At 32.2% G+C, this 144,179-nt stretch overlaps 1 protein-coding gene across 2 annotated transcripts; it reads left to right on the forward strand.

Moving 5' to 3' along the window:
- Positions 1–3,525: 3,525 nt before the first annotated feature.
- On the forward strand, positions 3,526–117,882 carry LOC143253187 (glutamate receptor 1-like). 2 transcript variants are annotated; one of them, XM_076506608.1, is made up of 16 exons: positions 3,526–4,043; positions 10,256–10,405; positions 52,335–52,583; positions 80,469–80,719; positions 83,567–83,731; positions 86,092–86,292; positions 86,812–86,919; positions 87,884–87,991; positions 96,595–96,810; positions 97,070–97,425; positions 101,215–101,413; positions 108,722–108,966; positions 112,884–112,992; positions 113,134–113,271; positions 114,154–114,228; positions 115,804–117,882. In XM_076506608.1, exons 1-16 carry the CDS (start codon positions 3,971–3,973, stop codon positions 115,885–115,887), a joined length of 2,727 nt encoding a protein of 908 aa, XP_076362723.1. In that variant the 5' UTR covers positions 3,526–3,970; the 3' UTR covers positions 115,888–117,882. The 2 variants fall into 2 exon arrangements, with proteins under 2 accessions (XP_076362723.1, XP_076362724.1); XM_076506609.1 differs by having other exon boundaries at positions 3,527–4,043; positions 114,154–114,253.
- Positions 117,883–144,179: the final 26,297 nt, after the last annotated feature.

The following is a 144,179-nucleotide window of genomic DNA, read 5'->3' on the forward strand; positions in this document are numbered from 1 at the left end:
AAATTACTCTGTTTGGTCGGAGAAAAGTAGCCCACAAATGGCAGAAGCTATTGCTTAATAACCGCATTCTCTGTAATTTATTAGTTCAAAGTAGGAAAAACTATGTAATTGTATAGTTGTAAGCAAAAATTCTCGAACAAAACCCATACAAAATATTACGAACGAATTAACCCGCTAAATATGAAAGTAGGCATAATTAGTGATACATATAATTTTAAATGAAATAAAACATGTAACATATATTACAAGTAGATTTAATAAAGAAGGGTAAATACAAATAATGCATTCAGTGTTGAGCTTCTCAGGGTAAAAACAAATTTCTAAAAGTTACTCATATAATTTCATTTTGTATACATTCATTTAACACAAATTATATTTAAATTCAAGTATCACACGTTTCCAGTCCTAAATTACATTTTAACTATACTTATTTCCCTGAAAGCCGTCTGAAGGGGGGTTGCCTATTTTAACCAGTGACACATGTATACAATAGTTTGTTGTATGCCAGTGAGTCAGTATACATTAAAATGATGTCACATAAGGGAAGCTTAATATTGCAATTTGTATTGTTGTACGTCAGTAAAACGTGCATATGTCTTGAAACACTGGAACAATTATGCACTCTATTATGCATGCTACAACACAGAATGACATACGAACTTAAAAAAGTGTTTGTGTAGTTTTTTTTCAGCAAAGTCACATCGGACTATTTGCTGAGCCCATCAAGGGGAATCAAATTTCTGATTTTGGCGTTATAAATTCCTAGACTTACTACTGTACTAGCGGGGGGTACTTGTAAAATAAGATATAAAATATTAACAACTCTTAATTTTTGGTTTTACTTACTCTTGAAATGGAAAACTATCGGGGACACTGTGCAATATGTATCAGGTCATGTCATAAGTAATAACCGAAAATTTAATACAGAAAGTGCATTACCATTTCTGTCTTTATTAGAAGATTTCAATGACTAAAATGTGTAGTAGGACCTGTACAAAAATGTTCAGTCAAATAAAATAAACTAACCCAACTCCACATTTTCAGATTATTAACAGAATAAACTCTTATGAGGGTGGATGTGTATGAGGAGCACATTAAACATACAATACTACATGAGTTTAAAAAAGGCAATAGTGCAGCAAAAAATACACGAAACATTCAAGGTGTTTATGATGCCAAGTCTCCCTATGAAAGAAAATGTCGAAGGTAGTTTCAGAAATTCAGATCAGGTGACTACAGCTTAAGTGATGTGCCAAATTCAAGTTGTTCTGTTGAGTTTAATGATGACTTGCTGCTGGCTGCACTTGATAAAGATTGTGTTGTAACAGTTGAAGGACTAGCACAGAAGCTTAATTCAACCAATTCAAGAGTTCACCGTCATATGCAACAGCTTGGAAAGGTGTCAAAACTTGGAAAATGGGTCTCCTATGATTTGACAGAAGCCAACCTTAGAGTAAGAGTGGACATTTGCACTTCTCTGCACTCTCGTAAACGTAACTCACCTTTTATGGATACGTTAGTGACTGGAGATGAGAAATGGATATATAATAAAAATGTTAAGTGCCGCAGACAATGGCTCAGTGCAGGTAAACAGGATAAAGCACAGCCCAAAATGGACCTCCATCCTAGGAAAGTCTTGTTAAGAGTTTGTGGGATATTGTTGGTGTGATCCACTTTGAGTTGCTGCCACTTAATGTAACAATTACATCAGACTTCTGCTGTCAACAGTTAGAGCGCTTGAGTGTTTTACTGGAAGAAAAGAGACCTGCTTTGATCAATCGTAAAAGTGTTGTGTTTAACCAGGATAATACACGGCCCCATACAACAAGGATCACACCTGCAAAGATTGAAGAGCTAGACTGGGAAAAACTTCCACATCCTCCTTATTCTCCAGGCCTTGCCCTATCTTATTATTATCTATTCCAAAGTTCGCAGAACTATCTTGATGGAAAAGAGCTTGGAACACATGAAGATATCAAAACTATCTTCTCTACATTATTTTCCTTCAAACCCCAAGAACTGTACATTTAATATTATATACGACGACAAACCATATGTACCTCTAATGTTATATACGACGATAATCTGTATGTACATGTAATATTATATACGGCGATAATCCATATGTACATTTAATATCATATACGACGGTAATCTATATGCACATCTAGTATTATATACGACGGTTATCCATATGTACATTAATATTATATACAACGATATTCCATATACACATTTAATGTTATATGCGATAATAAGCCATATTGAACAGTTTAAAAAGTTGTTGAAAGTAAGCTTGAATATTATGCATTGAAACTAGTTGTCAACATGTTTGGAATATCGTTGTCATGATATAAAGTTTGCTGGCTTAAAATAACAGCAAGAGTGATTTTAAAAGAAATTCTTTGCAAAAGTTGATGTATGAAAATTTAAATTAAATGTTAAATACTTGTGTATGCATTTCCAGAGCAACCGAAAGGTAAATCTACTACAATTTGTTTTTTACTGGCAGTGCTATTTTTCTAAGTAGAAAATCTGTTTTTGCTAAAAATAGAATTTAAAGTAAATTTGAAAAATAAATAAATTGGTTAAACTGCATTTTCTAGTAATACGACTTCTTAATTAATTAATTTGTTTCTAAGAACCTTTTAAATATGTTTTTAGCACAATTGCATGTATGTGCAAATATTTATGTTTTTCGTTTTGCTTTTAAGTAATATCTTTATTATAAAACAAACTCTATAAAATAAATAAGAAGAAAAATATAAAAATTTAAAACACAGAAATTGTATTTTGCTTTTCATCTGTGTTATAATAACGTGGAAACACAAAATAAAGTACAGATATTCTAATAGAGTTTCTCCGTATTAAACTGAACATCAATGAAGATAAGAAGGAAACAAATCTGAATAAACAAGAACTTAATTCACATAAATAAAATATGACGATTATGTTTATGGTGCCTAGAAAAGAACCCATTAGCTTTTGTGTGTAAAATAAATGAAATATAAGTAGTTATATTTTATTTTTAAATACGCACTTTAAATTTTTTAAAAAGGGTATAATTAAATAATTTTGTATATCGGGTATGAAAATGGTTAATTTATCTTGCGCTCTAGAACGGTTTACTCACCGTAACCACCTGTTAACTGGAAAGTATACTTCACTTTTCAAGAGTTCGCATCCGCATAAACATTTTAGGCCAGTATATAATAGAAACTTAAAAAAAAAGAATTGTGTATAAGAGTGAAAAGTAAGACTGGAAACCTTTTCTGTTGTAATATATTTAAAAATGTGTTTAAAATACATTTTCAATGTAATTGTGATCTCTTTGTTGGTTTAACCGCATTATTTTGGAAATAGAAACTCTGAGCCACATTTCTAATTAATTATGAATGTCTTAACGAGAATTTAGTTAGTTCAAGTTCCTTAAATTAACAGGTACAGTTGACGGCTCTGCTTTTCAACATGCTCGAGCTTCTACGTCAGAAGGCTCACTGAGACAATACATGCGATGGAGATAAATAAAAGAGCTGTTGGTCCATCTTTTAAGACATATTTGTAGAAAAAATATGAAAATGTCGAAAGCATCTTGAGGTGTGAAGAGGATAATGTGAGTTATATCAAGTGCAGTGAATGTTTGGAAAAGAAGCTTCATAAACAGCGCAAGCCATTTCATAAATCAAACATAAGCCCACCCATCAGGAGACGTACTGTCGGCAGAAGCCACTACCAGTGACTTCGTGATGAGCATCCATCACGCACGCGCAGTTGAATCGTGTTGGTGGTCTCTGCCGACCAACTTACCCGGAGTATTGCCGACGTGCAAGATTAGCCCCGGTGAAACTCAGAGCCTTCTTCAAAATACTGTGGGGGCCACTGTGTTAAGGAAAGTTTGAAAAATTCTCTATGTGTGCCAACCCCGTAAGAACAGTAATGTTTACTTGCTGACGTACGTTACGGCGAGATAATGGCAAGAACTATATTTATTTGGATGTTAATTTTTAATCTTTCAAGTTGCTTAGCCGACGAAATACCTATAGGTAAGAAAAATAATAATAATAGTAACCTTACAAATTTTCTTTTTGTTTGTCGTCGAAAGTAATTGTTCTAAGTGCTAATATATATTTCATTTTTTCACAACATAACTTTATATGCACTCTCTGGTGACCTGCTGTGGTCGAGTTGATCGTTTTTTATTAAAAGTAAAGTTAACAACAGTTCTTGTAATTTGAAATGAACCTAGTAAAAGACAGCAACTGGTATCAGTTATGTAGATATATTGGCTTCGTGTCAATAATTAGTTTCTTATTAATCATTCTATACTTATTTTAAGTTCCTTTAAGTATCAAAACGATAAATATTTTAAACTTACAAGATTACAGCCGTTTTTTTAAATAAATACGAGTAATTGATTATAACATTGGATCATCACTTTAAGCCATAAAAATCCACCAATTTTTGTAAACGTACAAAATAGGAGAATATATCTCAAACGCGAGATCAGATTTGTTCTTATAGTTACTAGTAAAGTACACAAAACTTTTTGATGACACAGTTTTACAGAGATCATCATGAAAAAAAAAGCCAATCTCAACAAGAGTGTGTGTACTCTGTTCATGACTACGTCGTACATTTAGATTTATTATAGACGGAACTAAGTATATATGTTATTGTCAAACACAAAGTTAAACTTCAAAATTCTTATTTTATTTTGGTAATCAGCAGTATCATCATTCTGCATTGAAAAGTTCAACCTATACCGATTGGTTTTTGTTAATATATATATCAACAACGCACCGAGAACTATATATCTGAGTATAGATATCTACTATTCTTTTTTTTTATAAATAGCTTGTAAAATCTAGGTTATGTAATGAATGGTCAAAGAGATAAAAATTTTCTATCTTCGGATACAGAAAACAATTTTACATTTCATTAAGTTATATGTTTCTGAAAATCTTTGTTTTATGTAAGTATTGTAAAAGATAATCCAGTGTTGCGTGTTGTCGAAATATAGAATATTTTAAGTGATTTTGGAAGGAAATATAAAATCGTATGGCCTCCCATATTACGGATAAATACTGGAAAGTATCTTTAATACTATTATTCATTTTAGCAACCGTAATAGGTTACATGAAGAACGGATCATTAATATTTTATTTCAACCTATTATTCTATGTAAATTCATATGTGTACCTTAATTTTGTAACAAATAAGTTCATACGATTTTACCCCTTACACAATAAATTAAGGTATAAGGGAGTATAGCTCTGAATCCAAGACTAACAAAGCGTCTAGTACTTTAATTAACACTTTCTCAGTGGGTAAGAAGTGAGCTAGAACTTTTCACTAGAAGCAACTCTTCTAAGGGCCAACCTTTTGTGAAATGTTAGTTTTGGTCTTTGTCTGCGCTTGCACTTTATTGTGTCGATTATTTACTAGACTGTGTCTTATATCTTAATGACATTCAAATAAAATTATTATCTTTAATATTTGATACTTTTGAATAAACGAGGGCAAGGGGATTAAATAAGACGAGTGGATCTAACTTGTTGATTCTGATTTCATCAAGATTAGCACATTGAAACCAGCTTGTTTCTTTAATATAATTTTTATTTATTTCCTTTTTGAGTCTCTACTCTTGGTATCACTAAACCAGTATTTGATGAACGAATATAGCACAAGAAGTATAAGCTCGGGTTGGCTGTTCGCCTTTTCTAAACACATCAACAGCACAGAACTATAAAGGTCGACACCGGATGTTTTAAATTTTCACTCAATACTTTTCAAGATAACAAAGCAGTCATCATCAAAATACGGTTTTATTATGTATAATTAATAAAATTCTTTCAAGCTGTTTTTACCAACGAAACATCCTTGTGAAACAGAGGAAAAAAAGATCACTTATTTATTTTGTAATATAGTTTACGTTGCACGTTATATACATGCCAAGAGTGTGTAAAATAACGGTTATACCAATCCCAATAATTAAGTACAGTTAAAAAACCTAGCAGAACCTTGATAAAATTATGACGAGATGATAGAATTTATATTGCGAACATCTTATGAAAAGTAAACTAACTAGATGAGAATGCACTAGTGAAACTAATATTAACTAGAACTACTTTATTGATAATTTCGTTCCCAATAAACTTAAAACTTATAATAGTTAAAATACTTTGCATTATCATTTGATGTTTAGATCTCTAAGACATACTATTTTCAGAATATTAACCACTGGAAATCATTTAGAATATTTTAAACGGTTCACAATAGCGTATATCTGCAGTAGTTCAACTGAGTAAGGATGTCGGACGAACTTTTACAATCGTCAAACAAAACTGAATAGACATTTCTTACTATTTATACAGCAACCTAAAGTATTTCAACGGTCCTAGCCGTCTAGATAGAAGTGTATTAGGTGAAGAACAATGGTATTAACACATATCATGTTTTAAAACTACGAAGTTGGTTCATGAGATGTTTTCAGTACTTATCATTAAGATATAAATTGGATCATTAAACATTTCTATCAGTTGTTCACTCATATGAGACAGACATAAGTAATCTACACAAAAATATCGAAATAAAAAGAAACTGAAAAAACAACACAGTCTGTACTGATCATAGTGGCCTTGCGTTAGTTCACGCGGTTTCAACATTTTTATTCCGTTCACAAAGTAGCATTATAACAGAAGATTTGGACAACATCACATTCTAAGAAATGTTTGTCGTACCCAGAAAACATGTTACTCATTAGAATGAACTTTGTGTGGTGCAATTTTTCTACAATACAAACGATAAAGATTTTCAACTACTGACATGAGAAACTTACTACTTAAGTCTTCTTATAAAAAGCTGTATGGATAGATTAAAGGTGACTAGAAATTATATCTTACGGATTAACTTAGCCGTATTATCTAACATTTATTTTTACTGTTAATCATCATGATATTAATTCTTCTTTTTTTTAATTAGACAGGTATATTTATCATTTGTAAACGTAATGATTTAAATGTTCACGTTAAGGTATAGTAACACAGTCTTCAAGATATATATATTTAACTCGTGTTTAAAGTTCATGCAGTTTCTTTGTGCGTAAAAAAACATATGAATGTCCTTTAAAAGATTGTGTTTAGTAGATCTGAATGCATGTGTTCAGTAATTTTGACTGGTATTGATTAAAATCATGAGGTTATTTTAAAAGGAAAGGAATAATGTTGCTATGTGTAGAAATAAGAAGTTCGTTTCAGAATATCTTCTACTGGATATTCTTTTTTAGTAACAAAAACTAATATAATGATAACTATTGTAGATTCAGTAGCGGGAAGTCTTTACTATAATGGTTTAAACAAATAGATAAATTTGCACTTGTACTGAGTATACCAGAAATGATATCTAAGAAAGGCTTAATTTTAAACAGTTAAGCATTTAATTTGTGTATGCTTTTTAAGTGTCCGTTTATGCTTTAAACACGATTTGATAGAGCAGAAAAACAATAAAAAACACAAACTCTTAATTATACTTAACTATAGAACTAATTTTAGCAAAACGTAAACAAGAATGAAGATTAGCATTGATTTGACAATGAAAAAGGCTTAATAGTTACAGGTACATTAACATCACGACGAAAGGAATATAGGTGTTAACAAATTATTTTCAAAAAGATTAAACTAGGATAAGACTGATATCACTTCGTATCAGGATCACAGTTTAGGTTCATTATTATCAATATCGTAATATATTGCAATATAATGTACCAAAACGTACTGCTATTTTACATAAAAACCAGAGAGGAAAACTATGAATATTTGAAAAATACGATAAAAAGATTTTAAAACATGCAAATCATCGTCATGCAACGCAAACGCAAACTAACGTGGCAGGGGTTTAGTTTAGAGAGATAGTTTGTTTGTTTTGGAATTTTGCACAAAGCTACTCGAGGGCTATCTGTGCTAGCCGTCCCTAATTTAGCAGTGTAAGATTAGAGGGAAGGCAGCTAGTCATCACCACTCACCGCCAACTCTTGGGTTACTCTTTTATCAACGAATAGTGGGATTGACCGTACATTATAACGCCCCCACGGCTGAAAGGGCGAGCATGTTTGGCGCGACGGGGATGCGAACCCGCGACCCTCAGATTACGAGTCGCACGCCTTAACACGCTTGGCCATGTTATCAAGTGCTCGTCAAAAGAATTCTCTCTCCAACTGGGGTGTTCAGGTATGTTGTGGTTCTTCGTCTCCTTTCGTGGAAGGTTATTGAATTTAGCTGGTTTTTTTCCTTCCTTTTTTTGGACTCTTTTTGGGTGAAGGAGTGAAGTTGGTCTTAATTGATATTATTCATGAACGAGGTAAAGGTAGCACCGGAGAAAACAGCCAGAACTCGTCCCGAAAGGCAGATGGCATAGTAAATGTGAACATAAACGCGAAACGAAACGACCCGACTCGGGGCATGGCAATAAAGTTGCCTTGGCTGGGATTTAAAGATCCAATGCCAAAGTTTTTGCTGTGGGGGGAAACGGGAGCGCCCCGAGAAAAATCCACTTTCACAGGACAGGCGCAATCATCGTCATGTATGAAACGCTTTTCTTTTATATTAAGATAATAATTGAGTATGAAATGGTGTGACCTATTAATAAAGATATTTTACAATGTTAAAAAAAATTATATGATTACAAAACTGTGAATGATACTGTAACTGCTGAAAATAAATTATGTATCTACATAATTCAACATTCTCAGCCTGAAAATTTTTAAAATATAAAATAGGACTAACTGCTTATTTTCAGAAACGTCTACTACAAAGAAATAATCCTAAACCATATAAAGCACTCATGATGTCAAAAAAACAACAACACGTAGGTTCAAGAAGTATTAATAGAAAACGATAAAAGCTTTTCTAAATCGCTAAGGTAATAAAGTTTTTATCGTTTTAGATATAAAACACTGATTTTATTGCTACGTATTTGTTTAACTGATATCGTCATACAAATTTCTGAAACTAGTTTTTCGTACAAGTGAGCATTGAAAACTTACCTCATTATCAGTTTTCTACAAGGGAATACATATTATACACAGAAATATAACGAATAGAACATTCTATGTTATCTCTACATACGTATTTCCAAATATTATATTTACAATAAAAAATGTGTTATTGCATAAAATGAAGTTTTAGGAGTTAAAGACAATTTTAATTAAGGAACAAAGGAGCTTTCATCCTGACATGTATGATATAAAGAAAATGTAATAATACATACTTAAATTAAAATATTATTATATATACTGTGTAAAGTGACGTTTATGTTCGTTTATACCTTGTGGCTTAAATAGTTTTGTATTAATATTTGCAAACTACAAGAACCGTATTTTGGAATACAGTGTTTTGGAAACGAAAGTTGGTGACTTTAAACGAGACTATTAATCAGAGGTCTAATATTACTTGACAGTATAAGGTTCAGATGGTATAACTAACGTCGAGATTATACAATATAGTTTTAATCTTGATAATACATTTAGGGACAGCTTCAAACTGAAGATGGGTAAAACTAATTTTTATGTCATAAGTATGTTTGTAGCTCAAAATTGTAGGCTGAACACGGTCTAACGCCTGATTGTATCACAATAACGTTTATCTCTAAATACGGTTTTTGAAAATCCATATTAAAATGAAGATAATTAAAACCCGTGTATACCTTAAAGTATGTCTTATCCGGTGTTCTGTTTTGTACTGTTTGTTTGGAATTAAGCATATAGGTACACAATAGGCTATCTGTGCTGTGCTCGCCATGGTTATCGAAACCTGGTTTGCAGCGGTGTGAGTCCGCAGACATGCCACTGTGCCACTGGGAGGCGTTTGGTACTGATACTGGCTTTTTACGTTGCAACTTTTGAAGTTAAAATATGTTTTAAATAGCAACCTTAGAATCATATAAGTTTTTAATTTTGCAATACAATTAAATATTAACTGATTTCCAGTTTGCCCCTGAAGAAAATATTCCACTTTTCGAAAGCGCTCGGGTTGTAGAGTTTTTATTATTTCCATCAAGAATTCTTGAACTTATGTCTGTGTTTTTATTACATCATCAATTAAATATCTAATCATTCATCTATACATATAAAACCTGATTTGACTAATATTTTAAACTCTTAATAAATAAAAAACTAGTTGAATGAGCCAATATTAAAATGCATTGCTGTTACATTTTGTCTTTGAAGTACATATTATTTACCTTAACGTACAATCTACAGGGGCTATCTTTACTCCTGGCACCAGGGAAATGAAAACGGTTTTCACCTATCTTCTATACATCCATGATGAGGCTCGGCAGTCCAGAGTTAAAGTGAAGGGTATACCACAGGATGTGGACAGCGACGATCCTTTTAAAATCGCTAGGGAACGTGAGTAATATTTCAAACACAAAATATATAGAGAGTGTATTATATTTTTGTCTTTTGTTTGTTTGAAGTTAAGCACAAAACAACAGTACATTAGAAAGTAGGGAGTTTTTAGCATGCAATAAAATACTTCTAAGCAGTATTGGCGACATATCTAATGATTTAACGTAAAATTATTTATCTCGGAATATTTATTTATTTTGCGATTTAATGCCTGTATAAGTAAGGTCTGTCACCATTCTTGTTTCAGGTTTCTACAGAAAGTAATTCTCTATACAAATTAACTTCATGAAATAGAGAAATTGCGCCTTTTAAAACGTAGTTTACAAGTTCAATTATCGTATCAGCTATGGTATAATTGATAGTAATCGCCATATAATTCAATCACTCTAATTATGTTCACAATCATACTTTTTATCAAAGAATGGTAATTGACTCTTAACATTTTTTACCCCCTTTTAAGACAGACCTAGTAATACTTCATATCTAAGCTTGAGAAAACATTTTGCAAATGCGATCTTAAATTTTATGATAATTAGGAATAGTTATTCACACTAAGTATATTAACACCGTAATTTTTCTTCATCAAAAGAGAATGAAGCGCATTTTTTACCATTTAAATATTAATGCAAAAGTTATTACATTTATTGTACACCAGTAAAGACTTTACTAAGAGAATACTTGAAATTAAACAATTTTCAACTGCAATTGGTTTGCGTTTTATTGGATTTTTAACCTAAGGGCAATTATTTTCATTTAACTATCTTCATAGTCTTGAATTGGACCATTGATTATGCTAGATAAATATTCAATTAAATATAAAAAAATCGTAGTTTTTCATTAAAATGCATCACGCCGTTGTTGATTATAAAGTTAACGTAATACCTGAACAATATGACGTGCTGCGAAGTAGCGAATAAACATTGTGCGGAAAATGTATCTCAGAACGGCTGGTGTGAGTTCAGGCTTTTTCTTAACCTGAAGATGACCTATGAAGGTTGAAATGTTGTTCTCTCCTTATCAATAAAAGTGTTAATACTCATACCAGCCATTCTGAGATACATTTTTATTTTAAGTGAGTTTCTCGTCACAAAGAATTGCGCGGAAAAGTACATCATGTACTTGATTATATGGAGATCGAAAATTTTCCTATTGAAGACCATATTAAATATGATAACTGTTTCTTATTACTTTTGGTCTCAGTATTTCATTGGCTACATAAATGATATAACAAAAATGTCAGTATTTTTTGTTAAATGATATTTTTAACGTTTTTTAAGGTAAGAGAATGTCCTATCCTCTCGTTCCGAATGAACATTTATTCTTTTCTGTTTTACTCAGTTAATGTTTTGAACTTTACACTTTAGCAAAAGTTAAAAGACGTTTTTCATTATGTACGTATTTATAAATATTCTGAAAACTATCCTTAAACACATAGATTAATAACAAATAATGTAAGGTAGACCTCTAATGGGTTTGCAGTTATGTCGACCGGGTTTAATTTTATGTATTATGGCTTCGTATCATGCCATAATTCTTTCAATGCACTATGAATACGTTTTTTGATATTAATATGCATACATATGCTTATTTCCCAGGTTTCAGTTTTCAAGTATAATATTTCAACAGTAATCCGACGTTTTTAAGCAGAAGTAAGTTACGGCTACACTGTTTAAAATCAACAGTTACATAGAATCTGATTCTTCTTCAGGATGGGTTGATTCGGTTAGAGCATTTCATATTCAGTTAAACGTGGTGATTATATTATGGATACTAGATGAAGTACGCACTCAAAATACTGGTCGTTCATGGTTATCGACCCAGCATGGCCAGGTGGTTAAGGCACTCCACTCGTAATATGAGCGTCGCGGGCTCGAATCTTCGTCACACCAAACATGCTCGCCCTTTCAGCCGAGGGGGTGTTATAATTTGACGGTCAATCCCACTATTCGTGGGTAAAATAGTAGCCCAAGAGTTGGTGGTGAGTGGTGATGACTAGCTGCCTTCCCTCTAGTCTTACATTGCTAAATTAGGGCCGTCTAGTGTAGATAACCCTTGAGAAGCTTTGCATGATATTCAAAACAAACCGAATCATGGTTATCAAGTTTCATCTCCAGCAGTGTAGGGATGTAGGCAAACATTTCTAAAGAGGTGCTACTTTTGGAGGAAACAACAAATGAATAGTGATACTGTACTGAGACGTCTGAGGGTATACTCCCTTGAAACAGTTTTGTTAAGGTCACTGAAAGATGGTGATTTTTAATGGTATCTGGGACTATTTTTCAAACTCTTTAAACGCATCTGTACATACATGAATGCCATACCACTCACCTACTAACATGCAATGGTTTTATAAAGCTTGACGCTGCTTAATAGTCGGCTTGCATGGTCAGGATCGGATATTTGAATTTATATTTCTAGATTTGGCCACATAATAACACCTAGAGTCTACTTCGTCATCCTGAGAAGCCTAACAGGGGGCGAGTACCGCTGATCAAAAGTTCAACAACATTAGGGGCTGCTATGCATGAGTCTTTGGGTCTCTGAACTGGCCAATTAACCTTAATGTCGCACTGCATGACAGTCATGTTATAGATACAACACCATTTGAAAAATGTACTTCAACTGTGTCTCACTGCTAAGTTTGTGTTTTACAGTTGATGTGTAAAGATTTTTTTTATCTTTAGATTGTTTTGCTGAAGTGCAAAGTTGCACAATAGGGTATATGTGCTGTGCTCACTACACGATTAAACTCTGAATTCTATCGTTATAAGTACAGAAACTTATCGCTAAGCCACTGAGACTTGTAGTTTTTGTGTTTCATGAACTTTTTTATTGTGATTTGTAAATAAGCATTCAAATGCATATTTACAAGTATACTGTATTGTATCATAGAAATATATCCATATCGTTATAAAATACTTTAACTTCAGGTGGTGAGGATTATTTTTGGTTGGTCTTTGTTCATATGTGAAACAAAAAAACATAGGTTAAAGATAAATATTGACATCCAGAATATTCTGTGTTCAAATAATTATTATATTTTAAGTCAATCGCTATCGAAATGATTTTGTACGCTATTCGGAATATTTAATATGAGTAAAGGACAAACTAAATCAGAAATAAGTCCCTCATTAAATACCAGATACATAAAAAGTCACGATGTGTAACTTATTAGTTCATCATTTGAACATAATACCATGCTTATCAAAAAATAAAAAAACTACAGTCGTTTATTCTTAACTATTCTAGTTATTTATCATGATAAGATTTCAATAAAGTGAACCTCCATCTTCAGGCACCCTCAGACAACTTTTATTAAATAGTATACTAGCACCGAAAGTAAGAGTATAGTCAAATATTTGTCATGCTACTATATTTTATTGTTAATCCATTTGTTTATAGTTAAACACGAAAATACAGAATGAGTAATTTGTGTTGTGTGCTCACTACAGGTTCCGAAACTGGATATTTAGCGTTATAAGTCTATACATTTATTTCTGAGCCACTGAGATGGGGGCTTTATATGTGTATGCGAACAAACAGAAAGAAAACAAGGAAGTATTTAGCTAGAAAATTTCCATTATAAAATACTTGTTAAATTATTTTAAAATTGACATTTCAAAATTCCTTTTTTTCTTAATACCTCTCCTAATCTGTATTAGTGATTTTTATTGGATTTAATCTGGTTGTTTTTTATTTTCTTAATAAAAGAAAAAAATATTGTTTCTATATATCTTGCTTCCATTTTGCGTAGTAGGTACCTTACCCACTTACATATAGTTTTGATTCGCTTGTTGTTGTCCATGTTAGTTGATTTTGCTTTAGTATTCAGGTTCTTAAGAAAAAAAATCAGTTAAATGTTAACACGTTGAATGTTTTCTCAGTTATCGAATATCAGGTCAGTATTCGATCAAGACAATTATATTCGTTTACAATAAACATACGCAACCTTTACTCCAAGAGGGTTTGGAAGGAAACTAGTAACTATGTTATTTGCAAATAACTTGGCATTAACTGATAACAAGTATTAGCAATCAATATGTGTAACAAAATTGATGATAATACAACGGAGAATATTGTTATAAATAAAGGGAATTACAAAACATTATTGTTGTATATATAAATGCTAGTTAAGAAAAAAAAACAGCTAATAAATAACAACATACAACATTAAGAAAACAGAAGGGATAATAAATACCAAGCAAAAAACACAAAGTCCTGCTATAAATTACAGCCTTTAATTCTAAGAAATATACTTCTAGAAACCAACATCTGTTGCTGATACCACAGACTATTCTAGAAAAAAGAAACAATTTACGGATAACGGGAATATATTTGCAAAACAAAAACAAATACTCGTTAAAATAGAAATATAGAAAACAAAGCATCTTATGGACACCAGACATTACTCTTGCAAAATGTAGAAAGCTGTTACGAAACATAGAAATTAATCGTAAGGCAGAAAAATGTTATTATAAATAACACATGACAGGTCATGGAATAGTGATTAGTGTACCAGGATGCAGATCGAAAGGTCTAAGGTTCAGGATGTGCTCGAACATTCAGCTATTGGTATTTTATGAACTGAACATGCCTCAAACATTCAGCTATGGGCGCTTTATAAACTGAACGTGCTCCGAACATTCAGCTATTGGCATTTTACAATTAAGACAGTAAATCCAATAATTTAATTCGAAAAAAAATTATGGTGGTGAAGAATACTGCTAACTTGCTGTCCTCTTTGGTCAATAGGTCAAAATTAAGGGCAACTTTATGCGAATTCTAAGTGTCTTTGAACTAGTTGTTTAGCACATAGACACATTAGATGAAAATGTCAGTTCCTTCCGAAAGCCAGACACCAATCTTATAACAAAGAAAAACTCCAATAAAACTTGAGATACTAATTATATAAAATGAAATCTCTTGATAATTCTAGATAAATTCTTGAAAACTAAATCTCTAATGTTTGCTAGAAAATTTTCTTGAATCAAACACTTGACAAAACACTTATTACAAGATATAAAACTAGTATTATATCCAAAACAGGGACTTAGAAAACAATTAATTTTCGATTGTTATCAATATTTGTAAGGTATTGACTGATTCTTTCATGTGATAATTTTTTATTTTCTGTAATAGTATTGGGCATTTGAAAGCAAAACATTTGTTTTAAGATTTTAATACTGCTTAAGAAAGTTGTTTTTTATACACAAACGTATTTAACTGATACCTAGTATGATTATTATTAAGAAGTACGAGAAAGCGTTAAGAATGTCAGAATTATTCATGATTAACACAAATTGAACTGAAGTAAATACTACAATTTATTATCAGGAGTTAACAATGTCATATACAATTAGTACATAAAAACAAACCTGTGTGAAATGACAGACTTATTCCATGGGGCGAAAAAAATGCTATTGTTGCAAATCATTGTTTCTATGAGCCAAAACAGCGTTAGGAATTTGAACCATTAATTGACAATGCACCAAGTACTGGTTTCAAACACTACTTCTGAAAAAGTCGTATGAGCACCCGACACAAAATGCAAGAATGTAACAATTTATTGTTTACATTGTACTGCTCGTAGGGACAAAAACCTTTAACCTGAAAAAAATGCTGTTGATGATGTTTGTCCAAGCTACTAAAATTAAACTGCAAAGAAAAAGTGAGTGTTTTCATTGTACTTAAACGTAGTGTAACTGAATATATAATATATAAAACTGTAAGGGTTTCTATGTAACATAAAAATAACACTCTAACCTAACTAGGTGTCAGTAGAGTATTTAAATTAGGGCTGACTGCATTTTATTTATTTTGCAGCTTAGAAAAATCAGTTTTGACTTGAAGACAACTTTGCACTAAAGCAGTCTTTCTTTAGTTTTAGGAGACTGCCTCTTTTAGTAACGTATTGCACATTATGGTTTTGCACTAAAACAATATTTCTTTAGTTTTAGAAACTGCCTCTTTTGATAACGCATTGTACATTATAGCTTTGCTCTAAAGCTATTGCTCCCCAGTGACACAGCAGTATGTTTTGTGAAATGTATTTTGGTAAGTTATACGTGATCTAGAAATAGTTGAGAAACCAACAAAAACAATTTCATAGTTTGTTTAGACTCTTTACTGGAAGTAAGAGCATTCAACATTAGAATTGAAGAATATATATGTCTCTTACCTGTAACAAAGATATATTTGTTACCGATACGTTACCATGTGCATATGAGGGTTAAAAGCTTCCTATGAGAAGCTGTTATTCTCTTTGCTTTGTCACAAAGATGTTTAACTCTAATCTGGTCAAACAAACCACGTAGCAAATGAAAAAAAGTCCGAAAGAGTTCATAGGGGCTTTATCATACGTATCATACGTATTATACGTAGATGACAAGCGTTTTAAAAATACAAAAAGATTAGAAATTTTTGTTTGTTCTTCTTTTAAGTCTCAACATACTTTCAAATTTTAAAAAGTATCAACGCATGAAAAAAAAATGGACTTCGTACTCTGTGATATACATAAATACAGATTTTCTTTTACATACATGGTAAAGAAGCATCTGCTGATTATATGGTACGATATCCTTTTGATTAACTACAGAGCAGACATTTTATCTCAAACGTTTTGGAAAATGTTTAGATCTTTCATTATGAAATGCTGTTAATGAAGGATAAATTTCTGTGAACCTTAAAAATGATTTTTCATATAACTTTGTTAGCGTGTTCGTAGTTTGAATCGAAGGATTATGTTTCACATCCCGTTGTTGCAAAAATTGCTCTGTATTTAGGGGCGGTGGGTGCACTATAACAGCGTTGGATGAATCACATTATTCGGTCAGACAAGAGAAATCCAACAGTTCACAGTGGATGGTATTAGCTATCTGCGTTCTTTCTTGTCTATCATTTTAAAGTTATGGCTGGCTATGCTCAGAAAGCCATGTCTACTTTGAATTAAATTCTGAAACAAACAATCTATGTGGCTTAACTTCTTGTTTCTTTGTAACCAATATTAAGTGGCTTACCATCATATCATCCAAATATATTATATTGTATTAAAATGCAACAAAAGTTAAAACACTAAACGTTTAAAAGGCATTAATTTACTAATAAAAGTTCCTTAGTTTTTTATGGTTATTCATTATTATCTTATACTTAAACGGAAGAGACTTTCTTTATTACAAGCAGTGTTCCATTCTTTGCATTTACAATGACCTTTAACACGCTTTGAGATAACAATACATCACCACCAGCTAGCGTATATTCAATAGTCTTGACAACTCGGATTACTGCGTTTTTTTATGCCTTCCCCTAGTCTTCTTCTCGTGCGACCTATCTAAACGCCCTCACACTTCGGACAACGGAATTCATAAATACACAAAGTGGTTGAGTTAAACAAATCTTGAATTCTCAATTAAGAACTTTAAAAATCCGAATGTAAAGTTTTAAAAGGTAATTATCTCGGTTTATGATGACATTTGATTTATTTTTATTTGACTGTAGTGAACTTTAGCTTATAGTAGACTTAAAAACGTGGCAGTTTTGGAACACAAATATTTAGTTTAAAAAGAATGAAAAGTTGTTTTGCTATTTTTTCAATATTAGACTTCACAAAAAGTGTCGAAAAAACGCCATTTTCAAATTTGTTTTAAAAGCGCAAAACATACAAGTAACATTATAAACTTTGTCTGCAAGATATTTGATTAATTTTTTTATGTAATGATGCGGTATAAAGCTACTGAGGTGTCAATAAAGTGTAGTTAAGTTGGTGTATGATATATGTTTCTTTGTTTTTGAATTTCGCTTAAACCTACTCGAAGGCTATCTGCGCTAGCCGTCCCTAATTAGTCTATACTCGTAATTCAAGAACGTTTTGTACACTTTGTCACTGTTAACGGCAGAAGCGTGTCACATAATTTTGCCTATATCCTTTAAAGTACAGGGAGTTTTTGAAAACTAACAGCAGTTTTTAATTTATAAACAGTTTGGATTGGGCGATACTGTTAACTCAATATTTTTATTTTTAACTAAAAGTTTCAAGGAAAACAAATTCTGACTCGGGTAAACAAATCGATAGTAATAAACTAAATAAACTCAGTAGTCTTTGCTATTTGAAGAGTTATGAAATATTCCGACTGATAAATATTTACCAGAATCTTTGTGCTTTTTTTTTCCTTTTCATGAGTAATAAGTTTCATGCACATATAGAATGTTGAAAAACAAATATACTGAGTTTATCTTTACCAAGTGCACCCCAGTGGCACAGCGGTATATCTACAGACACTGCTAGGAATGGTGTTTTGATACTCGTGGAGGGCAGAGTACAGACAGCCCAAAGTGTAGCTTTGTGTTTAATTCTAAAGAAGCAAAATACACGTTACGATGTATCAAAATGTATATCTCGGTTTTAATTAACTGCATATGTTTGTTTGGTTGTTTTGAAGTTTCTCGAAAAACTATACGAAGGTCATCTGCGCTAGTTGTCCCTAATTTAGCGGTATAAGATTTGTTTAAAGGCAGCTAGTCATTACCATTCACCGCCAATTTGTGGACTACTCTTTTATCAACGAATAGTTGGATTGGCCGCACATTATAGCGCCCTCATGACTGAAAGATCGAGCATTTTTGGTGTGATAGGGATTCGAGCTCGCGACTCTCAGATTACGAGTCGAGCGCTGTAGCCACCTGGCCATGCCGGGCCTTTTTGATATATATTTCAATGTCAAACGTTTCCTGGTTTTTGTATATGCAAGTGTCTATAAGGTAGTAAAGTAGACTTTTGTTAGCATTCGCGTATAAAGTTCATCTTGTCACGTTGACCATTCCTTCGTCAGCTGAACTACGATTATGTTTAAATTACACTGCTATGATTACACAATTTTAAGTATTTTAGCCTACTTCAAATTTAATAACGTTTAAGGTAAGTAATATAGTTGCTAGTTTATAGTTTATGATATGACTGAGCTTTCATAGAAACAAGTTCATCGTTGATACTATTAAGAAACGTTACAGTAATTCTGTTTTACCTCACTTTAGAAGCGTTTTAAAATTACGCTTGGAGTATTTAAAATAAATTACATATAATCTAACTGAGTGGCTTGCTACTCTAGACAATACCCACGAGCTAAAAAAAGAAATTTTAAATTTTGAAATTACACCAAAGAATCTTTCAATTAAATATTTAACCCACCAAGGCATGAAAACTTTTATCATTTTACAGAATTAAGTAAATAGCTTAGATTTTTTTACATTCCACAAACTTTATTGGAACGCGAGGCAATAAAATTCTTATACAGTGTCGGAAAATGCAATTAGCTAAGTTAGACAATTTAATACGTCAGCTGGGCAAAAAATTTATCTGTTTAAGAACCTGATAACGTAATTTTTAATTATTCAGGTGAGGTTCTAGGTGGCACTAAAAAGACAATTGTAAGGCATTTTTTAAGAGTTTAACATTACAAACAACATGAGCTTTTTACGTTATTCTGAGCAAATTAAGCGGTTCTTACAACCATTCTCACATCAGTCTACGTGGTCTAATTCTTCTTATCATTTCATTAATATTATAATTCAAAATAATAGTAGCTTTGTCTTTTTTAATAATTATAATTCTTATTAACAAAATTGTTTGACATTTAAGTATAGAAAAATTAATAATTTGGAAAAATTTGTGCAGATATAATGATATTTAATTTTCAAATATGAGGGAAGTAGCACATAAATTATAGAAATTTTGAATTATTCAACAAAATTTTAAAAGTTACATCAACGTTCTAGTAGAGAGGCTATGCTACAAAGATACCTTTTGAAACTAAAGAACAATAGCATTGTAAGCGAGAAACAACATTTAGAAATCATATCTGCTGTTAGTTATCTAGGAATATTTTATTATTTTCCTAAGATTTTTCAAAAACATGTCTTTTCGGCCTATAGTTTTTAACAAAGGAACTTACAATCCTACTTTAGCTGTTTTTTGGTTGGTTTTCAGTTTTACTGGAAAAAATGCGTAAAAAGGCAACTTTACATTTTCTGATGCAAAACGATAATTGATATTTAATATAAATTTTTATTGCATCTTCTATAATTATGAGCATTTCTATACAAATATTTAGAAGAAAATATAGACCTGAGTGCTGATCTAAGTTTTAATTAGAACTCTAATGACCTAAGAACTTCCAAATCAATAGTTTTAAATAAATGAACCTTGCAACTAAAATATCGCACTTTTTTGTTTAATAGCAAGCATTTTGATCATATTAATGGAATGACCATAGGCTCTTGATTGGCCAAAATATTTCTTTGGCCAATATATAATATTAAAATATTCTATCTTAAAAACAGTGGCTTGAAGACATTCCGAATTCATTTGGTTCAGGCACTCGACTCGTAATCTGAGGGTTGCGGGTTCGAATCCCCATCACATAAAACATGCTCACTCCTTCAGTTTTGAGGGCATTATAATGTAACGGCCAATCCCACTATTCGTTGGTAAAAGAGTAACCCAAGAGTTGGCAATGGGTGGTGATGACTAGCTGCCTTTCCTCTAGTGTTACACTACTAAATTAGGGATGGCTAGAACATATAGTTATCTCGTAGCTTTGCGCGAAAGTAAAAACAAACCAAACCGAATACATCTAAACTTATTATTATTATTGGTTTGTAGATGATAATTTTACTGTCTTTAGAAAAGCTTGTGAAGTTTCTCAGTTTTCTCAGTTCCTTAAAGGAAACGCGACAGTATAAAATCACTGTTGAATATCAAAAAGGTCAGAAACTTTTTTGAACGTTTGATTCATAACAGTGAAGGTAACTTCGAATGTGAAATACCATAGAAAAACCTTTATTCTTCTAGATATTCTTGTGTTTCTCACTTTTATTTGCAATAGTAAATAATTACAGTAGAAGTATTTCTTATATAATTTTCCTTTATTAATTTTATCGAATTTAAGGATCGTATTTCTTCATTGAAGTAATCAAACGATGTTTATAAATTTATTTGTCCTTGGAAATAGGTTGGGATTGTCTAAAAGCAACCTGTCAACTAGTGTAGAGAAATATGTAAATTTAAGATTTGCTATTAGATCAAGCGGACTTTAATATTAAATGAACGTGATGTAGTCATTCGCTCATGTGGTTTAGATCTTATCAAGGGCCAATGATTTACGGAGCCTTAGTATAAAAAATAGCTTTGTTCATAAACAACCTGAGGCCAGAAATATCAAACAGCTACTTCCAAAACTACTCTTAGTTTTACATAGTTTAATTTTGTTATGTGATATGATGATGAGTGCAATCATCTAGTTTTATGGTGTCAGATATTGGTGTTAATGCCTCACAGAAAATTATTTTCATTAAAATGGAGCATAGCTAGTTTATATTATGTAGTTCTTTTAAGTGTGGGCTTAGAAATTAGATTGTGAATGACTTGCAATTATTTGGTGAGTGGAATTTTATAGGCTAACGATATGTTGAAAATTCCTTATATTAGTTGTTAAACACACTACACTAATAGCATATTTATCACTCTTAGACTAATATTACAATAAATGTTCTGTATTTGCCTACGAGGGCTGTTCAAAAAATACGCGGACTGACGTCATAAAACAAAATGTACTTCATTTGGAAGTTACAGGTCTGGGACCCCTTCAAAGTACTCTCCTCTCCAACGCACACACTTATCCCAACGGTGTTTCCACTTGTTGAAACAGTCCTGGTACGCTTCTTTTGTAATGTCCTCCAGCTCCTTCGTCGCATTTGCCTTAATCTCGGGAATCGTCTCAAATATTCTTTCTTTCAAGGGTCTTTTGAGTTTGGGGAGCAAGAAAAAATCGCAAGGAGTAAGATCAGGTGAGTAGGTGGGGTGGGGAAGAACAGTGATCGAGTGTTTGGCCAAAAACTCACGAGTTCTGAGGCACAAATTTCGCAGCAACGCGGTGCATCTTCAATTTTTTGGTCAAAATCTCGTAACAAGATCCAACCGATATCCCACACTCTTCAGCAAGCTCCCTGACAGTCAGGCGTCGATTTGCCCGCACTAGGGTGTTGATTTTGTCGACGTGTGGGTCGTCAGTTGACGTGGAAGGACGTCCAGGACGCTCATCATCTTCAATTGACTGTCGACCATCCTTAAAACGTTTATGCCACTTGAAACATGCCGTACGCTTCCTAGCAACATCACCGTAAGCCGTGTTAAGCATAGCAAAAGTTTCAGTCGCAGATTTTCCAAGTTTAACACAAATTTCACAGCAAGTCGTTGCTCCTTCAGGCCATTCATTCTGAAATCCGCCAAACAAGAAAATCGCACTTCACTTAAAACCGCGTAGCTAATACACAAATGAAGATATCTGCAATCGGGAAATGGCGTCGTAATCAGCTGATCTGTGCAAACCCAGCGACACCAAGCGGATTCCCCTGGAATTAACTGGAGCCGCGCAATTCAAACAGTCCGCGTATTTTTTTAACAGACCTCGTATCTATAACGATAATACTCAGTTTTTGTCTGTTCTGAAGATGCGTACGCACTTCATTTAAATGGATGTAAATATACTTTAGTAAACATTTTGTACACAACAAGATCATCAATTTTTTAAAAGTCGCTACCATTTGGTCACACAATAACATTATAAGTTTTAGTGATAATATTAAGTGCCTCAAAATTTATCCCTAATTAAACTAAAGTAAAAAAAAAGGGCACAATTTACAATGTTATTTGTCTTTTCATCGAATATTAGCTGCACTTAATAAAGACTTAACTGATGTTAAACTTAAGAAAAAATGACCTTATAGATTTTGGTGTATGCAGTTAGAAATAGTTGTACTATTCAGAAATTCTGTATCTAAAAAAGTACTATTGCAATAAAGACACTAATTTGACCACAAATGTTTTGCCAGCCTCTGCTAGTTCATCATTATTAGAATTCAAGTCAAGAAAGACTTACATTACAGAAGAGGTTCTGTATTCGACAACTGATCATTCTTAGAGTCCAAGTAAGAAGAGACTTGCAGTACAACAAATGTTCTGTATTTTCTTATTGATTATTATTAGAGTACAAGTAAGACGAGATTTACAAGTGTTCTATATGTGAATGTTGGTCATCCTTAAAGTACAAGTCAATAAAAATAAAATCCGATCAGAGTAAGTTACATACTCAGAGTGAAACTGCAAGTCGACCTAGCCATTTGTACAGCTAATTAAGTATAATTTTCTTACGTTTCGTTTTATATGGAGTATAATGCAGTGTTTCATCAGTTGGATACCCTTAATGTTGAATATATTTTCAGGCGTAATCCCAGCAATATTTTCGGAGATTTGGCCAGCTCAGGATACTTAGTTTAGTACTAAAGAAAAATTCTAAATTAATGATTCAAAGCAGTCGGAATAACTAGAGTATAATTAATTAATTGGTGAATAATAAATACATAAAAATAAAAAATGATTACATTTTATATACTACTAGCGATCATGCATGGCCAGGTAGATTAAGGCATTCGACTCGTAATCTGAGGGTCGCGGGTTCGAATCCCCGTCGCACCAAACATGCTCGCCCTTTCAGCCGTGGGGGCGTTATAATGTGACGGTCAATAGACTAGCCCAAGAGTTGACGGTGAGTGGTGATAACTAGCTGACTTCCCTCTAGTCTTACACTGCTAAATTAGAGACGGCTAGCGCAGATAGTCCTTGAGTAGCTTTGCGCAAAATTCAAAATCAAATATATACTACTAGCATAACCAATATTGATAATAAGAGCAATAATAGATAAATGATATAGAATACCTAACTTGGAGACACACAAACATCGCATATTTCATTGTTAGTTGAAGTACTGCTATTTCTCTCTCTAATACAGTACTTTACTAAAAGTGCGATTTACATTAGATAAAATTATAAGCACTCACCTGTTGGGTTGTTCTTAACGTTCAAGTCAAGAGAAACGTACATAACAATAACTGTTTTGTGCTTCTCTAGTTAGCCTGACAAGGCCAGGTGGTTAAGGTAATTAACTCGCAATCTGAAGGTCGCAAAATCGAATTTCCGTCTCACCAAATATGCTCACCCTTTCAGCCGTGAAAGAGTAGCCCAAGATTTGGCGGTATGTGGTGATGACTAGCAGCCTTTCCTCTAGCCTTACACTGCTGAATTATGGATGGCTCGCGCATATAGCTCTCGTGTAGCTTTGGCGAAATTCAAAAATTAACAAACAAATAATTTCTTACCTAATTAGAAGTACCCCGCTTGGACAGCGCAAATCTTCAGATTAACAATGGGGTTCGATTCTCATCGGTGGACACAGCAGATAGCCTGATTTGGCCTTGCTATGAGAAAACACGCAAACTTAACTAAAATAACACTATGTAACGCAAATTTTGTTCCTGGATACTATGTGTAATTCTTAATTGGTTATATTTCAAAAGCACAAAAAATGGCAATTATTCCTTTTAAACTTTGCTTTTGTGACCTGGATTATGAAATTTAGAAATCAACCTATTTTCTATGTAAAAACGAACAAATTTGCACATTTTAATTTACGTAAAGTCTAAATTAAACAACATATGAGTCAAGATTTAGATGTATTAATACTAAAGTTATACAAAAATGTTTAGAAGTAGGTAGTTTTTCTAGATTTGCGACTGTAATGTAAATCACTTTCATGTGTCAGCCCCCAAATATAGTTTTCTATCATGTTTTTGTTATACACTCCTTGGTAGCAGCGTTTAAAGTCCAGTATATCTTGGTGGAAGCGCTCGCCTTGCTCTTCTGACTTTGCTCCCATGTTCACCTTTTGAAGTCTCCGATAATCTCCCAGCCATACTCATCATATTTCAAGGCTTTTAGCAAGGTCCTGACGCTGTTGTATTCCTCTTCGAGGTGCACCGAATGGGCCAGGGGAAGAGACAGATATGAAGCAGCACAGCTTTGAGGCTTCTTGATGAGCTATCAGTAAGGAGGTGCTACTCCTTTGGGTTACAGGCAATTCCAATTGCCTCGCACAGACACATTGTGGCAGAAGCAGAGTCTATCTTGACGAGTGAAGAAGCTTGAAAAATATCGATGCCGCTTTATCTGACTTGCGACTTGCAAGTTCTACAACATTCTATAAAGTTCTTGAAAATTCGTGTAAGTTAGAGAAAATTCTCTATCAGCTACTCAGCACCGAATCACCTAGAATGTTCTGGAAAATGGGTAAATTTGAAAATTTCATCACACAGATCACAAAAGCAAAGTTTGAAGAGAAAAATAGGTCTTTTCCATTTACTTTAGGCATAAGCAATTGGGAAATAACACTTTCTGCCCAGGAACAAGAAAAAGTAAAAATTTTGTTACATAGTGTAATTACTATTCGATAAATTTGTGTCTGTTTGAAAGAAAAAACTGGAAGATAATATTAAAACATCGATTTGTGCTTTAAGATAAATAATATATATAGATGTACAATATTTAAAACAAAGAATTCCATTAATAAGACACTGACAGAGAACATAAATGGATAAAATACTATTTCTTTAACTATGGAACATATTGTGAAGAATTTGCTTGAACGGAAATGTATATATACTCCAACTGAGGACTTTTTAAATTTAATGCACTGATTGCGACGTGAAATAATACGAAATGTTGTTTCAGTTAATTATATTTAGACTTTGTTTTGAATATAGACTAATATGTAACAGGTCAAATCTATTTTCAACTTAGATAACAGGTTGAAAAATATCAAGAAATTGTTGAAAATTTAAGAAATATACTAAAATACTGCTAGTCTGTATAACGAAAGCGTTTTTTTTTAAAATCAGGATATAAACAGTTCTCAATGAATATTCTTAAAGCATTTTGAAAACAAAGTTTAAAGGTCAGGACTACGTTTTACGATATTTGTATAGCACTTCCAAATTTATATGTTATAATTTCAGATATTTTTAAAACTTTTCAAGAGGCTTCGATTTTCTGTCTAAAGCAGACCGTCAATATACCAAAAAATGACATTCACAAGACACTGGTGTTGATCGTACTCGATGCATTAGCAAACTTGTATAAGCTACAAAATCCATCTTTGGATCTTCATACATAATTCATTATCGCTAGAAGAATCTGTCGTCCTAACCCTTGTGTACACACTCTCTTCAATGATCCTTCAAGAAAGTGATAGGACGAATGAAGAAATTAAGCTTAGAATAATACAGAACGCGAAAAGATGTTTCTTTGGGTGCTTCTCAGTGAATGTAAAATGGCATTGTGGAACTGAGGTAAACGTAATGATAAAGTGAATTTATAGAAATGAGTTCTTTGTTAACAAATGTTTTGTAATACTCTCAGGCAATTTCTTTGCTACCAAGCTGAACGTCATATCTTCTGAGTAAATTAATTATATTTAAGGCTATGGGGATTGCAGTGTCTTGAAGACGCAACAATATATTTAAAAATAAGTCAATGATTGGATAAAAAAAGAGATGTGAGGAGTATTTTTATTAGAAGGAAAAAATATATTACATTAAATATATCCAGCCCAACTGCCAGATACAATTTCAAGCAATATTAGTTTTCATCGTCCCAGGAAAGCTGATCAGAAGAATTGTCACCTAATGAAGATTCAATTTATTTTAGGTGGGTAAAGTGGCTTAGATGTCGTTTATATTTACGGCCTCAACAGACTATATCGAATCATTGGTAATACCCAAGTGGTGAATGGCATGATATTTAATGCTCTAGTTTTATATTTAGATCTATTTTCGATCTTTATAACATATACTAATTATCATTCTAGATTCTTACTTTGCTTCGACTTGATTTATGACTAAATGTTAACTATATACAGTTAGATGTAATGATGCGAAACATGACGTTTACAAGTAAATATGTTAAACACACACACACACACACCTATACACACAACTCCATTTAACTACTTATAACAGTTTTTATTATATTCTTCCCGAAACCAATTACAAGGTTATGGAAACATTTAAAATCGAAGTTGGTATCAGAAGTTTCAGGATCATAGAAGACATTGAACTATATTGAATTGCATCTTATTATTTGGAAGGATTTCATAAACAACATGTTATTATCCATGTAGAGTCACACTTCCCCAGCGTGCTTCTCCTCCCTATCTGGGTTTTATCCAACAATGATCACGTATTTTATTGCTTTTCCTGCACATGCACTTCTAAATCTGAAGTGTATGTCATGCTTAAAAAGCTGTCTTTTCAATGATTTGATATGATTGCTACAGTTGTTCATCTTTGTGTAATACATTGCTTTTACATCTCGTCTGATACTACTTAAACTATGCCAAAAAGTATTGTACAGTTCGCAAATTGGTTGGTATTAAGTGTTGTGTTACTCCTTCAGGGCATACTAAAAGTGTGCATCAAAAACTAAAATATTATTGGAAGCTGCGTTTGGATCTCTTTCAAATTTTCCAAATTAGTTTAAAAAATATGTAATTGGGGTATATCGTATTTCGAAGTCTTTCAATTCACAAGATGTAACATTACGTAAAATATTAGAGACTCACCCTCAAAGAACAACAACAGGAAATTGAAAAGAAAAGGACCGGTTGCTTGAAAGTCATTAGTCCAAACTATCATTGTTTATCTAAGGTCAACTTTTTGTTATGCAATCAAAAGATATAATAGAATATAAAAAATCCAAACCTAGCAAATTCTATGGGCAGCCTAACACTTAACTATATTTCCGTTAACTTGTCAGAATTATTCAGGACAATTTAACAAGTAAGTTAATTGACCTGTTTTTGTGTGTGGCAGGAATGGAAACGAAAGAGCAAAGAAGTGGTTTTATAGTAACGCTGTTTATTTCATAATCACTTTCATTCAACTGTTCCGTGAATGATTTGATGTGACTTGGAAAGTTATGTCTCACCTAATCAGTACTAAAGTTATAGTAAACATATCGATAGTACACACGGGATATTTGTACAGGTTCTGAAAGTGAGGAACAACGTTGTGGAAGAGATCACAGTGCATGGTAGAATGGTTAGGGCGCTCGACTCGTAATCTGAGGATCGCGGGTTTGATTCCCCATCACACCAAACATGCTTGCTCTTTCAGCTGTAGAGGTGTTATACTGTGACGGTCAATCCAATTAATCTTTAGTAAAACAGTAGCCCAAGAGTTGGTGGTTGGTGGTGATGATTAGCTGCCTTTCCTCAAGACTTACACTGCTAAATTGGGGACGGATATCGCAGATAGCTCTCGTTAAGTTTTGCGCGAAATTAAAAAAAAACAAACAAACAATAATTCAACTACTTGAAAAACCTTCGAGCTAAGAATCTTATAATTTCTTAATCATTCAGCACCAAGAAACGGCTGAAGAAGATAGCATACATTAATTTTCGCTTAAACTATTTTCTCTTTAAACAGGTTCTTTGTTATAAACATATAACACAAAATAACTCAATGTAAAAATTATGTTTTATAAAATAAAATAAAAATCAAACACCATGTTTATGGACATTGAAAACATCAACTTCTTAACATGTTGATTCCCAAGCCTATTTTACCGACACTTTTACAGTTATTTTTTTTAGGAAAAGTGCATATGTAGCTGTTGTGTCCTAGCTAATAAGTGACCCTTCAAAAAGAAAATAGAGCACGATTTACGGGTGGGTGTTACTTGAGGATTATCACGACCCACCGGTGGGTCATGTGGAAGTCATTGTGTTAATAATGTGTACAATAACATAATTATCTCTGTTGTTATTCAATTATGTAATTACTTTTGTTTATTATTAAGAACAAAGACACGCAATAGAATCTGTGCTGTGTCAAGAGTAATGAAACGTGTTAAGCCCTTAGCCTTACCGTTGAACCACTGGAGGGCACGAAACTTAAAATATGCGATATATATATATAACACAAATTAAAGTATTTTAATTTCTTCTTGCATTTATTTTATTTAATGAACAAACTAGCGCTAAAATATAGTTTGCTATAAGTAATTTCCCACTAAAATAAAAAGGTTATGGAAAAATATTAAATATTAATGCAATTATTAACTTTTACCACCCGGCATGGCCAGGTGGTCAGGGCGCTCCACTAGTAATCTGAGGGTCGCAGGCCCAAATTCTCGTCGCACGAAACATGTTCGCCCCTTCAGCCTGTGGAGCATTATATTGTGACGTTCAATTCTACTTTTCATTGGTAAAAGAGTAGCCCAAAAGTTGGCGTTGATGACAAGCTGCCTTTCTTCTGGCCTTACACTGCTAAATTAGGGTTGGCTAGCGCAGATAGCCGTCGTTTAGTTTGGTGCAAAATTCAAAATCAAACAAACAAAAACAAACTGTTATTTCAAAAAATTTTCTGTACGTGATCATTGTGGTTTCTTAGCGTAAATCTACGTAATAAGCATTATCTCTAAAGATGGAAATCAAATCGTGGACTTTTGCGCTATAAATTCGTAGACTTGACATGGATGAACATTTTTAGAAACTAAAAATTGGCAAATCACGAAATTTGGGACAGTTTATTTAATTTTTATTAAAATATTAAGTATAAAACAGATATTTAGTACACCTGTATATAACTCTTGAATAAAAAGCATCTCGTAGGAATATCTAATGTATTTTCAAGTAAATATGATTAATCTGTACGTAGTTAATTCTAGTTATGCTATACTAATATAGAATGCAGGAAGAGAGTTATTAAATATTTTCACTGTAAATGTAATTCCCATCCTCAGGTTATTCACACTATCAGTGTGAACTACACAATATATATGTGGAAATAGCAAGTGGCTTACATTAGTTTTAAACATTTCTTATAGCTTTGTTTACACAGATATCGTGTTTTTCTAAAAACGTGTTATAACATCATGCATTTAAACATATTATTACGGTTATATTGTATACATCTTAAGAACAGACTGAGAAAATGGAAGGAAAAATGCAACAGTTTGTGTTAAGCTTGCTTAGCGGTTTTGGGTTTATCTTGTTCAAGTAGTAATAAATATGTTGAAATGCATGATGTTATAACACGTTTTTAGAAAAACACGATATCTGTGTAAACAAAGTTATAAGAAATGTTTAAAACTAATGTAAGCCACTTGCTATTTCCACATATATATTGTGTAGTTCACACTGATAGTGTGAATAACCTGAGGATGGGAATTACATTTACAGTGAAAATATTTAATAACTCTCTTCCTGCATTCTATATTAGTATAGCATAACTAGAATTAACTACGTACAGATTAATCATATTGTGTCAAATCCACCTCGTACCAAGCTCTTGCTGATATTTTTATTTATCCTCTAGTAAGCCAACAGGCTTTGACACAATATTATTACGGTTATATTGTATACATCTTAAGAACAGACTGAGAAAATGGAATGAAAAATGCAACAGTTTGTGTTAAGCTTGCTTAGCGGTTTTGGGTTTATCTTGTTCAAGTAGTAATAAATATGTTGAAATGCTTCATGATTAATAACGCGAGGTATTAATATCAATTTAATATAGGAATTTTAGTGCTTAATGCTTTAAAGATTAGCTCGCTTTTGAGGCTCAGGTGTTTCGCGAAAACCACGAGTTGCTCATTACAAATTAATTTCTTCATAAAGCAAGATAATATTGAGAATCTATAATATAAATCTGGTAATATGACAATGAAAATACGTTTGCAGATCTTTCATTAGTTTTACTTTTGTCACTGGTCCTTCAGTGAAATAAACTGATTTTAATTTAAATGCTTAAGTACATATCTGGAGATAGATACAATAATATAAGTGTAATTTAAATACTTTGTAAAGATAGCAAGCATATTCTTTTCGAGGCCTGCTTTTCAGAAGATCCCGGCTAAGAAAGGAGGATTAGGGCGCTTGACTCTTAATCTGAGGGTTGCGAGTTTGAATCCCCGTCACACCAAACATGCTCGCCCTTTCATCCATGAGTGTGTTATAATGTGACGATCAGTCCTACTATTCGTTGGTAAAGAATAACATAAGAGTTGATGGTGGGAGATGATGACTAGCTGTTTTACCTCTAGTCTAGTCTTACACTGCTAAATTAGTAACAAATAGCTTTCATGTTGCTTTGCAAGAAATGAAACACAAACAAACAAGCTTTTCACAATTTGTTCGCGGAAGCAATCTACCATCTTATACTGATTTTTCAGGCAGAATAGTTTGGATTGGAAAATGATCCAATATCGTTCAAAGATAATTTACAAAAGATAATTGTGAGTAAAAACCAGATATATATATCGAAAATTGAAAGAAATATTTCCTTATTGGAAACAGTCGATTTGTTTTATTTTTAGATTCAGAAAAATTGCGCAAAGGTACTGCAAGCTATTTATACTTAATTTTAAACTGATAGACTAAAGGGAAACCATTTAGTCAAGAACAATCACTAGCAATTCATGAGCTACTCTTATCCCTAAAGCGCAGAATTTTGTGGTTACGGGACGTAACTGATGGAGTCATAGATCAGTAGTCTAACGTAACTAACCAACTGTTCCACAATCGACCTGGGAAATATTAGAAATAGCATGCATTTCTAACTGTTATCAACATATATGTATGTTTTATTGACTTCAAAAGAGTTGATTGTGTTATATTAAAACGACTGGCTTAAATAAGTCACTGACAAACACACAGTCTTGATGAAATGGCTTGTATGAAAACTACATTTTAAAGTTATTTGGATTCTCCAAGACAGTACCACTGAAAATGATAAGTGTTAGAAAGAGTATGTAACAGCATTTATTGACGAAAAATATTCGTACTCTCAGACTGTATTTAGATCGAGTATTTAGGATTTCCATGATAAGGATATCACTTGTACTTTATGGCATTGGAAAATAGAATGGTATGAATTGAATGAGAGAACCAGGACAATAAAGAGACAAACCGACATCGAGTCGAACTCGGTGGTTATGAATTCCAGTACGATCATCCTGTTAAAAAGGACACTATAAACAATTGTCCTTATATGTCACATGTATTATGAAAAACGCACTTTTGTATATATGATAGAAGTATTATTTTTGGCACATTTGGCCTGTCACACTCTCATGCTATCTAATACAAATCTGTGAATTGGTTTCTCATCAGCTGTGCGTGTATTAGATTACTGTTCATGATGTTAACAAAACACGTAGTTTCAAGAATGATAGAGATGAAATAAAAACCTTATAACCCGAGCACTTTGAAGAGATGGATCTTTCTTCTTGAAGGGCAATTATTCTTGAACCTGCATGTTTTTTAACACCGTGAATGTACCACCACGTGAGAAACATGAACCCAATTCAGATAAGTATACTCTTTTATTTCCTAACTTAGATTACTATTTATATTTTTAAAATGTAGACTTTTATGAAAATTCAACTAACGCTGATCTGGTACTGAAACAGTTTTCTTCTCAGTATTTATTTCATATAAAAGTAAGTGAAAGAAACAAATTTTTAGACGATATAAACTTCAGGTAGAAAAAATGTCTTTAATTATTTTTCTTATGGATAAACTGGAATTTTCTGCCTTAAATTGAATCGTCTTATTTGTTTGTGTAAGTTCAGATTGGATTATTAACATTGTATTTTATACTTAGAGTGGCAAAAATCTTATTTAACTATTTTGAAATATTAGAACTTATATTGCTATAAGCCAAAATTTTTATTTTTTTAGTTAAAATTCAAATATGTATCTGTCAATCTTTTTCTAGTTGTTGAAACATTTACATAAGTGAGGTAATTCGAACAGTTGCTATAATTTACATCATATATTACAAGTATATGCCATACAAAACAGCTTTTTTATTTTAAAACTGATATTTTGACTACTGTATATGAGTAAAATTACGTAATATTATATCTGCATATATTTTTGCTATTATAATGTCGGTCCTTTGTCTTTGATGACCAGGAAACCCACTTGTAGAGAAAATTATATATTTAAAACGGCTGGTATGGGTAGAGAAGGCACTAATAGGGGTCGAAATGCTATTCGCTTCTCTATTACTGCCTTCTCTACCCATACCAGCCGTTTTTAAATATATAACGGTCCTTTGTCTCTTTATTGAAAAAAAATATTGTTAAATTGTTGACAGATGTAACAGTTTATAGATGTATGATTAAATATCTGGAAATACATTTTATTCTTTTTCTTCTCATAATAAGTTTAGGCAAATACTAAATATGTTTGTCTAACTTTACGATCCTTTATATTAGTATTTAATTTATTACGTTATGCTTTGGACAGCATGAATATTAATTTTCTCAAACTTTACGAATTAAAAGGATAACAAATTTTGTCGAGATCTACAGTGTTTTTTTAATTTCATCTTGTTTTCATAGGTTTAACCAATAACGTTTTAAGATAGTCTAAAATGTTAGCACCACTTAAGAGAACACAAGTTCACCAAAATTTATAAAAGTCTTCCTAAAGTCTGCCTACCATTTGGAGCTTCGGTTTTGAGAAGAAAGTGGTGTAAGCATTTTCATTTTAGGAACAATTTAGTAGTTTATATTTTGTCACTAATGTCTGTCATTAGCTGATATATATATAACTTGTTTAAACATTGCTTTTCAGAGTTCTACAATCTTGCATTAACCAAAGCTAATCTTCTTTTCTAAAATGCCCTTTACCCCATGGTTCAGCGGTAAGCGAGAGAGCTTATAACGCCAAAAATAAACTTTCGATACTTGCAGTGAGTAGAGCATAGGTAACTTACTGTTTAACTTTACGTTAGACTACAAAAAGTCCTTAAATTATCAGTACTGGTTGATATTCGATTTAATTTCGAACTATTAAATTAACTGCATTTTTTCTATTTGTGTTTTTAAACCAAATGAAGTATGACAAGCCATATTTGCCATTTACATAGGCTTAGCAAAATATATCATGATAGTCTAAAGTATTTTTAGGTTTACTTGTAATTTAATTTTTCTATTTCAAGGTTTCTGTATATGACTGTAATTTTAATAATCTCTATTTCAAAGACTAATTTTCATGCAAAATTTTGAAGTTAAAAGAATAAACATTTTCATGACTGATGTCTTTGCAATCCATATCAAAAATAAATCTTTCGACAGACACAAGTTACGATGGATGCATTTCTTTCTTAAAATTGATTTTTAGTTTGATTGAAGAAATTAATTTCAGTTCAATTAAAAGTTCAAATAAACAGTAGACTCAATAAGTAATCGAAAACATTTTATTCCATGGAGACAATAATTTCATACTCTAAGTTTAAATTAAATAAAGAAATGATTTTAATACGAAACAAAATATAATAATCAGAAAAATGAAAACGTCTTGAAACAGATTAATGCAAACATGGAAAGACCAAATTCAGTAGCATTTTAACGATTATTTTCCTGGATTTTTAGAAGTTGAAAGAAGTAAATGCAACAACATTAAAAAAAATAGATTGATAATTAACTATAGCATTTTCACTATTTTCAAACATGATAGAATATAACATAGCAAGAAATTAGATTTTGATATGTGTAATTAAATAAGTTGCATATTTGGAGTTACGAAATACAAGAATATATTCCTGTGCGGTAAAAAAATGTAAGTTCAATAGAAACACGCTAAATTAACTGCATGTCTCAAAAATAAACTATAATAAGTTTTTATTAATAAATATCTCATAATACCTGTAAATATAGCTATTTATTTGCTTTCAAACGAAAATTTAGTTTTTGAGCTCTCGACTTTTCATCTTGAAACTGATATTATTTTGCTACAAAGTGGCTTTATTTCACCAAATAAACCCCCCAGCGAGGGAAGGGGAGAATGTGCCATGACTCCTGACGGCTGAAAGAAGCTTATCGTGCCTTACAAGACTTTTGTGCTGTAAACAATCTTACTGTAGCAGCAGGGTGGGAAATGATGAAACAACAGTCTTGTTTTGAAGTACATGGATTCGCACTTCACAAATGCTGCGCGCTGGTATTTAGAAACTTCTTTTTAAAAGGCTTATCTACTACAATCTTTCAAAAGACATAAAATGCATCAATACATAGTTGTTTTTAACCATCGAAACTTATCGGAATAATGTTGGGAACTAAACTTGTTGTCTAAAGATGGGTTAATAATAATAATTATTCATTCTTTCAGCTATTTGATTAGAACTTCTGTAACTGTGCATTATTATGTAAAATAATTATTAGAAAATGTTAATGTATAATGGTTTGCGCCAAGTTATTTTTTCAGTTGAAGGGAGAAACCTTTGAAGCAGTTAAAATAATCTGGAACATATTTTTAGAGACAGTTTGTAACTTTTTGTAAGTAAATAAAAACATTTCCTTACAGCATTCAAGTCACCGTCACATCGTTACGAGATGTTTCGTTATAATTTTTTTTGATTGGTTAATTCTATTGCTGGATCAAGCAATACGTAAATTAAGTACCTCAGAACATCATTCCACACCTCTCTCTCACACACACAGAGAAGGATAAAAGGTTTTCAAGTTAGATAAATTTTACCTCCTAGAGAGATCAATATATTTAAATCTGACAAGTTGTCTCAAAATAATTATGCCTTTTAGAATTTATTATTGTCACCAAACAGTTTTATATTTGAAAAAAACAACAACTACCTATCATAAAATCAGTATTCGTCACAAAAATGATGTAACAATAACAATAATACACGAGTTGTGCTAGTAACAGTATAGCGGTGACGAAATGTTCAATAACTAAACGTTCGAAACAAAATGTCCGGATCCCCATTTTAAATATTTTGGTTTGTTGTGTTCGTCTTGTATGCACTGATGAAATCTACGTGTAAAGGAGATTTCTGTTTACTTTGAGTCTAAATATGTTACAAACTTTCAACAATTATTGGATGAATGAATAATGGAAAGCGTGTAGTTGTTTCACTGAACCGTAAAATACTTTTGTTCTTTTTAATTCATATTAGAACTCACGATTGTCAAACTAATGCACACAGTCAACATATTTTGATAAACCCGAGCAAGTCATTTCATTCATATATAAATATACGCCTCGAATGTAGTACTACCTTTACGTTACGAACATTTTATATCATATCTTAGTCTTCTTTAGGCTCTAATTTCCGGTCTGATGCCATCCTGAGAATTTATGACGTCATCAAGGGAAGAGAAAATTATTTGCTGCTCCATGCATACCTAACGTGCACTGTTGATGTATAGGATACTTCCTCTCTTATTTTCTGTTCTCTCATACAGGTTAATTCCAGTCCATGTTACCACTGCTACTGACGAAGAACAGAGCTTTACTAAGCAGACACACAATCCATTGACTTAATTGCTTATAGGCAAGAGATGAACTAAATAAACATAACACACATAAAGTCCGTACGTGCAAATCAAGCGAATTACAGTTTCTTGCACATAAAATATGCCCAAGGAACAAGTTATGCGAAAAAAAATGTTCTGAATACGAATCTGTAAAATGTACAACCATAAAAAGTAAAAAGCGAAGAAAAACAAAAAGGAAGGTTGGAAACCAAGATGCTTCTATAAACTTTCCGTGTTATTATAATCTGTGCTAAGAACAAAAACAAAGTAGTTTGTGTGTGCATTGCCTTTATTTATCTTACTATCCTTTTAATCAATTTAAGTAGAAAAAGTTGTAATATATTTATAAAACACTGGCGAGAAAAATACAGAAAGGGTTAATTATTACGATCGTACCTGATAGGATGCTTGCTAAAATTATGTTAAAAAATGGAGGTAGTTCTTAATTTTTTTAACTTTATTTTGCTTGTATTTATATTACTTGGAATTCTTCATTCGACATTTCGGTTGTATAACGGCTTGCTAGCCTTTGATTTATAAACAGCATGTGTTCTCCACTGAAAGTAGAAAAGTAATAGTGCTTTGAAATCGTGTTAAAGCGTTGCAACAAAAACCTATTTTTTTGCAGTTTTAAAGCAAAGTAACCTTTTGATGTTGCCTGAATAAGGTAGCAAAGCGACAAAAATGTGGTTTAAGGTTCGGAGTTTTATACTGCAAAAGAAACAAGAACAACAACAAAGAAAGAGTCGGGTTTGACGTTGTTCTTCTATACTTACACATACTTCCTGTGGTAGGTCAACGCTATGGTTACACAGTTATGATGCCACAACATGGGGTTCGATTCTCCGAGGTGGAAAGAACGTACATAGTCCATTAGGTAGCTTTACGTTGAAATAACAGCGCACATTTATGGTTTTAATAGTGTTTTCTCTGCTAATGAGCTAATCTCTTGGAACTGAAGTTTTGAATTAACGTAAATATCATTGGGTTTTACAAAAAACAAACAAACCTCGAAACTCAGAATTAAATAATCACAATATGTATGTTTAATAACATTTGGAGGATTAACAATTGTTTTTCTTCTAAAGCGATAATGTTGATTCGTTAGTTTTAATAAAAATCATCATTTCCTTTGTTCAGTATTGTGGAGGCCCGGCAAGGCCAGGTGGTTAAGGCATTCGTAATCTGAGGGTCGCGGGTTCGAATCCCCGTCACACCAAACATGCTCGCTCTTTCAGCCATGGGGGCGTTATATTGTGACGGTCAATCCCACTATTCGTTGGTAAAAGAGTAGCCCAAGAATTGGCGGTGGGTGGTGATGATTAGCTGCCTTCCCTTTAGTCTTACACTGCTAAATTAGGGACAGCTAGCGCAGATAGCCCTCGTGTAGCTTCGCGCGAAATTCAAAACAAACTAAATCAGTATTGAGGTGTAACATATTGCTCAGAAGCAATATCTTCATCAATATTCAACAGTTACGGTCACTATTGAGTCTATTTGCTTGCAGGCGACACTGAATTAAAATATTATTCATAGATTAAGCTGTTAAGACGATATGAACAGTTTCTTGTGTGTATTTGCTTATAGTAAAGCCACATCTGGCTATCTGCTGAGTCCACCGATGGTAATCGAACCCTTAATTTTAGCGTTGTAAGTCCGAAGACTTTACGCTATACCTTCGGGGGACAATTATTTTCGTATATATTTATAGTTGGCATCATGCAACTAAAGTGAGATGTAGTTTCTATTATCCCACTGGTTTTTTAATATTTCATTACAGAGAACATTTGACGAAAATTAAAAAAATCTAGAGATTTTCTGGAAAATTGATAACATTTAACTGTTATTTTATAACCACACAAGTGTCTTTTAATTTAATCTTATTACATCTATTTATTCAAGTTCGATTCAAGTGCATTTTGAATATAACCTTTAAATTACATTTTCCAGGCTTTTCTACAACGTACTTATTATATTAACAAATAAGTATGGATACCCAAATGTTTTATCACTATTAATTCACCAGTTAATAAGCGAATATGTTATTTTTATTTCCAATAACACTTAGATCTGATAATTTCATTTACAAAGGAAGTATGCTGAAAACCTAACGTCCTCAATGGCTATGTGTTAGTTTTGAGGGCCCACATAGATAAAAAATGGGTTTTGACACTGGTAGTGGACGCTGTATAGATATTTCATTGTATAACTTTATGCTTAAAAACAAACAAGATAGTTAGAAAACCTAAATTCATTGAATAAATCACATTTTAACCACAAAATAAACAGGACGTATTCAATTTCCCAAACAAACTGTTCAATAAATAAAAGACAAGAGATATCTAACTCTAACAAAATAATCAATGAGTAATAAAGCGAATGTATTTAATTTCCTTAAGAAGCTATTCAATAAATAATAGGTTGAAGATACCCAAATCCGTAATGAAATAATCAATAAGTAATAAATTGAATATATTCAATATCATTAATAAATCACTCAGTAAATAACGAACTGAATGTATCTAATTTCCTTAAATCAAACATTTAGTGAATTAAACAATTTCATACAGGTCATTGCTAGTTCTTTTATAGATTTTCTGGAAACTCATAGTTGTACATTTCTGAACTAATACCGATAGAATAATCTTTATATGAAGGGAGATATCACTCATAGTATATCATGATTTTTCTTACAAAACAATTTCTGTATAAAGATAAACAGTATTTTGAAAGTGGTAAAATCCTGTGGAGAATCTTTCGCCTGGCAGCTGTAAGGCAGAACAGTTTGTTATAATCAACAGTGACTGATTTATTACAGGGCAATATTTATTAAGTGCGTCGGTTTCTTGTTAGCAACGATTATAAATATGATGTGATTGCACGTAATATTGGTAGATTGTTTGTGTGGAAAAGCTTGGGATGTTATAAGCAATAAATATATATATATATTGTATGAAACGTGTCCATGTTACGTTCGTGTGAATGGGACCAAACATCCATAAAGTTAGTCAAACATTAGCTCATAATTTCGTGCATAATTTATGGAGTAGTGAATAGTACTAAACTACGGAAAAGTATGGATTTTGAAATGTTAAATGCTGCTTTAAAACGGGTTAATAAACGTTTCAGTATTTTTTAAAGCTTATTATTTACTTAAATGTTAGACGCAGTGTGTAGAGGCAAATTATTAAATTGAAAAAGAACTTTTCATAAAAACAAAGTAAACGTAGGGATGGCTAATACCAATCGTTCAAAAAATGGAAATACGTAGAGATAACATTTGCATCATCCTCACGTACTATCACAGACATTGAATGTAATAGAATGTTAATAGAGAATAATTGGATAAAATAAACTAAAGTCCAGTTGAATAGTTATAAATAGATATTATTGTTTGCTCATTTTTAGCTGTACTGTTTTGTAGCAATGATGCAAGTGTCATTTCTACTATATTATTTTTGAAGGATTATTATTAGCCATCCCTAGTTTTCCTTCCTTTTTGAAAACTTTTTTCTTTACTCGATTGTTTTTTACTTCAATATTTCAACAGACATGGGAAGATTGTATTTGTAACCAAGTTTTAAATACAACAAGGCTCCAGATGTAATATTTATTGTTTATCTGTTATTCCTGTTTCATCCCTAAGTAATTTTTTTTAAAGGAACGCCATATTTTTGTAAGAAAGATAAGATTAAGAGGAAATTATAATATCATTTACACTATAATTATTATTTTCCTTTTAAAGATACTACTAATTAATAATAATTATAAAAGTAGATACTCCACTTAAAACTATGTCACCTCTTTGAAACTGGTTGGCATCACTGTTTTTAAGATGTATGTAATCAAAAAGAAGCAGAAGAAAGAACAAGAACAAATTCAGACATTTTGTTTTGATATTTATAGACAATCGTAGAACTTGTGATTCAGTTATTACATAGACGTTGTTATAAAAGAAAATATTGTGTAGTATTGTAAAGTTCTAATGAACTATTGAGAAAATATTTAAAATAACATTTTGATGAATAATCCGAGCTGTTCCTAAATAGACAGTGCTGTCACCTGTCTGATAAGTATCGTTACAATGAGAAACCCACTAAAATAAAATCTCGGCATATTTGTCTTCTAACTCTACTCTGCTAATATCCTCCTCATAAGGCTGTTATAGATAATTCGACAGTAGAAGAATAAATGCTTCTACGAAGAATCATTAGTTGAAATAGAAGTATTTTATGAAAACATTAGATTGCCTAGAATAACATTTTAAGGTATGTTACTTCCGACTGAGAGATATAACAACGCGTAATAAACCTGAAAAATAAGAACATGTATAAAATGGTTCAAGAATGGGAAATTTTGGTCAATATCTTATCCAAATTATTTCATTGTGGCTTACTTGTCCAATGAGGATCTGTGTATATACATCTGAGATATTTTTTTCCTTTTTCTTGGAATGCAAGAGTGACCTGGCAACTAATGAAGATATTTGTAATACTATGTTGTATAATTACTTGAAAATAAAACTATCAGAATAATGTAATAAGTATATATTTGAAAAATTCTCTGATTGGATCGCTTAGATATTTCATAAGAAAGATTCTTATATCCAGAAGTCTGAAATATACTTTTCGAGATTTGCGGGGTGAAATAAACTTTCAGTAAAGACTTTTTCTACTTGCTGAATAAGGTTTGAATTAGTTGAATTAAAAACTTAGACTCTCTCTTCTCTCTCTCTCTGTGTGTGTGTCTGTGTGTGTGCGTGCTCCATTGTGTTTTAAATTCTGGTAACCACGGTAACATATATCTCAATGAAACTGAATTACCAATTTGCCAGCAAAAGTTCAGTAATGTTTTTTTAATTGTTTACTTTTGGTTTAGTTTGAAGAATTGGAATAGTCTCCTTTATTCGTAGCATATTCTCGATTCAGGCATTACCTGTTTATTGAACATATTGGAAAGTGAGACTGCATCACATTTCCACTTAGAATGTACCGAAAAATGCTTGATCTGTTCTTGAAGTAACACCAAAAAGTTCTTTCAATCGTTTTCCCAGAGTGCTGATAGTAAATCTGATATAAGCGCCCTTACAAGTTGGGCAACAAACTTGTCTAACTATACTCTTCAAAAAAAGAAATGCAAAAGGGATATTTTTGTTATTTTAAAGAGAAATATATGTAATAACGTTACAAGCTCAGAGTATGTGATGTTACACGTGTTAAGGCACTGATTGTCAGACCAAAATGACAATAAAAGTTGTGCACTTTGAAAACGGAGGAAAACATCGGATTTTTCGTCCAAACACATTCGTGTCCAATAAATTTTTTGAGAGATCTGCATGTTCTGCAAGTGCAACATGTGCAAAATCCCTATAAAAGTGACGGGTTCTCGGTTTCCATAGCTCAGTGTTAAGCCATCGACACGCAATACAGTTACGCCAAGACTGACTGAAGCACAAAGCAACCACACCATTGGTCGATTGAAAGTAGGCGAATCTCGATCAGATGTTGCCAGAGCTGTGAATGTCAACTCAAGCACCATCGCAAGGCTATGGAATTGTTACCAACAACATGGATCAACTCGTGACCGTCCACGATCTGGCAGACCTCGTGTGACCACGCCCACACAAGATCGCTACATCAGGTTACGTCACCTTCGGAATAGGACCACCACTGCGACGTCTACTGCCTCAACCCTACCAGGGCTACGTAGGATTTCCGATCAGACCGTACGCAACCGTCGACGAGATTCTTAGGCCCCATGTGCAACCCATCATGATGAACGTCAATGACGCTTTTCAACATGACAACGCCCGTCCTCACACAGCCCGACTCACCACTGTCTTCTTGAGACACCACAACATCAACGTTTTTCCCTGGCCCTCCATATTACCAGATTTAAACCCCATCGAACATCTTTGGGACGAGTTAGACCGACGTCTGCGACGGCGACAACCTCAACCGCAGACTCTACCTCAGCTTGCAGCAGCTTTGCAGGCTGAGTGGACAGCCATTCCACAGGATGTGATTCGTCATCTCATTGCTTCCATGGCCAGGAGATGCCAAGCAGTTATTGATGCTCACGGAGGGCATACTCGTTATTGACGTTGAGTGACGTTAAACTTCAACTAGTGAGCGTGGACTTCGCCTTTACAGACTTTGGATGTTCAGCAGTGAATGTGCAAAGTTTCACACATGTGATACAGAACTATCCGGAAAAACTTGTTAACGATATGTCTCAAATTTTGCCTTTTGCGTTTCTTTTTTTGAAGAGTATATATAGTAAGGGAGGTTGAGAAAATAGATTATTTAGGGGTTTGAGGTATTTTGTAGTACCAGAGAACTTCGGTACCATCGTTGTCTGACTCATTCTAAACTTTGTTATAAAAACTATAAACTTGGGGTATTCACTTGCTTTGTAACAAAATCTTCAATAATATTGAAACACATATCAGTAGCATCGCCGGTCGGGTATGACCAGGTTGTTAGGGCGCTCGACTCGCAGTCTGAGAGCTGCAGGTTTGAATCTCCATCACACCAAAAATGCTTGCACTTTCAGCCGTGGGGCATTATATTGTGACAGTCAATCCCACTATTTGTAGGTAAAAGACTAGCTCAAGAGTTGGTGGTGGTGACTAGCTGACCTTCTCTTTAGTTTTACATCAGGAAATGGCTAGCGCAGATAACTGGGGTGTAGCTTAGCGCGAAATTGAAAAAAACAACCACAAACGAACAGTAGTATCGCTCTCGAGAGGATACATTTTTATAATTTTGGACATAAATGTTTTAAGATAAGCAAAAAATGAAATATAGCATTAAAATTGCTTAAATCGAACAGTAAAAGTATCATTACTAAATCAGATTTTGAGGTTCGATACCAGCTCTGGACACAACATAGGAAACTCATTGTGCGGTTTTGTGCTTAAAATTACTTTAAACTACTATAATAGTTTTTCATATACACTAAGAACAACATGTTTTTGACAGGTGAACGAAAATGCTCAATATTAATTCTCAGGGGAACTTTATTTCAATACACAGAATACCCAAAAGGTACGTATACAGTTGCACATGTCGAATATATTGAATTGTTTAAAGTTGCAGAGACTATTGAGTTGCGATTATCTTGATGAAAATTTCCATCAGACATGGATATGCCACTGAAGAAGCGCAATCAAAATGTTTTTACCGGTTACCTCTAAGAATTTTTTCTTCTGGAGAGTATGTAAGACAAAGTTTACAATAGAAAATAATGGAATGTTGACGAAATGAAAAGGCACATCACAGATACTTTACATACTTTGATTTAAAGAAAGCTTATAGAAGTGTGGCAGACAGACCACAGGACTGTGTGAACAGCGAGGGATTTCAATTTGAACACCTACGGGTTTAACTTATGATTAACTTTCCCGTAATTCCATGTTATGTGTAAAGTACCGTTAAATAAGTTATCAATTATCAATTTTATACGTTAATTGTAATTTAGTTACTTTAAATAAATTATCAATTATCAGTTGTATACATACTTTTAGGCTACTATACATGCTAAAAAATTCAGACTAGTGCAACCACTGCGATCTTCAATTAATATAGTAAATAGATAGCCACATTATTTAGCTTAATAGTACAGAACGTATTACAAATTGTGCATAAGTTATTGTGGGAGACATATATACATATGTGTGTATGTTAGTCTCACTTTAATCAGACGACCATCGTATCAGTAAAGGTTACTCATCTATCTTCAAGACCTATTATCCCTTTGTGGGTACTTTAATCAATTTTATTGAAGGTCCAAAACATAAGGAGAAGAAAGTAAATTCCACAAGAGTGAGCAAGTTGAACAATCAATTGAATGAAATCTAATTGGAAAACAAAAAGAGAAAAAAAGCTAGAAAACAAATATCAAGATTGCCACTGATCTTGCGTCTGTAGCACATATATGTAGTTATTTTTGAAACAGAATATGAAATTTCTTTTGAACGTTATTTGAATGAAAGTTTTCCAAACTTTTAAATACCAAGCTTGGTCAGTTGGGTTAAGGCGTTCGACTCGTAATCTGAGGGTTTCGGGTTCGAATTCCCGTCGCACCAAACGTACTCGACCTTAAAATGTGACGGTCAATCCCACTATTCGTTGGTAAAAGAGTAGCCCAAGAGTTGGCCGTGTGTGGTGATGACTACCTGACTTCCCTCTTGTTTTACACTGCTATATTAGGAACGACTAGCGTAGATAGCCCTTGAGTATCTGCGCGATGTTCAAAAACAGCAACAACAACCAAACTTTTAAATAATATGGGTATTTAAAGAAATGCCTTTTTGTTATTTGTAAATAGCATTATTGAAAATCGTATGACTCTTTCAAAAGCTAAATATAAATTATCTAAAGTTTAATATTTAGCAAATAGATATTTATTTGGAGTTAAACAATAAGCTACACAATTGTTTATTTGTCCTGTACTAACCACTGTTAACGAAATCCGACTTTTAGTGTTATAAGTCCATGTACTTACCGCTAAGGTAAGTATAGCCTTCAGCGGAAGGCTACTGAAATGGATTCGTCGAAATATTAGAATTTGTTTAGATTCAATTACTGTACAATAGTGATGTAGGTTAGTCCATAAGTTAATAAAAAAATGAATGAATTAGCTTACCAAATATTTGGATCCGGAAATTTTATTCACGATATATTATCACAAAAACGTGTTCCGCACTTTGGTATCATATTGCTATTAAAAGTGACAGTCAAGTCTCACCATCCGATCCGATAAAAATAGCTTAAGAGTTGGCGGTGGGTGCTTTTACTAATTGTCTTGTCCTTAGATTAGAGTACTGCAAGATCTTGGTGAAAATGTGCAAGACATTGTAAAAATAAAATAATTTTATTTGGATTAAACATTTCTAGAAATCTAATAATTTATTTTGTAATCCAGAATGTATTTTCATTGTGTAACTAAAGAGTATTTGAAAATGTAATACATTATATAGTAAACTTGAATTTCAGGGAGTATGTCTTAACTTTTGAAAAATTATTTAAAAATAAATTGCATATTCAATGACTCTCTGTATATTTCGAAACTATTACCTGTGTTAAAAACAACAACAATTTTACTACTAAAATTTTCTCTTTAATTATTTCTAGAGCTAGAATTGAAGCGTAAATATTTTGTCAAATAAATATGAAGCTATTAAAAAATATTACTTTATCGACACTGTTACTTATAACTTTAATTTTTTTTTTGAATTTGTAAAGAGATGAATTGTGTTGTATCTCATTTCTATTCTTTATGCTAACTTCTCTTATATTCGAATTTATTATATTTACAGGTGCTGATGACGTTAGGTATACTACGTATTTCTCTAATCGAACTTAGTGAATTCGACTTTGTTTTGCTTCCTTTATCTCTTTGTTCAAAGCATTATCTCACTTTGAGACAGGAAGATGAGATTTAAGTTGTAATAAAATATTTTGTCTTGTTTAAAAACGATACATATCAACGTACAGTATCTGTTAAGCTCATATTTTAAGGTTGTTTCTATCACCTGATGATACGCTTCAAATGTGTTCACGTTACTACGTTCTACAATACACACTATCTACGAATAACATCCTTGTGAAATGCTGCATGGTGATATTAGAAAATGCTTCTTATTTGGTATGATATATAGAAGTACATGTCTACTTGTAATTTCTAATAATTACTAATACAGCATAAAACTGAACTTGTAGTATTAGTTAGTACCTGCATATTGTTTCTGTGGAAATGGAAAAAAATGGTAAGCTAATGATATGCAACGCATTTTTAATGTGATTGTATGCTTCAGGTAAATTAAACTTTCTCGGCTAGAAACGACTTGTAAACTGGTTCTTTGACTTGTGTGTGTTTTCATATAACAAAGCCACATGGAGCTATTTGCTATCTGAGTCCATCGAGGGATATCGAACCTCTGATTCTGGCTATAAAATGGTCATTGTTCTTCTGGTACTATATACAGGCAGATTTTGTATAAGTTAGGTTTGACTGATTTTCTTAGAGAATATGGGCATGAGTGGCCCATGGGAAGAGTGCCCAGAAAATGAATCCAAGTGTTCATCACTGTTTGCATCTCGTTTCTATAAAAACTCATTCACACTTTTGGCAACAGTCTACACTAAAAGAATGATTATTTAATCACAGTGTTCAGAGTGGGTGTTTTTAACTAGCTGCTTTCTTCTAAATCATCTACTTAAAATTAACAACGACCTTATGTAGATAGTCCTTTTTATAACTTTGCCCTGAAAATTCGGAAAAAAACAATCAGTTCGAAATTCGGAGCTGCTTGGCACAGAAAGTCAAGTCGTTGTGTAAGTTGAGTAAATTTTTTAAACAAATAAAATCAGGAAATGTATCTATTTATTAATATTTCTAGGCCTGGCATGGCCGAGCGCGATAAGGCATGCGCTCGGAATCTGAGGGTCGCGGGTTCGCATCCGAGTCGCGCTAAACATGCTCGCCCTCCCAGCCGTGGGGGCGTTATAATGTGCGGTCAATCCCACTATTCGTTGGTAAAAGAGTAGCCCAAGAGTTGGCGGTGGGTGGTGATGACTAGCTGCCTTCCCTCTAGTCTTACACTACTAAATTAGGGACGGCTAGCACAGATAGCCTTCGAGTAGCTTTGTGCGAATTTCAAAACAAACGAAACGAAAAAAAAAAGAATATTTCTCTTCTAAAGTTAAAGTTTTATTATATGACAGATATCTACTAATAACTTTATACTATTACGCTTCTAGAACGATATTTAGTTATAGTTTTTGCGTAAATTATATTTCTGTCCCTATATACCGATGAGAAAAGTTTCCGAATTACCTCACTTCAGACACAAATATGACTCTTTTAAAAATCTTTTATTGCATGAGCCAGTGAAATGCATTTCTGAATATCTTACTGACATAACTTCATCGATAGACGTTTAAATTATTTGAACTGATTAAATTATTAATTAATTGTGGCGTTGGTTAGTATGTAGTAGTGAAAACAGAGGACTGGTTAAATATATAACAGTATTTGATACCTAGTTATTGTAAGCAACGAAAATTATAAAAAACAAATGTAACTGTTAGACGTTCAGTCAAATATAGTCGCAGAAAAAATAACGTTAGCCCTAATCAACAGACTGAAATGCATATGTATCCTTAAGATTTTACACTTCTTTTTGAATGTTTACTATTGCTAGAAAATTGAGTTTAAATTAAAATGCTGTTTCGGACCTAAAAATGAACAAAAAGATAAGGAATGTATAGGATAGCTGTTTTTTAAACGTACGTTGTGTTCGTTCACAAATGTTTATCAGCGCGAAGTGGATAGTCCAGCAATTACCAAACTAACTTGTAGTAACTGTAGAAATGGAAATACATTTTGGATATTTCTGTCATTTGATACGTGTAACACCTTTGACATGAAATAAAACTAGTTCAAAACGTTAAAAATAAGGTTTTCCTATTTTTATGAAAAATTTATTATACCGACGTATGATCCACACAGTAACCTGTATATTATTGACAAGAATGAAACAACTGATTGGATCATAAGTATCAGAACACAAAATAATTTTGTAACTGAATCCACTTTTAGTAGCTAAAAATTTCGATTTTAAAGAATGTAAAAATTCCACCACATTTTTTTACCAAGTGGGAAAAAATCGTTTCATTCAGGAATTCAAGTGTTTCTGTAAGTTTTACGTATTCTCATTTTTGTTTGTAAGTTTAAAATACAGCGTTTCTTTGTTTTTGTAAAATAATTATTTCAGTCATAAAATCCTGAATTTGAAAACTTTCTCATACTTGTAGGTTTTAAATTTTTCGTTGTTTTTTTTTCTTTTTTTCTGAAACATACTAAAAATAACATTGATGGTGTTCTTGAAGCTAATTCCCCATTTAGACAATACCTAACTCTAAGTGCTGCTATTAAGTGCAATTTGTAACCTACTTTGCTTGAGTGATAGTTTCAGTAGTGTATCATCTCTAAGCCGCTAACAACGCCTATATGAAAGTGAAGCCTGACATTAACACAACTAAATGAGTAAGACAGAGAAATAATACTGCTTCTCATTCATTCATCTGTAGAACAACTCTGCTCAGAAAGGCAACAGTTAATATTATATTTTTTGTAGGTCTGGGAATGTCTTTATTTATATGGCGTAGCTCCTTAGTAAGGGGGACTACGGATATGAAAGTCCATTTAGGTATGATAAGAGACTATGAGTAGGTTTGCATGGTCACTGAATTCGTATTTGGCATCAGATTCCGTGTTTCTGGTTCTCTATACTTTGATCCGGATTTGGTTTATGTTTTGAACAAGGGAGGATCAGGTTAAGCGTTTACCTTTTCCTCCCTCTCTGGAATCATTATTTTGTTTGAACTGTTACTGAATCTTAGGAAATAGATATTGTTAACTTGTTGCATTACACACAGTGTTACATTTTGTCCATTGTCTTAATTAATGTACCCCTCTCGTGCCACGTCCAATTTATGAGATAATATTAACTGGAATATTATCACTAGCTCCACTTATGTATGATGGTACTATTTTACGTGTTCGAAATACATTTCACTTCGCAGTCATACACACACACACACATTCCTATTTTTGCATTCAAAAACCTTTTAAAATGTACATTTATTTTTATATTAAAGTCGTGTATTATTGATTTTCTTAATCCTATGAGATGATCTGCTGTTTGTCTTGCTTTTCGGAACACATTTTGTATTTCCGGGTGTATTGTTTTAGTTCCAAGATAATTTATGATTATTTCAATTTTCAATTATTTTTTCAAGTAATTTACCCAGATTTCTTATCAAACTTATGGGCCTGTAATTTTCAGGGTTATTTGCTGATTTTCTTTCCCTCTGGAACTTAAGAACATCGACCTGTTCTGGATCCCTTGACGCCATGTTTGAAAGTTGGCGGAACCAACGTTTGTGTCTAGGATTCAGTTAACCTAGTACTGTTTAGTCCGTAATATTCTTCTTTATGATGTTTAGAGAGAAGAGATACTTAGAGCTAGGTTCATCATGTACTATGTAATTCTCTGGCTTGTTCATCAGTTCATTTTTGTTAATATTTTTTTATGAAATAGAAGCAAGGAGTCTATCTTATATATATGGCATGTTTGAATAGTTGTGTTGAAATACTAAGTTTGTTGATCGTTGGACTCTGTTGCTTTCGTTGAAATATAGTTTTGTATTTGCTACAGTTGTTGATGTGTGTTTTTGATACAATGATTCATGTTATACAAACATATTCTACGTTTAGTGTCATGTACATTTTATAAAGTTTTAATATGTTTTCTGGTGAAGCTCCTTCGTTTTTGCTAGTCAAGCTCTTAAAGTAACTAACTCGCTTTTTATTTCAAATTTTAGTTCTTATGCTACAATGTGTTGTATCCATGTAAAATGTAATTCCTAAGAAGTTTGCTAAAGGTAGTTACCAAGATAGTTCCGTTTAGATATAACAGTCATATTAATTTACTTGTCTTGTACAATTTCGTAAATAATATGACTTTTGTTTATGTGCATTAATTTTAATTCTCCACTTATTGCAGTACAATTATATTTCGTTTAGAAGTGGTTTTATATCGTACGTTACTGATGCTGTTAGGTTTGAGGCCCTCTTTCAAATTGCAACATTATCTGTGAACTGTGGAAAAAAATTGTCTTTTTGGTTTTTATGAGACATGTATCTGAGATACATAATAATCTGTGTAGGACTAAGTACTCCTTCTTGAGAGCCACTTAGCTCCAGAGTGTGGAGTATGTGTCATTCACTCTGATACTACTGTACTATTGTCTACGAAATTAGAAACCCAGAGAATAATGTCTATTTAGAGTCCCAGTTTAGACAGTTTGTATCTGAGTCCGTTACCATACTTTATCGAATGCTTTTTCAACATCTAGGAAGTATGTGACTGTACATTTATTTTTATATTAAAGTCGTGTATTATTGATTTTCTTAATCCTATGAGATGATCTGCTGTTTGTCTTGCTTTTCGGAACACATTTTGTATTTCCGGGTGTATTGTTTTAGTTCCAAGATAATTTATGATTATTTCAATTTTCAATTATTTTTTCAAGTAATTTACCCAGATTTCTTATCAAACTTATGGGCCTGTAATTTTCAGGGTTATTTGCTGATTTTCTTTCCCTCTGGAACTTAAGAACATCGACCTGTTCTGGATCCCTTGACGCCATGTTTGAAAGTTGGCGGAACCAAACTTGACACGTATTAAATACAACGGGCGATAGTCCTTTGAACGCGAATATTTAATGCTAGTATTAGTATGGGAAATACCTAACCATCGTTTGAACAGTCAGCTAGTATAAAAATATTTCCAAAGTACTTTTCATCAAATTAAAAAGAATGAATAATGATATTTAGTTTATGGTTTTAAAAGAGACCCAAAATTCTAACGCTTTAGAATAGTTCACTCTTCTTTATTTTTTTCTTTTGAATAAGAATAATGAACTATTCGAAAACGTCACAGTTTTGGGTCTGTTTTTAAAACAACTGCATATTTTTGTGTTATCCTGTGTGCTTATTTCTTAACCAGAATATTTATTTTCTGATTCTAAAGTTAGTAATTCTATCCTAATACGTCTACAGTGTGTTTAGATTTCTTAATTTTTATACATTAAGAATTTAGATGTTTGTAAAAGTAGCTTCATTGTGATATTAGTATAGTTGTCAAAATATTTATTACTAGTACAAAGTAAAACTACGACATTGTTTTGTTCTATATTTTTCTACTGTTCTTAAAACCCCCATATTTATTCTTCTAAAGTGATATTTTAAATCCAATTTATAAAGTCTTCTGATATAGTTAAGATTTACCTACATTGTGTCTTCGAACTATTCAAAAAGTACAAAATAAAAGAAATGTTACATAAGTTGACAATATCTAGTTATAATTTCGATAGATTTAAGAACTTTACAGGTTTATCAGAACCTTCTAGTGAATAAGTAACATTACAACTTTATTTATAATTTTTGTTGTATAGTAACAAAGACTTTTTCATAGCTATAATGTAGTTATTTTTAAACAGACATTTTCTTAAACTCTTGATTATTATAACTGACATAAACATGTTAAGCAATGCTTGTAAAATATCGCTATGTAACGCTTTTAAATAGATACTGGATAACATATGTGAGGAAGACTCATATTCAATAATATAAGAAAGGCACATGGAAAGTTACGTTCTTTATCTTATGTGTGGTTAGAAGACAAACTGTATTTAAATCGTGTTTTTTATATATAACACAATTTACAAATTCAGTTATATTAATCGCTCTTCTTGCAAGATATTTCTATTGTATTTAAAAAGTTTTAAAAGCATTAACTGGATTAGAAAAAGACGTAGGAAAAGAAATCATATTTGAAGCATATTATTTTCTCCAAAAAGCAACAAACAGAGAAACTTAGAGGACGAAGTGGTTTCAGTTATTGCTGCTTTCAGTCTCTAATTGCCTAAAATTTCAAATTAATCTAAAACACAAAATCATTCTAGAAAATTACGTAGTAACTCAAAAATGATATTATTTCAAGAAATTTTGGTTTTTTAACGCTAGTATTGATATTGGGTGGATACTGCAGTTCATGTTGAATGTTGAACCCAAATGAAATTCATTCTTCTAATTTTCTTACCTTCTAATTCTTATCTCATTCAGTTTGCATCCAGATGGGCAAAGGAATTTTTACTCTTATGGCGCCAACTCGAGAGTCCATCTATGACACCTTCGCATCTTACACTAACACATTCCACATGCCCTTCGTCAGTCCTGCCTTCCCTCAGTTGTCAGCCGAACGTCCTTGCCACTATGGTGTTAGCATGAGACCTAACTATCTTCGAGCTATTATTGAAGTTATTAAACACTACCAGTGGAAACATATCATTTACCTATATGATTCGGATGACGGTAAGTCAACATTTTATATTTTTGTAAGTTTCTTTTTTTTACAGAATGAAATAAAAATAGTACCTGATTAAGTAAAAATGAAAACATAGGTATCTGTATTATTATTGTATCTCCAAATACAACCATTTCATTCAATACATTACTGAAAAACTTACAAAAAAAGTAAAAAAAAAGAACCTGTAAAGTACATCATTCTAGTCAGAAAAAATAAAACTGCTCTGCTCATTTTTTTTTTATTAGAAGTGTTGTATCATAATGTAGTGGAGTTAAGACTTTCATAAACAGAATACTAACATAGGCGGGTAGAACGGAAATTATGCTAGTCAAACACTAGATTTCAAGAAACCATCAGGTGCATAAATACTTGAGTCCAGTTAAGCATCAAATACCACATTTAATTTGCTTAATAAAGAATAGCTGAAAAAAAGTTTTTCTAGTTAAGGTGTAGGAAAGTTTACATAGGTGGTAAAATTTATCATAACATTGTGAATGGTTTGGTCTATTATACTCTGCCCTCATTGTCTCTCTAAAGACAACTCCCTGGTTGAATGAGACCATCAGAGTGACTCTAAACCTGAACCCAAAGGGTGTGGTGTGAATGAAAAGGTCAACGAAGAGACTAAATTGAAACTTTAATTGTACTTTTCTTTCACAATATAGTATAAAGTTTCAAATAGTTGGTAACTAGTGTAAGCAAAAAAAACAAAACAGTCGAAAGACTGACATTATCTGGTGTTTTACAGAAAGTGAAATGTAAGATCAAACCCCCCACACTTTCTGTTCTCTGTCCAGAATTACTCAGATGTTTTGTCGATTCAAATTTTGTTGATATTGCTGTTATTACGATAACCACACAATGAGATAGCTTCGTTCTGTTTACTGTGAGGCCCTACACCCGGGATTTTATCTTTGTAAGTCCATCAACTTCTTGCTGATCCACGGTGGAAACTGTTACTTCAAGGAGGACAAAGTATCACCAAGGAGCAACTAAAGGGCATTACCACTAAACTTTAAAATAACGATTTATATTGTTATCTAAGTGACTATTTAAATCTACTCTGACAGCGTTATCTTGATTAAAAATATCTAGATATACTAATACACATATTGTTTTTTTTGTTGGTAAGCACAAAGTTACACAACGAGCAATCTCTGATGTGTCTTCCACGGGTATTGAAACATTACTTTATAATGATCGTTTATACAAAATTGGCTCGCCTCATATATTACTTTCATTTAGAAACTAGTTCAATAACAACAGACTTGTAAATATTTAAATCCACAATCATATTCGACCATCGCTGTAACTAAATGCAATAATAATTAAAATCTAATTTAATAGCTGAACAGAATTTACTAGACACGATTGTGTTAATTAAGGGTTGATAACATTGTTACAGTAGTTCCAAAAATTCTTCACTCTATTTTGTTTTTCTCTCTAAGAATTACAAGCATCTTATAATTACAATAAATGTTTAAAGAAAACGAAGTCAACTTTTTATGTAATACAATTTCGCTATTATAACTGAATTTTCAGAAGAAACCTTTACTATATTTTAAGCCATTCGTGTGTTACATTTCTATTTTCAGTTAATGACTTGTGTAAGTGTAATGACTGATTACCTTATTCCACAAAAACCTTAGGATAAGTAGAGGGCCGTAAATATGTCATGAACCAACAGACTGAGATCTAAAATATTTAACTAACAATAATACTTAGTTTCTTCACACATTAGATAAAATAAATACTTCATATTTAATTTTTGGTAGAGTAAACTATTTTAATAAAGAATAATAATATATGGAAATGAATATCAATCGCTATAGTTAATGAATATTCTGTCTTATACTGATGCTGGACTCATTACTGACTATGTTATTTATGATGGATAATTACATTTAACATGTTTATACATGCTTCATTACACTTGAAAATGTTCCTTCTTGCTTAATTGCCCAGTTTTATCATTTACAATTGGAATACTAGACTTTATATTCTATACTATTTCGGATACATTATTATCAATAATTTTATACCTGTGACTAGTGATATATATAAGTTTATTTATTTTTGTTAACCAGGTATCATAATGTATTTCAATATTCATCATGATTGCAACAGTGTCGTTAAAATATATCATTATTACAGAATACCTAATGATAATATAATAACATTACCCGTTATTACTTCAGTCACAATGAATATTGGAATGCACTAAAATAACTAATCAAAACAAAGTAAATTGCACGAGAGAATTACTGTTATAATATTGAACTAAGATACTAAAACACATTTCAAAGATGTTGTAATTGTTGAAATAGTTTAAAGTTATTGTACCCATAAAATAATATAAAGCCTAACTAAAGAGTTCCTGCACTGTATCCTTAAATCGTGATCATACACGATATTAAACAACAAATGTGACTCTTTGTTTTAGTTATCATGCATTATTTTCATGAGAGATATTAAGATAACGAAATATATGATTAAAATACGACCAACAAACACTACAATCAAGTGTTAACTTTGAATCTTGAAAAAATTCATTTGTTGTTGTTGTTTGAAGAGGTCTCGGTTTTTTCTGTTTGTTCCAGTCATTCGATAGAGTTTATTTGGAAGGATGTATTTGTGCAATAACTTTAATATTGTTATATAATTATTATAGTATTTTGATAGCACTAATTATTGATAAGCTATAAACTGGTTTTCCCTTCACGAGACAAACTGACTAGTTTACAAATTTATTTCAATATATTTACAACTTTTAGATATGAGATACTATGATATAAATATCTTAGGCTACTGTTACTTTCGTTTCAAACACTATAATAGTATTAATAAATTACTCGTAAAATCGAATTAAATGAAATACGTTATCATATTACTATAATTGTATGAACTTTAGTATGTGTGGTCAAAGTGTTGTCATCTCATTAACGTTTATACTACTTTAAAATATTTCTGCATCAGTGTTTCCTGTTTCTGGGTATATTCCTGTCAAGCACATTTTACACGTTAGTTTTAGAATATAAATATTTGGAAAGTATTTTATACTCAAAATACCAAAACATCAATCAAACGAAGATTACTAAGTGTCTCAAACATTACCAACTTGTCTTTTATATATTGGTGAAAGTTATTTATTTCAGAAGAAAGACAGAGTATTTTCTTGGTTTCTAACCCCATAGAGGCTCCGTTTTTTGTAAAGACGTGTTTTTGTTAACTGTGTTGCACACTCAGTTGCCAAGATTTTTATGCTATTGCTCATTTTCGTAAGAATTTTTGATATCTGTTAAGTTACAGTTGCAAAAAAATAAATCAACGTCATCTGTTTTTATATTTCAATGACTCTATATGATGTCAGTGTGCCAGGAAAGGGGGGGGGATCAAAATGGAGTAGTTAAATGAGGTAGGCAGAGGAGGTGATTTCTACAAGACGGGTTTCTGTGCAGGAGCTGTGTTATCAGAGGTGATATTGATTTTCAATTTGTAACCTCTAGCCCGTGGCATGTTCACCACCAATGGTGATACCAGAGCCCCGCCTTCTTCTATTAAACAGTTTTCCGCTAGCCAAAATACATGCTCTGTGATGGACGATCATTTAAAACACTAGTGTTACACATATAAATATATATATTGTGATAAATGACAAGATAGAAATGGCAAGTTTTTATAATTGAGAATTTTAAATTGAAATAAAAGTTAAGTCTTTCTTTTTTTCGACAGATTTCTGACAAAAGCAAATCCTGTTTTTTTTTTCTGGTTTAACCAGGTCTCAAATCAATCAACAGTAATGTTCGTAATTTATCCTAATCTTCCGTTTGTTGTATATATTTTGCTATGAAATGTTAATTAGTTTTTTTTAGAAATCGGCCTAATACGTACGAACTCCGACATTGAGATATCTTAAATTAAGTATACATATTTGCAACAACTGATAAAGTTTGTTGTACGTGGTCAAAATTATATCAAGGTTTCAACAGCTTTGAAATACGTTAATCCATCTCTGCACTTTATAACACATAAGAATGAAATTATGATGATTGTTTGTATTTGAATTTCGTATAAATCTACATGAGAGCTATCGGGGCTAGCCGTCTCTAGTTAAGCTACTCTTTTAGCAACTAATAGGGGGATTGACCATCACATTATAACGCCCACACGGCTAAAAAAATCGAGCATGTTATTTTAGTGTGATAGGGATTCGAACCTGCGACTATCGCATTAGGAGTCAAGCACCCTAACCACCTAGCCACGCTGGACCGGATTTTTGATGTTAAAATATTATAATTTACTTTAATTTTTCACAGTAAGTTATTGATACTTTTTATATCGTAACTAAGGATTCTGTTGAAAGTGTTTCCTTTCATATCTAAGTAATGTACATCTGAAGACAATACTAGTGTTTTGTGGTAAAATCCTAGTCTTTTATAACTATAGTAAATAAGATGCAAGATATTGAGAAATTACATTGTATGTATCTTAATTAGAAAGCTATATGTCATGTAGGTATCTATATTCAGATCAAATATGTTTACCCATACCAATTATGTCTTTGAAATATTTGGAATTTCAGACAGGATTGATTATTATGCTGAACTATGAATTTGCGATTCCACTGTTCGCGCCCCGTTTTCGCAAAAAAAAAAAAGCTCGAGTCTTTGGGACCGATTGTGTACACTGTTGTATTTATTAGATAAAATATACTTTGTCAAATTATTTTAGAATACTTAGTTCTAAAAATTATTGCATAATTATGTAGAGGATGGGTGTCAAAAAGGTTTAAAATTACTTTTGTCAGATTTACATGAAAATTCCTGAAAATATGTCGTCAGGTGTAATATATGTTATGCACTTTTCACATGTTATTTCATAACTTCAACATAATTCCAGTAAGATTATCAGTAATGTGATCGGGCTCATATTTTACATAATTATTACCTTTAAGTAATCACAGTTCTTTATACCTTTATACCTATTAACAAACAATATATGTAAATTCCTAGGGTATTAGATGGGTTTACTTACGTCATTACAATTCATTGTGATGGCTCGTGCTTCAAAATTGGCAGGATATATTTTTATGTGTTGCATGAACATTGTATGATCTACATCCGAAAATTAGTTTAACTTTTTGTATTAAGGTTAACACTAAAATAAAGCTAAGGTGTTGTAAGTTAATTTTATGTGCACCATTTCTCACCAGTTTCATCAAGAACATACTGTTCATAAGGTGTTGAAAGGGTAGAATTGTGTCATGGCGAAGGTTGAAATTTCGACATCACTTGTTAGGTGCAACATGAATACTGCTGATATCTCATTATATCAGAGTGACATGCAAGATGCATATTGGGTGGACAAACGATACTATGTCATAATTTGCTGCCACATTCCGTAATTCGAAGTTGATCTGTTTCACGTTACTGCCGTTGATGTTTCATGGAATAGAACATAACTCTCAGAATATGAGAGATACTCCTGTATGAGTTGATAAGTGTTAACGGTTAAATCATGAATATTGTTCTCGGAAAATGTGGGGACGTCGGAAAATCGAGCAAACGTTTTATATAGCCGCTGCGGAACTAACTTTCTTTGGTTTTATTTATATATAATATATCAGATTAATTTAACAACGGTCAAAGTGAAGTTTTTCTTCCGCCCAATCACGGAGTTCTTTCAAAGCATATATTTTGTTGTTAGTGCGCAGTTAAGGTAGCAAATTCTGAACTACCGTCAAACAAGAAGGCAATCTGCTGGCAGAAACCAGTTTTAGTTTTCACTTCATTATTTGCTGCTTATTTTTTATTTTATTATATTGTTATTACTTTATATATATATTTTTAATATCATTCTTTAATGTAAAAATGCATTATTGACTTCAAATCACAAACCAGTAGTTAATAGAGAATGTTTGTTTTGTTTGTAGTTTGAAGATAAAGCCATACAATGGGTTACCTATGTTATACCCACCACGGTTATCTAAACGTAGTTTTTAGCGCTATAAGCTTTATGATTAGCCACTGAGACACTGGGGGTAGGAGAGAGACTGCAAATAGACTTTGTGATTTAATCTTGTTGACGATAAACGTTCATACATCAGCAACATAAATTGAGTAAAAATAAATATTAATACATTAGTCATATGAACATAGTGTTTTATGCGTAGTGGAAAACAAATCCATGTTCTTAGCAATAAACATCCAACCAAGAAGCAAGTAGATAAATAAGGTATACACTTCACATAAAATATCTTATAAATATATGAGTGTAAAAATATGTCAAAATTTAATAAGCTTGCTTAGAGAAAAAATAATAATTAAAAATGTTGCCCAACCCCATTTCTAAATCTTTTATAAATGAAAGTTAAAATTAGTTCGTGATTCGTTCATAGTTTAGATTCATTTGTTTGACCAGCAGATACAAACAGATGATTGACATCTAATTCATTTATTGATTTTTGTAACCTTGAGTACACGAAAACATCAGTACATGTTAATTTTCTTGCATAAGCCTAAAATTAAATAAACTGGATACCTAATAAATGATTGAAGTATTTGTCTCTAATATGTATTCTGTATTTAAGAGGACACATTCTGTCATTGAACTGTAATAACCGACACTTGCAGCCCATTTGATTGAAGTGCAAGCTATAGCATGTCATGAGCAACATTTTCTTGTTCATCCTATATTATGGTCAGTGTTTTCCGGAATGTAGTGAACAGTGAAATGTATAATCTATCCTTAATCTGCAGTGTGTTCTGTGAACTAAGAATCACTTCATCTAAGGATTTCATTTGAATGTGAATTCAAACCGATTTACTTTATTAAATGTTGGGATTGTAAAAGCTTTAAGATGTAATATTTTTATTTGAAAATTTAGCTGACATAAGGTCAGACTAGTTGAAGATCTGGTTCTTAAAAGTTTATTTTCTTTGACTTGTCGCTATAGTATTTCTTTTGTTTATACTAGTCATTAACACTGATATATCTCTTATACATTTTAGGCTTATGAAATGTTAAGCAAAAGGAAAGAAGCAAGTTATTGTGATAGATAAACAAAATATTTATTCTCATTAATGTATTTCTAGAAAGATGCTAAGGCTACCTATCGCATGTTCTAATTTTGAATACTGACCAAAGAAAAGGAAACCAATCGACAGCACATTACCACCCACCACTCATAGAGCGTATCCACAACTTAACGTAAGAGGACTCTCTTGTGATGTCATACGGATTCTAACCCGGCTCTTCAGCTCCGAAATTAAGAGTTCTAACATAGGAAATAGAAACATGAGGAGTAATATTTTGCATATTAGAAAGAAGTCCTGAGGCAATATCAAACAGTTATAGATTAAGTACATCCTATATCATTCCCATTTTCTATGGAAGATAAACTCCAACTGATACTAATTGGTACAAATCTCTGAACTACCCTTTGAAATAAACGCAACCTCACTTCAGGAGAACATAACTTAAGAATAGCTCAAATAAGTATAAGTATTCTTTGTTAGTTAATTTCTTATGCTAGTCATTTCTAATATTGAAGGGATAGACGAGAGACACGGCAGTTACTCAACTACATACTACTGAATTCTAGAGTACCCTTGTTAGTTGAATAATGGTATTCTTATAACGAATCCACGGTGGTAATATGACGCGAACCACAAAATTCCATATCCATAGTCCAACACGCTAACCACTGAGCAAGGCTCGACCAAGAAGTGTAAGTAAGCCTCATTGAACAATTACTGTGGTGTGTCAAATGTATCTAAGCTGAAGAACTAGAGAAGGTTTACGACTGTTACACATTCTGTTTATAAGTTTGTCAACTAAATTTATTCATAATACCTTGACAAAAATGTAGAAGAAACATTTGGATGTTTCTTATCGTTTAGAAAGCAATATTTTATTTATTTGGGCAGTTTTTAAAAGCAATTATAACTGAAGTTGTGAGAAGTATTTTTAATAACTTCCACTCAAGGAAATGTAGTATTTAAAATGAGAATCAACTATTTGAACAATTATGTAAGTTTGTGATCAAGCATCAACAATTACGCAAAAGTGCTAAGTTATGCTTTAAAGATATGACCGAGGTCATACATCTAGCATTTCGTTAGGTATATATATATAGTTAAAGCAAACCATGCCCTTATTGCTAATTGCAAGTTTATATGAGTTAAATAAATATTTTCCTTTGTGGTACTGCTTTCTGGCTCTGATTATAAACTATAGAGAGTATAGCACAATTACTGTACAAGCATGAGAAACAGCAAGTCTCCAAATTAAGTGAATAAAATGATAGTATATTAAAAGGTTAGTAAACATATTAGAGACGTTTCCTCCTATTGTTATAATCCTTAATAAAATTTATTCTTGTAGTGTCCTTTAAACGAGAAAAACACCCCAACAAAAACACTCATGTAATTTCGACTACCGGGGAGATTTGCCATAAAATAAGTGTTTTTTGATGATTCGATGATTTAGTGTTTCAATTGTTTTATACTATATATAAAGCTTATGGGCATATATTACGTTTTTTAGGTTTAATTTGCGAAATGTTTTGTGATAAATAAAAAAACTTCTTCTAAACCGAAGAGATGAATCTTTTTAATAGAATGGACTATATATTAGAAATTATATGGTAAAAACTAAAAGCTCCAGAAATGTGTTAATTTAGACTAAATACCATGAAATGAGTGCATAGTGACGCTGCGTAATATAATTTTACAAAGTCCTCTATTGACACTCCTCGGCTAGTTCAATATAAAATTTAGATTCACACGGTGGAAAATAAATGTTGTACCGTTTAATACGTTGTCTTTTTCATTTGAAGATAGTAATTCAGTAACGTTAATCAATGGTGCTTATGTATGAGAATGACAGGTAAGGAAATGCACTAAAAGGTAAGAGATAACACATACTGTTTAACAGTTAGGGTCTAATAAATAGGTAGATCCTTCTGGACTGTTAACAGTGAACGCATAACTAATACAAATTTATTAAATGACAAGTAACAAAACATTATAGGCGTTATTACACAAAATCACAATCTATATCTATATAAATGTATGCAACTCGAGAAATTTTTGATGAACGTATCAAGTATATGATACCAATATTATTTCAATAAAGAGAAAATGGGAATATTAAAATCTGGTTTAGGCAAAGAGACAAATTTGTATTAATTAAAGCTTCGCTCTGTGTAATCGTACTCTTTTGAAACCTTGTATATTATTTGCAATACATTTAAATACACTAAACTAGCTTGAAGCCCAACTTTGCGATAAAACATCTATGACAGATATAGCTTCAATCATGTGATAGAACGAGGAGTATAAACAGTGTTTTCCCCTGTTTTGAGGCACAACACACGCGGTAGGCCAATGAAAACTTGAGTTAATGGTCCCTGCATAACAGTTCTGCATAGACGGCTGCAGAAACCAGCGTACTCTTACAGCTGCTATGAAGTCTCGTATTTTCAAAGATTTCTTCTCGTTGGCTGGTCTCCCATCGTTGCCAACTCGGCCAGAATTTATTACTTTGGATCAATTCGTTGTGAGTTTAAGAATGCTACATCTTACCCCCTAGCCCATAAAACAAAATTGGTTTCGGAATGTTTATGGGCTAAATGTTGTAGTGATTCTGTTCGGCCGAAGGTTTTAACTTTTTTTAATTTTTCCTACAATAGATGTATACAGAGAGTTATAGTTTTACACGATTATAAATTCTTAATGTACATTTGATAACTGTTTTCACACTGATCCGCGAGTTTACGTATAAATGATTCGCGAATGCAAAAGATACTCACAAATCAAAGCTTCTCATTTTATAACATAACACACGAAGTAATTTAAGATAAATCCGATTTTAACAAGGTTATCAATGAGCTCAGTATAGATTATTCAAATCTCTTGTTAAATATTTTGATGTGGTTTACATTCTTGTAAATTATATGTATGGAAAATAAAATAACCAATAATTATGTTAACATTTCAATTTTACTTTTTATGCAAGCTCTTATTTTGGTTTATCAAATCGAATTAAATGTATATTCTAGATTTATTAAGTTATTTATTTAGGTGTTTTGTTAGTATTTACTATTAGTGTTATAAATTTGACTTTTACACCAAACGTGAAACTTTAATATAACCCTTAATACAGTAAAACTATAATATATGTAATTAACTTTATTTGAAACGAAAACATTATATTAATGACGGCGATATTTAAGTTACTTTTGTATTCCTGCATATAGCTCATATATTATTCAAGGGCTAGTCATTAGCATTTCTAGTCAAGGACAAAAAGTGTTCACAGCAACTTTGGTATAGTTTTTGGCATTTTCAATCTGAGCGAGGTACGAGCTAAGCAACAATTCCGATGACCCAAAGATACAGCCATAATAATAAACTATAATTTAGAACTGCTGGACCGAGGGAGGAAAGGGGACCAGTTAAAAGTACCTGTTATTTATAAGTTTACTTTTAATTAAATATTGATTGTGACTTTTACAATGCCTTATATCAGGAGCTCGAACCATCTACTTTTGGATCTACAGCTCAACATACTAGAATCTATAAACATTTGTTTAATATGTATCATTAAGTTTATGATTCTTCTAAGCTTGTTTTATTTCTTTATGGTTCAGTTATATATGGAACCAAGTTCTGATATTGTGTTATAAACAGATTTCTTTCTCATTTAATATTGCACCATATAAATCTTCTAGAAAGTTTTGGTTTTTACTTGATTGTTTGTTAAATTTTTTCCAATAATAGACGGGAAAACTCGGTGATATCGGCGATAATCGCATCTTATTTTGAGGTAGTAAAATTGAGGGAAGAAAGCTAACTAATTCCGTCAACCTCTAGTTCTAGAGACACTCTTTACAAACATTTAGTTGGATTGATCGTTACATTATACTGCCCCATTCAGATGAAAGTGCGAGCACGTTTGGTGACGGAATTTGAATCCACAACTCGTATACTGCGATTTGAGTGCCCTAACCCTAACCACTACGTATTTTTAGAAAGAAAACGGATGATGTACGAAGTTGTTCTGTAAGGTAACTAAGTAAACCATGATGATTTAATAAGTTTAACGACAATATGTAATCTGTTCTATTGAAGACAGAAGTATAGAAATGTTTACTTGAGAATTTTACGGAAGAATGAACTGCCTAATGATAATTCTCAGACATTCTGCCTGCTAATCTTCCTTACTTTTGAGAAATTCTCGTGTCATGGAACCGCCCTAACGGTTTGATTTTGATCTTGTATAGCAGTCAGTGGACGCTGGTTGAAGCCACATGTTTATGAATTAGTGCAACGGTCCATGTTAGAGCATTTATGCCTGGAAATGATAATCGCTAATTAGAAACCTGTATCAATATCTGATATCCGTACATCGATGGTTCTGTTGTTTGTATTTGGTAGACATAGGAAAATAGAAGAAGAAAAAAAAGAGAGCGAATAGAAAAACCTTATTCTCTGTTCACCTCCAGTGATCTCTGTTGTTTTGATTTTCTTGGAAAAGGATGGGCGTGGATTATTACAAAAATGAGCTTTTTTCTCTGTTATTACATAAGACATAGATACTATATGTTGCGTGTATTGGCACGTCATAAATGAAGGATAAAAGCCCTCTAGATAACACACAATAGACCGGGATCGATTTATGTCTCGCACCATTTGCAGTGTTACAGACCTTGCGCTACACGTGCATACAACCACCCTTGTCTTCTACATCATGCTCTTTTGTCGAGTTTCTCGTGTCTTTGTGTCGGCGTTGCTATGGTATGGTGTTTATCAAAGTACGGCTTTTCAGCGGTGTCATCTTGATTTCATCTTCCATGAGGCCTTTTAGAGTTACCATAGCAACTTGATAGCTCATATTTTCTTTTTGGAATTGAGTTTTATTTTATGTACGCTCATTTATAAATAGATTAAAAAGGCAATAACAGTTGCCTCTATCTGATGTGCTCTGATAGATAAATGTTTTCTAATACACAAATTTAGATTAGAATTTCATGATAAGATTAACAGAAAATAATGAAATATTTTTAGTTAAAAAGATAAGCATAGGTTTTGATTCGCAATAAGATCTTCAGAAACGTTCTTGCTTTTGTTTATGAATGAAAAACTTTCACCTGACAAAAATATAATTATTACGTTTTACTTAGCGTAGTGAGAAAGTATCTAAAATATCTTAAAACATTCAACGAGTTCTATTGTAGGATTTACTAAATATCCCCACCTCTACCCTGTTTTGATTTGTGTGTGAAAAAACTGAAATATCTCTTCGTGTAATATAAGGGATTTACCCCTCTAATAATGTTTCCACTGCCATATTACAGTGACATGTTCGAAAGTTTAACAAATACGTTCAGTGGTGCATAATGTTTGAAGTAACAAAAATTTCCTGCAAATATGGTATAAAGGTCAATTGACTTACTTTAATATAATTTAAGTATTTTAAAATATTTTTTTATATCTAAAGTGTAGAAGCATATCAAGAATTGCAAGTCAAACGTTATTACTTTCTTGTGTACCGTTTGATTACTTACTTAATATGTCACGGCCCAGCATGGCCAGGTGGGTTAAGGCGTGCGACCCGTAATTCGAGGGTCGCGGGTTGGCATCCCCGTCGCACCAAACATGCTCGCCTTTTCAGCTGTAGGGGCGTTATAATGTGACGGTCAATCCCACTATTTCTTTGGTAAAAGAGTAGCCCAAGAGTTGGCGGTGGGTGGTGATGACTAGCTGCCTCCCCTCTAGTCTTACACTGCTAAATTAGAGACGGCTAACGCAGATAGTTCTCGAGTAGCTTTGCGTGAAATTCAAAAACAAACAAGCAAACAAACTTAATATGTAGATGTTTTTAAATCTTATCAAATGACTGACCCTTAAGAAAAGCTAGAAATGCTAATACATCACTTCACAGGGCTTACCACTGAAACACTCTAGGTATAAACACAAGTTTTATTCTGTAACTGAAGCTAACAAATCAGTAATGCAAAGCAGCTTTATTTCAACGTTTTATTTATCGTACTTCCACAATATTATTAAACTAAACTTTTAAAAATTCTAGATGAAAAAGTATATAACATATAAATAATCAAACATCATTAGCAATCTAATGAAATCAGCCTAAGTCCTCTTTATTGTGTAAGTTACTCACTATTACGTTATATCTTTACAGGGTTTACATTTTTATACAACTTGAACGTTTTCGATATAAATTTTTTTTACAGAGCTCACCTCTGTATTATAAGTTCGCTGTATTTATACGTGTAAAAGATTTTGATTAAATATCCTTATTCTTTGATTTGACAAGCAATATCACTTCTATTACTTTACATGTGTTAGGAAAAAGTGAAATGTTCACTTCTTAAAACAATGTGCCCCCCAGTGGCACAGCGGTTTGTCTTCGGACTCACACCGCTTAAAACCGGGTTTCGATACCTGTTGTGAGCAGATCACAAATAGTCATTTGTGTAGCTTTGTGCTCATTTTCAAACAACCAATTTAAATATTGAATTATACGCCTCGATATGCTGCACATTACAACGAATAGTTTTTGTCCACTTATGAATCCTACTAGACAAAATTGAGCCATGCTTTTCTGTATTTAAATATGTTAAGTGCTTTTCACTAAGAAAATATAACATATGTTGTTTGCTTGGTAAAGCTATTTAGAGCATTAGTTTCATGCTGATTGAAACCTTAACCCACTGAGTTAGTCTAATTAAGTATGTTGATTTGGACACTGGAAAAGAAGAAAAGAACAAACCATAGAAGTAGCAATGTTTCATCAGAATTTGAATGCTTATTTTGCCTAATTTATAACAGATATAATAAATTTTAATATGAATATCATTTTTACAATAATTAAAAATAAGATTGCAACTGTAGGGAAATTTGAGCCCCAGCTTTTGAGAGATGCTATCAACAACATAGGTTACTTTCTCTTTTCCTTATTTGTGATTTTCACCATGCCCCTTGGCCCTAAAATTATAGTGCCTACGGACAGCAAATCACTATTAAAATTTTAAAAGGAAATGTTAAAGAAATGCTAATGCATGTGTAACAGTTGTCAACAATCTCTAGTTCAGACTAATATCAACCGCTGGAATTTTGTTTCGTGTGAGTCCAACTTTGTTTAATTCACATTCCGTTTCGTGTTGGTCCAACTTTGTTTAATTTACATTTCTTTTAGTGTGGGTCATACTTCGTTTAATTTACGTTTTGCTTCGTGTGAGTCTGACATTGTTTATTTTACGTTTTGTTTCTTGTGAGTCCTATCTTACTTTGTTTAATTTATGTTTTGTTTCTTGTGAGTCCTACTTTGTTTAGTTTACATTTCGTTTCGTGTGGGTCTTACTTAGTTTAATTTAAATTTTGTTTCATATGGGCCCTACTTTCTTTAATTTACGTTTTGTTTCTTGTGGGTCCTACTTTGTTTAATTTACATTTTCTTTTGTGTGGGTTTTACTTTGCTTAATTTACGTTTTGTTTCGTGTGTGTCATACTTTGTGTAATTTACGTTTTGTTTCGTGTGGGTTCTACTTTGTTTAATATACATTTTGTTTCGTGTGGGTCCTACTTGATTTGATTAAAGATTTATTTCGTGAGGGTCCTACTTTGTGTAATTTACATTTTGTTTCGTGTGAATCATACTGTGTTTAATTTGTGTTTTGTTTCGTGTGGGTCCTACTTTGTTTAATATACATTTTGTGTGTCTACTTTATTTAATTTACGTTTTGTTTTCTGTGAATCCGACTTTGTTTAATTCATGTTTTATTTCATGTTGGTCCTACTTTATTTATTTTCCGTTTTGTTTGGTGTGGGTACTTTTTTGTTTAATTTATGTTTTGTTTTATGTTAGTCCTTCTTTATTTAATTTACGTTTTGTTTCATGTGGGTCCTACTTTGTTTAATTTGCATTTCATTTACGTTTTGTGGGCCCTACTTTCTTTAATATACGTTTTATTACTTATGGGTCCTCTCCTACTTTGTTTAATTTACGTTTTGTTTCGTGCGGGTTCTACGTTGTTTAATTTACGTTTTGTGATTTCTGTTTTCTCTTATTCCAAATAAGAAAAGGAACAATTTTTTTTTGGTGTGACTTAAATGTGTTTATTACATGTTCGGAAATTTATAAAAAAATATACATTCTACTATTAGGAATAGCTCAAACAGTAGTTGAGATCTAGACATCTGTCGAATCCTCTATATTCAGTGAAAGTAGTGTACAGAGGTAATGAGTTTGAAATTAAGTCAAATCATCTTTATTGGAATTTGGAATTATAGCTAAATAAGCAAGGAAAAATCCTGAGGTCAATGAAGTGTTTATATTTGTTTTAGAAAATTAAAGTTGCAAATGACAATACTCTGTCTTTTACAGAGAGCTTTCTGCACTCTTACTTGCACGGTAAGTCAACAAACTCTCCAACTACAATACCGTCATCATGTTATTCTGCCTGCAATAAAGAAAATATATGTCCCTTAAACGATACTAAAATGCTATAACTGTAACAGAGATGTTGATTTCAATGAAGCGAATACCAAATACAAAAATGAAATTTCTCTAAAAATAAAAACATTTATCGTAGTTTGAAACAAAACAAAAATACTTTAACGATTTAGATTCAGCTTAGTGTCTGATTTAAACGAATTGTTTTTTCTACATATATCCTAGTTCTTTCACGAAATAACTCGTATCTTGCCAACAAGATACACTTTCAAATCTGCAAGTTCCTGATATATATCCGTACTTCCCCTCAAACACAGTATTCAAAGCGATTTAAAGTTAGTAAAGCGATTACTTGCAGAATACCCAATAAAATTTATTTCATACAGTAAAGAAATATAATCATTAGTATGTTAGACAAAAACAAACGATCTCATTTCTCAATATTTTAGTAATCGTTGGTATTCGGTTAATGAAATAGTCCTCCTTTGTACATAAAAAGCAAATAGAGATGTGAAAGATGTTTATTAATTTAATACTTACAGTAACATTTGTTTTAGAATTTCGCACAAAGCTACTCGAGGGCTATCTGTGCTAGCCGTCCCTAATTTAGCAGTGTAAGACTAGAGGGAAGGCAGCTAGTCATCACCACTCACCGCCAACTCTTGGGCTACTCTTTTACCAACGAATAGTGGGATTGACCGTCACATTATACACCCCCACGGCTGGGAGGGCGAGCATGTTTAGCGCGACGCGGGCGCGAACCCGCGACCCTCAAATTACGAAGCGCACGCCTTAACGCGCTAGGCCATGCCAGGCCAGTAACATTTGTACTCATAGTATTAAGATTAATTCTGGGTTTAGTAATATTTGACCTTTAATTTATCCTTGTAGCATTAGAGTTAATTTTTGAACAAGTAATATTGGGCTTTTAAGTTATTTTGTGGTCTGAATAAATAAATTTCTTGTATTATCGCATATCAAGCTAGTCCTATCAGGTATATTCGGCTCGGCATGAGCAGGTGGTTAAAGCGCTCGACTTTTAATCTGAGGGGCACGAGTTCGAATTTCCGTTGCATCGAACATGCTCGCAATTTCAGCCGTGGGGGCGATATACTGCGACGGTCAATCCTATATTCGTTGATAAAAGAGTAGCTCAAGAGTTGGCGGTGGTGGTGATGACTAGTTGCCTTCCCATTAGTCTTACACTGCTACATTTGGGACGGCTAGTGCAAATAGCTCTCATATAGCTTTGTGCGAAATTCAAATAAACAAAAACAATCAGATATATTTCTGTGTTTTATAGCTTTGGTGGTTTAATATTCTTATGTAATTTCTATTTGTCTTTCGTATTTTCTAATCTTCATCTGAGACACGTGGGTAGCTTTTGCCAGCGATCTTTAAATTTTTGGGTTCTCAACTGTTACTTTGCTCACCAAAGTTGGGGTTCAAATTTTTGCAAGCATCTTTTTAAGTAGTCCTATGGTGTTAGTCTTTCCATATTTTTTGTTTCCAATGCCATGAAATCAAAATATATCTTTCTCTTGGAAATTCTGAATCCCTGATATAAACACATATTTATGAAATGAATGTACGAATATCTTGAATCCGAATGGGCTATTATGTACCATTCCCAAAATAGATTGTTTCGTAGGCATTACAGCATTATCTTCGAACGCCAACAAATGTCGAAACGTAGTTGTGACATATAACGAACTACTGTGACATTATATGGGCTGTGATTATAACGCAACTTGCCGACTTGTATATTCAAAATAATGTTTAATATAATATTCTGCACGCTTTATATTTATGCTAAATTAGTAGGGAGAAGATGGATTATAAAATTAGAATTTTCAATCTCAGAGGCACCTTCTGCGCAAATAGACTAAGAGTGTCCCTATGGTTCAAATAGAATTATCCTTAATTTTGAATTGTTGACTACAAAGGAAGCACCTTGTCAACAGTATTCGCCACAACAAATATTCTGCCAGTCTTTGAACATAATTAAAAGATGGGAGCTTGGCATGGCCAGATGGTTAAGATGCTCGACTTGCAATCTAAGGGTCACGGGTTCGAATCCTCGTCGCACTAAACATGCTCGCCTTTGAGCCGTAGAGGCATTATAATGTGACGGACAATCCCACTATTTGTTAGTAAAAAGAGTAGTCGGTAAAAGCGTTGGTGGTTGGAATTGATGATTAGATGTCTTCCTTCTAGTCTCATACTTCTATACCAGACACGGCTAACAAAGTTATCTATCGTGTAGCTTTGGGCGAAATAAAAAAAAAAAAGGATCAACTCTTACTCTTATAACGCACTCACAACTGAAAGTATAGATCATGTTCAATGGCATTGCTAACGACTAAGCCACACCCAAGTCAGTTATTTAGAGAGAACAATTAATAAGTAATACGACTAAAAAAATCAATAAATAAATACCTCAGTTTTTAAACGTAACATTTAAACAGAAATTCTAGTTCTAATAAAAACAGTCATGTGGAGCGTGATATTTGTAATGGCAACAACCTAAACCTAAATAAGACACTCCATATGCCTGTTTATTTGGGTTTTAGGCTCGTATTTAACACGAGAAGTCATACAAGTTGCTAATTTGAACTTACCATTTTTTCTACGACTCTTTCTGGGTCATACGTTTATATTTTTATATTTACATTGTTTTTAGAAAACAAGTAACTTACGTTAGAATTTAAAAACATGTAATACAAAACATTTTGTATGCGAAGTTGTTTTTCAAATGGATATAAGTTATATTTTAATATTTTTCTACTGCTGTGGTGATTTGGTTGAAAAAGTAAAGCGGGAGAGACTTATCACGAGAAATAAAATTTTTGGACATTTTACTTTAAAAATTAAACGCACAGCAGTTTAAAATGTCTTTAATACATAATAGTTATTTTCAGAAATATATGATGAGTCATATTTACCCAGTCTCTAAGACTATATTTAAACCATTAACATGACTTATGTTAAACTTTGTTAATTATTGTCGTTTGTTTTTCTTATAGCAAAGCCACATCAGGCTATTTGCTCAGCCCACCGAGGGGAGACATATTGTATTTATTTAAAGTTATTTTTAGATTAGAATCAAACTAAATGCAATGTATAACGAGATATATTTAATTAAATAATTTTATTTCTATTGTAATACAAAACAACTAGAAGAAACCAGTAAAACGTTTACTATCATATTAGTATCTTTATCGCTACAGTATTTCTTTAAATGTCAGATTTGTAGAATAATACCAACGAAATGTAAAACAAAACACCGAAACACGTAAGTACATTTGTAATTAGGTCGTATACTTCATAGAATTGTAACTAACAGAAATGAAATAAAAACCCTATAACCAAGCTCTTACGAAAGGTGGACCTTTCTTCTTCAGGGGCAAACAGAATGGCTAATGAACAATATTTACATCCATCTTTTTTGTTATTTTTTCATTCATAGAGCAGTTGTAGTAACTTGTTCATGGAATTTTTTTCATCTTTTCAGCGCAGACAGGCGTTTGCAATGGTTTCAAGGCTTATAAGGCGTACCGACAGCAGAATTATAGTACAAGTTTTTGGTGTCTGTGATTATAATTTGTTTTTGTTATTCTAGAAATCCTGTATTTAAAGGTTATTGTTGCAATAAATACATTAACCTGAGCTCAAATGTCTTGCGGAATTTTGCTAAATTATTATAATAATACTCAGTTTTGTCTTTCATTATAATACAAGTCAATCTTACTATCTAAATACGCATGCGTGCACATTTCTATAAAAAACACACTAACGTTATTTTTACCAAGATAAGAGGGTATATTTATGATTCATGTTAGCATTTAATGTTTTCCACATTTCGTATTGTGCTTCAAGGGTGAAAAAGTTTTGGGACAAAGCATAGTTAACGTGTTAAACCGTGAACTCCGAATCTGGATGTTAGGATTCACGTTTCGTTGCCCCGAAAACAACAACAATAAATAACTAAATCGTATTTTAAGGCCAGGTGCTTAGAGAAAGCTAGCACAGACAGCCACCCTGTAGCTTCAGGCGAATTTCCGAAACAAAACAAACCACACGGATGAGTAAAGACACGTGGTTGAATTTCATGTAACCATACCTTGAATGTATTATTACATTAAAAAATAAGAAATTCAACCTTGAGATATTACTTTGATATCCTTTCAAACCGTTGACTAAAATCTGTAAAGGAAGAAATTCAAGTAATGTAGCTAGTGTTGCACGTATATGTAAATAGTGCCTGTGAAAAATAATAATGATTTTTACGGTTAACATTCGAACAAGTAATGTACTTAAATATTAAAGCGGGTAACACGGACATATGATAAAAATATATTGTTAAAATACAGCTCAGCTGATAATTCGTGTTATATATAAAATGGCTTTCCAGTTTAATCGATATGTATATATATACATTTATACATACTAACGAATTGTTAGGACGTATAAAGGATTTACTAAGTAACAAGTTCATGAAGTTTCCCTCACATTATATAAATTAAATATAATTTTTTAAAATTTTTTATAATTAAAAATAAAATTAAAACTTTCTTAATAATGGGTATTTGTAAAATGCATTTTAATGTTACTAGAAAGAAAACAGATAAAGGCTCAGTCCAAATAGTTTACTATACAATAGATATTTGTGTTCTGTATGCTTACAATTTTAATGCGTAATTCTCAGTAAAGTTTGAACATATTTTAGAAATGTATACAAATCTGACAAAAGAAGCTAAAAATAGGTTGCAATATTACTGCGATCGTTATTTGTTAATGTCGTAATTTTTTTCCATATTTTATCACAAAACCACCAAGAAATCATATCAAGCTTACGTTTTTCAGTTAACGGTAAGTACTCTTAAAGCAAAGAAATGGAAAACACTAATTCAAAGTTTGTATGTTATGAAATTTTGTTTGTTTGAATTTCGCGCAAAGCTACCCGAGGGCTATCTGCGCTAGCCGCCCCTAATTTTGCAGTGTAAGGCTAGAGGGAAGGCAGCTAGTCATCACTGCCCACTGCCAACTCTTGGGTTACTCTTTTGCCAACGAATAGTGGGATTGACCGTTACATTATAACGTCCCTCGGCTGATAGAGCGAGCATGTTTGGTGCGACGGGGATTAGAACCCTCGACCCTCAGATCACAAGTCGAACGTTTTAACCACCTGGCCATGCTGGACCCTGTTATGCAATCAGTTAGACAGAAATGACTAATATCAGGAACAGTTTTATAAAACAAAACATAAAACCTTGAGAAAATAAAATAATTAAAAAAATATATAGTGTTCACACTTGAAGTTCTAGTAAACGAACGTCAGCTGGTATTAAATAGTTAATTTAGACGAATATTTTCTTGTTGAAATTGTCAGTCTGATTCCTTTTTTCTCTATAAAAGATGTTTATTTTATAAATTATCATAATTTGTAACGAAAATAAAGGTATGTTTGAAAAATTTTCAAACTATCAATTTTTTTTCCTTAAAACTTTTAATTTAACTTAGTTTCTCGTGTGGAATTGTTTATTTTATAACGTAATGGAAATATAAAATATAATAAATCATATCCGTAACTATGGGTGAGGAATGTGTAACCAAGCAAGAGATTTGTGTAGCTGCTTTAATGGTCTTGATTTACTGTGTTTCTCAGGAGAATGCATGGCGTACGTGTCGTAGGGCTAACTCTTAAGTAAACTTGAAAGTGTCTTTCTAGAAAAGCTTTATAAAAGTCTTATGTTACGTACTGAATGCGAAGATATTATGTAAAGGATAACAAATAGAAGCACTAATGTAATTCGCAAATAAATTTGCATTCTTCATTGAAAATGGCTTAATAAAAAAGTCACGTGTGACCAAGAGGTTATCATAATTGGACTGACAGTTCGATAGTTCCTTCTTCGCGTCCCTTTGGTGTAAAAATGCCTCCAACTTTAAACCGTGGATACGCTTTAAAAGTGATGGTGAATACCACTGGTCTGTGAGAAAAGCGTTTCTCAAAAATTGTTGGCAAGAACTGTTGATTCATTTCTTATTCTCTAGTGTTATAGTCTATCAGATCTAAATTAGGGCTTGAGTTGAATTTCACGAGTATTATCTGCTCTAGCCGTCATTAATTTAGCAGAAAAAACTAGCGACAGCTAGTTTTCATCATCCGACGCCAACTTCTCGGCTACTAATTTACTAAGTAACGAATAGTGGGATTTCCAAAACACTATAACTCTCCCACTGCTGACAAGACAAACATGTTTTGTGGGACGAGGATTCGAACACACGATCCTCAGGTTGCATGTCAAGCGCTCTAATCATCTGAAACAAACAAACCAGAAAATTGGGAAAAATTGTTTTCTTAAGCTCACACTGAGGGCTGTAATAGTTATATTATATTGTTTTGTTTTAACTAAACGCTTTTGGCTTCGTAATCAAAGCTTCCTGAACTTGTTAATACGTCTTAAGCTTTTTGTTCAATCTACTTATCTAGTGACTATAAACCTATATAATAATCTGTAAGAATACCACTAACCTGTGAAGTCTTGATAAAATAAGAACGTCTACGCTGCTTTTATACGTTCAGAGAACCAAACTTGGTTTAGGGTACGTGTAATCACTTATATTTTATAGTTTATAGAAACCTGTTTGAACACCTGTCTACTCGGCAGAGGAATGTATGAATTCATTGTGCTGATGTATGTTTGAAGTTCAATGTACTCAGAGCATTATAATTCCTTTTAGGGTAATGAATAACAACTTAAATGTTCAGATGTTCTATCTAGTTTGAAAAAACAAACAAACAAACCAGTGTAATAATTCATATATATTCAGGTATCCTAGTGAGATTGCAGAAACTTTGATAATAATTTGTATGATCAGGTCTCCTATATAATCTGTAAATCTTTGAATAGTGGCTTATCTGTTAGAGCAGCTATTAAGTTCGTAGAGACGTGGGAAATAATCTCATTTATAGCAGCAATTTACTTCTTAGGTAATCATGGTAACAGCAACTAATATAAATGAGAATAAAAAATACATCGAATTCGTGTTTCTAGAAGAAACTGCTTTACCATTAAAAATGTTAAAGCAACCGAAAAAAACCCTCAAGTTTTAATTATTGGAATGTGAAAAGTTCAGTTTACTCTCGGATCAGGCTAAATTTGAACAAGTTATTAAGACATTGTTAGAGTAAAGAAACACATGATTAAGTAAAACATTCAGAAATTTCCAACTCTATATACAAACATAAACTGCCAGTTCTTAGACTATTTTTATCTGACGGAATAGTGAGATTTAACATTCCACCTTATAGTGTATCTATGGTTTTAAAGTTCCAAGAGGTTTTTTTTTAAACCATCGAGAGCGAACCATGAATCTTCGGATTCACAGTTCGAATAGGCTAACTACTTAGCCAAGCTTGTCCGAATACACATTAACAGAAACTAAATTTGTGGGTAACTATTGTGTGTTATCTACAACGTACAGTGATATAAATAAATATAAACATAATGTTATACAGAGACCAAATTTAATTAGGAATCACATTTATGTTGATATTTAACACAATTTACAATTCGAATGATTTTGATATAAAAAAATAGAAATGGCAATCAGTATTTTATTTTCATCTATATAATAAAGTTTAGTGGATGTGTGTCACATAAATCCTTCTAAACCTCCGGTCACACTAACTTTTTATAGTACCAATTTACTAGTCTCTGCACAAAGTTAAAAAGAAAAGCAGACCACAAACTTAGCATTGATTTACATTAAAACACGTAAATAATCATGTTTACAAATTACTCTTTGTAACTTTGTTAAAAAATTAAATTTGAATTATAGCATCACTGATGATAATGCTGGATAAAATAAAGTGTAATATAGAAGTTCAAGCATGAAGGGTGCATTATAGCTGTTCTGTAAATATGAACTTTACGCCCAAGAGTACTTAAGTCTAACCTATATAGAAGTCAATGTGTGCATTTATCCATATAGAACAGTTTGATTGCTGTCTGCCCATTACGCTTTAAGTGATGGACTTGCAAAGAGGCAGTTAGGAGTGATGGTGCTGTGATACCTTATATGTGTAGTGAGTGTTTATATAATAAGGTTAAAGACGTAGTGTGGGCTCACCTAACATAAAGTGAAGTACATGCAATTTATCACGAAAGTAAAAATATCGATTCAGTTTTAAACTTAAATCGTTTCTGAATTGGGGTATTTGTGTTATATTATCAACGTGTTTAATAAAAACAAATATGTTTATTCAACAGGTTTGGTTAGAATTTTATGCAAAGCTGCACGAAAAGTATCTGCTCTAGTCGTCCTTAATTTTTCCAGTTTTATTCTTTAGTATTTCATTTGATATTTTCAGAACATAGATTAACAACAATATTAGGTCATTCTGTTGTTACAAAACATTACCTAAAACCGTTGTTGAAAAGTAATGTTAACAAAACGCTATGGCTTTTCTATATATTAGAAGCTGTAAACCTAATTAATTTTTAACAATAATTATTATATTTATACGCCACTAATTCATTTCATAAATCATCCTAATTTTGATTGGCTTACAAAGGAATTTACCAATGTTTGACTATCTTTCATACACTTTATTTGTCAAGCTTAATTTTGCAAAGTTTATTTACTTCAATTAGCTATGAAATGTAAAGTTAGGGTATACTATGGGGTGGTAGTACTTGTCCTGTCATTTTTGAAGGGCTATATGCTAGTATTTAATCTGATATGAAAGAATGTCTTCGTAAAAAGCGTATTTCATAGAAAAATAATAATTCGATATTTATTTTCTTTTGTAAGTCATGCTCTTGTGGTTAGCGTACTCAAATTAAATTATGTGGGTCGGGTCGCAGGTTCGAACCCACTCAGCGAACATTTAATAGTATAATGTAACAGTCAATTTTACTGCTTAATTACAGTAGCCAACGTAGTTGGTATTGATTAATTGCCTTTACTTTATCTAACCTTTCTAAATTAGGGACGACTATCATAGATAGCTCTATAGTAGGTTTGCTCGAAGCTCAACAAAAATCTAATTTTGGTTAGAAAGAAGATTGTTAATCACACTGTATCTGTTGATATCCTGATTGAAATTTCTGTCATTAAGGACATAAGTAGAAAACGCTTCTAATTGTTCTTTTTTAAGATTACGAATAATTTTTCAAACAACAATGCCGAGTACTGGATAAAATTATGAACTGGGAAATAATTCATTGCGTTATTGTAACTGTTTCCAACATCATGTCACTTGTTACAATGAAAACTGTTATTACCGTCAAAAGTGGCAGAAACAACAAATATGCGAGATATGTATGTAAAACTTTATGAGATTCTAGATTATTCTGTAAGCAAAATACCTACGTTCAAAGCAATTAACAATTTTAATACAATAGATTGTCTGGTTTGTAGTAGAATAACTTTTGTTTAAATTTTCAAAATTAGCCAAATGTTGTGCTTGTGCTTATTATTAATTTCTGTAGTTTTGGTTTTTGTGTTTTAGTGAGCGCTGCTGAAGAAACTTTGAGTGTGTAATTAAATTTAAGAAAGCCATTTTGATGTTATAAAGTCATTTATTTCTACAATTTATTATATTTCTGTATATAAAGTTAATGCAGAAACTTGTATGAGGTTCTCCTTTGTAGAAAAGCCATAAAGAACGAGCCATATGAACACAAAAGTAAAAGCTTTATAAAAAAGAAATATGAGCATTCACAGATGCATTTATTTTGTATTTAGCCATGTAAAAAAGAACTACTCTTCTCATCGAGCGATACATATCTCCTTCAAGTAGAATGACTGTTAGATTATTATGGTGGAAGTGTAGATATTCAAACACAGTGATATTACGTTTAAAACATTCTTTGCTTTACCATTTCAGGATGCATGAAAGTTAATTATATTGTAAATACATAAAGAGCTCGTCAAATCTTTGATTTTTTATTTGTTAGTTTTTAGTTAAGGGCAAAACTACATAAAGGACCACCTATGCTGTGTTTATGACGGATATCGAAATCAGATTTTTAGCATTATAATTCCACAGAGTTAACGCTATACCACTGGATGACAAAAGAGATTTTAAATCACCAATTAGTTTAGCAAATAGGTATATACATAACTGAATTCATGTAAATTTAGGAAGATTTATAAGGGCCCGTCATGGCCAGGTGATTAAGGAACTCCACTCGTAATCTGAAGGTTACGGGTTCGAATTCCCGTCGTACCAAACATGTTCGCCCTTTCTGACGTAAAGGCTTTATAATGTGACCATCAATCCTATTATTCGTTGGCAAAAGAGTAGCTCAAAAGTTGGCGATGGGTGGTGATGACTAGCTATAGTGTTAAATTAGAGACGACTAATGCAGAGTAGTTTTGCGCGAAATTCGAAACCAACCAAGATTTATGATGCACTCTAGTGTATTGCTTCTTATGATTTTAACAATTTTTTGCTGAAAATGTACCTCGGGACGGCTGGTATGGGTATTAACCATTTTACCCAAATATAGCAGACAACAACGTTTCTACCTTGATCTTCAGCGAGTTTGGAATTGACTGTTCTCATCATCACGAATTTTTGCTGAAATTTTAAGTTTGGGGAGTTAAGCATTTTTTAAAAAGTATATTTGCCCTTTGGCTTTTGATAATTAATTAAATAACATAACATTACAACAAATTGTGTTAGCGTACTTTTTCAATATTCCTGTATATATCTCATCATATATTAATAATGCATAGAGTCCTGCACGAAACAAGTATCGTTCTTTTTCCACCCTATTTCTGTCTCATAAGCATTTTACAGAGAGAATTTGTGATGCAAGGAGCGTACAGCAGCATTTAAGTATTCAAGTCAGGAGACGCGTGAATATTGTATGGAATGATAGTTGGCACTGGCGCAATGAATGCTGATGTTATTGAGTCATTTATAAAGATATACTTTTCTCCCGTTTTCCTCTTCACCATTGTATTGTGTGAGTGTCGAGCGTTATCTGATTTATTTATTTGTCTGTTTGTTCCCGTCTCTTAATGTCCTCCAGTAGGTCAGTAGTACGTTTATGGATTTACAATACTAACATTTGTAGTTTGATTCTTCGCTGATTAGAACGTAGGTAGTCCACCGAGTTGCTCTGTTCGAATGACATAAAAATGTTGTATTTCTGTAAAATAGAAAATTGTATCATAACATCGTAATAGCTGAATTCAGTCACACATCATTAAAAATGCAGAATTTACTTAAAAATGATTTTGTATTTTTAATTTTTCGAAATATGGATAGATAACTCTTATACATGTAGTAAGTAGACATAGTGTATGGAGGCCTGGCATTGCCTAGCGCGTTAAGGGGTGCGCTCGTAATCTGAGGGTCGCAGGTTCGCGCCGGAATCGCGCCAAACGTGCTCGCCCTCCCAGCCGTGGGGGCGTTATAATGTGACGGTCAATCCCACTTTTCGTTGGTAATAAGAGTAGCCCAAGAGTTGGCGGTGGGTGGTGATGACTAGCTGCCTTCCATCTAGTCTTACACTGCTAAATTAGGGACGGCTAGCACAGATAGCCCTCGAGTAGCTTTGTCCGAAATTCCAAAACAAACAAACAAACATAGTGTATGGAGAGGCTTGCCTAATCTTATGCCACATTATGACATTTTACTTTAAACACAAAACATTCCTTTAAATTTATATTTAAGGTTTGAACGTTATTCATGTTATTTATTCCAAAGGCTGGTATGTTTTAAGTAATGTAAAAAATACACATTTTTTTTGTGGTGATGATTTATATTATGTATTTACAAATAAAATGTGAGCACATGACATGCTACACCCGTATAGTAGAAACCCAAACCTACAAAGGTGCTGCCATCTTACTTAAGAAGTCATAATTTGAAACCAGATAAAATTTTGTCGTGTTATGTTATTAATCATCTTTAAATAATTTTTGATATAAAAATTTTGCATCGTCTTTAATTTTTATTTTGATTTAAAACTGCGTTAGATCCAAAAAATTGTTGAACACGATTTTCTGAGAATTTGTTTGCCTTTTTAATGCATATCATTTTAGGAATGCTAAATGGAAAACACTTCAAATAATGTTTTTATTTTTCTAATTTTCGAATAATGGTTCGAAAAAAATTCAAATAATAAAACTAAATTACGAACTGAAAACCTTTTTCGTATTCGTTATCTAAACAAAGTTGTGTTACCAGAGTTTCACTCTTTTATTCAAACCTTTTTAGGAAGCTTAAGGTTAGTATTGGACTAATGTAAACTGTAAAAAGTTATACACTCTTTATAAAAACAAGTCTCTATTGTATGAGCCGAATATTCTATAAGCAGCATCATATAGAATTTGATAAATAAATAAGGAAGATGCTTACTTACATGTTTAACGTGTTTTAGGCCTACTGAAACTGCAATATATTTTTCGTCTAACTACGGAGAGTTATCAGTTGGACATCCGAGTTGTGAAGAGTATTGCTAATGCCTCTGATGCCAATAATTTCCTCCGCTCTGTAGAAACTGAAGACAGACAGAGTGTCAAACGTGTTGTTTTAGACTGCAGTGCTGCTACAGCCAAAACAATCATTTATAATCATGTACATGACATCCATATGGGCCGTCGGAATTACCATTACCTTCTCACTAGTTTGGTAAGTGGAGTTATTCTGTTCCGGAGTAATTTCACAATTAAACCTTATCCAAACCAAACTAAATAAAAGTTATAAACTGGTATAACTGTGGAATTAGTTATTGACATTTCTATAGACAACTGAATGGAATGATTCAATATCAACATTCGAGTTACGTAGTGAGATTTGTTGTCTCAAACAGTTGTTGTTACAGAAATTAAAAAAAAAAGTTCGTGATGACGAGAAACCCACTCGAAGTAAAAAGGTATCATAAAGACAGCTGGTATGGGTATTAAAATTTTAATTAAAATAAAGTACAGAACGATGTTTTGACCTTCTTCATGTTAAGAAAGTCGAAACGCTGTTCTGAACTTTATTTTAATTAAAATGTTAATATTCTTACAAACTGTTTTGAGAATACATTTTTAAAAATATTGTTTGTTGTCTAGAATAAATCAGTTATCGTACATAGAGAATAATGTGTTATATTCTGGAGGTTCCCTGTCAAAATAAAAAATAAGCTGATGATGGTTGGACTTAGTGTTTTAGTATAAGAAAAAAAAAGAAAGATAAGGTCATGATGTTTTCTTTGGATATACATTTTGTAAGGTTTCAATGTCGTATGGAAAAATATTAGTTACTACTAGCCCTTTCATATTATTGCTTTGATTTCTGTTTGTGAATTCAGTTGATTGGCTTATTAAGTTTGTTTTGTTTGTTTTTTGAAATTTGCACAAAGCTACTCGAGAGCTATCTGTGCTAGCCGTCCCTAATTTAGCAGTGTAAGACTAGAGGGAAGGGAGCTAGTCATCACCACCCACCGCCAACTCTTGGGCTACTCTTTTACCAACGAATAATGTGTTTGACCGTCCCATTATAACGCCCCCACGGCTGAAAGGCCGAGCATGTTTGGCGCGACGGAGATACGAACCCGTGACCCTCAGATTACGAGTCGCACGCCTTAACGCGCTTGGCCGTGTCGGGCCGCAGGCTTATTAAGAACCACAGACATTTTATATAGGTGAAAAATGAATAGAATACTGAAAAATTAATTTACTGAATAAAAGTTCTTTAGAAGTCTATCATTATTATAACAGACTCGATGATAGACTTTATTAAAAGAAAAGAGCCTTATGGACTAATATAATAAAACTTTAAACCTTCTTGTTCTCAAAAGGTGAACTTTATGCACAGGTGTTTTAGACAAAATATATATTTTTAGAATATTATATAACTGGAAAGTTTGCGGCTTTGAAATGCAGTCTCTAGGCGTATTATGGTTATATTGGAATTTACTTTATGTTTGATATGACATTTTTTTGATACGTGGATCTTTAGAGATGCAAGAAAAATATGCTTAAGTATGGATGTCATTAAAGTGCTTTTTTTAAATATAGATGTATTTAAGCTATTATTTATGGAATATTTTAAGAAAATCTTAGCTTGACTTGCGAAGAGTATATATTCTCGAAATCAGAAGTGGCTAAGGGTTTTAAGATGACATAAGCTTCAAAAATTTTATTTACACACATGAGGGTTAAACTCTATGAATTTGAAATTTATATCAAATACGAAACGAAATATCTTAAATAAAAAACTATTAAATATTGCTCCAAAACAGCAAAAGATGTGATAAGCGTCCTAATAATATCACGAAATGATGGCAAACAATCCTTGGCTTTTTTTTCGAAGGTCTTCCAAGAAGAAGCCTAACCAATGTGGCTATTTTTAAATAAGTATCGGTTGCTGTTCTTTGTCCACTCACACTTCATCTACACATAAATAAGCATATAGTAAGTAGCCGTTGTTGACACACATTTCCTGTCAACTGCTGTGAAGGAAGACGTTCGTTTGTGAACGCTTCAGTAAATATTCTGGCAATAGTCTGTTTTTCAACTGAATGTTTGACAGAAGATGAGCACAACACATGTGTGCTTCCTTATACAAGGGAATTTTATTTTAATACTGTATGTGTAACATTCTGTCAATGCACCTCAAGCATAAGTTTCTGTAACAGTCTTTGCTATCCTGTGATGACGAAAAACCCACTTGAAATAAAAATGTATCCAAGGACGTCTGGTATGAATATTAACACTATTACCAAAACAAAGCAGAGAACAACGTTTTGAACTTCTTAAAACATCTTCTGATTAAGAAGGTCGAAACGTTGTTTTCTGCTTTATTTTGGTAAAAGTATCAATACTCATACCAGGCGTTCTGACATACAGTAATTGCTATTGTTTGAGTTTGATCTTCACAAGAGGTACAACTTCGTATGTGACCTTATGATTATAAATTTAAAATTGCACTTCAGTAACATTGGTGGTAGGATTCAGACGGTCAATCCCACTATTCGTTGGTAAAAGAGTAGCTCAAGAGTTGGAGGTGGGTGGTGATGACTAGCTGCCTTCCCTCTAGTTTTACACTGTTAAATTAAGGACGGCTAGTGCAGATAGCTCTCGAGTAGCTTTATGCGAAATTCAAAAGACAAATAAAAAATATATTTCTTTGGAACTTTCTGAGATTTATCTTTCAGCTTTAAATGTAATTGTCTTTACAGTTTTGAATTACAATTTATCATTCTGAAATACCAGTGTCTAAAGTAATTATTACAATGTTAGCATGAATAATACAAACTAATGGTGAAAGTCTGCTTGTTTTTTTGGAATTAAGCACAAAACTACACAATAAGCTATTTGTGCTCTGTTTAACACGGGTATCGAAACCCATTTTCGAGCGTTTTGAGTACGGTGTAATTTATAATTAAGTTTTATTATCTTTACTGAAAAAATTGAATGTATGAGGTTGATAATTAAACATAAATATAGAAAGAAAGAGAAACTGTGATTTATAAAAGAAATCCTACAGGTTATGGACGAATTTTTCAACACAGACACGCCGGAATTTGGAGCAATAAACATTACAGGATTTCGTATGCTACAAACACAGAGTCTTGAGTACAGAAAACTCCTAAAAAAGTGGAAGTTTCTGGACTCGGATGTTTGGCCAGGAGCTGGTACAAACTATTTATCTGTAAGTGTTATACTTCGATAAATCACATCTTATATTTCTTACATAGTAGAATGTAAGTATAGTCTAATTTCAGTCTTTCTTTGTTACTTTGCTTATACATCTTTTTACGTATGTTTTGAATTGTCTTCATGTGTCTTCTTTATTATTTTGTGTAGTTATTCAAAGGGTCTTTAAAATCTTGGACAGTACAGCAATTGTGGGAAAGGTACTGTTCTGGTAACGAATATGAACTAAATTTAGCTAAGGTTCGTTAATTAAAAAACACGCTAAACACAAATGTACAAATGTGTCAAATAAATGAAGAGCGATGTGAATAACTCATTCGCTTGGATCAAGGATACTTTACAATAGAACAAAGTTGCTTACTTGAATCATTCTACATACGTAATACGTTTGATAATCACAGTTTTCAACTTAAAATTGTAGTATTACAGCAAAGATAAATTGATATAGTTTAATACGCTCTATGTACAAAGTCATGTTGTTAAAGTAATTTTTCCGTCATCTCTGTATGTATTAAATCATAAATAATTTAACGAGAATAATTAACTTTGCCCTGTCTTTCTACGAATACTTACAAAAACGTTTTAACAGTTATATTATTTCATACGTTCTTAGCTATAGGAACTTGACCTTCAATTTTAAGTAGTTTTTACTTGTTACGTTACAGAATAAGGTAGTTTGAATTTCAGAAAACGTCACAGACTCTTGACGGTGAGAACAGTTACGTGAAATTATATTTTTAGCAAAACATGGTAAATATAATATTATACAGATTACGGGTTTCTTGAATATTTATTTGGTGATGACTTTGATGTCTTCATCAGTGTTGTTTCAACTATTTTTATTCAATCAATGTCTGGTTCCATTAGAATAATTTCGATACTCATTTCAGTGATAAATACATACAATTTTCCTTTGAGATGTTCAAACATTTGTGTCTTTCATTCAGTATGGCCTTTAGTTAAGGTTTTCTTATTTCTATGGTAACCTTACATCTAATTCCAGATAGTTTTTTCTCCACAGAAACATATTGCTAGTTTTATGTTTATTTTATTCTTAGTTATAATAATCTCGCTTTCGATTCTAAGTAGATTTTAGAAAACGTAATAACTTTCGTTCTTCTTACTTCTTGTAATAATAAACTAGCCTTCAAGTCTAAGTGGGTTCAGTAGAAATATGTTTACCATTTTCTAAGTTCTTCAGCTTTCAATTAAAATAATCTAGCCTCTGATACTAAATAGTTCATGAATAGTAACATATGAGAGCTAAGTACCAGTGAAATACAAGGTGGCTTTCACTCTGCGTCAATGGATGGTTTACTCAGAGCAAACTTAGATACGTAACTGTCAATGTTTATTTCGTTCACAGTCCCAGTTACTTGGATTCCTCACATCATATTGTTTAAGGAAGGTGCTTAAGTCACATTTTAACATATCTTTTCGAGTTAAGTTAGTTTAGTTAAAGGGTGATATTTTAGCAGTATAATGTTAACCAAACCTCAAAATAATTTTTTTATTAATTTTATTTTACCATTATAAGTTTACAGACATACCGTTTTGCCAGTGAAGGCATAAGAAAACAAAGCAAGTGCACTTGAAATAGCCTCAAAAAGTATTAATTTTCTTAAGTGAATTGTATTTCTACCCTTTAAAAATGTAAATGTATTGCGAATTCTAATATATTTATATATATATTTAAACTGAGACTCGGTATGGCCAGAAGGTTAAGGCACTTAACTCGTAATAGGAGGGTCGCAGGATCAAATTCTCATTACACCAAACATGTTCGTTCTCTTAACCATGGGGGTATTATAATGTTACGGTCAATCTCACTAATCATTGATAAAGATTAAGAGTTGGTTACTCTTTTACCAATATGTTATATTTTCCTTTTTTATAAACAATAATTGCATATATCTTAGGAAAATGAACTCTCAGATATTTATGTGCAAACTATAAAGATCTTTATTTGTTTTCGGACATTGAGGTAAGTTATACGAAGATTATCTTTTAACTTCTTTAACTTTGAAGTAATAGACAAAGATAAAAGAAATAACTCTTGGTGTTGCGGCTCTTGTCTGACTATTGCAACCATAGATATTATAGTTTGTACACCTGACAATAATTATATTTTAAGTTCTGTACTTACATTATTTCGTATATATCGATAATAATATGATGTTTTCTTTTGTAAGATATCAGTAATAAGAGGTATTTCCAATATCTCCATGCAGTGAAGTTAGTTATGTTTCCTAAAGTAATCAAAATATGTTTCATTCTTAAAAAGTTATTATTTTTAAACCAGCAAAACTCGTTTGGGAGACATCGTAATATTTATTCTTTATTTCTCTCCTGAAGTCGGACGTGGCCTTAATGTACGATGGTGTGAAAGTGGTATTAGATACCTACAACCGACTCTACACACAGAATTCTAATCTTTTCCGAAACAATTTCAGAAGAGGACAGATCTACAACAACGGAACCAAAGGTATTTTATGTGACAACCGTCCCATAATTCCATGGGAACACGGAGAGAGAATTGCGGCCGAGCTTAAGAAGGTGTGAACACTATTTCTATTTGATTGGGATGGAAGTTTGTGAATAGTTTTCTTGTACATTTACATACATATTTGCTTTCAGTATACAAGAACAATATTTCTTCCACACATACTATGTGTGATTAGACACTGGGTACACATAAGAGAAACTTGTAAAAGTCTCCCGCTGGAACAGCGGTAAGTCTTAGAATTTACAATGCTAAAATCAGGGTTTCGATTCCCTACGGTGGATACAGCAGATAGCCTGATGTGACTTTGCTATAAGAAAATACACACGCACACAAAGTTGTAAAGAACATTTATTGTAATTTATGTTGTAGAATATTACTTATGTTTGATATTACAGATAAACATTTTATATACCAAGCTTTCAGACTTCCGTTTAGTTTCCGGACTCAACCATGGTTAGATTTCTCAGATATTACTAAGTTATAAGCTTATAGCATTTTCTCCCAGATCGTAAGTGTACGTTTACTCTAAATGTTTAAGTATTTACATATTTTCACTGTGTTTTTTTCAGACAGAAATTGTAGGATTAACAGGAAATATTTCCTTTTCTGAAGATGGTTTCCGGAAAAACTTTACCATTGACATAGTTGAAATGAACGTGGATAGTGAAATGGTCAAAGTATGTTTATAAAATATTACAAAACTCAGTTTGTATTTATCCCATTAAAGTAAACGTCTTTGAGGAAATGTAGCTTCACTAATGATTATGACAATTTGAAGATATGTTTGAATTATTTTGACGTTTAATTTCTATCGTTTGCGTCATATACGTTTTAGTCCTCTCTATTTTTCAGTAAGTAACAGATGTCATAACTTTATGAAAATGTATATAAGAGCATTGCAACAATGTCATGTTATTTATTATAAGATATGGGCGTGGTCAAGCTGTTAGCGTTCTCGGATTGTAAATCGTAGAATTAATGGTTCTTGACCAATGCTGCCAAAACATGTGCCCCACTTTGTAAGCGTAGGTGCACTGTGAAAATGACTATTAAATCCTGCTGTATAATCAGACAAACGTTACTCAATAGTTGGCGCCTAGTTCTGCTCACTTACCATTCTCCATTTTGTTTATAAGCTCAGAGATCCACTCAGTAAATTTGTGTGAAATTTTGAAACAAACACATGACTGTTATGTTCTGATAGATGGAACTTTTAAGATATTTGTTTGAAATAAATAGCTTAAATTGACATCTCGTCTGATACGATCCAGACATTTCGATGATTTCTGGTGCAGTTAGTGGAAGGATTTGTAGGCATCTCCATAGAACAAGAAATACATAGTTGAAATGCTGTTATACACTCTTCTTACTGGAAAATTTTATTTAACTCTTAAAAAGGTTATGATTGAAATTATTAACAATCAGTCGTATTGTGACGTAATATTAGGAACATATTGCTAGTATTCAAATCAGAATAATCTTTTATTGTTTCTGTTGCAAACACTGAAACATCGGTACTGAAACTTTAGATATAAATTGTCACATGGCATAAATGTTATTGCAAGGTTGAATTTATTAATAATATGATATTCTTCTGGATTGATATTATAATATAAATTTATGAAAATTGATACTTTATAGATAGCTGAATTTTCTGACACTCGAGGATTAGAATTTAATCCTACTGTTAATGGAGAAAATCCGGAGAATGGAATAGAAAACAAAACATACATTGTAACAAGTATCCTGGTAAGATTTTATTAAGTATTTTTAACCTTAATTCGTTATCAGATCAACAGATTATTAGCTGTTATACTACGTACAGAAATCTGTTTTCCATAAAATTATTCATAAAATTAGATTTTGGCAGCAAGAAAGATCGTGTGCAGTGTTCTCTCTAATCTTTTCTGTGTAAGTAAAAAAAAGGAAAGAAGTTCACTCTGTACTGTGAAGCCATGGGTTTATATTGATAGTGAGTGTCAAATCCCATTATTCAACTGAAATTGTCCAGTACTTGGTATATGAGGTACTGTTGATCAGCAGCTTTTCCTCAAATTTGTATATTTAAAATTAGTGACAGCTAATGTGGAAGACTCTTGTAAAGTTTTACCCAAGTATCTAAAACAAAACAAAGCAAATTAATATCAATAAATAAATCATCTCAAAATAATTTATTGAAGACACCTGTAAACACGTAGTTACAGCATACAATATACAAGGCTATAGAAAATGTCCTGAGAGAGTTTTCTCGTGTAGTCATCAATATTTTTCACAATTCATAAAGTAAAGTAGACAGAGATTAGTGGTGGTGAATGTATTTTTTAAGTTCATACCAGAGAGACTAATTTTAATTGAAATTTCGGAATTGTAGTGGCCAAAGGAGATGTCAAAAATTTCCATCAAGCTTCTTGAACCATGAAAACAAAAGGTTTGGAAGCATTACCGTTTTGAAAGCAACTGTTTCTATCAAGGGTTAATCGTATCATGGAAAATACATGTCCTAAACCATGACATCATTATGAGAGACCTGAATGGTTGGGATCACACAAGCGGACTGTTTTATTCTTGTTGTTTTTTTCAAAATCTGTTTTTTTCCCACCCATGCAGTTCTACAGTGGCTCCGCGGTAAAGCTGAAGGCTTACAACTCTAAAAACCCGATTTCATAATCCGTATGCGCGCCACAGATAATACATTGTGTAGTTTTATGCTTATAAACAAACAAAGCGAGCAAACCCATCTGTCAAAAGAAGTAAATTATAATTCATTAGAAGGAATTGTCGGTTCAACCTGGATGCTATTTACACCATTGAAGGCGTTTTTACTTATTGGAATTTAAAATTGAGTCTAGTTATTTATACAATGGTTTTCTTCTTATTTCAACAATCCATTTGTTGCAAAATTATTCGCAGGAATATCTGGATATGGCTGTAGATTTCTTTACAATAAATGTCTGTGAGCTGGTGATTTTTTTTATGATAAACTTTATCATCCTGTCTAACTGCATTACCGCTTTTTCTGTTATTACATTTTTGCTGTCACATCCCCTTCCCTCCCTGTAGCAGTTATTCCATTGAACTTTTTCTATTGCTGATAATCTCGAATGACCGATATCTTGGAGCAGCGTACCCATCAAACTGTTTTGGACATTTTACCACCTATTAGACATACACGCACTACTATGTTTATTTTGAATGTGGCAATATCTTTACATGCTTTTCATATTTATTAAACTGATTAGAGTTGTGCTTATCTCAGTCATTTATAGCGCTGCAAGAATCACAAACCTCATTATGTGATCGACTTAATTTGCATCTGTAGCTGCAAAGGACTTTTATGTCTTCAGAATACGTAGTATTAACATTTATCTGGTTTAAAGAAAGCTGTATAGAAGAAATAGGACAACACCGACATGGATCCTTTGCGAAGAAGCCTCATCTCAGGAGAACATCACTGCAGGGTCTTTGTTAAGCAGCGAGGAAAAATTAAGTATTCGATGCCAGTATTTTGAACTTGATCGTCAATTCTGAAGAAAGAGCCATTTTGCTAAGTTGGTATGTTTCGCCCAAGCCTATCAATAAAGCTAATTCAGTCATGAAATAATGCGATATTCACGTTTTCTCTTCTGTGTCTATGACAACTTAGCAATTAGGAGAGACATACTGTTTGATTAACGAGAAATAAACGAGAGTGCAAACAGTGAAACTATCTCTGTCAGAAGCACTGAAAAACAAAAATCTTAGAATATATCATAAAAATATGCGAGTAATGGAAAGAAGGTTTATATGAGCAGTTAACTCGTATACACATCGAGGCTCGTAAAATCTTTTTTTAAAGTATGATAATGACGATTAAGAGGTAATTATCTGGGTTAATATTGTTATGCAGATTTACAAATATAAATATGTAAATGCAAGGAATATTAAAAATTGCCAAACGTTTGCAGATATAAGCATATGACAAATTACTATGCAAATACTGTCTCTGCTAGCGTAAAACAGCGCTGCAGTAATGCGCCATCTTAGGTCATATTGGAAATTGCTTGTTATAATACTTCGTTACGAAGGAAAAATATTACACTACTACCGATTTCGAACCAGACTTTGTCACAAACTGCTAGAATAAAAAGTGTTGAATTATAAACTTAAAACTAAGAAGCATAAAATAATCCGTATTAATGAGTTATTTTAATATTAACAAACTGATCAAGAAAATAAGTCGACTTTTCTTATACTTAACGCCCCCCTCTAGTACAGCGGTATGTCTCTGGATTTACAACGCTAAAATCAGGGGTGCGATTCCCCTCGGTGGTCTGAGCAGATAGCCCGATGTGGCTTTGCTATAAGAAAAACAAACACAAACACCCTTATAGTTAACTGTATTGTAAATTAGAGTTCTCAAGGAAATTTTGGAAATTTTTTTTTCAAAATAGATGTTTAAAATTGTTTGAAGTAATAAGACATTCAACTTTATTACACTGTATAAAAACAGTTTTCTTATAATATATCCTATAAGCTATGTTAAATTAAAGCAAGAACAACATTTTGGCTTACAAACTAAACTCATGTCGATTTTACAATTCACCTGTTTGCCTATATATTGATTCACTTGTCTGCCTATATATTGATTTACCTGTTTTTCTATATATTGATTTACTTGTTTGCCTATACATATTGCAAATATGCGTTCGCAGACTCAAGTACATAGTTTATTAAAAGTGATTAAATCTTCCCATGCAAAGAGTAATATTAAAAAAAAAATTTTGATAAGGAAAATAATGATGTTTACTTTTGCTACAATGACATGCTTAGCATATATGCTTTTAGGATGTGTTCGATAATTGCTTTGAGTGCCACATCAGTGATATAACGCATGCAAAAGTTGACTTTTTAGACTATAATTTTGACTTCACCCAATGAAATCACCAAATTAATCGAATACAGCCTAGAAAACCACTTTACTTGAAACATCTACCTTCTTTCACGTGTTCTCTATTTGTTTTTCATATTGATTTTATTAGTCAGTGGGAAACAATTGTGAATAAACACACGTGATTTTACAAGGTATTTCTTATAGTGCATGTAATGTTTTCATACACATATTTGTTTTCCTAGTTAAAGGACTGAAAGACAGATGTATTATTTAACTAGACACGAACTATGTGTTCGTGGTATTAAAAAAAAAAGAACTGATATGCTTAATTATTGATACTATTAAGTATTAACCTATATTCAAGATCTCAAAGTAAGAAGTGGTCCTCTATGTTTAATACGATATCTACTCTGTTTTTGTTTATTTTTGTTAGATTAAACAAAATAAGCTTGTTCTATCGAGATAAAGATTAATACCAATAAAAGTAGTTTAAATTATAAAATTTATAGAATGTTTTGTTGAAGTTGCTGTCAATTGTTATGAAAATAGTGAAATATAACCTTCATTCTTCGATACTGTATATGTAAGGAAAGAATGACAAAATAAGTCAATATTTATTTATTCTTGGGCCTATTATAATAATTTATATTGCACATCTCACAGGTGTTTGTAGAAGTAAACGTTTATCGAAATAAACTGTTTGATAGAATACACATATAAAATATTTTGTGTTTTATTGCTAATACAGTGACTGTACAAATAGAGTGAAAGGTTATTTTGATGTAGAATCATCTCAAAGGAATTAAAATTAATATAAACGTAAGGCTAACTATACAGTTTTGCACACAAAACTATAAAAGGCTGAAATTAAGAAATAACAATAAACAAGATCAAATTATTTAAATAATTTAATTGTGGACTACTTTTTTAATCATGTTTTGATTAAAAAGGTTTGGAAATTACATGGTTTTCAATGAGACTTAAGAAGATAAAAGACAAAGAAGATTATCATATTAAAACACATAATTTAAATAACAAATTAATTTAATATTTTTCCTTATTATTCTCGATTAGGGAACGCCAATATTGTCACTGATGAAAGGAGCAGGCTTTGGTAAATTGAATTATTAAGCCTAATAGTATAGCTTAATAAAATTGTTTAGATATAATATTGTAAGAAAGTATTTTACTAGTAGGGTGTTTGCTAGAAGTAATAATGTTCAAAATGTTTTTGAAACTGTACCGTACTATTAGAAATATTGTTGCCTGAGAGGATAGGTTCTATTTTGTTGCACATCTTGAAAGTTCAGCATAGCGTTTGTAAAAGAAAACAAATATTAGTGCAATATTTGTATGAAATCTATACTTATACTTACTGCTCAAGATTTACATGAAGAACATCACGTTTTGATGCAAAGTAGAGAAGATAAAAATAACATGTTAAGCGAAGTATGAGATGATGTTGTTGATAAAAACGTCATATCAAAATTGAACTCTTTACTTAGAATAAAGAGAACTGGGATAGCATTAATATTTTGATTGAAATATATGATTTATTATTTAGAGTATTTTGAATGTTATTGTTTCACCTAACAGATCAACAGCATATTACGTATAGTATTTGTTATTTACAACCTGAACAAAACCTGGGCGAACAGTCGGGTAGAAGACTTCAAGACTTAGTCATATTCATTCATAATTTAGAAAGCGAAACCAGCCAGAAGCACCTGGCACCCACAAGCCTATCTTTAATATAAATCGAGAACTTTTATTGACTGTCACTTTTACAATGTGCCAAGATATGTACTCTAAACATCAAATCTTGGTCCTACTTCAATACTGCTGTGTCTGCTAACAAACCACTTAATCACTGCTAACAGAAAATGCTTACTGTGAATTTAACTCTAGTAAAATAACCTTGACAAATTTATAATGTTATAATAAGTCTAAAAATAAGATATGTTATACAATATAAGAAATTGTTTAATTTACTCAGTCGTTAAACTCTATTATTAGCCTTTTTATATTTTTAACGTTGCATTATTTATCTAGTTATAGTTGAATTCCTTGTCCTACCAAACATGCTCGCCCTTTCAGCTTTAAGGACGTTATAATGTGACTGTCAATTCCACTATTTGTTGGTAAAAGAGTTTACAAGAGAGCTCATTATTTATCTTCGTTCCTAATAAACAAACGCTTTCAGTTTATATCAATATTGCCATCTTTGTGGAATTTAATGAGTTATAATTGAATAATTATTAAAAGTATTTTGTTAATGCTTACAGTGTCGGGTAGCATGTACTACTTATATTTTTAGCATAATTACCTAAGTTTCACTGCTGAGCCATTGAGGAGCTATATTGAAGTAGAAGTTACCAATGGTCATGAACGATCCGCTAGCATTTTGACATAAGGGGCATAATATTAAAAGCTATTAAGTACATGAGTGCTTTTTTTTCTCATAAAGTTCGTGTCAAAAAACTGGTCACGACGAGGTGTTTTTTCTTCAAGGTGAAAAATTCGATAACCACAGTCGTCAGCTGTGTATACAATCAACAGGTGCCTGTATATTGACTCCACGTTACACCACCTCGCAGTTTTAATTAAAGAACATCTCAAAGAATGAAATAAATTATTCCATTATTTACAAACATTTCAAGAATATGCATAACGGGACGATAAAAATCTTCAGCGTTCTCTGTTCATCATAGAGCGATAGAATAGTGTTTGTAAAAGAGAATATATTAACTAGACATGTGAAATCACGCTTTATTGATACCTCTTTCCGTTATATTTGAAATTATAGAAAATGTTTGTATTCCATGTGAATATTTCCTACTTTAATAGTCGCGAAAGGACAAACCATTCTTTAAAACATAATAATTATTTTCAATCCAACAGGCAAGAACATTTCAACACTTTAGTAACAGACTAGCAAATTACGTTTATAACTCTGATATCACATAATCAATAAAAGCCACGGTTATGTTTTGCTGTAAGTTTTTTGCTAAAACAATGACTTCATACTGCATGCTCTATGATATTCTTAGCATAGTAGCCTAAACCTCAACTATACATTAACTTTATATTTACAGACTCTCACAGTTGATAGTACACTGGTTGCGCCTAACCAAAGTAAGCTTTGACGATGCCACCAGATATACTCTGCAATTTGACAATAACACTAGCTAGATGTGACAACGGTCGATAAACATTAATAAATACAATTATGAATTATGAACTCATATCTGGTGATTCCTGAAAAGAGATTATTGACTTCTTGAAGTATGATATAATTCAGATGTGAAAACTTCATCATAGACACGTTTATGGACGACGTAGAAATAAATTGGGTAAAATTAACTATAAGGATCGTATCTTGCTTCCCACATTCCATGACAAACATCTATCCCTGGCATCCTTTGCACAATATCCATGGTTTGCTTACTAACAGTAGATGTAAGAAGTTCCTCCTTCTTTGGACTTATGCATATAAACTTCCTTATTAATTTTACTTTTTCTATATCATTGCATACCGAGGTCCTTATATAGGAATAGATAATCACCATATTTAAGCACTATTTACTGCAATGTATATTCGTAGACTTGGAGAATCTGTTAAATTGCTCATTGCACGCCAACTCTGTCACCATTAATGAAGATAGCTCTATCATATTCTTGACCTCTGCTGTTCTCAATATCACCTACAAGTTTTACTAACATTCCTCTGATTGCACTGGCAATGTGATATTCTGTCCTTCTTTGAAGAAAACGAAACGCTAAGAGCCCCTCCTTTATATTCATATTTTGGTCAACAAATGAAATAATTTTATACGTTATCACGATAACTACCTGTGGAATTTATTTTTTTAGAACGAAGTATTATTTGTTTGTTTGTTGTTAAGCACGAAGTTACGCAAAGGTCTATCTGTGTTGAGCCCATCACGAATTTTAAAACTTTGTTTTCAGCGTTATAAGCCATAAGACGTAATGCTGAGCCATTAAATGACTAGAACTAACTAAAAGTTCCCAATGACAACAAATGATATGACAACAAATACGCCTAAAGGAATAATGCTAAGAACTATTTCTAATAATCAATAATATTAAGTCTTTGCTTGACCCAGCTGTTGATAAACTCTCTATTACTTTTACATTTCCTTATCCAGCTGAAACATGCTTGTACTTGAGGTATCAGATTTTCAAATTTCTCAGCACTGCCTATTTTTACTTCATCTTAGAAGATATTTTCTTCTTCACAATTTTTACCATTTAAACAAAGATTCTAAGATATAAAGCATTCGTTACTTGTTTACAAATATACCCATTATTTGTGCTTTGAAACAAAATATTTTTGAACTTGTTTCTTTTTCTAATTCAAAGACTCGTGTGTATTTAGGAATGTTCAAGATGAATGTGGTTCTGTTCTTTGTTTCTAATGAACTTAAAGGCTTTTTAATTCACAATATCAGAAAGTTTCCATGGTTTGTAGATGCTATTAAGCTCTCATAAAACCCTTGAATATCAAAGTACTTCTAGTCACAGAGTAATACACACATTCAAACTACTCACCTACATATGTGCCTATTCCCCATTACATTATGCTGTCTCTTTATTAGCTATTAATGTTGGGTTTGATTCTCGAGTCTCCAAATTCTAAAGGAATGCCATAAGCGTTTGTTGGTCCTGCTCAGCTTCATTCACGTGTTGGAATTTTGTTAAATTTCTCTGTTCCAAAGTGTACCCATTTTCTTTCTGTCCTCACAAAATTTCCCAAACAATGCAAAATAGATAAAAAGTATACTATTTATTTCTTTTTATTCAAGTAATTTAGTTGAAAGCTCCTGATGTAGACTCCAAGGAAATGAGTTAATACATAAAATTTCTAGATGGTTGGATATGGGTTTGAAGTAGAAAATACATCTGACCATTTGTCCTCAAATGCAAAGTTTTCTAAATGTTTTGTATAGATTTTGTTGCATCTATAAATCAAATAACGTTCTTTGTCAGATCTCCAGATGAAACATTTTCTTAATGAAGTGCTGTCGCAGTAGCATAATCGGTGAAGTCTGCTGAAAGAGCTGTAGCATAGATGTCATGATCTGCTTGGTTATATGTAAGTGCTTTCTGTACACGAGTCTCATAAGTACAACTGGTAAAGCGCGTAATCATGCCTTGTGAATGAATATTAGGTTTTGTATGTTATTTACATCATTATATTTTAAAATAAGAACAACCCCTGTCTCGTAAAGAGTACTAATTAAACGATGTGCTGCAGAGAAGATAGGCTATAAACCAAATTTTAGGTGACACAATATATACTTTCCGATGAAAGATGTCTGCCACAAACTTAAATAAGAAAAACGTTTTTATTTAGACACGTATGATAACTTAATTATCCATCTAAACTGCTTTCTTTTGTATTTCTACCGTCTTATAAAATAAACGCCATTGAATTTTGTTTTTATTTTTATATAACCAGGAAGAACCATACTTGATGTACAGCAAACCAGAACCTGGTGAGATTTTAGAAGGAAACAACATTTTCGAGGGCTATAGTAAAGATCTTGCTGACTTGATAGCAGAAAAACTGAAGATAAATTACGTATTGAAACTAGTTAATGACTCTAACTACGGAGGGCAGGATCCCAATTCTCCGGCTGGCTGGAACGGGATGGTTGGAGAACTTATTCGAAGGGTAAAGAAATATGATTATATTCATTGTATTTTTACAACAGTTACAAATTCTTATGTTTAGTTGTCTAATTATATAAAATTATAAATCGTGAACATTGGTACATTGATTGGTAGTTGCTTATGGTTGTGTACTGAACACTTAGTGTATTTTCATAAGGTATATTATATTATACTAAACCGAGCCGACTTGTGGCTTGTCATCTTCTCTCGTCACAAATATATTTTCTAAGTTTACTCACGACGTCTATCTTTTCTTACAGGAAGCGGACATGGCTATTGCTCCTTTGACGATTACGTCTGCCAGAGAAAGGGTAATAGATTTTACCAAACCTTACATGTCTCTGGGAATTAGCATCATGATAAAAAAACCGATGAAGAAGAAACCGGGCGTTTTTTCTTTTCTGAACCCACTTTCCAAAAAGATCTGGATGTGCATTATCTTAGCTTATTTGGGAGTTTCAGTTGTATTATTCTTAGTCAGTCGGTTTTCCCCTGTGGAATGGCGCTTTGAAGAGGCTTTCCTGGGTCCATCTGTATCGAATGATTTCTCTTTAATGAACAGTCTTTGGTTTTCATTAGGAGCTTTTATGCAGCAGGGCTGCGATGTTTGCCCAAGGTAACAATAAATATATATGTTTAACTGTTCATTTGCTCTAATTCATTAATTTTATTTGTTTGTTGTTAATTAAGCACAAAGGTACTCAATGAGCTATTTGCATTGTGTCCACCATAGGTATCGAAACCCGATTTTTAGCATTAGAAGTCCAGAGATATACTACTAAGCCACTAAGGGGCTAATTAATTTATTTAAAAATAAAGGATGTTATATCTCAAATATTTCATGTTTGGTATCGTATACTAATGTATTTGTAAGTCAACTCCTTGTGCAACACGTTATATACATATAATTATAAGGATTTACAGTATTTCATGAAACACTGATGCACATATGACAACAAAAATAATGTTTGTTTGTAATTAAGCACATAGATACACAGTATTAATTATTAAATACGCAATTACTAATAATTTGATAACTTAACACATTCATTTTACGGACTTCTAATGCCAAAATCTAAAATCAAAGCTTTGGCTCTCCGTGGTACCCTGAAACAAACTTATCACTTAAGAGCTGCGATGATATTTAGAATACATACATTTACAGAGTTATGTATAACACTGCCATGTATTGAAATAAAATTTATTTTGTTTAAGTATTTTTTATTATAGTGTCATAACAAACAGTGAACGTTTCTCTTCATGTGAACGTATTTTTAATCTGTATTAATAAGATGTGCTATTTATTCCTATTCTCTCGATATTTACTTTTTATTTCTTCGTAAGATCATCATTTAAAGAGGAATGTAAATCCACGTTTCTTACCTTGTTCGTATACTTAATGTAAAGTTCTGTGTCACCTCCACGTCTTCCTACCTGTACATTTCGTTTCAAACCTAATTCTCTAGTTCTTTTTGTTTTAACGTCTAGATGATAAACACTAATGTCAATATATTTTGATATGACAAATTTCTCATTGTAAGGAATAATTTACATATATTTTAATTCTTACTTACTCGTCAATATGAAATAGTAATTTTTCTTTCCCACTTTTAGGATTTTCTTTTAGTCGAACGTACAATTATCTATGCAATTACCCAATTTGTCATTAATTATTACTGTGAACAACAAACAATGAACCTTTCACTGAGATGATAATAATGATATTTGGCAGTATTGTCTACAGTTGAGTAATCTTTAATACACATTTATTTTTAGTACTTACAGTTGTATCTGTTATTCTTAGCTACTATTTAAAATGCATAAAGTCTTCATCAACCAAATTTTTTTATTTTTCTGCTCAATGTAATTGGTTATTGCAGAGTAGCTTGTAAGCAAACTGCATTGAGATCCCAGTCGGATATGAGTATCTTAGTTTAGAAATACCAACCAGGTCCCCAGCTGGAATAGCAGTAAGTCTTATGATTTACGTTGCTAAAATTAGGGGTTCGATTCAACTCGGTGGACACTCGAATAGCTTAATGTAACTTAGAAAACACTCTACCGAGCGGAGGGTGAAATATTTTCTCTAAATTAGTCTACATTCTTATTGTTTTGTTTAAATAATTTCTATTTGAGGCTAATAATAACTGGAAAAGTGCTTCTTATTTGGTGAAACAAATTTTGTTTTTTTTCAGTCAAAGTAATTATGCTCTGCCAATTTAATATCGCTTAAAACTAACAAAGTATTTGGTGATAACTTGTGTTACAGTAAACAAGGCTTAATTTTGAAACTCAGTGTAATTTATTTCACACATGTGATTCCAATATATTTATTTTATCATTTACAAAATGTAAAGATTAGGTGTTTTATTTATTAAACAATTGCTTTTGACGATCTTACGCTGTATCGGAATTTTAGGTCCGATTTTGTTGGACCTGGAAGGATCAGGCACAACTTTCACCATATCTTTCCCCACTAACAGATTCTTGCCTTTTTATTGTTTTATTAGATATTTAATATATATGTTTAATTTCTTTTCTGTCTAAGGGAAAGCTTCAAATTATTTTTCCTAACGCAGTACAAATGTTTATTTTTTGACATTTAATGTAGATACTTAATTGTAAAATTTTAAAAAATATTACTTATGAACACTTTAGTTATAAAATGTCGCTTTTATATATTGTAGTAATACAAAAAGACACAAAAATATCCAAATATTTGAACATTTTCTTTTGCTGATAAAATAATAAAAAACATTGAACAATAATAAATATAAATATTTCTATGTAAACGACAAGCATCAGTGCAAATATTTTAGAGTAGATTCGACAAACACTGGAGGGATAAAACCATTTTCTGAGTTGCAAAAATCAGTTTGATTTTGAATTTATTTTGTGTGTGTTCCATTTATTTGACATTTTGATAGTTATGAAAACTTTGCAGAGTTATACTCTTCAAAAAAAGAAACGCAAAAGGCAAAATTTTAGACATATTGTTAACAAGTTTATTCCGGGTAGTTCTGTATCACATGTGTGAAACTTTGCACATTCACTGCTGAACATCCAAAGTCTTCAAAGGCGAAGTCCACACTCACTAGTTGAAGTTTAACGTCACTCAACGTCAATAACGAGTATGCCCCCCGTGAGCATCAATAACTGCTTGGCATCTCCTGCCCATGGAAGCGATGAGATGACGAATCACATCCTGTGGAATGGCTGTCCACTCAGCCTGCAAAGCTGCTGCAAGCTGAGGTAGAGTCTGCGGTTGAGGTTGTCGCCGTCGCAGACGTCGGTCCAACTCGTCCCAAAGATGTTCGATGGGGTTTAACTTTGATGATCTGGAGGGCCAGGGAAAAACGCTGATGTTGTGGTGTCTCAAGAAGACAGTGGTGAGTCGGGCTGTGTGAGGACGGGCGTTGTCATGTTGAAAAGCGTCACTGACGTTCATCATGATGGGTTGCACATGGGGCCTAAGAATCTCGTCGACGGTTGCGTACGGTCTGATCGGAAATCCTACGTAGCCCTGGTATGGTTGAGGCAGTAGACGTCGCAGTGGTGGTCCTATTCCGAAGGTGACGTAACCGGATGTAGCGATTTTGTGCGGGCGTGGTCACACGAAATCCGCCAGATCGTGGACGGTCACAAGTTGATCCATGTTGTTGGTGACGATATCATAGCCTTGTGATGGTGCTTGGGTGGACATTCACAGCTCTGGCAACATCTCGAGATTCGCTTGCTTCCAAGCGACCAATGGCGTTGCTGCGTTGTGCTTCAGTCAGTCTTGGCGTAACTGTATTGCGTGTCGGTGGCTTAACACTGAGCTATGGAAACCGAGAACCCGTCACTTTTATAGGGATTTTGCACATGTTGCACTTGCAGAACATGCAGATCTCTCAAACAAATTTATTAGACACGAATTCGTTTTGGCGAAAAATCCGATGTATTCCTCCGTTTTAAAAGTGCACAACTGTTATTATCATTGTGGTCTGACAATCAGTGCCTCAACACGTGTAACATCACATACTCTGAGCTTGTAACGTTATTACATATATTTCTCTTTAAAATAACAAAAATATCCCTTTTGCATTTCTTTTTTTGAAGAGTATATTATCATTCAGTGAAAAATAGCGAAATTTTGCAATTTTCTTAGTTTAACTGAGACTTGATAGAAAAGTGCTGTGTTAATTTTAAAGTAAGAACTAAGAAAAAATATTGTTCATTCACAGTTAGTTACAAAACAACGCCAACTGTTTTACACAATCTTTGTAAATTAATTCCAATATGTTTTTCATAATTAGCTAATGAACAAATGTAAGTAATTCTCCAAGCATAAATGAATACCGAAACTATCTAGAAAAAATCATTATAATGAGAAAAAGGTATTTTTCAATATTTGTTTTTATAGGTCTGTCGCCGGTAGGATCGTAGGTAGCGTTTGGTGGTTTTTTACACTCATAATTATATCCTCATATACAGCCAACTTAGCAGCTTTCCTTACTGTTGAGAGAATGGTAACTCCCATCAACTCTGCAGACGATTTATCTAGGCAGACAGAAGTCGAATATGGAACTTTGCGATTTTCTTCCACGCAAGAATTTTTCAAAGTAAGTTCACAGATAGTTTTCAAATAATGCGTGTTTTCTTATAGCAAAGCCACATCAGGCTATCTACTGAGTTCACCGAGAGAAATCGAACTCCTGACATAAGTGTTGTAAGTTTGTAGACTTACAGTTCTACCAGCAGGGGACAGTTTTCAATCAAACCCATAACAGTATAAAGTTCAGTGCATTTTAATTTATGTTTCTGAATCAGCACAAGCAAGAATTTAATATCTACAACAACAAACGTGAACTCATAATGTCACACTCTACAAAAGCTTAGTACTGAAAACTGCCCAAATTTTAATTTTGAACTTCACAAGATTAATTATATTTTCTCTTGTTATTATAGAAATACAGTTTATTTCATAATTTCATATCTCTTACTTACTTTAGTGTTTTTTCTGTAATCCGTAGTAATGGTTTTCATGGTTTCACGATTCCATTGGCACAGCGGTATGTCTGTGAACTTACAACAACAGAATTCGAGTCTCGATGTCCGTGGGGACAGAGCATAGATAGCTCATTATGTAGCTTTCTGCTTAATTGCAAACAACAACAACAACTTTACACAACCAGTTCCTTCTGCTTTCTTACTTCTATCTATTTAAAGTGTTACCAAAAACGTATGAAATATTTTTCGAAAAAAAGTCTTTCATGCTTTCATTCACACGACAAAAAGAGAATACACGAAAATTTGCTGTTTTTTTCGAATTTTAGTTTTTCTCTGGGTACATTCATTAAAATATTTGCTGCCACTATTGGGATTTTTCCTGACATTCATAATGGGATTTATATAAATTTATTTAAAGAATGACTTTTTAAATATAAAAACAAAACATTTAAACAGATAGTTTACTAAAAGCTAAAGTTAATATTATATCATTCGTAACGACTCATTGTCCAAATATATATGTTGATATTTCATTAAAACAAATAGTAGATAAAAAATGAAAGATGTATTAAATTGTAATAAAGTTATTTTATAAGAAACACAACCTAAAAATTTGTATAGATTACTGAATAAACCGAAAGAAAGATATTTTTCTTAAAAAAGGTATTTTAATTTGTGAAAGAAAGAACTGTGTTTTATGTCATCTGGATTACATGAAAACTACCAATACAATAAAGAGTAATAATAAATAATTGTTTTCTTTCATTAATAGCTCATTTAATTATAATTTTAAGAACGTAATATATTTTTGATGTGTAAATCGTAGTGAATAATATATTACCGAAACAGATAATTTACGATTAAAGATAGATTTACATAAATTCAATGTTGAATGTCCAGAAATGCCACAAAATATTTTCATGTTTAGGTTTGAAAACATATTAAGGTTCTAAGATATAACAACACAATTTCATGTTTTCTCTTTCTGGGTGGAATGTAAAACATAAAAGGTTATTTTTCGAAAACTGATTCATTAATGTTTTTATTCTTATTTACGCAACTCTAAGAAGTCAAAGGGCAGAGGTAATTGGCTGTTTAAAGTAGTTGTTGTTTATTAAGCACAAAACTACACAATGGGCTTTCTGTGCGCTGCCCACCACGGGTATCGAGACCTGGTTTCTACAAAGCCGTAGATATACCATGTGCCACTGTGGAAAGTATGACTTTACGTCACTAGAAATCTAAAACTATTACTAAAACTTATAGAAAAGATAAAATTTAATTAAAATAAGATTTTAATTTAAAAAGGAAAGTATCCTAGATAAATTTTAACTAATGTTATTTATTTTGAGCATCTTTAACATATTTTATTCATGCATGAAGTATATTATGTGCTTGTACATTTGTACATGTATGTATTTAATTGGCCCGGCATGGCCAAGTGTGTTAAGGCGTGCGACTCGTAATCTGAGGGTCGCGGGTTCGCATCCCCGTCGCGCTAAACTTGCTCGCCCTTTCAGCCATGGGGGCGTTATAATGTTAGGTCAATCCCACTATTCGTTGGTAAAAGAGTAGCCCAAGAGTTGGCGGTGGGTGGTGATGACTAGCTGCTTTCCCTCTAGTCTTACACTACTAAATTAGGGACGGCTAGCACAAATAGCCCTCGAGTAGCTTTGTGCGAAATTCAAAAACAAAACAAAAACAAACAAGCAATGTATTTAATTTATATTTGACCACTTGTGGCCAGGTGGTTAAGGCGCTCGATTCGTAATCCGAGGTTCACGGATTCAAATCTCCGTCACACAAAACATGCTAGCTATTTCAGCCATGGGGACGTTATAAAGTGCGGTCAATCCCACTATTCGTTGGTAAAAGAGTAGCCCAAGAGTTGGCAGTGGATGGTGATGATTAGCTCCCTTCCTTCTAGTCTCACATTGCAAATTAGGGACAGCTAGCGCAGATAGCCATCGTGTAGCTTTATGTGAAATCACAACGAACAAACAATCCCTTTTTGGGCAGGTAAAACATAAAAGGTAATTTTTGAAAAAGCATTTCGTATACATATATTTTTCGCCACTCTAAGAAGTGAGAGGGCGGAGATAACTGGCTGTTTGTTTATTTTTTGTGCTAGCCGTCTCTAATTTAGTAGTGTAAGATTAGAGGGAAGGCAGCTAGTCATCACCATCCACCGCCAACTCTTGGGCTATTCTTTTACCAACGAATAGTGAGATTGTCCGTTATATTATAACGCCCTCACGGCTGAAAGGGCGAGCATGTTTTATGTGACGGGGTTGCCAACCCGCAACTCTCAGATTATCAGGCGCACGCCTTAACACGCTTGGCCATGCCGGTCCTGATAAGTGGCTGTGTAAAGCGTTGTTGTTTATTAAGCACAAAACTACACAATGGGCTATCTGTGCGCTGCCAACCAGGGGTATTGATACCTGGTTTTTAGCAGTACAAGGCCGTCAATATACCATTGAACCACTGTGAAGAGTATGAAGTCGCTATGATATGTGAAACTATTATTAAGACTTACAGAAAAGATAATAAAGTTAGTAAGGGATATGGAATTGTGCAATAAACAAATTACATTTCTATAATAACAAGATAAAATTTAATTAAAATAAGATTTTAATTTAAAAAAGGAAAGTGTCTTGGAAAAATGTTAACTATGTTATTTATTTTGAGTATTTTTAATATATTTGATTCATGCATAAGGTATATTATGTGTTTATACATTTGTAAACGTATGTATTTAATTTACGTTTAGTGAAAAAACGATACTTGGATGTTTTGTTATAGATTCTCAGCATCATTATATTCTGAAGAATGACCTTAAGCGTTACGAAACTGATTGAAGAAAGTAATATTGGAGGAAAAATAATAAAAGTCTTATATTCTAGTGTTTTTATTATTTATAATTTAGAACCTATTCATTGATTACAGATATAAAAAAAATAATTTTTTGTGTTATTTATTAGTTTCCAATAGGCCAAAAATTTTTATGTCACCTAAACTACAGAACATTTTTCCACATTTCTCTTAATCTGTCCAAGAACTGAAATGTGATCAAGAGATCTTTAATTTAATACCATAATTCATCCTTTGGGTTAAAAGATGAGAAGCAAATGATTTTTTTCCCATTGTCCTCTCAATCGGCTGGTGAGCAAGTGGAGGATTACGCCCTTTCTTCAGAACGTAGTGGCTATGGATAACGAATGACCAGGTGTAGTCTGATTTATTATACTTAAAATGATCCCACAATGAAAACTGATTATTTTGAAATGATGTTCGTCACGTGTTAAAAATGTATTTGAAAAGTTGTGAAAGAAATGTTTGGATATACGAAACACTCTTTTGTGGAAGATGAATCGAACATTTTAGCAAGATGGCAAGATAGGAAGCACTGAGTAATTTATTAACTACGAAGCTTCTAAAACTGATGAAGAATGTTGGAAAATGTGATACGACCATAGTTTTTTTTTAGATTGCATTGAGTAGCTTTATTCTGAAGGTCAGACGAAGGTCTTAATGTTATAGACCCATAAGTCTTTTGCAGATAAAGAGAGAAAAAGGCAGATATCCATGAAGTATGAACATAATTAATGCAAGGAAGAACGTAGGCTTAATAAGAGTAGAGGAGAAAAGATTGATTCAAACTCTAAATGGTCCAGTATATATTGATCTGTTAAGATGTATCAAAAGCTGATAAATTAATCCTGCATATAAACGAAAAGACAAAGTCATGCCTGTGGATTTTAAAATGGGATTATTGCAAACTTTCAATCTTTTGAGTAAACTTCAATATGTATAATTTAAGTAGCGTAGTCAGGAGCACAAATAACTTCTTCAGGACAAGACAGAAACATGTATAGGTAATTCCATCACTAGCTACTACTGTATTACGTTTATTCTGTAGAGCAAGTCGGATATCAACCAATATTTTGGGGCGTTCCTAAAACTGTTTTCCAAACTGTGTTTGAAATGGGAGTATATGATAAGGCGGTATCTGATAAAGTGTAAATATCCCTTGAATTATGAAAGTCCAAGAGGTGTTGTTATGTAACAGGAACATTTTCTTGTGAAATATTGCAAAGAGATTGGCTTGTCAAAGGATATCTGCTGGAGCAGAGTTACCATGTTAGATCGGGTAAGTTTAAAAGTTTGGTAGGTGAGTAAGTAATTTAAATCGATGCTAGTATTGTGAGGAACTGTAGAAAATTTGAAGTTGATTACAGACCTTGCATCACTTGAATCTATTAGCTGCGACAGTATAATTACGCACTTACGTGGAATACTCCTGTGATGTTGGTGAATGAGTGAGTCTCAGGATGAGGAATATTTACAGTATGGAAATCTGGAGAACAAAATATCCTTCGAGATGTCATTTATAAGTATTATATTAATTTGAAGATTATGTTTAAACGCCGAAACTGGTAAAGCATGAAAAACAAACAAGTCTGTAATTTGTAATAACAATCACGTAAAGAATCTATTTTTCTTGTTGACCCCAATTTACTCAATTAGGACTTAAAATCAAAGACGTGTAAAAATGGTATATTCGTTCCAATCCCCTTACATGTCACGAAACTAAAGTAATAGACAGACCAAGAAACTCAATAATAAATCAACTACTTAACAGCTTCACTTATCAATCAAAAGTCTTTTCTCGTCTCGATTGCTGAACTCGCGTTTTATATCGTTCAAATAAACTTTTAAAAATTATATTAACTTATGTGCAGATTACTTCATATATTAAAAAGAATAACCTAAACGTTATAAACGCCTAATAAAAATTGCTGCGACATTATTGATATTTTCTATTTGTTTGTTTGTTTTGAATCAAAGCTACATAAGGGTTATCTGGGCTAGCCGTTCTTAATTTTGCAGTGTAAGACTAAAGAAAAGGAAGCTAGTAATCACCACCCATCGCCAGCTCTTTGGATACTCCTTTACCAACGCATAGTGGGATTGACCGAATATCGAATATTATAACGCCCCCACGGCCGAAAGGCGAGTATGTTTGGTGTGATGGGAATTTGAATCCGCGACCCTCGGATTACGAGTCGAGTGCCTTAATCACCAGGCCATGTAGAGTGAAATACTTGTTGTATAGTATCTGATAGATTCATATTAATTTTAAGAAATTTTGCACAGACGGATCCTAGACAATGTCTTACCTCCATGATCACTGACTGTCGCTTTAAAACAAAGAAACTTTAGATGTTGGATTCCTATTTATAAATATAGAGTTTTGCAAAAATTTGGCATTAAATTGATAAAACATAAGATGCATACTTTGTGTTTGAATTTCGCGCAAAGCTACATGAAGGCTGTATGTGCTAATTTAGCAGTGTAAGGCTAGAGGAAAAGCTACGAGTCATCATCACCCACCGCTATCTCTTGGGCTATTCTTTTACCAAGGAATAGTAGGATTGACCGTCACATTATAACGCCCCCACGGCTGAAAGAGCGAGCATGTTTGGTGCGACGGGGATTCGAACTCGGACCCTCAGATTACGAGTCGAACACCTTAACCCAACTGGACATGTCGGGGCAATACTTTGTGAAAAATTATAAGATTTTAATGCATTAATCAAATAACAACGACCATCAAAATTTCTGTTATTTTTATAAATATTCAAGAAAGTTTTGAATGATGTTTCAATTGATCTAAGTTTTTCTTTGCATGAATTGAATCGTTATATTGTTTGTATTTTGTTCAGTCAATTTTTCTCTGTATAAGTATGTTTTTTGTATTTTCCAATCACTTTTTGAAAATTTGTAGTCTCTTGTATTTGAGTGAAAATATTTTAAACATTTGTTTTATTAAAATAAAACCGCAACCTACTAGTACAGAGGTATGTCTTCGGATTTACAACGCTAAAATTAGCGGTTTGATTCCCTTCGGTGGGCTCAGCAGATAGCCCGATGTGGGATTGCTATAAGAAATAGAACATTGAAATACAACTGTTTATTTCTTGTGATACTCCAATTTTATGCAACAAAGTGCCGACTGTTTTGCAATAATGTGTAATTTTTCATTTTGAAAAATACAAGCTATAATTACCAAATTACCTACCTTATTAGATTTTCACGTGGAAACACTGTTTTGAAGTAATTTTCCTAACATAATTAAGTTCTTACTTAACACATCTAAATCGCAAACAAACAAACTTCCAAGATGGCTTCAAAAGTAATAAAAAATAAATAGAAATGGAGTACATAAAAATAATTGGGCGAGACATTGTCCTTTTTTTGCAAAACATGGCGAGACATTATCTGTATCCTACAATTTCGTATCGTTTAAGGTAAAACTTAACGTATATATTAACTGCGAAACATACAAACATATCTAAAAGAAATGATACTGACTGTAAATAATGGTGGTACTTTTAATATTTTCGTTATTGGTCGCGTATGAACCATGAGGGTTTTTTGTTTTCAAATATGGACTTTAAGCTCATAGCTATCTTACCTCTTGACCGATATGAGACCTAATTGCTGTCTTAGATCCAAGATGTTAAACCCTTTCGACTGATGTATTTGACCACGCCGAAGGTCTCACATATTAATATATTCTAATCCTAGAATTTCAATTTGAGGGTAAGCAAGTAAAAAACCTGATGAGTAATAAAAATGAATCTGGTGTAGGCGAGCCCCACGATTCGTATTGCTGGCAAAAGTATAACTAATAAAAAGGTGGAAAGGTTAATATATTCTAACCCTGTCTAAAAATGTTTTAAGTGCTGCAGCTATTGAGAATTCGCTCTTGTTGTTTAATAAAAAAATATATAAAATCTGTATTATGAGACTATTTTGTTTTTATTATTGTAAACAATTATGTTAGTGCATGTACCTTTAATTGTAAAAAATTAAACTACTAAATATAAACACCTATTTGTATTGTCTTGAAGAGATCTAAGATAGCAGTTTATGCCAGAATGTGGGAATTCATGAACTCTAGAAAACACGTATTCACATCTTTATACGATGAAGGAATTAAACGAGTGAGAGAGTCGAAAGGAAAGTACGCTTTTCTTCTGGAGTCCACTACCAACGATTATATCAACGAACGGCAGCCATGTGATACTATGAAAGTAGGGAGAAACCTTGATGCTAAAGGTTTTGGAGTAGGCACACCTCTCGGCTCTAGTTTAAGGTGTGTACTAATTTATTGAGTACTTTTTAATGTTTAACATTCCGTTTATTACGCTGTTATTAAATAACACCAATACTGCCCACAGAAGTATTCTAAGTGGGGGCATAACACGTTTATAGGGGATCAACTTTCAGAACGTAACTCAACAGACTAAAACTATATGTGTTGTTTGCGTTTAAAAGCAAACACAAATCTACAGTTTTAAAAACTATTATTGAAGATATTTAGCTCAAGTCTACGTCATAATACGTGAATGTTTTGTGTTCTTCCTGCGGGCTCCCATGAATAAGACAGTTTATGAATATTTATTTATTTCGATTTTCTTTGGTTCGAAAGGATGACACTTTTAAATATATCAGTTTTTCATCATTTACTATGAATATGTTAGTATATGGTTTATTATTTATTTATATCAAACTTGAGGAATAAGACAATTTATTTATTGTATAAATGCTTAGTTACTGGTTAAATAAACGTTGCTTGAAACAAATGCGTTTATTTTATTTGTGAATTTTAGGGATAGGCATAAATATTAGCAACTTCTAACTTTTGGTAATACTGTCGAAATTATGTATCTTTAAACAAGTATTTTATATATTTTAAGCTCCTGTTTAAATATTTTAAATGAATTTAAAAAAAATTAATTATTTGAACAAGAAAACGAGAGAAAAACTGCCAGAATCTAGAAGTTTAACAGCACAGTATGCATTACATTTATTTAAATTTTCAAATAAGTAAACTGTTTCTTTTTATATTTAAGTAATAATAGGAAATTCATATATTATTTAACTTATATGTGTATATATATATGTGTGTAAGCTTAGATCAAACTAAGATTACGTTGGAGTTAACTCTTCAATTTGGAGAGATGCAATGCATAAAATGAAACTAAATTTTTACTTTATTTTTCATCTTATTGATGACTGGATTTAAAAAGATATTATTATTGATTTTTGTATTTTTACATTTGATTTTATTCCCTTATTGTTTAAATAAAGACATTCTAAGTACTTTGGAGAACGTTGAGTGAAATAAACATTACTAGAAACAGTAATAATTAAATAGTGTCTTAAAAAACAACTGCTTTTCACCTTTTTGATACTGGTGAGTTGATACCATGTAGTCGGTATTATCAAAAGTAACCATAAAGTAACTTTATAAAATGTACACGTATGTTTACACACTATTACAGATTACAAGTAAACATTCTTAGGCATTCGTACAAAAATTATCATATTTAGTAATTTGCTGGTGTAATTTTTAGTTTTGAATGTTGACTATTCAATATGCAAAGTAATTTTAATTTACATGTTAAAATACTTTTATGCATTAGAATATTCTAAAGATTTATATGCGAAGTCTCTATAACTTTCTAATATTCTCCAGATAATTGTCTAATACTTTTTTATAAAAAAACATTTTATTTGTTATCTTCACCATTGTGTATTTGCACGGATGCGGTCGATTCGACCAACATCGTAACTACCATAAATAGGAAAATAACTAAATTACGCTTTTTACATTATAGAATAACTACATATTATAACATTAAATCATAAATGTTTAATGTATATAACTTAAATCTCACAACATTTTACAAATATAAAGATCTATAATTTTTATTTTATTGACCATTTATCATTGTCAGACATTACAGAAATTCAATGACGAAACGCACGTGCACTATGTAACCGTATCCAATAATACAAAACTGGCTTTTACAAAGTAACCTGTCTTGGCTGTGTCCTAATGGACCGATACTTTGTAAAATATACTCGCATGTCGGATATAAAATATAATATATGTACATATATTATTACTATTTATAAATAATTTCTTTAATTTCAATTATTGTTCTCAAAACATAAAATAGTAAATAAAGAAGTATGGAAATAAATTATATTTTCTAATTGCAAACTTTGTACTCGTATCTGCTTTGTTATGTGTTGTAATATATATCGGACGAGGCTCCGATTTATTATGTTACGTACGTTATGTGTTATGACTACAGATATCCGTAAATTTCAAGTTTACTTTAGAAGTTAATTAAATGTCGATATGTATCAAATTTATTATATTTGTAAAGAAGATTGTGGTCTAGCATGGTCAGATGGTTAGGGAGCTTGAATGGTAATCTGATGGTCGCGGGTTTGAATTCTCCTTGCATCAATCATGTTCGTCCTTTCAACCGTGGGGGTATTATAAAGAGACAGTTAACCCTACTATTCATTGGTAAAAAGAGTTGGTGGTGGATGGAGATGACTAGTTGCCTTTTCGGTAGTATTACACTGCTCAATTGGGATGGCTAACGTAGATAGCCCTCGTATAGCTTTACACGAAATTCAAAATAAATCGACCAACAAGACTGATACACAATTTCCTTTCTTAACACAAATATCTTTTAATATACAATTTATAATAATGATTATTACAGATAATTATTTACATACAAAAGTTTTACAAACTTACGAACAATATTAAGTCCTCTATCCAGCCTGGAACTGAATACTTTGATGACGGTTCACGAAGCGCAAATTACTTTTATTTTTAAAACACTCCACTTGACAGGAATGTTATCCTGCTCTATTATTCTTACGTGCGTTTTTCTGGCGAAAACATCTAATGTCATTGTAGAAATACTAACGTCCAAAGTTAATTCACTTAAGTTTGTAATGTTCGACATCAGTAAACATTCCGAGTCAAATATCTGTATTTTTCTGATTAATAAGTATTTACCATAACTACAACTTCTGAGGTTCATAGTATACTGACTGTAGCGACCCAACAATGTTAAACTGTCTTTTGGCGCGTCGATCTATAAACTTTAAGACGAGGTTTTAAAAAGTTCATTTGACAACAATACTGGCAATTTTATAAAAATCTTACATTGTTGATTCTTATGCTCAAGAATATTTTACAGATTTAACAATATACGTTACATGTATTAAAATAAAAGAAACATGTATATTAAAATAAATGTACAACAGACAATCTGTTACAGCTTGCTGTAATATGCTAAACTCTATCAAATTTTTCACGTGGAAACGTAAAACAAAATATTTTATATATACATTTTGAAACAATCAAAAATCATAGATAACTACATAAGTACCGTAAAATTTATCAGGTTTACTAATTAAGCTGTATTTGGATTTAAAGCAATGATTTATTTCAAATTCAACAATATCTTACTACTTGGAATCTACCATGAGAAGAAAGGACTTTCTGAGTAAATGTTTTGCAAAGGGAAATATTTTAAGCTTTCAATTATTTAGTCACACAACGTGGACAGAAGTAGGTGTAGATTATCATTATTTCACAAATTGTAAAGAGGTGGGCAGGAACGCTGTGTTTGATTTACTAAATGTAGCTATATTTTTAGCAAATAGAAAAAAAGGAGGTTCTTACTTTACATGCTAAATTATCAATATCCATAAATTGAGTTCTTAGTTTGTAATAAAATACAGACTTTGTATTTGGACACCATAAATATCTAGCCTGAACCAATTCTGCATTCAGCATACCACATACCCACAAAAACCAATATTTAGGAGTTTGTTTTTCAACATTCACTTGTAATATATGAAATTAACCAATATATAACATTACAATTTGAATAATATTTTCCACTTTAATACCAAACGTTGAAATACATTCATAAAATAGTAGTTCAATAAAGTTTGAATGAATTTACAAACTTAATGACATGACCTTTGATCCCTGATCATAACAAAACCGTCAAATAGTTTTTAGCTAGACATTAATGAGTAGTATCTTTGGAGCAGGAGTTTAACCATTGACTATTTAAGCCATAGGATATAGCATTTTTTAAAGATTAAAATTATTTCAACTAGTGTGCTTCTAAAAACAAATGTTTATAAACATTTGATAAAAGCTCATGTTTTGATATTTTTCAGGGACCGCTTAAACTTAGCAGTGCTGTCTTTAACAGAAAATGGAGACTTGGCTAGATTAAAGAATAAGTGGTGGTATGATCGGAGCGAATGCAGCAGTAACACAGGGAAGGTAAGTAGTATGTAGAAGTTATTTAATAAACCTGCAATATACATTTATAGCATGGAGTAAGCCAGTTGGATGTGTACAATTTATTTGTAAATAATGATTTATTATACCAAGAAACGTTAACATTTTTTTATTGTTCAACAGGATTCGTCTCAGAATGAGCTGACGTTAAGTAACGTGGCAGGTTGTTTCTATATTCTTATTGGTGGTTTAGTGTGGGCGATGGTAGTTGCCTTGTTGGATTTCTGCTATAAGGCGCGTGCAGAAGCCACTAGAGCAAAGGTACGCACGTATATTTTATCTTTTTTTTTTTTTTTGTGAAGAAGAATGGTCATTTGAACTTAATGTAGGAGTTACTGTGTAGTTGTTAGTGATATATATATATTATAACAGCAATATGAAACTGTAAATGCTACCTGAAGAGTTCACAATTGCTCAACATGAGAAACCAAAACATTTTAGCTATTTTTGAGAGATAAGAAAGAAATTTGGTGTCAGATTTCCTTTTGGTGTATTGAAACGTATGGCATTAGTATGACGACAAAATTTATTCATTTTTAATATTTTAGACAGATATAAATTTCCAGTAATCAGATGCCATTGCGATTAATCGCATTATAAAGAGAGAAAAACTAATTTTAAATGTTTAAACTTTAAGTAACATTAATTTTATTAAGGCATCACATGCGATGTTTATTTCACTGATGTGTACAATCTTTGCCTCTCTGAGCAAGCGTTCTAAATGAATGAATACTGAATGGGTTTATTATCAAAGTTTCAACAACAATATAAGATTAATCTTCTCTTGAAGAAGAATATATTTATAACATTAACATCAAAAAGTTAATATTCAAAATATTAAAGTTATCAAGTAAGAACTGTATACAGTTCATTTTAGTGCTGTACACTTTGGATCCAATGGAACAAGTAAATTAAGCCATTGGTTTTCGAAAGAAATTTTACTGTTGAGACATTTTGTTTTACTTAAAAGACACAAGTAAGAAATATTTAGATTTCAAAATAATGTTCATAATTTATTTCATTGAGAATAATACTATAGTTAAGGTTGTTACTAAGAGATCACAATTCCTAGTGGTTCTTTGTGGTTTTATTTGATCAAAGAGAAGACGCAGTGTTTTTTCGTATCTTTTCTTTTTCAAACAGATGAGCATGATGGAGGCAATGAAGGTGAAACTAAGGACTTCCATCACAGGCATGAACCAGAACGAACGAGGAAGGGTACGGACTGGCTCTATTTAAATTGGTACAAATTCCTACTTGTCGTCTTGAATTTCATGAACCTCCCCTGTCTTCCTGAAAGGAAATTAGTGCTATATCTGCAAAAGAAAAATCCTATTTCTTTTGTATTTTATTAACCTATATACAAACATTAACCTTCTAAATATTTTTAAATATATTTTCAGAAAAATATTATTTCATTGTTTTAAAATCTGTAAAACAAATTCAAAGAAAATACACCTGTCTGTAATTTTAAAGCACGTGTATATGTTTATTTTTCAGGAGTATCACTATAAAAAACACTAGAACATTTACTTTATAAAATATAATAAAATAACATTTTAAACGCAACAAGTATGAAAAGAGGATTTCTTGCAATATAATTTATATTACCTTATACAAAATTAAACCATTATCATGATTTATTATGATATTTTGTTCAATCTTGTAGAAAAGTTTTGTAATATCACCGTTTTTATTTTTTAAAAGGAAACTTTAGCCAAGTGATTTTTGCAGTATTTTAATATATCTTATTGATTTATAAAGATGTTTCAGCTTGTTTATCTCCCTCTTCATCAAGGCATAAGAGAGATGCATATTTGTCAGGTTATGTAAGCTATTTATCCTTGATGAATAATTGCAGGAACCCACTTGCTTGAAATAATAGTGGTTAGTTGCAGTACAAATCCTTTATAATTATGTTAATATTGTCACAAGGGTAGGTATCAAAAGCTTTAATATTGTGTTTAATAAAAACAGTTCAGATGTACGACTGGAGTGTATAACGTTTTGTGGGGATCAGCTCTTAGTTCCTGAATTATGCTGAATTATCTTAATTAAGAACAGAATGTATTAATGGACAGAAATTTGCTTAATTATGTTGTTAAAGTACAGCGGTAGGGAATACATTTTAATAAATAATTAAAAGGAGCTTTGTACTTCCCACACTAAAATAAGTTGAATGCAACCCAAGGCCAAGATATTTTTATTCCAGCATCAGTGTCTCCTGTAACACGTTACATATATTGTATTCAAGACTCATGGTTGATACCCGTTGCTGAAAATATGATTTTTCTACAAAACCATATTCAATATACACTCTCGTTGTTGCTTTAACATGGGTTTTATAATTAAGGATTTTAGTGTTGTAAGTCTGTAAACTGAGTCATCAAAGGACTTAAGAAGGCACTCTATAAGAGAAATGATTAGATTTGTTTAAAATAGATAAAAATGCACGCTTGAAAGATATAGGCTCGAACCAAGCTTATTTGTTCAAAAATAAAATGTACACTTTTATTTTAAATATTATTGTATTGCAATAACTCTGTTTTTTTTTAATATGACTTAATTTACAAAGACAGATTACTGCGTAGTTTACAACGATTTTTAAAAATTTCCTTTTCCGAAAATGTTTCCAGATTTGTTGTTATCAATTTAACTTTGTCTAGGTTTTAAAAGTGATGCGTCCATAGATATAGCACTCATATATTACCTTTACCTCTGTCACATTATCATTGTATTATCTAATTTGGCAAAAAAAAAAGTCGGTCATCCTTGTTTTTCTTTTTCTCTTAGTTTTATACGCCTGCGCCGTCTCAACTGATCACTGTTGATGGGATGGCAGATAACATCAACCAAAATACACATACTCAGGTGTGAGGATAACTAGTTATGTCACCTGGCTAGAAGATGGTTATTTTCAGCGATAACAGAAATTCAAGAACGTAAACCTTTTAGACGATCGAAAATTTACATGAAATAATGAAGTTTGTGAAAGGTTATTTTAGATTAATAAGAAGTGAATGAAATGTTTTACAACAACTCACATAGTACGTAAAAACATTTTGTCGCATCTTAAAAGTCGGATATGGAGAATTCGAAAAATTTAAATAAAGAAAAATCTAATTATTGGGGTAACCAACATGTTCTTGAAAATTTATGGTCTTCTTTAAGGATTTTATTCCCTTTTTCTCCTTATTCAATAAAAATAAGTAGAATTTTCATGTATTTATTCCATATACTTTTAGAAAGATACATTGTCTTGTAGACAATAAGAAAGTAATGGTTGCTGTCCATCTTTCTCATTTCTCTTTCTTTTGTGTGTCTGGTTTAAATGTCGTAAAAAGCTAACGTTTCTGCTCAACACTTCTTAACTGGGCAACTAATAAAAGACGTGTATTCTAGGTTTCAAAGTGATTATTTACAATCTATAATCTAACAACGGTGCATTATTCTACCGTACAAATTGTACCTCTTTCACATCTAACACATATCAACTTTATATGTATAAAATTAAAAATAAAATATATGGTCTAAAACAGTGAAAATTCTTTGGATGCCGATATCGTAGAGAGAAATGTATATGCAAATTATTAAATTTCTTTCGAACGTACTATCGTAATCTTTGCTTTTGGCGTATTCTGCATGTAGGTCCACACAAAAGATAACGTACTATTGAGTTAAAATTTGTGCTGCTTATTTTGCAAGTGTAGAGCAACAAAATACTGTTGTGAATATAAGATAATACAAAAGTATTATTCTCTTTTACTGCTTTTTTTATTTCAAAAACTAAATCTCAAGACTTGCACTCGGGACAATAGTTAACAGGTAATCATCCTATTCAGTGATGTCGAGAAAACCCACTTGTAGAGAAATATATAAGCAAAAAACAGTGTATTCCGACACTGTTACACAATCCCTTCCAAACATGTGGTCAGCTTCCGGTCAGTTACCTCTTTCTTTCTTTGTGAACCTGGCGATGACCTAGAAGGTTGAAACGTTGTTTGCTGTTCTACGTAAAATATTTTCTCAATCCAAACGAGCCGTTTTTGCTTATATAATCATCCTATTGTCTTTGACCATTGCTCTGTATGTGCAAACACTCGGTTTTTAGTCCGTTGTGATATCACTGTGCCACTAAGAGACAGGGCAAATACTCTTTGCAAACTTAATAAGATAAATAAGAATTTTAGATCCTCTTGTGTAAATGAAATTGTAGCCATAATTTCTTTCAAATATAGTTTTGAAACTAGCTTAGTTAGTCTATGATATTTGTCAATTTTTTTGTATTTCTAAGCATGACTTACTCTTTCGTTTGTGGAATTTTTTGTAAATGTAACTCTAAGATCATCACACTTCAATCTCGAACTAACCTGTTTACCTGTGTTATGTTTTGTTCTGTGACATAAATTGTTCAAAATATTCAGTGTTGAAAGGAAACTTGTTTTAATGTGTTAATGAAATTAACACTCAATAAATGATATGTTAAACCACATAAAAAAGGTTAAAGAAGTATTGAAGTAGTTAAATATTAACATCAAAATAAATAAATTTACAAACATAAGACTTTCACCATAAATTGTCAGTTCTATTAATAAGTGGTTCGATCTTTTAGAACTGAATTTAATGAAAAACGTTTCTGATTTATAAGATGTAAAACAAAAACGAACATCAGTGCTACATGTAAATAAACATTATCACTCGTTTAATGCTCAGGAGGCTTGCATTATTATGTACAGTGGAACGTTCTTTTTGCAAATTTCCTAGTGTTTTAAACTTTCCAAAGTATTTTTCATTATTCCTTTAAGTATATCAAATTATGAAATTTCAAAATTTATTGCAACGAGTTAAATACAATAGAGTAGTAAGTTTAGTCTCTGTATTTATAAAACTGAATAAAACAATTGTCATCTGATTGTTTATTACAATAGCGCTTTTACCTGAGTGATTTATTTTGGATTTACAAATTAATTTGTTCTTTTCTCTACACAAAAGTTGAATTGTCTGTCTAGTTTATATAAAACAAACGAATACTGATTCCTTTTGAAGTTTAATAATTAAATCATTTAAATATTAAATTTTTAAAAACACATTTCCTGTATTTAAAAATATTTATACATAAAAGTAATTTCTTACGTAATTTTTACCTGACACGTTATTGTTAACATTATTTATTCGTACTTGATGTCATTAAGGTAAAATAACACTTAAAGGCAATAAAATAGGGTTAAAATTAATTGACAACAAAGAGATTCTCCAGTTATTACAACAATTTGAAAGATACTTAAAAAAACTTTAAATAACTTTTTAATACTTCCTCCAAAACATCATAACTACAGGCTTCCATGAAGTGTTCTTTGCTATGCGATGTTTAGAAAAGGATTAACAAACACGCGGGTAAAACTAGAGGAAGATAATTTGTTTGGTGGTTTATGAAGCTTGAGCAAGGCTACACGATTGCTACTTAGGCTAGCTGTCTAATGTTTCCAGTAATAGACTAGAAACGACACACCTAATCAATTACACCCATCATCAACCCTCCAACCGAGATATTCTAATCGAATAGTGGGAGTCGATTGTTAATCTTATAGCACAGCAACGGCTAAAAGTGCGAAATGCAGTTTTGTTTCTTTTTTTGGTGGTATCAGAGTAAATCAAACAACTTCTGTTCCACAGTAAAAAATAAGACAACTCTTCCTCATAATTCTTAGTGTGGTAGTTTTATCAACCAAACTGTTCACTCAATTAACATTCTGAAAAATATTCGAGGTGATTTTTTTTTGTAAATATCAGAGTCACTACAAGCAGGATATCATTTAAAAGAAACAACTATTCTTTAATACAGACTTGTAATCTTCATCCTAAAAATAAATAATCATCATGGTGACAAGATCATAAAATGAAAAATTTCGTAGAAATGTTCCAGTATTGAAACATTAGAAAATATCACTAAAGTATAGAGTTTACTAGGAAATTTAACGGCCCTATTGTAAATATTTGATACTCATTAGCTTATTTTGCTATTATATAATTTACTTTACGAAAATTAATTATATATAACTCATTAAAGTTCGATGATATCTTTCACAACCATCAAATACTGATATTTGTATTCAGTACTATGTTACACGTGAGATAAAGTATAAGGAATTGATATTTATATTGTGGTTTTAAATTTAGATATAACATATAGGATAAGCCATTATTAAGTCAAATAATTCAAAATACAGAGAAAGAGCAATTTAGTTAGAAACCAAATTAACATTAAATTTTGTTATTTTTGTGATGAATTCAATATACATCTCGGTTTGGTGTGGTTTGATTTTCGAGCAAAGCTACGAGAGCTATGTGCGCTAGCCGTCCCTAATTCAGCAGTGTAAGACTAAGGGGAAGGTAGGTAGTCATCACCACTCATTGCCAGCTCTTGGGCTACTCTTTTACCAACGAATAGTGCGACTGACCGTCACTTGTAACGCTCTCACAGCTGAAAGGGTGAACATATTTGGTGTAACGGAAATTCGAACTCGCGACCCTCGGATTACGAGTCGAGTGCCTTAACCACCTAGCCATACGAGGCCATATGCATCTCGCTATTGACTTCAAATACAACATTAACCCAATAACAAAGGTAAAAGTGTATACAGAATGAAAGGAAATTATAAACCGAATTATACTTTAGAAGACATTTCATTAAATAACTATGCTTATGTAATAAAGAAAGGTATATGAATAACTTACGAATATATGATTTTCAGTAAATTGGTGTGTTTAAAAAATTAGTTAAATAAACACATATAAAATTGTAAGTGTGTTCAAGAATTTGTGTAAACTTTCAACATTGTAACCTTCTTTTATTTATATACTTGCATGATTATTTTGCTGATTCTTCTGGGGATATTTATTTTTATAATCATTTATTGTAAATATATTTAGTTCCTTATTGACTAATACATTTTTTTTTTAGGTTAAGCACAAAGCAACTCAATGGATTAGATGTTTTTTGCCCATCACAGACGTTGTGAGTCCGCAGATATGCCGCTGTGCCACTGGAGGGCGTTAATATATTCAGAATGCTGTTCGTATTAAAAACTTGTTATTGATGTTTAAGTCTTACAAAAATCTTATAGTTTTATCATATCTTGAAGACTAATTTTTGCCACAATATTTGCAGAAGTTTTAGCAGTATTTTTCATTGTTTGACTACAGAATCAGTTTTTTTAAGTACAGAATATGAATGACATTTGAATTAGGTGACATACTCTACTTTTTGTTTGTGCCTTTATTCTTGTTAAAGTCTCAGAAAGAAAAACATTTGTTTTAAATTTAATAAAGCAATGGAACTTAAATAAAACGATGTTTCATTTTTTTCTTGCAAAATGTTGATTTAACACATTTTCTTTCCAGATTTGTGAGGTTAATAAACGTTTGATGTAGTGGTTTCCACTTATTACAAAACATTTTAACCTCTCTTAGAAGCCCCCCGCTAGTACAGCGGTATGTCTCCGGATTTACAACGCTACAATCAGGGGTTTGATTCCCCTTGGTGGACTGAGCAGATAGCCCTCGAGTAGCTTTGTGCGAAATTTCAAAAACAAACAAATATTTCACCTTTTTGGGAATGAAAAGAATAAATGTTTGATTATTTCATCATTTCTAACAGGTGGTAACCGTTGCTAATAATGACAAATTCATAAACACGAGAACTAAAAAATAATTTTGTAGAAAAAATCACTGAAGGTTTTTCATTAGAGGAAAGGCGACAACTCATTGTTGTAGCCATTCCTAAGAGAACTTTATGCAGTTGTCATTATTGTAATTATTATAAAATGATGTCACTGTTATGCAAATCAAGCACCTAATGATTAACAATACAGTTTGAAATTTAAATATCCGGTCATTCAGACTATGCAATATGGATATAATTTTCTCGAACAATCTTCTTTCTTGTAATAAAGAAGCTAGTCAAAACGTCTGAAGTGTATCAAGACTGAATCTCAAAGAAGACAAAGAAGTTCAATTTTTAGCAAGTTTTCAACTAAATATAGGGTGTTCCGAAAGTCATTGTGCAGTTTTGTAATCATATTTTAGATTTTGATTTGTTAGTTAGTTTCGGAATTTCGCATAAAGTTACTCGAGGGCTATCTGTGCTAGCCGTCCCTAATTTAACAGTGTAAGACTAGAGGGAAGGCAGCTAGTCATCACCACCCACCGCCAACTCTTGGGCTACTCTTTTTACCAACGAAAACTGGGATTGACCGTAACATTATAACGCTGTTTGGCGCGACTCGGGCGCGAACCCGCGACCCTCAGATTACGAAGCACACGCCTTAACGCGCTATCACGTATTCCTAGAAGGTGGTAAATACACAGATGTGGTGCGACAACGATTTGCTGAAAAATTCCCAGATACACCTGTTCCACATCTCAATGCAGTTCGTAATCTTATTGATAACTTTCGGGAAACAGGATTTGTGGATGATGCCAAACGCTGTGGAAGGCCAGCAAAGGTATTAGAGGAGAAACTGTTGGATATTTCTGACAGTGTGATGAAGAGTCCATCAAAATCATTACGAAAGTTAGCTCAACAGCATGATATTGGTCTTGGAACTGCTCCTAAGGCCGTCAGAAAGAATTTAAGCTCTTCCCATATAAAATAATGGCGGTACAAAAACTGGAAGCAACTGATAATGTAAAACGAATATGCTATTGCAGATGGTTTAACCGATTTATCGAAGAGAATACAGCTAATGTATTAGATGTAACCTTTTTCACCGACAAAGCATCGTTCCATCTCTCGGGTTACGTTAATTCACAAAATTCAAGATTGTGGTCATCCGATAATCCTTACAGTTTGCATGAAACATCCCTACATGATTTCAAGGTTGGTGTGTGGGTTGTGATTTTCAAACGTCGAATTGTTGGCCCTATTTTCTTTATGAACACAATAATCAGCGAGCGCTATTGATTCGGAGATTCTTCAATTCTTCATCGGTCAGATGAAAAGTGATGAAATCAATTACTCATGGATTCAACAGGATGTTGCTACTGCCCACACATCTCACAGATCTATGCAGTTATTAAAGAAATGTTTTGGAGACCGCATTATTTCCAACGACGTGTGGCCCCCACGCTCACCAGATCTTAATCCACCAGACATTTATCTATGGGGAGCAAGCAGCAAAATCTACAGTGTATCGAGATCGTCTGCGCACGCTGGATGACTTGAGAGCAGTGATAACAACATTCATTCAGTCTATTTCAAGCCAGCAACTGATAGCGGTGTTTAGAAACAAAATAAGAAGGACCCAAGCCTGTATTGATGCCAAGGGGGGTCACTTTCAACATTGTTTATAATTGTCATTCATATTTACCTCTTGTATTCTATATTGAAACATGTCTGTTAATAAATATATAAGTGCACAGTGACTTTCCGAACACCCTGTATAGAACAGAGAACAGTAGTAGACTCTTGGAAATTTTGGTTTCCTTAACACATTATAGCTCGAGGGAACTAATATTTTGGTCAAATTGTAATGCTTTAAGGATGATAGGTGTCCTTTACAGAATGTAAAATGTCTGCAAACTAATGGTTTAGTTGCTCATATATCTGGACAAGACAAACCATCGTTCACAGTAAAAGTAGAAGACCGCTATATGTCAATTCTGATTGTCTGCAATCTGAAGTATTTGTTTGGAAACTGAATTATATTTTTGCATCCACAAGTGAGCATTTTGATGTTCAAGGTGTTTGATACAGACCTTACAAAGCCGGAAGCAATTTCAGATGCCAAATGATGCGCAATTCTCTTATGTGTGGGCACAGAATAACTCAATTGCCGTAATGTTAAGAACGTTTCAATAAGTTTGTCAAAATGTGGGGAAATATTGTTTTTAGAAATGCATTGCGCTTCTACTATGCAGATAAATAACAGACATATACCTATTTGGAAAGAGTCTAAAACCAGGTCGAACGTTCGTTTATTACAGGAATGCGAAGTGATGTTGGAAGTATGCTTGAGCAACACTGGTGTATATATTCACCTCTACGATCTTTGAAATGGTGCAAGTAAAGCTAGTGATAATATGTTCAATATTTTACTGTTTTGCCTTTTGCTATATGCAGGAGCAATTGGCTCTGACTTTAGGCCATTGGTACCTAAAGCTCGCCTCCTCTGTATTAAATCCATTGATTCAGTTTTTAATGAATTTATCAAATATAGAGGTCAATACACTCATGAGGCTTCCATCCTATCATGTTTATATGGAACGTTCTATCGAAAGAAGCGTTGTATACTATCAAGTGTCTTCGGATAATCAAGATGCATTAGAAACAACTAATTTAGATTATATATTAGGATTTTATCAAAATTCTGATTACAACCATGCAACATGAGTGTTGGGTTATCCCTGTTGTTGTGATGACCATAATTTTTTCAGATTGAAGTAATATATCTGACTTTGTTTATAAGCACGATAAATCAAAATATGCCTAATTCGTACAAAAACGAGCTGTTAGCGATGACTTCTGTTGGTGTATTACAATGATCTCACCTTTTCTTTGTTATTATAAATTTTAATTATCTCTCATTGTTTTGGGTAGAGCAGCTTTTTGTCAGTAAAACTTTGACTGAGTATATTTATTTTCTTACTGTGATTAACTGGGCTCACAGCATTTTGGACCCTTTACATAGAAGTATTCACAGATTTATTTCAACAGTGTATTTCCGAGTTTAATTTAGGATGATTGGCTGATTATACGTTACATCACGAACTAAATGAAAGTTTGTTTGAATTAACATCCAGGCTGTTCTTAAAGGATACAAGATACAGAAAACCACTCAAATTGTAAGGTCGTTTCGTTACAAACAGCAGATTAAAGCCAAGATTGAAAGGGTCCATAGAAGCTAAATATAGTTAAACGAGGTACACCAGAGGTTAATTTCGTAAATTACCTAAATTTTTATTTAACAAAATCTTTACAAATTGCTCTGGGACCGAAGATGAATGTGTTGCCGAAAATACTAAAATAAATAAACTGCCTTTGAAGAACACAGGAAAACTTTATAATCTTGATTAATAACCTTCTGGTTTCCTTAACACATTGCTACTTGAGGGCGATAATCTTTTTGTCAACAGTATAATGCTCTAGGGGTGATAAGACGTGGCAAGTGTTAGTCTGCACGAGACAGCCTGAACGTCAACTTTACTCTAACAAATTGAATCTTGCGATTCCTTATTTGACAAGGTATAAAGAAAAGTAATTCTCAAAAAGTGATCAGAGAGTTTGATTAAGATGTTTGTGAGATAAACACATAAAAGTTATAAACTCTACTTTCAAAATTAGATTTACAAAAGGCAACATGATATGAAATACAATGTAATATGAATAATGAGGTTATGTTCACCTGACCAAGTTAAACTTGACATGTTTATTTCTAACTTATTGTGTTATTTAATTTAATTTTCTTTTTACTTGTTCATTATAATCCGTCATATTCCTTATATTATTCCTAGGATACTTGTAGCTTCTGTATTATAGGCCTGACAGTTAGATAATGTACAGTTGTAGTGTCTATGTTAAATTAGTTTTTGTTTTTTTAATTTCACGCAAAGCTATAAAAGGGCTATCTACGCTAGCCGTTCCTAATTTAGCAGTATAAGAATAGAGGGAAGGTAGCTAGTTATCACTACCCACCGACAACTCTTGAGCTACACTTTTGCCAACAGATAGTGGGATTGATCGGACATTGTAATGCCCCCACGAGTGAGAGGGTGAGCAAGATTTGTGTGACATTTTGGTTTGATTGGGAGGTACATTGAAATAAGTCGAGAAATTTAACAAATGCAAAAAAAACAAAAAACAAGCGTCTAAATTTGAGAACCCCTTTGATCTGAATGCCCAGTCCAAATGGCTCTCCCGTTCCCTCTCTAATTTGAAATTTATTGTCACATTATAGCGCCTCCAAGACTGAAAGGGCGAGCATGTTCAATAATGAGATTCGAATCCACCCCTATCCACTAGGTTTCTTGGCTTTTAATGACATACTTTCAGTTGTAATTTGAATAATATCTCACGAGTCTCAGTAGGCCTAGGAAACTTAGGTTACATGATCAGATCAAAACCCAAACCTTAAATAAAATGGAAAAATAAATTTCCTGTAAGTAGTTATTATTCGAAAATTATTTTAAGCGTTACAACTGATAAGATGTGATGAAACTACAAATATTAAGAAAAGTATGATAAGTATCTAAGAATAATAAAAAAATCCAAACATTTTTACAACAATTGCAAAAATTGATAAAAACATCCACACTCTAGCTGTTTATCTAGTGAATTGTGTAACTTAAGATTGGAAGTAGAAACAGAAATGGATGTAATCGTTTACTGGAAATGCAGCATTTCGTAACCTCAACCGACAGGTAAAGTGACACTGAAGCATTCTAGATAAAACAAAGATTTGTGATACAAATCGTAGGTTGACGTTAAAGCTTAGAATTATGATAAGGTGAACTTAAAGCTCTATCTGTTAAACAGTAGTTAAATGTTTGTCTAATAGCGGAAGAACTTCCATTTCGATGGTAATTAGGAAAAACAGATTTTCCAATAGATCTCAACTTCCCACTTTCGTCTCAATTTAGGGTAATTGAAAGCTGTTGGATTACGTTGCTAGTAGATACAAAAAGAGCAACATTGAAACAACTTGCAGTGTATTACAACTGAAACAAGAAAAACATGTTGCTTACTGACTACTGTATAACGCTCAGTATTTGCACATTGACTTTTATTAACATACAACAATTATAGCTTAAATTCGGAAAGAAATGTACAACCTGCACTTGCAGATTGTGGCGCCATCTTACACTGAATACCAGTACGAGAAACTAATTTATTCCAAGAATTACCATCTCTTGATTTCCAGTGCTTGAGTTCAGCCTTTTTTCGTAGGCGACATCTTCTCGTAACAACTACGCTGTGCAATCCCTTATTGTAGCATATGTATATATGTACACATATTTCCCTTTGTGTGTAAATTACTATAACTAGTTAATATTAAATGTGAGTGTATGGTCACATTATATTAAAATATGATAAAAAGGAATATTAAAGTGGGACTCTTTGATAAGATGAATGTTTATATAAGATATTACAAGGAAAATTATAGATTACGAAGTTCATTTTTTCTCTTGTTTCAGACACTTCTCGCGTAGTGTACCTTTTCCAGGCTTGTCCCTTAGCAAGAAAGATGTCCTATATATTATATTAGTCTTTTAAATATTTTTGCAGGATGACCAGTAAACCTCATTCTCTTTCTACTTGAGCAAACATACTCTCTGCTAATAACATAGGAAATTGGAAGAAAGCCCGATTCTTGTGTTTGATCCCGTTGAGCCTAATTCAGTCATTTATTCCTGACAACCTTATTAAAACGTAGAATACTTGTACCAATATTTAAAGAATGTCTTATTACGCTCATAAACACCAACAGTTTGGTATACTAGAACAATACCGCCTTACGAACACAATAGCTTCTTGACATAAAACATGAGCTTCGATGTCATCTTGCAAGTTATATTTTTCAGTTGACATCTCAATTTTTTATTCACTTCTGTTGAGACTCCCTTAACTTACGTGTTTTTCTAACATCAAGAAGGTTATGAAGTTACGAAATAATTATTAAAATATTTTCTTTCTTTTGATTGTTTAACAAACTAAGACTTGTTTTTTTGTTGTTAAGCATAAACCTACGCAACGGGTTATTTGTATTTTGCCTATCACAAGTATCGAAATCTGATAGTTAGCGTTGAAGATTTATAAGCTCTCCGGTTTACCAATGAGCCATCAGAGGGCGGGGAGAGCAACAAAATAATATTAAGTATGATAAATATAAATGAAAGTTTTATCACTAAAGTATTTTAAATAACATACTCTGTGCCTACATACATGTTATTAAAATTGTCCCAATTGTTCGACCCAAACTCATAGTGACAAAACAATTCCAATCTTCCATGACAAGCTTATTCTGAACATCACAAGTGAGACGAAGGAGAATAAAAACTTTCTCGATAACTCCAGTTCGAAAAGAACGCTTTCAGCGCGTTCTAAACTGAATATATGTTGTGGTTTCTGTCTGTGTGAGCCAAGTGTGGTCTTCTAGGTTATTATTCTCTGACAGTGAAGACGAGGATTCATGGTTTGTAGTCCATACCTTCTAGGCATTGGTGAGCTGTAAGAGTGCAGACTAAATGTCACTATTCGGTCCAACAACGGAAGTCCAGGAATTTATAATGGATGTTTGTGTATAGCTGTTTTCCCTCTGGTACAGAGGGTCCCAGACTGTGGTCCGCATTAATATATCAAATTTATGAAATTACCGTTTACTGAAAGAGTAACGAATAAAGTAAAATACTAAGACATTATAAAACTAATATATTAATACGTTATTAATAAATTAATAAATCTAATTAACATAAATTGAATTATGTAAATTTGTCGTACGTCTTGAACCGTTGCCTGTCAATCGGAATAACAAGCAAACAAACAACAAGGCAATTGACATCCAGTTAGATTGACATATATAAAATCGAAGTATAGAAATAAGATAAAAGTGGAGCCGGATCATCTTTTGAAACTGTCAGACATTGACCCAGAAATCTGCAAGATTGTTTCAGTAAAGCAGTATCATCCTTCACATTAAAGTAAGTCAGGAGATTTACTTTTAATTTTTCATATTTAAATCTCTTTTCATTGTTTGTTTTCTTAAAACTGGAATCAAGCTACATAGGTAGTAAATTTTTTAACGAGAGGTGGTCCGTCAATAAAGTGAAGAAGTAGAAGGGGGTTTCACCGGCTGGCAAAGTTTGGGAACCCCTGCTCTAGTCTATTAATTCCAAATTACGGTACCCCTTTTTAGAGATCTGTGCAAAAGTTACAAGTAATCAGTATTGTGTTTTCTAAATGTCACGCTTGATTTTATTATTTTTTTAAACTTAGTTAATTTTAATTTTTTATCGAGTGAAAAAGCTTTAAGAATTAGTGTTATTATTAACATACCACCGATTCTGTAGAATAAGTTCTTTACAAAGGATAAACTAGTAAATATGAAAAGATATTTGATTAATATTATATTACTTTCGACGCATTTTATTGCACAGCACTACAATCATACTACTAGTAGATGGCAGTGAAAACGCATTTATCTGGTATGAAACTCGCTGCAGTTTTAAAGATAGAAAATAAATGTTTAATAATATAAAATTTCACATAAATAATCGAATTTTAGTGATCATTTTATTGTAAAATTTATTTTTAATTATATTTTTTGTCTGATAAACAATTAATCTTAAGAGTATTACATTTAATAAACTAATTATTATAAATGAGAAATAACGAATCTTCTACTTAATATCAATAATATTGTAGGCCCGGCATGGCCAAGCGTGTTAAGGCGTGCGACTCATAATCTGAGGGTCGCGGGTTCGCATCCCCCGTCGCGCCAAACATGCTCACCCTTTCAATCGTGGGGGCGTTATAATGTGACGATCAATTTCACTATTCGTTCGTCAAAGAGTAGCCCCAGAGTTGGCGGTCGGTGGTGATGACTAGCTGCCTTCCCTTTAGTCTTACACTGCTAAATTAGGGACGGCTAGCACAGATAGCCCTCGAGTAGCCTTGTGCGAAAACAAACAATAATATATTTTTTTGAGTTTGAAAACAAAATTCACAAAAATATGAACACACATTTTGAATAATTGTAACCTAAAAATAAGTGATAAATAAAGGAAATGCAAAACTTACCTTATAAACAAAATATAACACATTGTTATATATATATATACATGGTCCATCAGCAGCGTTACTGATATGGGTTCAGGGATATAAATGTTAAGCTTTATTATTGAGTGTGCCTTTATATAACTGTAACTTTATAGTTTTTAAAACAATAATTTACTCGTAGATTACTTATTGTACCAAACAAATATTTTCTTGCGTAGATTAAAGTCAAAAGGAAATATTAACATCTTATCTTTTAATAACCTTACAATTTCGAGAAGTGATTTACTAAATTCTTGACAGAGTACATTGCACGATAATCCCTAGATTATTTACCTGTCTTAATGGTTTGTTGTTTGTTGCAATAGTTCATTTCTACTATGTTCACTACTGGTATCGAAACCCGGTTTTGGGCGTTATAACCCTTCATATTTGCCGCTGAACCTGTAGGATGCTGCCCGAAGAGATCCATCGTTAATGAATAAGCAAAATTAAGACTTTTTTTTTTTGTTTTGAATTAAGCACAAAGCTACATAATAGCCTATCGATGTCCTGTCTATCACGGGTATCGAAACCAGGTTTATAGTGATAAGAGTCTGAAGACATATCGCTGTGCTACTGGTGGGCTGTTTTGGGTTAACTTTGTGAGACTTTTATTCGTAAGCTTAACTTACGTAAGGTGGTCAGACAGATACTTCCTTGAAAGGCATAAAAATTATTTTGAACAATTACATTTATATGATATAGTATAGCTCTCTAAAATTACAACTCTTTTAGCACCTGTTCCTAACATTCAGCAGTGAAATTCAGAAAGTCCTAATCTTGCTCTTACAAGCATATTATTCGGCCGAAAACTACATTCAATAGATGCTACAGATAGATGTAATTTTAGACGAATTATTATTAACTCAATAAACTCCCCTGCTGGAACAACAATAAGTATACGGATCTACAAAACTAAAATCCGGGGTTCGATTTATTTTGGTGGACACAGTAGATAACCTGATGTAGTTTTGCTAAAAAACACATATACATATCGCTAAAAAATATAACTAATAGATTTAGAAAATACGTAGTTAGCGCCTAAATAGATAAAGATAAGCTTTTTTTCTGTACTTATAATATTACAGTATCTTTCGTATTTTATCTAGTGTAAAGATATCTAAAAGGTGCTTGTCAACGAACTACCTCCTCCTTTGTTCTAAATATGTATTTGTCATTTTAAAGTGCAGTCCATACTCGGGAAAACAATTTACACTTGTGAAACTGTCAACCCACAATAACGGTTTCAAATATAAGAAATTAAATTGTTAGAGAGTATTAAAGTTATCAGGCTATCAAAGATAACGTATACAAACCTGAAGTATAAGTCTATTTATTGTATTTATTATAATTAAATTATTAGTGCCAATAGTCACATGACTATTTAATATGACACAAGACTGAAGGTTCCTTTAAACATAAACTTTTATTCTGTACAATATTCATATGCCAACAGCAAAAACAATACAACCTCATTAAAAGATTATTTTTAGAGTTTATTACTGCAGTTAATATCAGAATTTTTTGTAAACAAATATATTTGTAATAAATATATAATTTAAGGGTGAGTTTAACTATCATTAATTTTTTAAAAATATGTAATAAAAACCTTTATAAAGTTTTGATAAAATTATACTATATATTATTATTCAGTAAACTAAAATCAAGTGTGTATTTTAAGTCCTTTTCAATCACCACTAAAGTAACCTAAAATAATTTAAGTGTTTCAATAATATCATTATTTCATAGTATATATGCGATCAGGTATTAAATGATTACACTAAAGGTAAAATTGAAAGTAGAATCTGTGACAAAGAAGCCCAATGTTTTTTCGACTGCCCATACACTCTGCTGTGGACTACAGTTTCTCCTATTGAATGCTCATAAGTACATCCTTTTAAGTCACAAATTCTCCTTTAAATTCTACCTTTGGTAATATATACATATAATTATTATTAATATATATATATAATTATTAAATATTAAATTGTATATTTCATATACAATGTGAAATAACGACTGAGGTGCGAGCTCCAGCATTATTCATATACCTAAATTATATTAGGTTACGTTATTGGTGATTGAAAAGGACTTAAAACTCGAATTAATGTTTTATACAAATGTATATTTTCTTTGGCAATAGATGACGCTGCAAAGCTAAAGTCTTGTGAAAGAGGCCCACTAACAAATTTACTGCTACCTTCCCTCTAGTCTTACATTGCTAAATTAGGGACGGCTAGCGTAGATAGCCCTCCAGTAGCTTTGCGCGAAATTAAAAAAAACAAACAAACAAATTTACACGGATATTGTGAGGAAAATACATTATCATTCCGTCTATTTGATTAAATATATTTCTATTGCGAAATGGAACAAGTCTGCTTGGATTGCAAATCCTAGAAGAAACTGTAGCAAATTATTAAATACAATACACTGACTCTTACCGGTACGACTCTGCTGTTTGAGATAAAGAGTTTGGATATAAAATAAGAACGGTAGAATTATTAGATGAACGAAATATTTGCTACATCCGAATATCAGTTCTGTTTGTTAATGATTGCAATAAACTTACTATTTAAATTATAACCTTATCGTTTTGAACTTCAAATATTTGAAACTATTAATGAAAGAGTGATAAACGCGACACAGTAAGAATAAAATTATATCTTTTATTGTACAAAATTATTCTTTTATATAGCAGTCAAATAGTGGTAAGAAAGCGTACAAAACGTCTCTGTAAATTATCTGTTTATTATAAAATTGTAATCATTACTTAGCTATTGTCTGTTTGTTTGTTTTTTGAGTTTCGCACAAAGCTACTCGAGGGCTATCTGTGCTAGCCGTCCCTAATTTAGCAGTGTAACTCTAGAGGGAAGGCAGCTAGACATCACCACCCATCCCCAACTCTTGGGCTACTCTTTTACCAACGAATAGTGGGAGTGACCGTCACATTATAACGCTCCCACGGCTGAAAGGACGAGCATGTTTGACGCGACGGGGATGCGAACCCGCGCCCCTCAGATTATGAGTCGCACGCCTTAGTACGCTTGGCCTAGCAATTGTCACAGTGAATAGTTTTATTACAATATGTTAGTTTCATTTTTTTAAAGGCAGATCTTACATTTCAAGGTTATTGTTCTGTGTTTCGTTTAATTTTTCCCCTTGCGGGGTTAGGGAGTAATATTTTCACTTGCATACAAAAGTAGGTGAAGATTTTTAAAATTCAGGGAAGAATTTTGTCAACGAAAATGACTGATACACGTTTTTATGCATACTGGTCAATAAAAGAACTATTTATATTTTAAACTTATTTTAAAGAGGAGAATTAAGTCTCATATCATAAACCGAATTAAACACAAAAATCGGTTTCATTATTCTTTCCCTAGAAAGTGCTGTCATACTACTACAGTATCTCCATTGAATCGGAATTCTTCAGAAAACAACTACATTATTTTCTTTCTTTTTTGAAGCTTTCCATGAACCTCCTAAAGCTAGAAGACCAAAAATACAAAGCACTACTAATGGCTATGCAGTGCAATGGTAGATTTGCGATTTCAGTTGCTTCCAACATTTCGTGAATACAAATGTTTATTTCAAGGAAAATATGGAAGATTGTCAGTCTTTTTTAATTTACATCTTCATTTGCTACTTTTGTAACTTTCTATAAGATATTTACACCCTCGTCACAATGAAAGTTTGACACTCTGTAGAAGAAGACATTGATCCTGTTAGTTTATTTAGTTGTTTAGAAGTTCTTTGCTCTCCTGAACTTTTTCTCTCTTCTTTTTTTTCAATATCATGAAGAACATTGAAAATTTCCTTTTCTAGCTATTATTACGCCCTTTGACCTTTCTGCATATTTTAGCAATCTCGCTATATGAAAACAACAAAAACAAGTTACTCGTCGACCCTGATGTAGAGCTTTGGATTTTAAAGATGGCAAACCGAGTTCAAATCTATGTGATACCACCTTAAGCTATGGGTACAATATAAAAGTGACAGTCAATCATTTAACGAGAACTGTGGATGTAAGAGTACTTCTGACTGGTTGCTTTCCTTCTAGTCAGTAGTCCCAAATTAGGAGCAACGACACATAGCCTTGGTAGCTTTGACACATATACAAAATACAAGACAATACTGTACAAATATGGGCCTGGCATGGCCAAGCGCGTAAGGCGTGCGACTCGTAATTCGCGGGGTTCGCGCCCGCGTCGCACCAAACATGCTTGCCCTCCCAGCCGTGGGTGCGTTATAATGTGACGGTCAATCCCACTATTCGTTGGTAAAAGAGTAGCCCAAGAGTTGGCGATGGGTGGTGATGACTAGTTGCCTTCCCTCTGGTCTTACACTGCTAAATTAGGAACGGCTCGGTGCAGTGGGCTAACAACCTTCTCACTTAAATACCTGTTGAAGAATCCGCAAGCGATTGCGGCCCTATGTTTCTTGCTGGAATCTAATGGTGATAACTAACTGTACAAATATGGTCCTTTGGGAAAAGAAAACAAAATTTCCTTCCACTATTGATGTGATTTGTAACCCCATTCTGAGCAATTTCCTGTTATATGCAAGGTCTAATTAGCATGTGACTGTATTTCTAAATAAAACCGTACGGACATCCGTAGGGAAATAGTAAACTATATTTCGATGGTTTCGATAATTCATAAACATAACACCTATATTTATATTAAGCTGGGCGAGGTCTAGCTGTTGACAGACGTTGCACTTACAATTGTGGGTGCGTTATAAAGGTGACTGATAGTTCCATTATTTGGCTCACAAAGCCAAACAAATTCTCTCTGAGAATAAATGCTGCTTCTGACTAACCACTGTCTTTCTGGTCAGTATATCAAAATTATGAGTGAGTTTGTGTAAATTATACAGAATATTTTCACCTGATAGTGTTTGTCCTCGTGAGCACAAGGCGACGTTCAGATTGAAAATTCCTATTCCCATATTTTTTCTTCTTCCATGAAGATCAAAGTTCCCCAACCCTTTTTAATTAAACAAATAACCACTAGATGACGCACCTACCAAATTAGGAAACAGATAGTGGAGTTTACAAAGAGTTTTTTTTATTCACATCCAAAATCTACATCTGTAGATATTAAATATACGTTATTCCTTGGATTGGTTTCGCCTCATTGAGGATCGATAATAGTTTTGATGTAACCCATATCACCTATGAAAGAAAATTTCAAATTATGAAACCATGGAAATTCATTTTTTCTATAAAATTTTATATACAGTACTTCTGAGTGTGTTTTGCCCGCATTAAAAAAACATTTGTATGCTTAAACTAATAATAAAAATCTGCTTTTAATGTGCAATACATTTTTACATTATTCTCCACTTCAGCTTTTTTATTTCAGAAGAGATTAAAAATGTATTAAATGATGAAAAAACAAGAGATGAAAACGTAAAATATTACGAGTGATTTCAATTTAAGAGATACTTAATGTATTTTAACAAAAAAATGTGTTATTTCGGTCTGTTTTTCAAAAATCAACTTTATCTCTCTATCATATAGGATTCTCTCTCTGTGTTTATTGTCTTCTCTTATTGAAGAAAAATATGTGGTTGACATTGAGTTCATAAAAACTCAAAGTATTAAAAACATTTTCTTTTCAAATATTACGGATTCAGAGAGATTATTTTTTAAGTTGTAAATCATGGGACAAAATATTTTTCTTTTCGCCATCTTTATAAGTAAATAAAGTAGATTTTACACCAGCAAAAAATAGTTTACTAATTCCATTGATTAAATTTGAAGACGTCACAATACGAAATCAAGCTTAAAATCAAAACAGGTAAAACATGGATATGGTTAAAAATAGTAACACAAGTCACAGAAAATCCAAAATTTCGATGACGTTAACGACATTGTCATATAGCTTGTTTGTTTTTGTTAAGTACAAAGCCATAGAATGAGATTCTCCAGTAGCATAACGGCATGTCTCTGGACAACGTTAAAAGCTAGGTTTCGATGCCCGTGGTGAGTAGAGTACAGTTAGCCTGTTGTGTAGCTTTGTGCTTAATTACAACTAAACAAAATACAGAACCGACTATCTGTACTATATCAGTAACAGACATTAAACCAATTTGTTAGCGTTATAACTAACCTTTTAAAATTAATCTTTCTCATTACAAACAATAAGTGGAAAATATTTGTAAACTATAAACACAGTAAATGGCATGAAAGTTTCAGAAACAGCTACAAACCCTTTAAAATTTTAACAATAAACATTCAAATATAAAATTCGTTCTGGACAGAAGGTAATATTTTAGTTTAAAGTTGTTGTTTTGTATTAAGCAAAAAAGGGTTATCTGTGCTCTGCCCACCACGCGCATTGAAAACCGGTTTCTGACGGTACGAGTCTGAAGACATACCTTATAGCACTAGGGAGGTTTAGTGTAAAGAAATACCAGTACTTACTTTCCATATTGGTGTATAGAATAAATCCACTGTCGTTTGTAAATTCACTAAAAAACAGCCCGTCGTATTACATATAAGTTGTAAGTTAACTATAATCAATAACCATTTACATAATCTCAAGTACACACAAATCTTTGAAGAAAAAGTTAATATTTCATTAAGTTAAGTGATGCTTTAAACACTTAGGAGACAAAAATGTTTCAAATTTCTTCAATACAAGTTCATCTACCAGTGGTCGTTATCGTAGTTTTAAATCTCTGTTCTTCTACCACGTATATTCCATCTGGATCAATTGAAAGTAATGGAAATTGGGTAAAGACTAATAAAAATACAAGATTCTACAACTAGTTACGTTCATTACAGAACCAGGTAAAAAGAAAATAAAAGAGCTATCCAGCTTGAGTTCTGATACATATTTCAAAATACTAATACTTGAGTGTGTTTATGAAGTGTTTTGTCAAGATTGATGCCTGGCGTGTCCTGGATAACAGCACTATTCGCAATCTGAGATCCATGGTTTTAAATCCCCATCATCAAACATTATCTCCGTTTTAGCCTTGTAGGTGTTATAACATGACGGTTAATCTCATTATTCGTTGGTAAAAGATAATCCCAATGTTGACTAACTTACCTCTTATTTATTGCCTCTGAATTAGGGATGGCTAGTGCAGATATCCTTCATGTGGTTTTTTCACGAAATTCAAACGAAACAAATTTGTTAAGATTTTCCATAATCTTACTTTTCCGTCCCACTTTTACACATGTTTGTTCATCAACGAGTTGTGTCACATAAAATTTATTTTCTTAATACCAATGCCATGCGTAGAAAATCAGAAGAAAGTCATAGAAAAACTGAAAATAATAATTCCGATATCCTGCTTGATGCTTCCTAGTAATCCACATCATGTCTCTATTTTCTTACGCCACTTGAAGGTCAAATTACTTGTATTTGTATTTAATTATGTAACTTGTATCACTATTTATTTGAAGGTTATTCTATTTTAGCTGTTTTGCTTTTACCATGAAGTGGTAGGTACCAACTTTTGCACTTCTTTCTTTTCTGATCGTATTATCTATTAAATGTTTTCATATATTATTTCCTAATTTAATAAGAAAGAATTTCTGTATGTGATATATTAGTAGTTGGTAAGTTATCATATTAGGAGTTTTAAATATATTCTAGTTTCTAGAAGATGATATTGCTTTTGTTTTATAATGTTCATGCACATGCTTCATTTCACATTTACGGTTCATAAATATTTGCTTGTTTTTACATCACGATATGAATTTGTGTATTTGTAGCGTTATGCTACTCCAATGCGATATCTGTGCTCTGTCCACCGTGTTGAATTAAACTCCGAATTTTATCAATGCAAGCTCGTAAATTGACCGCTGTCACATTAGGGTTGGTCCAGCATGGCCAGGAGGTTAGGAAACCGAGGGTTGCGGGTTCGAATCCCCTTCACACCAAACATTTTCGCTCTTTCAGCCGTATGGGCGTTATAAAGTGACAGCTAATCCACTATTTGTTGGTAAAAGAGTATCTCAAGAGTTGGCAGTGGATGATGATGACTAGCTGCCTTCCATCTAGTCTTATACTGCTAAATTAGGAACGGCTAGCGCAGATAGCCATCGTGTAGCTTTGTGCGAAATTGAAAAAAAAACCGTTAAGGTTCTGAAAATAAATCAGTCTGGCATTCCTCGTGAGTATGGTACTCGACACATTTGAAGGGCTCGAGTTTGAATCCCTGCCACTGAACTTGCTCGTCCTATATGATTTCTGACTGGACTAGCTACTAGTGTGTTTAAAATTATTCATGTAATAAAGTACCGGAAGATCCAGAAACTAGCTGACATTATCATCAAAATGAAGAAAAAACAATTGATATAATATAAATAAAACAAATAAATTAACCGACATTTTAAAAATCAGATTTAAGATATACTGAACTATATTAAGAATGCATCGAAAAATTAAGCAAATCTTTTGTTTCAGCTTGCTATTATAAAAAAAAATCATTTGCACAATAACTGTATCAATCACATAACTGAAGTTTCTTCCTAAATAAAATGAAAAGAAATAAATAATTATAATAGGTTGAATACCCTTTACGCAATGCTCGTTTTTACACCAATATGGAAAGAAAGTGCAATAGAAATGCGTTTTGGTATCTTGTGAGATAATTTTCTTTTTAATAGAGTTAATTTCATCTAAAAAATCATATTGTGGTATTAAACAAATGTATGTTAACATAAAATAGAAGTTCAGAAACAATGATTTGATAGAAAGTATTTGAATATACAGAACAACTGTCATAGATGAAAAACTTTTTGTTGCCAAATTACCACAATGAAATTTCAAACCTTTACATAAACAAATAAGATAATTCGAGAAACAAAAACATTCTGTTTCTTTTTAACTTAAATATCATTTAGATGGTTTGAAAGAAATAAAAATATGTCGCTGTATTATGGCGTTCTTTTGAATAACATAACATTTTTCATAAATATTTAAAAGTTTTCTGTCAAAACTTTATTTAAAAGTAACTTCTATCCTATCCAAGACTAAGGCAAATGCTTTAAAAATAAGATCACATTCTTGTGGTAGACAGAACCAAATATTGATGCTTTAGGCGATATTCTGTGAGAACATTCTCGTTTGAAAGAAATAGATCGAACCCAATACCGTAATTCACTCTTAGGATTCATCAACTCGATAAATCCTACACGAGAGATCTCAGTTCGTTTCACGTTTTGAAAACGAGATAACAAAAGCCTCTTAAAATTCATCCTTCTATTTTGTGCGTTGCCATAAAACACACCATTTCTTTCATTTCTCCATATCGTAACTTTAATAACTTATTTATCCATGGTCCTTGAAAGGAAAACTAGAATACAGGATGATAAAATTGAAAGCTGCTTCCAGTAGTGTCTGTATATACATATAGTATATCTTTCCGTGTCTAAGGATATTTTTATTATTCCAAAATTTGAATATAAATAGACTTGAAAGAACTGCAAGTATAGATATGAAGGTTATTCTGAATAACTATAAATGCCGTTTTAAGTAACTGCACCTCGGCCAAATCACATTTTGATTAGAGTTTAAATCCTTAAATTTTCACATAGCGTAAAACGTCGAAGTCTGTCTGAGGCTTTCATAAAAAATAAAGAATAAAACCCACAGAAAACATATTTTCCATAAATATACTTAAATTACTTTAAAGTTTAGATATGATATATATGCATTGTTGTTTACTTGTAACACAAAATCTCACAAAGTAAAGTATGGATCTTTATTATTAATACCCACAGTAATTATACTTCTGTTCTTCAGTTATAACATAAAACTACTGAAGTATGGATATACTTGGAGATTTTACGACTTTATAATTTTAAAGTGCTTGATTTACATTCGTTTTTTTTTAACTTTATTCGAAACATTGTTTTGTTTAATATATTACTATTATGGAATTATTATACACACACACACAGATATATGTATCTATAGTTTTAATATCAATAAAAGGTAATAAAAGATATATCTTAATTTAGTAGAAATGTTTATAATTAACTGGATTTTTAATGGAGTTTACCGTTAAAAATTATTTACGTAAAAGAAAAAAAAATTTAAAACACAAGAAATCTAATGAACAGTATTAAATTGAATAAACGATGCACTTTTATAACTTTTATAACATTTTATTCATAAATGTAGCTATTTTAATTCTAATTTATGTTAATTTTTCCTTGAGGGCGTTGTAGGGATAATAAATTATTATAATCTATAGAACCAGGGAATTGCTGACGCACCAGAGCGCCATACAGTGGAAGAAAAAAACGTGTGTTTTCTATTTCTTTTTTATTTTAATTTTTTTTTTGTAAATAAGCATAAAGCTACATAATAGGCTGTCTGTGTTGTACCCACTATTGGTATCTAAATTAGGGTTTCAACGTTATAAGCTTTGAAACTTACCGCTGCCACTGGTGACATTTTCTCAGTGTTTGAGAAAACGGTGAATGCATCTAAATTTTATAGGTAAGACTGTGGTCTAATTTAAATTTTTTTTGTATTAAAAGCAATTTTTATGAGTTCAAAACATGTTTAAAGTTATTATTGTATGTCTTTAAACCTTATTAACACATGAAGTAATTCGTTATGACGAGAAACCCACTTGAAGTAATAATGTATCTCAGGACGGCTGGTATGGGTATTAACACTTTTTACTAATAAAGTAGAGAACCTAAGAAGGTCGAAACGTTGTTGTCTGATTTATTAGCAAAATTGTCAATACATATAACAGCCGTCCTGAGATACATTCGTATTAACATGTGTGTGTTCTGGCGAAAAAAGAAACGAGGTATTTGTTTTTTTTAATTTCAGCCTCATAACGTGGTTCGGATATTTTCGTCACTATTATTTACTTTGCAAGTTCAATTCATTGTCGTAATGATACAAATATTTTCATATGTAAAATAACAAAATAACAAGCACCTCATTCTGGAGCATTTTTCGCATATTTTTTAATCCAGAGCGTTAGGTACAACGTATTTTTCTGCGTGACATTTGGAATTTAAAGACTATTCGTACAATACGTAATAATTCAGTTGGTTCAGAAACACATTATTTGCATGATTTCAACACCAACGTGATATAGCAGAGGAATATTCGAAATAAATACACAGAAATCAAAATTTGCAGGTTTCAAAATACTTATTAAATGGATTTTTTTTAGAAGTGAGTTAGAAACAAATGTAACTAATCATGCTAGAAACCAATATCAAATGCGTTATTTACGTTTCAATATTTATTTATTTTTAAACCGATTAACAAGCCTTTCTCAGTAGCAATTTTATTTCAAATAAGAACGTAGAATATTGCAGCTACATATTATATATTTGCAAAGTGAATATATCGCAAAACCCCTAGAATAATTAGTCGTTTCTTATTTTATAAATTGATTTTAATTTCAATTCACTACACATCGTTTTCATAAAACTACAATTTGCAACACAGTTTCGATTTTATTGTTACAGGCAACTATTCTGTAAGAAACTTCTGTAAACGAATGATCTTTGTGTTATACAATGATTACACGGACGTACCATCGTGGTGACAAAGCTGGGCAAGAATGCAGCACTAAAACACTAAAAGATTTGAAAATTTAATATATTATTGATATATGAAAAATGATTAATTAAAACCACATTTTCTTCAATCGTGGTCTTTAAAGTGTTTTATATTCGTACAAAAAATTTAAATTTGTTATGAAGAACAAGATCTTAGTCTCTTCTTAAAAGAAATGTTTTTTTAGATTCCAAGCAAATAATAAATGCAAAAAGCATGAAAAACAAAAAAAAAATCACCTTTTAGCAAAAAATATGTTTCACGGTGTTCTTGTTTTCATGCAGCACACATGTATAATAATTTGAAAAGTCTCAATAAATCATGTTTTTATCTTTATAAAATATTTAAAACCAAGTTAAAATTAAGAGTATTAACTAAAAGTATCTGGAATAATTATGTGTCCTATGTTTATGTGTGGGTAAACTTTTTAACATCGTAAATAATTCAATTTTCTTAAATGATATTTTAGAATTATCATGAAACACATATGTGACAGGAAGCACGATTTATTTTTCTTTGTGTAGTGTTCAGAATGTTTTAAGTTATAAATGTTTTTTTGGTTCAAGCTGTATTTGTGTTTCAAATTTCTGAGTGCACTTGTTAATCCTCTAGTGATACAGCGGTATGGCAGTGGACTCATAACGCAAGCAACCGGATTTCGATACCTGTGACGGACATAGCACAAGCAGCCTCTTGTGTAGCTTTGAGACTAACTTGAAACAATTACTTCTCTTAAAACTAGCAGTTCTCTGTAAAGAGTTAGTTAAAAAAACAAAGAATCATTAGTAATCATCATTATTTAAACATTGTTTTGTTTATGATGATAATGACTACGGAAACGACTTTATAAAACAATTGAATGTTAATTTAACTTTGTTTCTAAATATTCGTAAAACATACCAAGTCAGTAGCATAAATAATAATACTGTTATTAAAGATGGTGCTATAATAATTAATTATTATGCAAGTATGGACTTAAAAACCCGGTAGTTAATGAGGATTAGATAACGAATATGTAAGATAAAATATGTTGTTGTAAAAGTACGTTATACATATTTAAAAATAATAAAGATAGGAACTTCAAAGAAAGATTGTTGTATTATGTGCTCCATGCATTGCTGCAATAGCCTCATCTCTCATGTGAAACAACATAGGTAAACTAACTCTCTCATAACGAGAAACACTACAGCATGATCATTCATTTGATTCATATAATCTTTGTAAGGTAAAAGACAAATCATTTATTAATTAATCAACATAAAAGAACGAGAAAGACACTCGCAGAGCAAAGTCACGCCTAGCATTGCTTTCGACGTTTGCAACAACCAATTTGAAGTGAGTAACGAAATTTTTTCAACGTAAAAAAACTCAGGGATTGATGCCAACACTCTCTTCTTTCATAATTTATCATTGAAACTTAGTTGTTTTTTCTTCGTTTGTTTATTTGTTGGATTGGTGAATGGATGATAAAATTGATAGACCGTGTATCCAAACCGCAATGTAGTTCCTACCTCATCAGTAACCTCCAACATTGTAGCTTGTACCCTGGGATATTTTCAGTTAGTGCAGTGTTTATTATTTTTTAAATTTATTTTTGTTTCAGCTTGTTTTTAGGTTATAACAAACTATATATTTTCCAATTTAGAATGATTACGTGAATGTGATAATTATTTTAATTACTCGAATTTTCGGTAAACATGTACTTTCAGAATATGATGAATGTCCTATCAGATGATAACGTAAAATGCCTCATATTAACAATATTAAGTGTTCATCAGGTAAAGTGTTTACCACTTCGGTGAAAGTAGATCAGAGTTGTCATTGAAGTCAACTACAAAACTATTGAATTAAATGTTGGTAAGTGTAGCAGAAAGATATTGATCACAGATTGTTAGCTACTTTCGTCATAAGACTGTCAAAACCCAATAACAGTTTTAGATAGCTAAATGATCAAGATACCTACAATATCGTTTGTTAGGTGAGGTATTTTTCGGTGTGTATTTTAAGATTGGTTGTTACAAAAGTCAAAACTATTTGCTGGGTAGGGGTTGCACTACATAAGGGTCTTTCAACTTATTTTTCTAGTTAGTATTTTTTAGTGCCCTGCTGGTACAGCTGTAAGTTTATGGATTTATTTACGCTAAAATTAAGGATTCGATTCCCTGCGGTTGACGAAGCAGATAGCATGATGCGGCTTTGCTATAAGAAAAAACACACACAGTATTTATATATATATATTAAAATCGGTTGGAAAGAAACTCGAACAAATTACATTAACTATAACGAAGTCCTTAGGAAGAAAATGTCTTTTTTGTAGGTTTAGCGTGAATATGATATAATATCACTGATTAGCTTTATAAAACATTACCGTACCTATTTCTTATTGGTAGTTAGTGTTTTTGTGAATGTATTTCGCTTTACTTTTATATTACAATGGAGGGTAAGGTTTTCACTGTCATAGGTTCTAGACACTATATCATATCCATTTTCACACTGTATTTAGTTCTTTCGAGTTACGATAGCTTAGGATTTAGATGATTTGTAACTAATATTATATCTGTTTTCACGCGGCCTTTAACTTTTTCAAGTTATCTCATATATGTTCTTTTACAATAACAATTACCTCTCAACTAAGGCTACCTATTCCAATATAAGTTGTAATATATGCCGAAAGATCTTTGAGTATACAACATATATAAAAGATGTAAAGCACGCTGACTAAAGATTTTGTGCCATCTTGAAACGTTTACTGAAAAAGTGTTTGCTACTGTTTTTATAGATATTTTTATGTTTGTTTGTTTTTGAATTTCGCACAAAGCTACACGAGGGTTATCTGCATTAGCCGTCCCTAATTTAGCAGTGTAAGACTAAAGGGAAGGCAACTCTTGGGCTACTCTTTTACCAACGAATAGTGGGATTAACTGTAACATTATAATGCATCCAAGGCTGAAAGGACGAGCATGTTTCGTATGATAGGGATTTGAACCAGTGACCCTCAGATTACGAGTTGAGCGCCCTAACCACCTGGCCATGACGGACCGAAATTTTTGTGAATTTTAAACTTCAAATACTATGAATTATAAAAAAATGTTAATTAGGAACAAAGATAAAAATTCGACTCAGTAAAGAAACATTAGAGATAATAAACCTGTTAGTTTGTTACTGTTTTCAAAGTCAGCCATAATGTCATTGATTCTTTTCAAACAATCAGCTAAAACTTTTATAAAAGGACTAAACACTTATGCATCATGAAAAGGAGATTTAACAGCATATGGCTTTGGCAATGTAATATTCACGTTTATTCTGTTATTTCAGAGTGGAGATCTTTATGTTTTACTTGATGATATTAACTAAACTGTACACATAGTCTTCAAAAATTACAAAGTCTTAATAGAAATTTAATCTAGCTTGCAATATGCTGAATATTCTGCAAATATATATATTTCAAGTACAAATTAATCGAACACGCCGGAAATTGTTTCAGATGACCATAAACTACTACTATTTTGTAATATACTGAGTTAGAAAACATCGAACTAGCTTTGAAATAACTGTCTTTCTAATGCAAAAGGATGAAAAACTAGTTCTTACTCTGACTATCTTTTATAATACATATATCCTTAATCTGAAAATAATTACATTAATTTATTATATGTCACTTACACCACACTTTAAAACTAAAAAAAAACACTTCTGTAACTTCTATATATTTCATGTTTCAATTAATCTTGGTAATACTAAGAATCTGTCATTTTATGTAAATTGTATAAGATTTCAAAATATTTCAATAAGATGATAGT

Source organism: Tachypleus tridentatus, chromosome 6 (assembly GCF_004210375.1).
Source record: "Tachypleus tridentatus isolate NWPU-2018 chromosome 6, ASM421037v1, whole genome shotgun sequence".
Taxonomy (NCBI): domain Eukaryota; kingdom Metazoa; phylum Arthropoda; class Merostomata; order Xiphosura; family Limulidae; genus Tachypleus; species Tachypleus tridentatus.

Excerpts from the sequence above, each read along its gene's own strand:
- LOC143253187 (XM_076506608.1), top strand. The coding sequence starts at position 3,971 with ATGGCAAGAACTATATTTATTTGGATGTTAATTTTTAATCTTTCAAGT. Across the intron at positions 86,920-87,883 it reads TGGATAGTGAAATGGTCAAA|ATAGCTGAATTTTCTGACAC; the intron begins GTATGTTTATAA and ends GATACTTTATAG. Across the intron at positions 112,993-113,133 it reads GCAGCAGTAACACAGGGAAG|GATTCGTCTCAGAATGAGCT; the intron begins GTAAGTAGTATG and ends ATTGTTCAACAG.